We start from the raw sequence: 144,179 nt of genomic DNA, 5'->3' as shown, positions 1-144,179 counted from the left end.
TTCGCCAAACTCTCCCGTCTCCCACCCAGCACTCTCTTCATAGGTGGAGACTTTAATATCCCTCTCTCCGATATAATGGACAGGCAGTCTCTCACTGCGCCTGTGCCACCATTGGACTTACGCCGACATACATCAGCATTTCGCCGATTGATCCGTAAATATAATTTTTATGACCTGTGGAGAGTCTCTAACCCTTCAGCTAAACAATATACCTTCTATTCCCACCCACATAGTACTCACACTCGGATAGATTTATATTTGGGAAACATACCTGGCCTATGCTCCACCTCATCGGCTGACATTGGCCTTATTACATGGTTGCATCATGCACCGATTATGCTTGATCTCCGTTCAGATTTAAGGGCTACCCGACAATGCCATTGGATACTAAACGAAAGGCTGCTTGAGTTCCGATACATAGAGATGCCCTTAAAACACACATTGACTCATATTTTACCCTCAACAAAAACTCTGTCCCTACGTTATCTACGATGTGGGAAGCTCATAAAGCGGTTCTCCGGGGGCACTGTATCTCCATTTCTTCTCGCCTCAAACGGGACACGAAACAACAACAGATAGACCTGACGGCGACTCTTGCTACCCTAGAACACAAAATGTCCCTGTCGCCTTCCACATCCACTCTCCGTCGTATTATTGAGCCACGGAGTAAATTGAAGGATCTCTCTGTAGCCAAGGTGGAACGATTACTATTATACACTAAACAACGGTACTATGAACGGGGAAACAAGGCTCACTCGTTGCTTGCAGCGCAACTGCGTAATAAACAATCACAATCGGCCCCGTCAGCACTTAAAGATTCGCAAGGTCAATTGCTCTTCGACCCTACCCAGCAGGCCACAATATTCCACCAATATTATACAAAGTTGTATTCTCTCCCGTCGCAGCTCCCTACAGAATCCGCTACCCGAACCCAGCATCTCTCGGAATATTTAACATCATGTTCTCTCCCTACTCTTACAGCAACGGACACCACCATGCTCAATGCACCTATTTCATTAGATGAACTGCAGGATACTATCAAGAATCTCCCTAGTGGTAAATCCCCGGGTCCTGACGGATTCTCCTATCTCTATTACAAAGTCTTTCAAGACTCACTATCTCCACATATGTTAGATCTCTTTAATTCCTTCCTGTTGGGTGTGAAGATGCCCCCTCTATGCTTCATTCCTTTATAACGGTTATTCCTAAGCCAGGGAAGGACCACTCTGACTGTTCTAACTATAGGCCGATATCCTTGCTGAATGCGGACTTCAAAATATTTACCAAGATTCTGGCCAACAGGCTGGGATCCCTTCTACCAGGGTTGATCCACAAAGATCAGGTGGGATTTGTTATGCATAGACAAGCTGGTGACAACACTAGACGCACTATAGACCCGATAGATATTCTCAATAAATCAGAATCCTCTGGCCTACTCTTGAGTCTGGACGCCGAGAAAGCCTTTGATCGGTTAGATTGGTCCTTCCTCTTCGCTACCTTAACAAAGATAGGTATCTCTGGCCCTTTCCTTACGGCGATACAGGCATATACTCCTCCCCGAATGCAATGGTAAAGTTACCACATGCAACCTCTCAAAGCCTTTCTATCTTCAATGGTACCCGTCAGGGTTGCCCTCTCTCCCCGCTTCTTCTTGTGCTATGCGTAGAGCCATTAGCTTCCTGTATCAGGAGAAATCCGGATATTCAGGGAATTATGGTAAGAGATAGGGAATTTAAAATATCCCTATTTGCCGACGATGTCCTCCTGACTCTGCGCAACCCACAAATTTCCTTACCTAATTTACATTCGGTCCTAAATGAATATAGTCTCCATTCGGGATATAAGGTTAATAATTCTAAGACAGAAGCTCTGCCAATTAATCTTACCCCGACACTTATATCGACCCTGAAGTCCTCCTTTAATTATACATGGAAAACAGACAATAAAATATTTAGGTACTCAGATTCCTAGTACATATTCCTCCCTGTATAAATATAACTATACCCCCTTTTTTCAAGAAACAAATAAACTTTTATCTCGGTGGTCCACCCTCCCCCTCTCCTTCTTCGGCAGAGTGTCTGTGGTTAAAATGACTATTTTGCCAAAATATCTGCACCTTTAGGAGACTCTCCCGATATCTATACCACGGAAAGATATTGTATCTATACCACGGAAAGATATTTGCAAATTTCAAACGTCTCTCTTGAAATACATTTGGGCGGGTAAACGACATAGGATCCCAAGCTCAGTCAGGCTTTCGACCGCCACATCGGGTGGTTTATAAACAAACAGAAAAAATGGGACATAGATATCAAAACCACAAAAAAAGGCCAAACTTACTAGGTAGGTGGGTGGGTGAAAACCCGTTCCCATCAGGACGCAGACGGGTCAAAGAATGCTGCAGAAGGAGTGTGCATTAAATAGTGATAGCCCCTCCCACTAGTCTTGAGGGGAGTGGCGAACTAAGTGCTCAAAGGTGTGCGATAAAAGAGTGTCAGTGTAGTGCTAGGGTGTGAATGGATGGTAAAAAATAAATATGTATGTATGAAAGTGTCAGAACTGTGTAATAATGTAATAAAAATAAATAAATAAATAAATAAATGTGATGAATAGGGGTCAGTGCTGTGAATAGTACATGGGGTGTCAGTACTATGTGTAATACGTGGAGGGATAATGTGCTGGTCGTCAGGCATGGCGTATCTTGCCGAATAACAGCCTATTTGTAACGCCGCTAGTGTTAGCTAAAGCCGGCTGCTCTGCATTCCAAACCAAACGCCAGCACATCATGCCCTCCCAGCATATAAGACCCGGCTGCGTCCTGAAAAAAAGTGTAGTAAACGTAGTAAGAAATATCCATGAAACATGGGGTATTAGTTGTTATTTTGGCCAAAATACGCAAAGCTCGCAACCCAACGTCAAGGGTCCCCAGTGCCTTGCGAGTCCCTAACCAGAACTTTTCGTTCCTAATTTAAAAACAAACAGAAAAAATGGGACATAGATATCAAAACCACAAAAAAAGGCCAAACTTACTAGGTAGGTGGGTGGGTGAAAACCCATTCCCATCAGGACGCAGACGGGTCAAAGAATGCTGCAGAAGGAGTGTGCATTAAATAGTGATAGCCCCTCCCACTAGTCTTGAGGGGAGTGGCGAACTAAGTGCTCAAAGGTGTGCGATAAATGAGTGTCAGTGTAGTGCTAGGGTGGTTTATGGTTCAATAGTTTTTATTAGAATTTTCAAGTATAACAAAAAGGATCATGATCAATAATCACATAACATCATATGCATATAACGAAAGTTTACATTGCATTTTTTCATCTTCGTGTACATACAATATGTTTGTTTGGAGTGTGACAATTGATCAACCGAACAAATGCCAATCCGGCATATTCAAAACAAATACAACAAGTACAACATTAATAATAACTTAACCGGTGTATATATGGGTCTTCATGCTATTCATTTCACAAATAGATCTAATTAACATATAACATATCTATTATCATACATGTATACATTCCGAGCTGTCCTTCCATGCATCCCATATCTCTGTGCTAGACGAGAAGTTGTTCGATCCATAGGACAACATCTTTTCATACATATATGTGTTGTTAATGGAAGAGATTACTTCTGCTCTTGTTGGGATAGAAGAAGATTTCCAATATCTTGCTATTACAATTTTAGCAATGGTCAGTATTTTACATATAAGAATCCTAAATCCGGGAGGAATTACCTGTATGTCTAGAAACAATAGGGCCATATGTGGGGTGTTAGGGATCCGTTGGTTTATTAGCTTAGAAATCAACCTAAATATGTCCTGCCAGTAAGTCGTTAAAAGCGGGCATTTCCAGAAAACATGAAGCATAGTACCTCTCCCTCCACATCCTCTCCAGCAGCTACATGAGGAATTCGGGTATATCTTACTCAATCGATCTGGCGTGTAGTACCACCTTAGCATAGTTTTCATTGCGGCTTCATAATGAGAACTACATTGCATTGATTTATTTATCCATTTGAAAGCTCTTGTCCACTTCTCGGGTGCAAAGGACTGTCCCAACTCTTTTTCCCACTCTTTGTGTGGGTATGATTTAAGAAATGTGTTATGAGCATGTATAAAGTTATAAATTACTTTAAGGCCTTTCCATCTTCTCGAGAGAATCGGAAATATAGAATTATTACAATGAATCGTCTCTTTACTTTTATGAAGTATAAAATGGTGAATTCTTAGGTAAGTATAGTACTCCGTTTCAGGGAGTTGAAATTGTTGGACTAATCTCGTGAATGATATCATATGAGAACCTTCCATGAGTTGGGACAAATCCTTCACCCCTTTCAGTTTCCAGAGCTTAAGATTTAAGTTAGGAATAGCTACTGCCAGTAAGTCTATTGGGGAATTCGACCTAGATAATGGACTGTGAGAGTTCGAGTATTCATGGAATTTTGACCAACCATGAATAGATGCCTTTGTCAATGGCGTGATGCCAGAAGGAATTGGCAGTTTCCAACACGAGGCCAACAATAACATTTTCAACGATATAGGATGCGCCCCCCAGGTTTCTATATGTACCCAGTGTTTACTAGTGTCTGCTGCCCACCACGCTTGTATTTGTGACACTTGAGAGGCTATATAGTAGTGATAGATGTCAGGCACTCCCAATCCACCCGCAGTCCGGTCTTTGGACAGTAATTTATATGAAGTTCTGGGAGGTCGCCCTGCCCATATGAAGTGGGAGATTATCTTTTGAATCGAGGTAAAAAAGGACATGGGAATGTGTATAGGGAGGGTTTGAAACAGATATAACAGTTTCGGCAGTAGTAACATCTTAAAGGCCGCAATCCTCCCAATCCAAGATACCTCTAATTTTGTCATCCGCAGTGTTTCCGATTGTATGGTTAGTAATAAGGATTCATAATTTCGCTTAAAGAGCGATTTATGTGTACCAGTTAACGTAATCCCCAAATAGTTAATGCCATCTGTTTGCCAATCAAAAGGGAATTTAGTTTTTAAGAAATATAACGATTGTCTTGAGATATTTACTGGGAGAGGTTGTTATTTTTGGGTATTCAATTTATAGTATGACATATTCCCGAACTTCTTAATAATATCCATAACCTGGTCAAGAGAAGTCTCCGGGTCTGATAATGTCAAAATAATGTCATCCGCATATAGCGAAACAGTATGTGTGCGGTCCCCTATTTCAATGCCATGAACCTCTGAATGTTCTCTCAATGCTTGGGCCAATGGTTCTATTGATAATACAAAAATCAGCGGCGATAGAGGGCACCCCTGTCTGGTTCCATTAGTGATGAGAAATTCATCAGAGAGTGATCCATTTGTAAATATTTTCACAGATGGTGCGGAATATAATGCCGATACCGCATTTAAAATACTTCCTCCGAACCCCATGTGTCGGAGAACTGAGAATGCGTACGACCAGCTAATCCGGTCGAACGCCTTCTCGGCATCCAGTGACAACAGTACTGAAGGCAGTCCACGAGTTTCTAATATATGTAATATATTCAACACTCTCCTTGTGTTCTCGAATGCCTGTCGACCTTTAACAAATCCCACTTGGTCATCTCTCACCAAATTTGGCAAAATAGGAGCCAGGCGATTTGCCAACAATTTAGCATATATTTTTATATCGGAGTTGAGTAATGAGATTGGCCTAAAATTCTGAGGTACATCAGGGTCTTTCCCTGGTTTGGGTAACGTTACTATTAAAGGCTGATTGGTTTTCTTTCGGAAATATTCCAGTCGCTATTGCTTTTTCAAAAACCGTGTGTATATGAGGTGTCAATATAGAAGCAAACGTTTTATAATAGTCATTCGATAGCCCATCCGGTCCAGGTGATTTACCCATAGGTAAGGATGTTATCACTTTAAATATTTCCGTTTGGGTAATGGGTGAGTTTAGAGTGTCTATGTCTGCGTCTGAGAGTTTTGGGAGCGATAAAGAGTTCAGAAATACGTTAATATCCTGTTCCACTATCGGAGGAGAAAAGGGATCAGATTGTAGGTTGTAAAGTGCGCTATAATATTCTCTGAATCTGTTGGCTAGATCTTTGGGATTATATAGATTCCCATTATCAGTTGCATTTCTCAGGAAAGGAATTCTAGATTTTGTGTGTTGCACCTTAAGGCGTGAGGCTAATAGTTTCGTTGCTTTATCGTTTTGAGAATAGTATTTAGCCTTTACTTTCGTTAGGTGTTTCTGGTAAGTGTGGAGGAGACATCCACGTAGTTGTTGTCTTAATGCTGTAAGGTGCACAGTTTGTTGTTCAGATTGTTGGGCTTTGTTAACTATTTCCAATTTTTTAATCTCTTCAAGTAACGATGAGATTAGTGCATGTCTTTCTTTTTTATCCCTATGACCTAATTTTATGAATGTACCCCTTATGAAAGCTTTGTGGGCGTTCCAGAGAATATTAGGGTCTGACACTGAATTAACATTAGATGTAAAATATTCATTTAGATCTGCCTCAAACATCTTTTTATATTTGGAGTGTGACATAAGATAAATGTTGTTCCTCCATAAATAAGAAGATCCTGCATTATATTTCTCTTCCAAGATTACTGTAATTGCTGCATGATCAGACCACGTTATGGTTTCAATAGTCGAGGTTTGAGCCAACATTAGAACTTCTCTATCAACCAGGAACATGTCAATTCTTGAGTACGATCCATGAGCCGCCGAGAAAAATGAGTAATCTCTCTCCGTGCTATGATGTGATCTCCAGACATCATACAACTCCCTCTGCCACAGTACTTTGCCCAACATCTGACTATTTCCTCTGGCAGAGGAAGTTGCATCCACATATGAATCAGCGATTAAGTTAAAGTCTCCACATACTATAAGTCTCCCCTGTTGCATTTTGGACACAATCCGCATTACTCTATGGAAAAAACAAATTTGTCCCTTATTTGGAGCATACACCGAAACTATAGTGTAGATGACATTATTAATTGAGCATACTAATACAATAAAACGTCCCATCACATCTGTTTTCTCCTTAATATGTTGAAAGGCCAGAGAATTTTTTAGAGCTATCATGACACCTCTAGATTTGGACGTATAATGGGCTTGATATATGACGGGAAAGTTGGGATGTTTTAATCGGAACGCATCTTTTGCTATGATATGCGTTTCCTGAGCACATACAACATCACATGAAAGGGTTTTAGCTTCTGACCAAAGGAATGACCTTTTTTGTGGGCTATTCAAGCCCTTGATATTTAAAGACATAAGTTTCAGTACCATGTTTCTACAATATACATGCAGCTATGAAGTTCCGCTATTTTACCTCTAGATGTCACCATTTTGCCCACCAAGTATTGTATCAATGGCAGAAATGTCACATGTCGTCTTAGAAGGAGGTTTGACCAGCATAATACACAATAAATGTAAAGATACAGACATAACATCAAAAGTATAACACAAGCAACAAACTTATTCAGTTGCATTCCAAAAAACATTTGGACAAAAGGAGATAGCATATCAGCTATCTAAGGTATGAGGGCAAATAAACTAGAGTCCCTGTTTACCGACTCTGGATGGATGAGCAAATCGAAGCCCCCACGCGATACTCGGTGGACCTCAGAGTTTATCCCTCCTCCGGGATCCCGCAACCTGCCAGTCATCCGATATTTGCCGAGGTGGTTGTTGTTTCGTCAGATTGGGCATGGGAAGCCGCAAATTCCATTGATTCAACAGTTGAATTCCATCTTCCACATTCTTAATGGCATAAAAGGTGTTATCTTTAGTAATAAGCAGGCGAACCGGGAATCCCCATTTGTAGAGAATCTTATTTTCCCTTAAGATAGTAGTTATAGGGTTAAGTTGCCTTCTTAGTTGGAGTGTTGCTGCAGACAGGTCTGTGTATAGTGCTAGGTGATTATACGGTTCTGGTAATTGACCAGCTTTACGTGTCGTTTCCATTAGATTTTCTTTCATGTGATAAAAATGTATGCGCGCCAGCACATCTCTCGGTACAGTATACGCCAAATGTTTAGGGCGGGGAACTCTGTGAGCCCTATCAATGGTCAGATCTGCCTCAGTGGATGTCGGTATCATAGCCTTCATAAATGCCTGCAAATATGGCAACAGAGCCGAGGGGGTTATGCTTTCAGGTATGCCCCTGAATTTTATGTTGTTCCTTCTCGACCTATCTTCCATGTCTGCCATTTTAGTACGGAGGAATTGCATTTCAGACTCCATCTCGTAGTGTGCATCTATGAGATCGTTATGTGAGCGGGCAAATTCCCCCATTTTGGATTCCACTACATGCACTCTCTGATCCACTTCTTGAATTGCAGCGTTTATAGGATTAATCATTCGCCCAATATCTGCTTGCAGGGATTGGCGTAAGGCTTTTAACATCTCTTTCATTATGGAGTCAGTCACTGTCTTATCAGACGTGGGCATCTCAAATAAGTCGGAGGGATCTGGGGGTATGGTGATAGACATAACATCATCTCTTACCTCAGACATAGATGCATTCGCCGGAGGTAGTTGCTGATTTTGAGGAGACGACGACGTCTGTGGTGATATAGGTGACTCCCTCGTGGGATCCGAGAGAGTAAATCTTGTTCGCTGACCTCGGACTTCCTGGTCGCATAGCTGGCCTGAAAGAGGTGAGTCCTTCCTCATCTGCAGAGGTGTTTGCGACCGAGGAGAGCCTGGTATACTCCTTCGCTGTGGCAGCGCCAAGGAAATGCGCTCCACTGATCTGGGCGGCATGTCTGAGGTAGAGGAGCTAGCCGGCAAGTGTGTATCGGCGCCATCTTTGCCATGCTCCGGAGTGCGGGAAAGGTAGAAATCCATAAGTTTCTCCGGTTTTTTCATCGGTTTCTTCTTTCTGGGCATGTTCCAGTAAGTAGTCCTGTAGTCAGGACCACTCTCGAGGTCCACGGCTGTGTATTAGTCGCTGAAATCGGGCAACAGGAGCAGGAGCTAAGTACTCACACTTCCATCCAGTTCAGCAGCCAGGCCACGCCCCACATCGGGTGGTTTAGCTGTCATAGATGTGTATCGATATTATCTAGCGGTACATCTACGTAGGATCCCATGCTGGACCTCGTTACGAGCATATAACAAATGGACTGAGATTGAAAAACTATGGATTGCACCTGAACACCCGAATGCTTTGTTGTGGTCTGGAGCTGCGGTTGCTCTGCCGATGCCCCTGCTTAGTTCAATGACATTTACTAGGAATATTTGGAAATTGTCCAACACACGGTATTCTTTGTCCTCCTTAAAATCCCTACTGCCACCCTTTTTATTTAATCCCTCCTTACCCGAGAGCTTTACTGCAAGAATGACCCAGCCTTGGTCAAGAGCTGGTCTATTTTACTTTGCCGACATTGTAGACCCCTGCCAGCAAACTATTTTACCGTTTCCAATGTTACAGTCTAAATACAGCTTACCAGATAATTCATATTTGAGCTATCTGCAAATTACCCATTTTGCTAATTCCCTGAGATCCGAAACTTGTTTCTCTAAGCCCACACCCTTTGAAATGCTTTGTAAAACGACAGTCTCAACTAGGGGTTTAATATCTGCGATATATGCTATCCTCTCCAGTTCGTCCGTACCTATGGATCCCAAGCATAGATATATGGTGAAGCGGGAGACTTATCTAGGTAGGGAGCTCCCCATGTCGCTGTGGCAAATCATCTGGTCCCAGGCGGCGAAGTCATCCCTCTGTGCGGCATATAAAGAGAACCAATATAAGATTTTGATGCACTGGTATCACACTCCGGAATTCCTTCATCTAGTTTTTCCTCTAGTCTCGGATAGATGTTGGAGATGCCGCAGCGACATGGGGTCACTTCCTCACATCTTTTGGGACTGTCGGTTGCTACGCCCCTTTTGGACAGAGGTTGGGGACCTTATCCATAGAGTTATGGAGATTAGACTTCCATTGCAAGCCCTGACCTATCTCCTCAATGTACCACGCAGAGGTTGGAGGAAAGTTCAGTCCCGGTTGCTACTTCATATACTTACTGCCGCGAAATGTCTTATTGCAGCTCATTGGAAACGCACTACCCCTCCTACACTGAATGCTCTTCATAATAGAATTAGGGAAGTCCGGAGAATGGAATCACTGACAGCCTCACTGAACAATCGCATGGAATGCTTTACAAGTGTGTGGCTGCCATGGGATATGTATGATTCTTCTAGACCACCATGACCTTCTTTAGTGTACTCATTGTACTCCTCTTAGATACAATACTAAGACCAAGATATCTCCTAGGTTCCTATTTTCCTAACCTTATCCTTACCCTTATGTACCTGTCTATTGTCTTGTTAGAATTGTTTAAACGGTTTCTTACTTTAAAGAGTCTCTGTCACCAGATTTTGCAACCCCTATCTCCTATTGCAGCAGATCGGCGCTGCAATGTAGATAAGAGTAAAGTTTTTTGTTTTTTTTTAAAAACGAGCATTTTTGGCCAAGTTATGACCATTTTTATATTTATGCAAATGAGGCTTTCTAAAGTACAACTGGGCGTGTTTAAAGTTATGTACAAGTGGGCGTGTATTGTGTGTGTACATCTGGGCGTTTTTACTTCTTTTACTAGCTGGGCGTTGTGACTAGAAGTGTATGATGCTGACGAATCAGCATCATCCACTTCTCTTCGTTAACACCCAGCTTCTGGCAGTGCACAGACACACAGCGTGTTCTCGAGAGATCACGCTGTGACGTCACTTCCCCAGGTCCTGCATCGTGTCGGACGAGCGAGGACACATCGGCACCTGAGGCTACAGTTGATTCTGCAGCAGCATCAGCGTTTGCAGGTAAGTAGCTACATCAAATGTAGCCTCTGGTGCCGATGTGTCCTCGCTCGTCTGACACGATGCAGGACCTGGGGGAGTGACGTCACAGCGTGATCTCTCGAGAACACGCTGTGTCTGTGCACTGCCAGAAGCTGGGCATTGTGAAGAGAAGTGGATGATACTTCTATTCACAACGCCCAGCTAGTAAAAGAAGTAAAAACGCCCAGATGTACATACACAATACACGCCCACTTGTACATAACTTTAAACACGCCCAGTTGTACTTTAGAAAGCCTCATTTGCATAAATATAAAAATGGTCATAACTTGGCCAAAAATGCTCGTTTAAAAAAAACAAAAAAACACGTTACTCTTATCTACATTGCAGCGCCGATCTGCTGCAATAGGAGATAGGGGTTGCAAAATCTGGTGACAGAGCCTCTTTAAGCATGCAGAGTATACTGGTGCGGTAACATAGAATGGAGCTTCTTCTTCCATACTGTAAACTTTGGGCTGAAAGTAGCCGTAGCAATGTTTATATGCCACAAAGATCATCTTTAGAAACTCCATTTTTTGAATCTCAAAATATGTCTTCACTCTCTAATGTTGATATAATGTACTGAACTTTGTACGGCCAAGACAATAGTTAAGGTCCTCTTCTGGAAGATCACTGTAATGTACAATTTTTCTTTTCCTATTTCTTTAGGTTTACAATGTTGTATTCGCTGCTGCTCTCTTTATACCAATGAAAATAAAAAAATATATAATTTAAAAAAAAAAAAAAAGTTGAACAAAGTGAATAAAAAAATAAAAAAATTAAAATGAAAAACCCACTTTTTCCCCTTACAAAATGCTTTACTATTAAAAAAAGCACAATAAAGCAAAAAAGTTACACATATTTGGTATCGCCGCGTCCGTAACGACCCAGACTATAAAGCTGTTACATTATGTGCTGTGTCAGACTCCAATCTTTAGGTTTTGCTTCAAATGAGCGGGTTTCACCATTACCGCCATGTTTATTATGGGCTGCTGTGCCCTGTTCCCTATAGACAGTATATATTAAGTGCAATGCATACGACAATGAGTATTTTAGGAATCCTCTAGGTGTTCTCCATTTAGGTACATTACGGTTACATTATTTAACCCGCACGGTGAACGCCGTAAAAAATTAAAATAAAAAACAATGGAAAAATTGCTGTTTTCTGTTTTTCCTGACTTTAAAAAAATTTCATAAAAAGTGATCAAAAAGTCGCATCTACTCTAAAACGGTACCAATAAAAACTACAAGTCGTCCTGCAAAAAAAAGCCCTCATACAACTGCCTTGGCGGAACAATAAAAAAGTTATGGCTCTTCAAATATGGAGACACAAAAACAAATAATTAAAAAAAAATGTTTTTACTGTGTAAATAGTAAAACATACAAAATCGATACAAATTTGGTATCTTTGCAATCGTAACAACCCGTTGAATAAAGTTAGTGTTATTTATACCACACGGTAAACGACGTAGATTTAGGATGCAAAAAAAGAGTGGCAAAATTTCAGGTTTTCTTCTATCCCCCCTCCAAAAAAAAGTTAATAAAAGTTAATGAATAAATTATATGTACTCCAAAATGGTGCTATTAAAAAGTACAACTTGTCCCGCAAAAAACAAGACCATATACAGCTATGTCGATGCAAAAATAAAAAAAGTTATAGCTCTTCGAATGTGACGATGGAAAAACGTAAAAAATGGCTTGGTCATTAGGGCCCAGAATGCAAGCAGGGGGAAGGGGTTAAAGAGGCTCTGTCACCACATTATAAGTGCCCTATCTCCTACATAAGGGCGCTAACACATTAACGATACTGAAGTGTTTAGACCGTGAATAGACATTCCACGGAATGTCTATTCACAATCCCTGCACTTCGTTAATGTTTCTGTAGTAGTTACAGCAGAGCAAGCGTAATATTGCGAGATTACGCTGTAAATGACAGGTTACAACGAGATTACGCTTGCTCTGCTGTAACTACCACAGAAACATTAACGAAGTGCAGGGATTGTGAATAGGCATCCCGTGGAATGTCTATTCACGGTCTAAACACTTCAGTATCGTTAATGTGTTAGTATAAGACAGCACATACTGATCTAAAAGGATTTCTATGCGCTGACTAAATGAATGGAGAGAAGTGTATGACGCTGATTGGTCAGCATCATACACTTCTCTGTACAACGCCCACTTGGTCAATAGTAAAACACGCCCAGTTGTCCATTAAAGTGGTGAAAATAGATCGTTTTTTTTTAAATAAAAAGCACTTCTGTCACCTACATTATAGCGCCCATCTCTTTATGTAGGAGATAGGGCACTTATAATGTGGTGACAGAGCCTCTTTAAGGTTTAAAACAGGCTGGTCATTAAGGGGTTAAGATATAGTTGGTGTGATGATTCTGATTTATGCTGGGTCAAGATGGAATCATACTTAACCCCTTCCCTCTTTGGCCACTTTTGACCTTCCTGACAGAGCCTCATTTTTCAAATCTGACATGTTTAACTTTATGTCGTAATAACTCCGGAATGCTTTTACCTGTCCAAGCGATTCTGAGACTGTTTTCTCGTGACACATTGGACTTTATGTTACTGGCAAAATTTGCCCGATACATTCAGTATTTAATTGTGAAAAACACCAAAATGTAGCAAAAAATTGCATACGTTTGCATTTTTCTCAATTTAAATGTATCTGCTTGTAAGACAGGCAGTTATACCACACAAAAACGTTGCTAATTAACATCCCCCATATGTCTACTTTAGTTTGGCATCGATTTTTGAATATCCTTTTATTTTTCTAGGACGTTACAAAGCTTAGAACTTTAGCAGCAATTTCTCACATTTTCAAGAAAATTTCAAAAGGCTAATTTTTCATTGACCAGTTCAGCTCTGAAGTGGCTTTGAGGTCCTTAGATATTAGAAACCCCCAATAAGTCACCCCATTTTAAAAACTGCACCCCTCAAAGTATTCAAAACAGCATTTTGAAAGTTTCTTAACCCTTTAGACATTTCGCAGGAATTAAGGCAATGTAGAGGTGAAATTTACAAAGTTCATTATTTTTTTCCAGAAATTCATTTTGAATCCATTTTTTTTGTACCACAGAAGGTTTTACCAGAGAAATGCAACTCAGTATTTATTGTCCAGGTTCTGTAGTTTTAGGAAATATCCCACATGTGGCCTTAGTGTACTACTGGACTGAAGCACCGGCCTCCGAAGCGAAGGTGCACCTAGTGGATTTTGGGCCTCCTTTTTATTAGAATATTTTAGGCACCATGTCAGCTTTGAAGAGGTCTTGTGGAACTAAAACAGTGGAAACCCCACAAAAGTGACCCCATTTGGGAAACTACACCCCTTGAGGAAATTATCTAGGGGTATAGTGAGCATTTTGACCCCACAGGTTTTTTTGCAGAAATTTTTGGAAGTAGGCTGTGAAAATGAATAGCACCATAAAATTTGTAAAGAAATTTCTCCCGAGTAAAACAGTATCCCACATGTGATAATAAATGGCTGTTTGGACACACGGCGAGGCTGAGAAGGGAAAGAGCGCCATTTGGCTTTTGGAACTCAAATTTAGCAGGAATGGTTTGCAGTGGCCATGTTGCATTTGCAAAGCCCCTGAGGGGACAAAACAGTGGAAACCACCAACAGGTGACCCCATTTTGGAAACTACACCCCTTAAGAAAATTATCATGGGGTACAGTGAGCATTTTGACCCCACTAGTGTTTTACAGAACTTATTGGAAGTAGGCCGTAAAAATGAAAATCGACATTTTTTCAAAGAAAATGTAGGTTTAGCTCAAAAAGCAAAAAAGCACCATAACATTTGTAAAGCAATTTCTCCCGAGTAAAACAATACCCCAACATGTGGTAATAAACGGCTGTTTGGATACACGGTAGGGCTCAGAATGGAAGGAGCACATTTGGATTTTGGAATGGTTTCTGGGTGCCATGTCACATTTGCTGAGCCCCTGTAGTACTAGTACAGTGGAAACACCCCAAAAGTGCCTCCATTTGGGAAACTGCACCCCCTGAGGAATCATCTAGGGGTATAGTGAAAATTATGATCCCAAAAGATTTTTTGCTGAATTAGAATTAAGCCATGAAAATGCAAAATATTTTTTTTCTTCCAATAAGATGTAGTTTTAGATCAACATTTTTCATTTTTGCAAGGAACAGAGAAGAAAAAGCACCCCAACATTTGTAAAGCAATTTCTCCCAAGTACGGTAACACCCCATATGTGGCTATAATCGGCTGTTTACATATATGGGAGCATTCAGAAGAAAAGGAGCAGTATTTATCTTTTGGAACGTAGATTTTGCTGGAATGGTTTGCGGACAGCATGTTGCATTTGCAAAACCCCTGATGTACCAAACAAAAGTGACCCCGTTTTAGAAACTACACCCCTAAAGGAATTTATCAAGGGGTGTAGTGAGAATTTAGACTCCACATGTGTTTTTCAGAAATTAATACGGAGTGGATGGTGCAAAGTGAAAATTGCAATTTTTCCACTGATCTGCCTAGTCACCTAACGATAAGTTGTGCCCCTGGAGAATCTTACCCCATAAATTGTTAAGCGGGTTCTCCCGGGTATGGTAATGCCTTACTTGTGGACATAAATTGCTGTTTGGGCACGCTGTAGGGCTAAGAAAGGAAAGACCGCCATTTTGATCATCAATTTTGGTTGGTAGTTTTGTTTGAGTTTTGCTGGTATTTCAGTTTATAATGTGGGGGCATATGCAATCTGTGCAGAGTACATCAGGGCATAATAAGAGGGTATAATAATAGGGTAAAAAATACAATTATCCATAGATGTGTGTTACGCTGTGAAGCAATCCGTTATGCACAGGCTGGTGTCGCACTGATAAACAGTTTTCTTTCTTATCCCCCTTTTGTAACACTCTGCACCTTTTGGGGACTTTTTGTCCTTCGTAGTTTGTGAAATTTTGCTGGGAAAGTTTTGCGCTGGTATAATACGGGCACCTTCGCTTCCAGCGGATGTGCTATGTCCCTTCCCTTTTCTAGTTCCTTCATACTAGGGCCCTGAAACTGAAGGAATGTTCCCCTCCGGCCTGCGCATTGAGATTTTTTTTCATCACCGCATTACTAGTGCCATAACGTTTTCATTTTTCAGTTGATTGAGCGGTGTGCGGGCTTGTTTTTTGCGAGACGGGCTGTAGATTTTATTGGTACCATTTTGGAACACATACGACTTTTTGATTACTTTTTATTTCTTTTTTAAAGGAAATTACCAAAAACAAGCAATTCTGGAATAGTTTTTTATTGTTTTTAATTTCGGCATCCACAGTGCGCCATAAATTACATGTTAACTTTATTCTGCGGGTCGATATGATTACGGCGATACCAAATTTAGAGAGTTTTTTTATGTATTGCAGCTTTTGTACAATAAAATCACTTTTTTTTTAAAATCATTTGTTTTCTGTGTCGCCATATTCTAAGACCCATAACTTTTTTATTTTTGCGTGGACAAAGCCATGTCAGGGATTATTTTTTGCGGGACGGATTGACGTTTTTATTGGTACTATTTTGGAGTAAATGTGAATTTTTGATCATTTTTTATAGCATTTTTTGGGAGGAGACCTAAAAACAAAGATTCTGGCGTTGTTTTTCATGTTTTTTTTTTTTTACAGCGTTCACCGTGCAGGATAATTTACATAATAGTTTTGTAGTTTGGGTCGTTCCGAAAGCGGCGATACCAATTATGTATAGTTTTTTTTTCTTTTTTTATGTTTTTTCCCATAATAAAAGACTTACTATGGGAAAAAAGGCAGTTTATTTATTTTTATTTTTTACTTGAAACTTGTGTTTTTATTATTTTACGACGTGGTGCTTTTCTGTTTACATTCATCCTTTTGACAGCAGTTGCGCGAAACAGGCAGTTCGCATGGAAGTGCTTCCGTGCGGCATGCGTGGCTTTCACGCACCCATTGACTTCAATGGGTGCGTGATGCGCAAAAAACGCCGAGATATTGAACTGATAGAACATGCGGGAATCCAACTGAAACTCCTCCCGTAACTGCTGAAAGGATTTGAGTATTCCTCCCTCGTACAACTGACTCAATCGTATTATGCCTCGCTGCTCCCACCCCTGCATCCCTTCCAATTTGCCAAGTTCCCCCAGATATGTATTCCTCCAGAGTGGGGTATATTTAGTACACTCTCCTATCTTCAACAAGTGCTTACACTGCCACCACACCTTATGTATGAGAAGCAGGGTGGGTCGAGTACTCGCCAGTCTTCTATAGCTGTGTGCTTCCAGTCCTGCCAACGGATTCTCCCCCCCCCCCCAGATATGATAGGATGCGCGCACTGGACCCCCAGGTTTCCTCCTGCTCCCACCCCCAGAAATGCTGACATTGGGCAGCTAAATAATACACCCACGCATTAGGCAAAGCCAGGCCCCCCTCCTCCTTAGGCAATTGGAGTTTCTCCAGTTTAATCCTGGGTACCCCCTTCTTCCATACTAAGTCTCTGAAAAGGTTATGCAACCTCCTAAACCAATATTTGGGGATCCATACCGGGGAATTATGTAGGACATACAGCACTTGAGGCATAAGGATCATTTTAATCAAATTCGTCCTACCCAGAGCAGATAGCTGTAGCTTATTCCAAGCCTCTACTTTGGCCTTTATCGTTGTTAACAGGGGCATTACATTAAGAGACATATAATCCTGTGCTTTCGCCGTCACCCTGACCCCCAAATATTTAAACTCCGTGACCACCGGTATCTCCACCTCCTCCCCAGTCTGTATAACCCCCGGATCCATGAACATAAGAGCCGATTTCGACCAATTAATGAGCAATCCCGAATATTTCCCAAAACGCTTAATCAGGGCCATAACTAACGGTAGTGTGCGCTCGGTATCCGCCATGAACAACAGCATATCATCCGCGTATAATGCGATTCGTTCCTCTACCCCCCCATATCTCAACCCCTGTATATGCTCATGTTGTCTTACTGCACATGCCAATGGTTCTACCGCCAACGCGAAGAACAACGGAGACAAGGGACTTCCCTGACGTGTTCCCCGCGCCAGCGCAAACCGATCAGAGAGGGCCCCATTCACCCTTATTTTTGCAGTCGGGGCTACGTATAACAATCTTACCCATTTTATGAAATTAGGGCCAAATCCCATTTTTCCCAGAACTGACCACAAATATCTCCATTCCACGCAATCAAACGCTTTAGCCGCATCTAAGGAAAGAATGGCTCTCCCCCCATGATTATCCGGAAGAACTTGCAAATTCAAGAACAGCCGTCTCAGGTTCACCGCCGTCGATTTGGATGGCATAAAGCCGGCCTGGTCTCCATGTACCACTCCAGCCACTACCCTAGCCAGTCGAAGCGCCAAGACCTTTGCTATGATTTTAATATCCGCTGTCAATAGAGAAACTGGTCTATAGGAGCCCGGGAGCTGGGGATCTTTACCCTCTTTAGGCAGAACCACTATAGTAGCTTCATACATTGATTCCGGGAGCCGCCCCCTATCAAAACTATCCAGAAGAGTAGCCAGTAACTGAGGTGTGAGTTCCTCCCCATATTCTTTAAAAACCTCCACCGGAAGACCATCCGGCCCCGGAGCCTTTTCACTGGCGAGTATCCCTATGGCTGCCTGGAGCTCCTCCAGAGATATAGGTTCCTCCAATGTCATTCTCTCCTCCCCTCCCAACCTGGGAAGGTCAATCTCCCCTATATACTCTTCCAACTGTTGGGGTGTGTGTTCTGCTCTAGAGGCATATAAATCGGAGTAAAACTGCTGAAAGACTTTCAATATCTGCCCTGTATCAGTCTCTGGCTTTCCCCCCTCCCCCTAATAGTATGTATATAATTATTCTCCCTCTGAGCCTGCGCCATCCTTGCCAGCAACCGTCCTGTGGTCTCCCCTTCCTCATAATATTGACGTTTTAAAAACATCAGTTTGTTATCCGCCCTCTCCAACTGATGCTGTTTTAACAACCTCTGTGCCTCCACCCAATGCTTCAAAGTGTCTGGTGTGTTATACGCAATATGTAACCTTTCTGTCTCCGTCACCCTTTCCAACAGCGCTTCCCCTAATTGTCTAGACCTGTTTTTTACTGCCGAAATGTGCTGGATGAACACCCCTCTCAGCCACGCCTTCATCGCATCCCACAGTATCTCTTGCGGTACAGTACCCGAGTTGAACTGAAAATATTCCTTTATGAGGTCTAAAATTTGTTTATTATCTATCAGCTTCAGCCAGAAGGCATTGAGTTTCCAGCCCCCTTGCCCCCGCCCTGTCCTCCCCTCCATCACTACCTTCATTAACAAAGGAGAATGATCCGATAAGGCTCTTTGTAGGTATTCTATCTGATCTACAAAGGGTACCGCTGCAGGCGAGCACAAGATTAAGTCTATCCTGGATAGAGACTGATACGTGGAAGACGCACAAGAGTACTGAAACCTACTTGGATGCTTATCCCTCCATATGTCCCACCAGCCCATTTCAGCAACAAGATGACCAAACGCTGTTATTCCTCCCCCTGTCGTGCCAAATTTATCCATATTAGTATTCGGTACCGCGTTAAAATCTCCCATCACTAGTAACGGCACCTCCGGGAATCTAGCCAGTTCTTCCACTACTTTCTTAATACACCCGCTTGAAAAGGGAGGGGGAACATACAACACCACCAACGCACAATTCCAATGATAAAGAGTACAGTGTACCCCGACATACCGCCCCTCCCCATCCTGGAAGGAGTCATGACATATAAATGGCACCGCCCTATGTATGAGAAGACTCACCCCCCTTGAATATGTAGTGTGATAGGAATGAAAGCTATGGCCTACCCAGGCCCTATGCATCATGGAGACCGAATCCCAAGTCATATGCGTCTCCTGTAGTCCTATCACCCGTGCCTCCTGCTTCTTGATAAACTCAAATACCGCCTGCTGTTTTCTGGAGTCCCGCAAGCCCCGAACATTCCAGGACAGACAATTAAGTGATCCCGTCATCCCTCAACAAATCCCAATACATCCTTCCCTGTATTCGTAATTTTAAATATCCGACCGGCTGGGTCATCCTTCCCTCCCTCCCCTCCCTTCCCCATCCCTGTAACATCCCCCGTAAACCTACCCCTTTCCAAGGGTCAGGGCGACAGATAGTATCTGTCATAACCCATAACGACAAGCATCGGCTGGTCAACTCCGCCCACCGTACACTCAGCAATACCATAACTTTCAATTCATCCTTCCCGCTTAACTGATAATTACTCCCGCTGCCTTTTTGCATATAAACAGCCATCCCTTCAACATATCCGTACCCCTCAATGTCCATAGACAAATTCCTCCACTCCCTGTCTTCAGTGTGCACCGCAGCCAGGCCCTCAAAGGCCCCCAGGGGTTCAATCAGGAGTCCAAGCATAGCCAGGAACCCTCAATGCCAGTTCTTGCAATGGTCTACGACACCTGGTTCAACCCCGCATCCCCGGCCTCATCTTCTCAGCCGTTCCACTCCAGATCAACGCCTTCTCTCTGCCTCCGCCGGTCTCAGTTGACTTTCATGACTGTCCAACCATCTAACCGCTTCTCTCGGTGTCTCGAAAAAGGAAGTCGTGCCCAGAGCCACTATTCTCAGGCGGGCAGGATACATCATAGAATATTGCACTTGTAGCGCCCTTAGGAGTCTCTTTATATCCATAAACTGCGATCTTTTCCGTTGTACTTCCAAAGAGAAATCCGGGAAGAAGGACACTCACCCCATTGAAGGAGATGTCTTGACGTTCTCTAGCTTTCCTCAGGATCTTATCTCTATCTTTGTAGTGTAGTATCTTTATCAAGACGGGTCTCGGCGGCCTCCCCGGAGGGCCGGGTCTGGTCGGCACTCTGTGCGCTCTCTCCACAGCAAACAGAGGGGTCAATTCATCTCTGCCAAATGTGTCTATCAGCCATTTTTCAAAGAAATCATCCGGATTCGTTCCCTCCACTCTTTCCGGAACCCCCACGAGGCGAACGTTGTTCCGTCTCAGCCGATTCTCCATGTCATCTGTCTTTGCCAGCAATGCAGCCACTGCCTGAGAGTGTGCTTGTACATCCTGCCTTATGTTAGGAATCGCATCCTCAATATCTGATACTCTCCCCTCCACAGCAGTGGTGCGTTCCGCTACTTTTTGCAAATCATTCCTGAGCAACAAAATGTCCTCCTTCAATCCACCCATCTGGCATGATAAGGCAGTAAGGACCATAGAATTCTGCTTCACCGCTGCCAAAATGTCCTTTAATGAGGGTTCCCCCTTCCTTGCTCCACTTTTCCCTCCAGCACCTGGCTGATCCTGCATGGCACCGCACATCTCCTCCTCCTCCTCGCTTCTCATGTCCCCTGCCAAAGGAGAGTACCTGGATCCATAAGAGGAGCCTCCAGCAGCCTGATCTCCAGCCGACGTTCTCTGCTGTGCTGCCACACCCCCTGCTCTCAGCGTGCGGGCGAACCTCTCCAGCTTCTCTGCTGCTTCCTGCCTGAGGCCTCTAGTGCGGCCCTCCGTCTCGCCGGCGCCATCTTGAGAGCGGGACCCGGGACTCGCTGGCGGCGACTTCTGCTTCTTCGAGCGAGTCATTATGGACGGGCACTCATGCTCCTCCACCTCTAGACTCAGGTAAGTCACCGGGGAAACCGTTTTCCCCGAATTCTGCGGGATATATAGGCCTTACAGGATGGATACAGCAGGAGCTCCGGTCACACACGTCCTCTCACATTCAGCGCTAGGCCACGCCCCCTGCCGAGATATTGAACAGCGGACAAACGCTGCGTAAAAAGCACGGACTGTCTGTACTGCCCCATATACTTCTATTGGTCCATGCGAGCCGCGTGAAAACCACGCGGCCTGCACGGACGCAATTCACGTTCGTGTGAATCGGCCCTTACAGGAGGGTGCCAGCTGTATAATATAGCTGTCACCCCGCGGTGATGGTGCCGGCTCTGCTTCTGAGGCGGCACCATCACTGCGACGTACCTGTACTGCGATTTGCGGGAAGGGGGTTAAAAGGGTTGTCCAGGAAAAAAACAATACCCCCGATTAAACTAACCAGTTTCTGTTTGATCTCCATCGTCACTGCTGCTCTGTTTGTTTACATCCCCTGCTTCTGGTTGTTTCCTGTCTTGTAACCCACCATACCCATGATCCCCTGCTGCATCTGAGGAGACAGCTTGCACCCCCCCCTTCCCCCAAAGCATCTCAGCTATTTGCATAATGCCACACCCCTCTATGTTCACAGGGTCCTTCCCTGCTCTAATTACAAGCAGCTCCCTGCCTGCAGACGGTCTTACACAGTAATAATCATCATTATCCTTTGTGCCTCCATCTATCCCTGATCTAAGTACAGGCACCCATCTCCCTCCCCCACCCCTTTCACAGCCTGATAAATGTAAGTCTGCCCACTCCACCTATGTCAGACATCTTGGTACACACAATCCAGTCAGCACATTTTCCTCACCTGCTGCTGGATCTGTTCCAAGAGATCCTGTATTAGGTCCTGTTCACATTGAGTTTTTTTGCTGGCAGAAAATTCTGCCTCAAAATTAGTCTTGAATTTTGAGGCAGATTTTGACCAGCCTGCACACCACTTGCCACATCTTTTGTCCGCGGCCATTGAGCGCCGCGGGCAAAAACGCAGCGAAAAACGCTCTCTGCCTCCAATTGATGTCAGAGATGAAAACGGCCGAAGATGGGGAATGACGCTTCTTTTTCCCGCAAACCGGTTTTATCGCTCACCGGAAAAAACGCCTCCGCCTTTTCGGACATTTTGTGGCGTATTTTTCGTTGCGGTTTCCACGTCAAAACGTGTAAAAAAAAACAGCCGAACATGCATCCCGTTTTTTCCCGCAATTGGTAAAACCGGCTCGCGGGAAAAAGAACAGACATGCCCTTTCTTTGGGCGTTTACTCCTCTGACCTCCCATTGACACGGGAGGCAGAGAAAGCGTTTTTCGCTGTGTTTTTGCCCGCGGCCATCGATCTGTGAAAAACATGGCAAACAGCATGCAGGAAGATCAAAATCTGCCTCAAAATTCCAGTTGTGTGAACAAGGCCTTACAGTGAAGCAAACACCAAACACTACACCAAACAATGGTAAAACTTTTTTTTTTTTTTTTTTTTTACAGAATTTACTATAAATGTATGTGTCTCTCACTATTTACTATATATATATATATACACACACACACACACACACACACACACACACACACACACACACACAGATCAAGCAGTGTGTGCGCGTACGTACGTACGTACGTACGTACGTACGTACGTACGTACGTACGTACAGGCATAGGAGGGGGCGTGTTAGAGGAGAGACAAGGCGACCCGGCAGAAAATCCTAGAGTGGAGGAGGTGTGGACGACGAGATAGTATCTGTAGATACTGCCACACACTACCTTCTATAGATACTGACACAGCCCCACTGTAGGCAGTGTCGCACGGACCCTCTGTAGGCAGTACAACACGGCCCCCTTGTACATAGTCACCCCCCTCCCTGTAGGGGACAGCTCCAGGAGAAGTCCCTCACTTCACTGTCCATATATGGACAGTGAAGTGATGGACTTCTCCTGGATCGGAATCCCCGGCCACAGCGGTGGGGATTCCGCTTCAGAAGTCCCTGACGTCACTGTGTCCATATATGGACAGTGAAGGCAGGGACTTCTCTTGGAGCGTAATCCCCGGCCACAGCTTCGGCAACGCTGTGGCCGGGGATTAGGGATTCCGCTCCTCCTTCACATATGCACTTCGGTGCGGGAGCTCCAAGAGTGAAGAAGGAGGAGGCATGGACGACGAGACAGGAGGAGGAGGGGGGCATGTACTATGATTGATGACGCTCCGTGTCTTTGCTCAGCCAGCACTTCCTGCTGTGTAAAAAAATGACGCTTCATCAACTAGGTTTACAGGCGGCGGGACTAGAGGCGGAGCTTTGAAGAGCTCGTAAAACATCCGCCCGCAAAAGCTGGCTGAGCAAAGACACGGTATGTCACAGGAAATTAAATTTTTTTTTTACCCTGGGTGCGGTCACGTGACGGCAGATCGAAACACTAACGCTGGCACAGGTAAGCAGACCCTATATTAGAAAGGTTATTAAATATGTCTAATTAAGTTAAAATTGAAATAAAATTTATTCCCGGACAACCCCTTTAAGGGTTACATCAATTAAAGCTCTATTTATATATAGCTTATTAGGCGTCCAAAAAACCGATAGGAGTTTGGCGACTACAAATTCCTCTCTTGAGATGTGGAATAAGGCCGTGCACACATTCAATGAGCCTGGACCGCAAATACGGCCCGTAATAAGACATGTTCTATATTTTTGCTGCTGGCAAGTGCAAAGCCACTGTCGTGTGCATGTGCATATAGCAATGAATGGGTCCGCAATTCACCCGCAGGTTTTTGGGTGAATTGCGGACTCAAAAACACGTTTGAGTGCATGAGGCCTTAGTGGACAAGAAACTTCTAAGGATCAATTTGACTGATTTTAGGTTGATTTATGGTATGATTTATGGGTTGGTTGGGGAACTCTTAGGGTATGTGCACACGATAACTGGCTTTTACGTCTGAAATTACAGACAGTTTTCAGGAGAAAACAGCTCCGTCGTTTCAGATGTAATTGCTCGTCCTCACATTTTGCGAGGCGTCATTGACTTCAATGAAAAACTGCTCAAATTAAGTTTCAAAGAAGTGTCCTGCACTTCTTTGACGAGGCAGTCATTTTATGCGTCGTCGTTTGACAGCTGTCAAACGACGACGCGTAAATGACAGGTCGTCGGCACAGTACGTCGGCAAACCCATTCAAATGAATGGGCAGATGTTTGCCGACGTATTGTAGCCCTATTTTCAACCGTAAAACGAGGCATAATACGCCTCGTTTACGTCTGAAAATAGGTCGTGTGAACCCAGCCTAACATTAGAGGATTTGTACAATCAGAACAAAATTAAAAAGCTTGAAGAGCTTACTGCTAACCACAGACTACTTGGTATAGTTTATTTTCAACATATTCAAGTAACTAGACTTGTTGCCTGTTTGTTTCGTAGTGTATATTCTTTCAAAAGGACCACAAAGGCTCAGAAGGGGAGATCGCTCTCTCTCTCATATATATATATATATATATATATATCTTCCCTGACTTCGACAAAAGGTGGTACCAAGCAATGAACTGGGCATGTAAAAATACATGTTGTATTAACCATATTGATATAATTTGGAAAATACAATTACGTTGGTATTTAACGCCCGCTAAATTAGCGAATATATTCGTCTGATCTCTGCTGGCATGGATGTGGTGAAAGAGGGGATCTAATTCATATGTGGTGGAAATGCACAAAAATAGAAAGATTCTGGCAGGATATCTTTAGTGTGGTGACTGCCATCTGTTCGGAGGTACCTGAGCTGCCATTGCTAGATCTTTCTACTGAAATTATTCCAGGTGGGTTACTAATAGAATTATGTCAGCAGCAAGAATAGACGTAAACTATAAATGGAGGTCAAAAAGTCTGCCTGGTCTTCAACCAGTATCATTGCTTTGAATTGACTTTAAATGAAAATCATGTTTTCCCATATAAAAGATCTACATATGTAAGTCACTCACCACTCCCATGCACAAAATGGCATCCGAGGGAGCTACCCTCTCCTTGTCCCCAAGTCACAGCAGGGTGTCAGGGCGGGCTCTGAAGTGGTGTAAGCCGGACCCAGATTGTGAAACTGCGGCTTTCTGTAGTTCTGGTCCGGCCGGAAGTAGCCGCCATCCGGCTTTTGCTGCTAATCTAGGCCAGGGATCTGGTCCCCACACTTGGCCCGAAATTCTGATGTCACGGAATTAGGCCAGAAATGGCTCAAAATGTGCCCCCCCCCCCCCCCAACAGCAGTGGTGCAATGGGACAGACTCTGTAGCAGCAGAGGGTTCTAGGAGAGAGGATGTTGCTGGATTAAGTGTGCCGTTGGCGGAGCCTCCAGAGAGGAGTCTGCTACCGCCGGAGTCCAGGCTACGCCCCCCACTAAACTTATTCTAAGGCTGGATTCACACGAGCGTGGCGTTTCGCGAGCGCAAAAGCCACTTAACAGCTCCGTGTGGCAGCATCATATGATGCGCGGCTGCGTGCTTTTCGCGCAGCCGCCATCATTATGACACTCCATTTGGATGTTTGTAAACAGAAAAGCACGTGGTGCTTTTGTTTTCATTCATCCTTTTGACAGCTGTTGCGCGAATCACGCTGTTCGCACGGAAGTGCTTCCGTGCGACATGCGTGGTTTTCACGCACCCATTGACTTCAATGGGTGCGTGATTCGCGCAAAACGCCCAAAGAACGGACATGTCGTGACTTTTTTTCAGCGGACTCACGCTGAGTAAAAATCACGCACATGTCTGCACGGCCCCATAGACTAATATAGGTCCGTGCAACGCGCGTGAAAAACACGCGCGTTGCACGGACGTAATTCCCGTTCGTCTGAATAAAGCCTTACTTTGAAGAAATAAGACACCGTAATAATCATTGCATGACTTTTATTTTCTACATGCAGAATAGTCTGCATTAATGCTAAACAATACACTGTTCTGAAAAATACTTAAAAAACTATACATTATGTAAACAAAACATAAATAAGACAATGTTCTTTATACATAATATTTAGTCAAGAATGTTAAAGGGTAAAGAATATGTACAATTTTAAATTTTTGCCTAAAACCTTCAGAATACATAAATATCCATGTTTTCTTACAAATCTAGAAAGACAAACACTGCTCTAGATAAACTGCAGAAATATTCAAATAGAAGTGCAAATAGCTAAACTATCAATGGCAAACTAGAAACGATACTGGCTGATCAAAGTGAATCCTCATTCACTCAAAGCAGATTTCTCACACTGCTCTACTAGTATGAACCTAGAAAAATAAATAAAAAAAAAAAACAAACAGTAAATGTCAATTAAAGAGGCTCTGTCACCAGATTATAAAATGCCCTATCTCCTACATAATCTGATAGGCGCTGTAATGTAGATAAGTGGTTTTTATTTTGAAAAACGGTCATTTTTGACCAAATTATAAACAATTTTAGATTTACGCTAATTAGTTTCTTAATAGACAACTGGGCGTGTTTTTCCTTTTTACTAACTGGGCGTTGTACAGGAGTATATGACGCGGACCAATCAGCGTCATACACTTCTCATTGTTCCAGCCCAGCGTGATTGTTCCAGCCCAGCTTCTTTCACTGCACAATGAGAAGTGTATGATGCGGATTGGTCCGCGTCATACACTTCTCGTCAACGCCCAGTTGGTAAAAAGTAAAAACATGCCCAGTTGTCTATTAAGAAACGAATTCGCATAAATCTAAAATGGTTTATAACTTGGGTCAAAAATTATCGTTTTTCTAAATAAAAACCACTGCTGTTATCTACATTACAGCGCCGATCAGATTATGTAGGAGATATACAGAGAGGCACTTATCTGGTGACAGTGCCTCTTTAACTGTGTAAACCTTGCTCAAAGAAGAGCTTGTGAAACATCTAACAAAGCTTTGCCAGTTCAACATGAAATAAGTGCTACCTTTCCATTACATATTATTCTCATTTAGGATGCTGCAGTGTGCTGCTTTTCCGATGCTGAAGACGGATACACAAAAACGGCAGAGTCTGCAATCTTGTTCTCTGCGACAACTGAAGCAGGCAATGGATTGGTAGAGGTGTTGCTCGCACTTAAAATAACTCCTTCCTTGACTGGTATACTTTTAGGTAACTGCATTGCGTTACTTGGCTGTGAATAGCTGCCCTGTGGTATGCATGGGACAATACGAGGTTGAGGTACAGTGGTTAATATAGGACAGGTCGAAATCCTTTCAACTGAAGATAAAGGACATGGAGACCCACTTTTAGATGCCATATTTACATACGGAGTTGCATTCTGTACAGAAGGTAGCATTTTAGAAGTGCCAACAGAATACATATTTTTATAGGGTTGCCCTAAAGTCTGTACTGGTGCCATGTTTTGCTTTAAAGAAGACTGCTGCACTGTGTTTTTTAGGTGGGATCCACGGCATGTTTGCAGACTACTGCCAACTGAAGAAAGTCCTTGTTTAGTATTAGTTGATAGTAGTAGAACATGACTACCGGCCCCAAGTCCTTGAGGAGGAACAATTAAAAGTGTGCCATTAATAGTAATCTGAGTTCCAGGTGCCAGGGGTGTGCTAGTATTCATAACCAATTTCTGATGGGTACAGGAGTCATTTAACTGTGGTTTAAATTGGTTAAGAGTAGTGGATGAAAATGGCGGTAGAGCTTGATAAGAAGAGTCCACAGAACTGGATGTACGTAAAGTAGATATTAAAGGAGAAGTTACTGCCACCTGTGCCTTTGTGGCATTTGTGGAGAGAATTTTAGGAACCTTTTCTGGGACATACGGAGGTTTTTCCATTAGTTCCTTAGATACTGGCTGATATGCAGCTGCCATAGGACTTGTTTTTAAGTGTGAGCTCTCTCTAAGACCAGTGGCTGTGGCAGGTAGTTGCAAAGATGATAATGTATACTTTGCATGCCCAGTCATTTGTGTAGTTGACAGTAAAACAGACGATGAAAGATGCCCAGTTTTCACAGTTGATAAAGCTACAGTACTCCCTCTATTTGAAGGATAAAAACTATTTGAAAAAGGTGGCAAAGCCTTTGGGATGTCACTTCCACTAGACTGAGTTGAGACTGGCTTTGCGGTTGCCATCACAGTACATGCCGTAGAAGCCTTTGTAATCGGCACAGTACGTAAAAAGTTGGAACTTGTGATTTGCCCATTTTGCCCTTTTAAGTTAAAGTTCTCTACACTGGAAACTGCAAAGTTTCTTTGAGTATTTTCATCTCCTTTGCCCAATGTATTCTGTAACATATTAATAGGTAAAACACTTTTCACACCACTAGTTGAATTGACAATAGTCTGTCCTATGGTTAAGCCAATCTGAACATCCTTAACTTGAGACACAATAGATGCAGAACTTGTTTTTATTGGTGAAGTCATAGTGGAAGGTATCAAAATAATCTGAGGACATTCAGCAGGCTTGACATATGGTTTGCCAATTATAGCGGGAGCATCTGGGTTTGAGGTTTGTAGTGCAACATTTGTGCTTGATGAACTAGTTGGAACTTGAGTATTGACAAAAACAAACTTTTGTGGCGTTACTGCTGATGTCGTTGTTAACATACTTATTTGTGGAGCAGATGGGAGAATAGGAGGGGGTGTACTAAATACAACCTTATTGAGGGATGATCCACTTATTAAATTACCCTTTGAAGGGGTGGTAGTGTCAAGCTGAGCAACAGAAGTACTACTTTCTGTTTGTTTTATGTCTGTATTCTTGTTTACAGTACTACCACCCAGTCCACTACTATTGCAAGAAGAAATATTTACAATATTTGCAGCAATATTTTTTGTAGCCTGGAAGCCTGTAGGCCAATGGCCTGGATGTACAGTGGTGACAAAGTTAGAAGGATGCATGGATTTGTCTGTAGTATTACATATCCTTGAACTAGGATACTGGACTTGCGTAGACTTTGTGTTTATTTCTGAGATCTGATTTCGGACACCAGAAACTGATGAAGTCTGTAGGCCAGGAGATGAAGTTACTGGAGTCAAATTGGAAGAAGCAGAGGTTTTAGATCTTGAAACAAAAAAAGACTGAAGCTGTGGGGTAAAAGCAAATATCGAGTTTGATACCGGAGTAATTTGTTCTTGGCTTGGTTGTACTTTTACAAGCCCAGTATTGCCACCCCTAGTTCTCACAAGAATTGACTGGGAATCTCTAATGCATACAGTTTTTAATTCCTGTTTCCCTTCAGATATATCGGCTTGTGGTGCACTGGCTACATTTACTATGTGGCTAGCCATTACAGTTCTGCCTGTATTTGATGTGACACCTCCTAATTCAGAATGAACTGGTGTGGACATAAAAGATGGCACCATTGATGTTGGCAAATTAGCAGTGAAAATGGGAGTGATACTTTTCCTTGATTCACTCTGTGATACTGCGGTACTACTAGCAATGGTTGTTATGGATGGTTGGGAAACAACAAGACTGGAACTGGTTGTGGAACGTACTGTACTCTTGTTAAAGGCTGTGGCAATTTGTGCCGTTTTTTCTGCATTGATGTAACCTACAGAAGAAATGGCAGATGAAACATTAGGCATAAGGAGTTTGCCAGGTAATTCTGGAGGGGCTTGGTGGTTATCCCTTGATAGCTTTTCATCTTTTTGTTGGATAAATAGGTTTTTAGGCAGGAGCAAAACCTGTTGCATTAGTTTGTCTCCTCCTTTAGTATCTAATACAGGTTGCACCTGAATCTTCACAGGGGAGTTCTGTAGAACAGGGACACATTGTCCATCTGGGAGCTTGTAAATCATCTGTAATGGAGTTTTTAAAGAAGTCTGACAAGGCAATGAAGACTGCACTGGGTCATGGTCTTCAGAATTTTGAGAAAAAGCTTTGCGAACAGACTGTGCAAAATTGCTTGTTAAGGTCACTTTGTTCCCAAGATTTTTTGCTAGTAAAGCCTGTATCGGCTTGGTCCCTTTGAGAGCATCCAGTGGTGAAGAACACAAGACATCAGTCCTCATTTCTGCAACATTTGGTTCCATTTTCCGCTGATCTCCTAATAAGCATTTTACAGGGGACCTGCCTTCCAACGAAGAACTCGAGACCTCCTGAGTGCTCAGTTGTATTCTTTTTTGTGGTAGAGTGCCTTTTTCTTCATTATCTGTATAACTGCACTGTCTGTTCAGGCGCTTACAGCTTCTCCCTGGCAATTCTTTTGAAAAAGGATCTTGCCTAGCAATCTTGATTTTTCCACATATTCCCATCTCTGATTCCACTTGCTTACCTGTAAAAGAAATAATAAATAAGAAAAAACTAATACAAAATAAATTTATATCATCAGGTATTCAGATTAAGGATTGGTTCTTGTTGTAACATATAGGGTATGTTACTATGCGAAACAAAAAACAGCCTCTGATTTACAGCTGTATTTTAAAGAGGCTCTGTCACCAGATTCTCAAACCCCTATCTCCTATTGCATGTGATCGGCGCTGCAATGTAGATAACCGTAACGTTTTTTGTTTTTTTTTTAAAACGTTTATTTTTGGCCAAGTTATGAGTAATTTTATATATATGCAAATTAGGTTTTAAATGGACAACTGGGCGTGTATTGTGTTTTTAACTGGGCGTGTTTACTTGTTTCACTAACTGGGCGTTGTGAATAGAAGTGTATGATGCTGACGAATCAGTGACCAATCAGCATCATGCACTCCTCTCCATTCATTTACACAGCACATAGTGTTCTTACTAGAACGATGTGCAGCCACATACACAAGTATCCTGATAATGAATTCACATGACCTCCAGCCTGGACGTCATGTGTATTCAGAATCCTGACACTTCTGAATCTTTTCTGTGAGATTTCCAGCAAGGGAAACGAAATCTCGTTTACCTCGTAATCTCGCGAGATTACGCGTGGCATGCTGGAATCTCACAGAAAAGATTCAGAAGTGTCAGGATTCTGTATACACATGACTTCCATGCTGGAGGTCATGTGAATTCATTATCAGGACACTTGTGTATGTGGCTGCACATCGTTCTAGTAAGAACACTATGTGCTGTGTAAATGAATGGAGAGGAGTGCATGATGCTGACTGGTCACTGATTCGTCAGCATCATACACTTCTATTCACAACGCCCAGTTAGTGAAACAAGTAACTTGGCCAAAAATGAACGTTTTTTTTTTTTTAAAAAAACACACGTTACTGTTATCTACATTGCAGCGCCGATCACATGCAATAGGAGATAGGAATTTGAGAATCTGGTGACAGAGCCTCTTTAAGCATCAAGCGTTTTTTTGCAGCTGTATAGCTGAAGAAGGGACATGCACTTCTTGTCACGGGGCATTTCTAATCGCCGTTTTTTTTTTTTTTTAAACGGCCGCGTAAAAAAAAACGCCCCGTCGGAACGAAATACCCCATTTCCTATTCAAATCAATGGGCAGCTGTTTGGAGGCGTTCAGCTTCCGTATTTTCAGCCGTTTTTGACCCAAAAACGGCTGAAAATAAGCTGTGTGAACATACCCTTATACTAAAATGAGGTATTCCTGCCAAAGGACACTTATATTTGAGTCCACCTCTGCCACCCCCACCTATTGGGAGTATGAGGGGGGGGGGGATACCTGACCATCGTTTTGCAATACAAGTCAACTGGCGACTGCTACTAGGAGAAGATGTAGTGTAAATATTCTTTGTGGGAGTTTTGAAAAAAACTGTCAAGAAAGCCCGCTTGATTGTGTCGGACTCTGAGGGGGCTGCCTTGGCTATCCCCATCATTTTACCCTCTTACCAGGCACAATGAACTTCAAAATGAAGGGTCAAGAGAGCCTGTCGGTCATGACTTTTGTTCCCCCCACCGCTAACACCCCTAGATGGGGGTAGGGAATACAAGTCTAAGCATACCTATGTTTGCATTCATGCTGAAAGCAACACTATGGAAATAAAATTTTAATCCTCTAGCACCGAATGTGAAGTTTCCAGCTTCCTGCTGTATTTCCTTAACCCCTCCCCTCTTAAGCCACTGCTCTACTGGTCCTCCACCTCAAACACCATGCAACCCATGAACCGTTGTTCAAGGGCAGAAGGAAGGGGTTAGAGGGGAGCCGGACACAGATAGCAGAACAGTCATACTTACAGCAAGGGGATTGCTGTGTTTATTTGCTGGTTCTGCTATAATATAGCACCAGCACACTACCAAGATCCTAAATAGCCATATCCTACTCGCCCCCAACCTGTTTTGAGTGCAGACGATTCTCACTGGAGGATGCACGAGTCTCCAGAGTGCATTATTTCATCTGCGCCTGTACTAGACTTCCAGGAAACGAGCACATGAACCTCCATCTCCCACCATTTTATGGACAAAGCAGCGTGCCGACGAGGAGGAAGGCCTTTCTTATAACCAAGGCAGAAGGGTATGGTCGACGCGCCATCTTAATTACAACATGGTGCACATGGATAGGGAAAACCGAACTTGAGTAAAAACAAAATCCGGGCACTTCCAACAAAATTCTTTGATTGGTTTCTTTATTTTGCATGAAATGCGTTTCTGCTTGCACTCAGCCTCGCCATTAACAGGTTAACGCACAGGAAATTAAATAGTTCACGTTTCCGATCACAATACCACACATTTAAATATAGACAACTGTGATCACTATCGGTAATTAAACAATGATATATAGATTCAATATTAACCCATTAATGGAACTTTCAAAACAAATACTATTTGAATACAATGTTGCATCACATTATAATCTAAAACAATGACTCTCACTGGACTGCTAGGGTTTAGGGCTTTTTCATAAATTGTAAAAGTTATCTGCTTGACCTCGTTGTTGCAAAAGTCTAAAGAGGAGAAAAAAAAATAAAAAATAAAGAGGAGAATAGATATCACTATACACCACTAATGCGGTGGTTCTGTAATGCGTGTATCCAGTACGCCTCACGGCGTCACAGTAATCTCTTCACCTCACCCCTCTCTTCTTGGTTCTTGTATTTCTTCAATAATCTGGAATCTAAATTGGGCTATCGTATGCTTTTTAATCAAAAAAATGATAAGAGATCGGTAACAATAAATTCTCCCACCTGATGGTGGACTTGTGCTTACTAATGCGGTCCTTTATACGCTGAATGGTCTCACCTACGTTCAAAAGACCGCACGGGCACATATTAAAATAAATAACATTTGTAGAATCGCGTGTGTATTATCCATGAATATTATAAGAATACCCTGAATGAGGGTGGAAAAAAATTCACATTTGCAGTGAAGACGTGGGAATGTTCCTTCTTTATTTCTACTCAAACACCGTTTGCCTTGATACATGCTTTTCACTGCCCAGATCTGCTCTCCAACTTCTCTCGTAAATTAAACATTTTTATTACAGCAAAGTGGAGGATTTTTAAAGTTCTTCAACCATGGGGTACCCTCACCCTAAAATACACCAATGTTTTTTCACTATACGATCAATTTTACTATTGAATAGGTGGAATTTGTAGATAAATGGTATACATTTTTTAGTTGTATCTTTTTTCCATGGGACAATGTCCTCTCTCAATGTCTCTCTCCCTCAAGATACGTTCAAGATATCCCCTCCGGGTCATTCATGTTAGTTGACTATTTATGTAGATTATAATGTGATGCAACATTGTATTCAAATAGTATTTGTTTTGAAAGTTCCATTAACCCCTTAGTGACCAGCCCATTTTAGGCCCTAATGACCAAGCTATTGTATAAGTTTTTCTATAGTCGCATTCAAAGAGCTATAACTTTTTTTAAATTGACGCCGTTCACTGTGCGACGTAAATAACATGTTACCTTTATTCTATGGGTCGGTACGATTACGGCGATACCACATATGTAGAGGTTTTTTATGTTTTACGACTTTTGCACCATAAAAACACTTTTGAACTAAAATAATTTGTTTTTGCATCGTCGCTTTCCAAGAGCCGTCACTTTTTTATTTTTCCATCAATGTAGTGATTTTTTGGGCTTGTTTTCTGCGGGACGAGACGTAGTTTTGATTGGTACTGTTTTGGGGTGCATGGGACTTATTGATTCATTTTTATTATGACTTTTTTGGGGGGCAATGGAAAAAAATGGCAATTTCGCCATTGTTTTTTGTGTTTTTTTTTTACGGTGTTCACCTTGCGGTTTAAATTACATATTAACTTTATTAATGGAGCCAACGGTCGCGGCGATACCATATATGTGTACTTTTTTTTTTTTTTTTTACACTTTTACTAAATAAAACCACTTTTTATGGAAAAAAAATGGATTTATTTTTTTACTGTACTTTTTATTAATAATCTTTATTTCACTTTGATGACTTATTTCACTAGTCCCACTAGGGGACTTTACTGTGCGATCTTCAGATCGCTGATATAATGCTCTGGTATACTTCGTATACCAGAGCATTATTGCCTGTCAGTGTAAATCTGACAGGCAATCTGTTAGGACGTGCCTCCGGCGCGTCCCAACAGGCATATGTCCAGGGCAGACCTGGGGGCTTTTATCAAGCCCCCGGCTGCCATGACACCCCAGCGGAGACAAAGTTAAATGCCGCGGTCGCTATTGACAGCGGCATTTAACGGGTTAAACGGCCACGATCGAAGTAAACTTCGATCGCGGGCGTTGGAGCAGGAGCTCAGCTGTCATCAGACAGTTGAGCCCCGGCTCCAGCCTGCACGGGGGACCCGTGCAGAACTTAGACTAGGCTCACGTGAAAAGGAGTCAGCCTAGCCTAAGGCCCCTTAGTGACCAACGTGAAAAGGCGTATTGTTGGTCACTAAGGGGTTAATGGCTTAATATTGTATCTATATATCCTTGTTTAATTACCGATCGTGATCACAGTTGTCTATATTTAAATGTGTGGTATCATGTGATCGGAAACATGAACCATTTCATTTCCTGTGCATTAATCCCTTCAAGACCAGCCCACGTAGATTAACGGGCTGCAGTGCTGGGCTTTTGTCCTGCAGCCCGTTAATCTACGTGGTGTCAGAATAGAGTGCACAGCGCTCTCCCTGTGCCCTAAATCTCTCAGCACACGCTGCTACTAGTAGCCTTAGTGCTGAGAGAAGACATCAGGACCGGATTGGTGTCGGTCCCGATGACGTGATCACCATGATAAACTAATCATGGTGTTGACAGCAAAGTTTGTTGCAGCCAGGGCCGCCATCAGGAATTTCAGGGCCCCCTACAGCTAAATTTTCTGGGCCCCCCTACCGTGGCACCGCCTGTTAACGGTACTCCGTCCAGCACTATATCATGGTACCCAGGACCGCCATCAGGGGGGGTATTATGGGTACTGATGTGAGAGGCCCGGCCAAACCTAATTGAAAGGGGGGCCCGGCAAACTGCCGCGACTTGCCTTTGGTAGAAAAAAAACAGGCCCCTGCAAAAGAATGTCGTGAGCTGCGGGCCCCCCTTTCAATTAGGTTTGGCCGGGCCTCTCACATCAGTACCCATAATACCCCCCCTGATGGCGGCCCTGGGTAGCATGGGGGTCGTCATGGGGGCCGTCAAACGCGCGCACCCGCAAACTCCCGCGCATGCGCACCCGCGGCCGCCTGGAACCGTGCACCGAATTTTGAGGCAGATTTTGACCTGCCCACACTATCTTGCCGCGTTTTTTGCCTGCGGCGATTGAGGACAGCAGACAAAAAACGAAGGGAAAAATGCATTTTCTGCCTCCCATTGATTTCGATGGGAGGTCAGAGGCGGAACCGCGGCAAGAAAGGACGTGCTGCTTTTTCTTTTTTCCGCGACTGGCTCCCATTGTTTTCAGATTAAATCAATGGGAGGCGGTTTTGCAAGTTGTTTGGTGCTGATTCTGACGCAGTGTCCGAGTCAATATCAAGGCCCAAAAACTCTGTGAACTGGGCCTTATTGTTAGGGCTTATTCAGACGAACGTGTAATACATCCGTGCAACGCGCGTGATTTTCACGCGCCTCGCATGGACCTATGTTACTCTATGGGGCCGTTCAGACTGTCAGTGATTTTCACGCAGCGTGTGTCCGCTGCGTAAAACTCACGACATGTCCGATATTTGTGCATTGTTCGCGCATCACGCACCCATTGAAGTCAATGGGTGCGTGAAAATCAATCCCAGCACTTCCGCAGCAGTATAAACTATGAATGAAAACAAACATACAGTGTCATAATGATGGCGGCTGCGCGAAAATCACGCAGCCGCGCATCATACGCTGCTGACACACGGAGCTGTTATGGACCTTTTGCATGCGCAAAACGCCACGTTTTTGCGCACACAAAAAGCACACGCTTGTGTAAATCCGGCCTTAGGGTAGGAACACACTAGGCATGAACACTGCGGATTTTATGCAACACATTTTATTGTGGACAATCCGCAGCGTATTACAGTTGCAGCAGAGTGGATGAGATTAGAACAAATCTCATCCACACGCTGCAAAAAAAATTGACCTGCAGTGTGGCTTTTTAAGCCGCAGCGTGTCAATGTATTCTGTGGAATCGCTGCTCCTCTGTTGCGGAAATGCTGCGGTTCTGCCGCAAAAAGCACACGAGAAAAAAAAAAAAGCCACTTTTTTAAATTTATAAAAAAGTTTAGACTTGCCCCGGCCGTAGTCCTGGTGACGCGATCCTCTATTCTTAGCGCAGCCCGGCCTCCTGTCATGACGTTTCATCCCATGTGACTGCTGCAGGTCACATGGTCTACAGCGTCATCCCAGGAGGCGGGGCTACGTTCAGAAGAGAGAGATGCATCACCTAAACTACGGCCGGGGCAAGTCGAAACTTTTTTTTCCCTGCAGGATTCCCGCAGCGGACATGCCTCCCGAAACCTGCGCTTGGTGCGGTTTTGCTGGCGGAATTCCCTGCGGCTACCGGGGGCAGATAAGCTGTGTAGTTTTACTCAGCATATCCGCCTAGTGTGTCCCTTATGATGTCGCTCCTGGAGCTGCTGCCTGTCTCTAAATAGGCAATTGGTCCAGTAGAATTTGGAATAATTTTTTTTTGTGAACCAGCTTAAAAAAAAGACAAAACTTTTGTGTTAGGGCCTGTTCACATCACCGTTCGCTTCCGTTCCGTCTGAGGTTTCCGTCGGGTGAACCCCGCAACGGAAAGTGACAGCTTCCGTTTCCGTCACTATTAGCGCAGTCGACTACGCTATTGATTCCGTCCGAAAACCTGCCGGAATGGTGACGAACGGAAACAATTAGCGATGTTTCCGTCACCATTGAGATCAATGGTGACTGAAACGGAAGCTGTGCTGTCACTTTCACTTTACGTTGCGGGGTTCACCCGACAGAAACCATCACGAACGGTGATGTGAACAGGCACTAACACAAAAGTTTTGTATTTTTTTAAGCTGGTTCACAAAAAAAAATAATTCCAAATTCTACTGGACCAACTGCCTATTTAGAGACCGGCAGCAACTCCAGGAGCGACATCATAAGGGACACACCAGGCGGATATGCTGAGTAAAACTACACAGCTTATCCGCCCCGGTAGTCGCAGGGAATTCCGCCAGCAAAACCGCACCAAATAGTGGCGCAGGTTTGGTGAGGCATGTCCGCTGCAGGAATCCTGCAGGGAAAAAAAAGTTTAGACTTGCCCCGGCCGTAGTTTAGATGACGCATCTCTCTCTTCTGAACGTAGCCCCGCCTCCTGGGATGACGCTGTAGACCATGTGACCGCTGCAGCAGTCACATGGGATGAAACGTCATGACAGGAGGCCGGGCTGCGCTAAGAATAGAGGATCGCGTCACCAGGACTACGGCCGGGGGTAAGTCTAAACTTTTTTATAAATGTAAAAAAGTACCTTTTTTTTTTCCTCATGTGTGATTTTTGTGGCAGAACCGCAGCATTTCCGCAACAGAGGAGCGCCGATTCCACAGAATACATTGACACGCTGCGGCTTAAAAAGCCACACTGCAGGTCCATTATTTTTGCAGCGTGTGAATGAGATTTGTTCTAATCTCATCCACTCGGCTGCGACTGTAATACGCTGCGGATTTTCCACAATAAAATGTGTTGCATAAAATCCGCAGCGTTCATGCCTAGTGTGTTCCTACCCTAAGGCCGGATTCACACAAGCGTGTGCTTTTTGTGTGCGCAAAAACTTAGCGTTTAGCGCATGCAAAAGGTCATAACAGCTCCGTGTGTCAGCAGCGTATGATGCGCGGCTGCGTGATTTTCGCGCGGCCGCCATCGTTATGACACTCTGTTTGTATGTTTCTAGCACATGGTGCTTTTCTGTTTTCATTCATAGTTTATACGGCTGCGGAAGTGCTGGGCGTGATTTTCACGCACCCATTGACTTCAATGGGTGCGTGATGCGCGAACAATGCACAAATATCGGACATGTCGTGAGTTTTACGCAGCGGACACACGGACACACGCTGCGTGAAAATCACTGACAGTCTGCGCGGCCCCGTAGAGTAACATAGAAAATCACGCACGTTGCACGGACGTATTACACGTTCGTCTGAATAAGCCCTAACAATAAGGCCCAGTTCACAGAGTTTTTGGGCCTTGATATTGACTCGGACACTGCGTCAGAATCAGCACCAAACAACTTCCAAAACCGCCTCCCATTGATTTAATCTGAAATCAATGGGAGCCAGTCGCGGAAAAAAGAAAAAGCAGCACGTCCTTTCTTGCCGCGGTTCCGCCTCTGACCTCCCATCGAAATCAATGGGAGGCAGAAAGTGCATTTTTCGCTGCATTTTTTGTCTGCTGTCCTCAATCGCAGCGGGCAAAAAACGCAGCAAAAAACGCAGCAAGATAGTGTGGGCAGGTCAAAATCTGCCTCAAAATTCTTTAAGGAATTTTGAGGCAGATTTTTTCGGCCTGCAAAATACTCTGTGTGAACAGGGCCATACAGAAACAGCACTTTGAGACACTTTACTCACCGTGTCAGAAGAGCTGCTCCCACTCCAGTCCTCTTCAGGCGATGTCTTCGGTCCAGATGTCGTCCTTCACCTCCAGGCTCCAGAAAATGGCGGTGATCGTAGAACTGCCGCCGCGCAACAACTAGACTCCTCCCCCTCTCCTTACGCAGCTACGCTCTGGAGAAGGAGGCGGAGTCGGACGAGGAGGACGAGTTGGAGGCGGGCCAGCAGGTAAGTAGACTGCGCCGCTGTCCAGTGTGGCTGTCCTTCCCACTAGATCTTGTGTTGCGGGCGCACCGCCTCCCTCTCGGCGGCGCGCCTGGTCGTTCGCGCGTGGACGCGCGCTCGTACGCGCGCAAGCGGGCGGTGTTTCGCGGCGGTGATAAGAGGGGGGCCCGCAGCTCACGGCGGTGTTTCACGAGAGGGGGGCCCGCAGCTCACGACATTGTTTTGGTGAAAAAAAACAGGCCCCATTGCAGGGGCCTGTTTTTTTTCTACCAAAGGCAAGTCGCGGCAGTTGCCAGGCCCCCCTTTCAATTAAGTTTGGCCGGACCCCCTACACTACTACCCCTAATACCCCCCTGATGGCGGCCCTGGTTGCAGCAACAAACTTTCACCTGTTTATTACAATGTTTCTCCTCCCTCCCTGTCAGATTGTTCTGAGACAGTGAGAGAGAAGAACCACTGTGCCGAGCAGCTGCTGTGTGATTCGTATAAAGACACACAAACTTTCAAAAACACATAAAAACCAGCTCCACATATAGTGTAGGCAGCTAGTTATAGTTTAGGTAGTGTGTTAGGTAGATAGTTTAGATTGTCCTAGTCGGAGTACTATTAATTAGTTAATTAATAATCAATTAGGGCTTATAATAAGTGATATATATATATATATATATATAAAATCTATAAAATCATATAGATACATATTTATATACTGTGTGTGTGTACACACAGTATATAAATATGTATCTATATTATTTTTTTAATATATATATTGTTAAGGATCTGCGAGGCACAGCTTCTGTATCTACGCCCATAGGTAATCAGTCTGCACCTGCTTCTATGTCTGTGAGACTGACTCCATCTTCCACCACTCAGGATGGCAGGCTTACCTGGCCAGACGGAGCTAGCTCCCGCCCTCTGTCTATTTATACCTGCCTTTCCTGTTCCTCCTTGCTTGTGATTCTTCTCGTTTGATTTCCTGGCCCTGCTGCAGCTTCATGAACTATTTGACCCTGCTTCATATTGACCCTGGCTTACTGACTACTCTCCTGCTCTGCGTTTGGCACCTCGTACACTCCTGGTTTGACTCGGCTTGTTCACTACTCTCCTGCTCTGCGTTTGGTACCTCGTACACTCCTGGTTTGACTAGGCTCGTTCACCACTCTTGTTGCTCACGGTGCTGCCGTGGGCAACTGCCCCTTTTCCCTTGCTTCTGTGTACCCTTGTCTGTTTGTCTGTCGTGCACTTATTGAGCGTAGGGACCGTCGCCCAGTTGTACCCCGTCGCCTAGGGCGGGTCGTTGCAAGTAGGCAGGGACTGAGTGGCGGGTAGATTAGGGGTCACTTGTCTGTTTCCTTACACATATATATATATATATATATATATATATATACACACACACACACACACACACACACACACGTCTTCCATTCTCAGTTGCGTGTGCCGTCTGTGTGACGACTTCCGGCCTTCCGGCCATATGTTCAACGAAGCGAAGGCACGAGGAAGAGGAGCGTAGACCAGCGGAGGTGGCGGCAAGAGCAGGTAATTTATGTTCGTGTGTATTATGTTCGTGTGATATGGTCTGCTGAGCCCCGTATCTAATCCTCCTAAGCACTGTGCGGTCGCTCAGAAAATGGCAGCACACAGGTAGGAGGTTTGAAGACATTCAAACCCTTCCTGCTCCTGGCACTAGCTAGAAGAAGGGAGGGGGGATTGTGTGAGGACACTAGAGGAGAGTGTGTCCACTTCAAATTTGCAGCATACATCAATGAGGTTGCTTTACCACAGTGACCATGCTGCAATTTTGGGAACTGCTCCCTCTAGTGGCCAGCACATGGAAATGTTATAACTTAGAATCTAATTTATAATATTTCCTGACTTGTGAAAAAATTAAAAAAAATGTAAAAAAAAAGTGTAATCACTTAAATACTAATTGTTTAACCCCTTCCCGCTATGTGACGTAATAGTCCGTCACAGGAGATGTCCTGTTAACGCAAAGTGATGGACTATTACATCACAGCATTAAGGGTATGTGCACACGACAACGCCAAATACGTCTGAAATTACGGAGCGGTTTTCAGGAGAAAACAGCTCCTGAATTTCAGAAGTTTTTACAAGTGCACGCGTTTTTCGCGGCGTCTTTTACAGATGTAATTGGAGCTGGTTTTCATTGGAGTCAATGAAAAACGGCTCCAATTACATCCCAAGAAGTGTCCTGCACTTCTTTGACGCAACCGTAATTTTATGTGCCGTCTTTTGATGGCGATGCGTAAAACGACAGCTCGTCTGTACAGAACATCGTAAGACCCATTGCAAGCAATGGGCAGATGTTTGCCGGCGTATTGGAACCATCTTTTCAGACGTAATTCGAGGCGTAAAACACCTCCATTACGCCTGATAATAGGTTGTGTGCACATACCCTAACAGGGCACTATGTCGGCAGACGCGTCTGCAGACACAGTTTTAAAGCAGTGATAGCTTAACGCTATCACTGCTTCAAGGCCAGGACCGGAGCTAGCATCCGATCCGGCCGATTAACCCCTTAGATGCAGCCCTCAAAACCGAGAGCTGGATCTATGGTGTGTACAAGCAGATCGGAACCCTGCAATTAAATCGCTGGGTTCCAATGACTGCTCCGGCAGATCGGAAGCCTAACAATGGCCTCTCGTCTACCAAGTACGGAAGCCTGCTAGGTCCCGCCCAGAGGCGGGGCCTAAAAGGCGTCCGGCCGCAGTTTCAAGATGGCGCAGGCTCAGAAGCGGAGTCTGAGACATCAACCGTTGCTGTCCACTGTATTTTACAGCTGACACAGTACTGTAATGGCAGGGAACGGAGCTAGCTCCGATCCCTGGCATTAACCCCTCAGATGCCGCGATCGCGGCATCTTAGTGGTTTGTAACGATCAACATCGACATGATGTTATCGTGACGAATCTGATCGCTGCTATGGCACCCGGAGGCCTAATAATGGCCTCCTGGTCTGCCATGTACGATAGTCTATTAGGCCCCGCCCATAGACGGGACCTAATAGGCATGCTGTCAGTGAATGACTGACAGCTCTAATGCATTGCACTACGTGGGTAGTGCAATGCATTAGAGTAAAATCAGAGGTGCAGGACCTCAAGTCCCCTAGTGGGACAAAAAAAAAAAAAGTTGAAAAACGTTAATAAAAAAAGTTTCATAAAAAGTGTAAAAATAAACACTGCCTTTTTTCCTATAATAAGTCTTTCATTACTGGAAAAAAGTGAAAATGTTAAAAAGAGTACACATATTTGGTATCGCAGCATCCATAACGACCCAAACTATAAAACTATAATATTTATAAAAAATAAAAATTAAAAAAAAAAATTAAAAAAAAAGGGTCGTAGGGAACCATCTTTTTTTTTGATGAAGAAGAACCCGGCTCCTGCCGGGGAGGAAGACTGCCGTATGAAGCCCCTCTCCCAAGTTCTCCTTAACATAGGCGGACATGGACAGAGTCTCTGGCAAAGAGAGAGGATGTACCCTAACACGGGGAAAGGATGCACCAGGAACCAGGTCGATAGGACAGTCATAGGCCTGGTGTGGAGGCAGCGTCTCTGCCTCTTTCTTGCTGAAGACATCCGAAAAAGCAGAATAATGACAAGGCAATCCTGCCAAGGACTGAGGCAGAGGAGGCTGAGCCGAACGAATCTGTACCACGCAACGGATGAGACACTCGGGACCCCACTGGAGAACCTCTCCAGAACTCCAGTCCAGGACTGGGGCATGTAGCCAGAGCCAGGGCAGGCCCAGCAGCACAGGATTGACGGCTTTAGCCAAGACAAAGAACGAGAGGAGTTCAGAATGGAGGGCTCCCACTTGGAGCCTCAGCGGCTTTGTCACAGCTACAATCAGGTCTGGCAGAGGTAGTCTATTCACAGATTCAACCATCAACGGCCTCTCCAGAGGGGTTGTGGGCAATTGGAAAAGATCCACCAGGTCTCTTCGAATGAAATTAGCAGCGGATCCAGAGTCCAGATAAGCAGATACCCGATGCGTTTTCTTGCTGGACACTATGGTCACGGGAATGGACACGTTAGACAAAAGTTCTTCTTTAACCAGGGTGGTCTCTCCCACCAACCCTAGGCTCTGGGGTTTTTGGGGACACAGACGCGCATGATGACCTCCGAGGCCGCAATATAGATAGAGTCCCGAGGTGCGTCTGCGTGGTCTCTCCAGGGTAGACAGCTTAAACTGGTCCGTCCTCACAGACTCCTTTGGAGGATCAGCATCTGAGGACAGCAGGGGTTGCTGCAAAGTAGGAACCGGGCTAGGTAGTCCTCCCTCCCGACGAGCTTCTTGGAGCTGTTCTCGGATCCTTATATCAATCCGGGCGGCCAGAAGGATGAGGTCATCCAGGGTAGACTGTAGATCTCGGGTGGCAAGCTTGTCCTTAATCTCAGGAGACAGTCCCTGCCAGAATGTAGCCACCAGGGCCTCATTGTTCCACAACAGTTCTGCAACCTGGGTGCGGAATTGGATGGCGTACTCGCCCATGGAGTGGTCTCCCTGGTGTAGGTTCAGCAAGGAGGTGGCTGCAGACAAGACTCGTCCAGGCTCCTCAAACACTGTGCGAAATGTCCGTAGGAACCCCTGAAAGTCACGGGTCTCTGGTCCTTGTCTCTCCCAGATAGGGTTCACCCATGTAAGGGCCCTGCCAGTGAGGAGACTATGAAAGCGACCCTTGCGGCATCAGACGAAAATGCCCTTGCATACAGGCTAAAGTGGATCTGGCACTGGTTCAAAAATCCACAGCAGGTCCTCGCATCTCCATCATAGCGGTCAGGAAGCGGCAAAGAAGATCGGGGATCAGCACTGCCAGATGGTGTAGTCGGAGGATCTGTACTGCCAGGAGGTGTAGTAAGGAATGGCAGCTCGTACCTCCAGCCGACGTGAAATAATGTTCAATGCCTGGAGGAGCTGGTCCTGTCGAGACCGGAGGTCTAGCATATGCGCCCCCATCTCTAGTGACGTCATCATGGTCTTGGATTGACCAGCGGGGTACATGGCCTGAGCTTACTGTCACATTGGGTACGTGGACCCTCTGGGCCGTACCGCTTGAACAGTATGGCAGCTGGCCCACAGGACACAGGTAACAGTCTATAGTTCGTATAGGTGTACCTGTGGTTGCTTCAGACAGTAGCGAGGCAGGCTCGGAAGGGACTGTGGCAGCAGGCGGACACCAGGCGTGGTGTAACAGGACAGGCGTGGTACACAGCACAGCTTCAACTCAAAACAGTACTTGACCAGGACAGCACGGGATACAAGTTACAGGTAGCAGGAACGGGAAACACTGGGAACTGGAAGACACTTGTAGACAATTTGCAGAGGCAAACTAGGGTAACGACAACAAAGATCCGGCAAGGCAGGAAGGGGCTGGGCACCTCATAGTCTAGGGCGCTCATGGGCTAATTTTGTACTTTAACTCAGGTGCGTGCGCTGGCCCTTTATAGTGAATGTGTTGCCAGCAAAACATGTTTTGTTTTTTTTTAGTTAAACAATTAGTGTGTAGGTGATTAAACATTGTTCTAATTTTTTTTATTTTTTTCACGAGTCAGGAAATATAAATTGGATTCAATTTATAATATTTCCCAGCACTGGTCACTAGATGGAGCAATTCCCAAAATTGCAGCATTGCATGTGGTAAAGCAACCACATTGCTTTATGCTGCAAAATTTGGAAAAAATCCCTCGCTCTAGTGAGCTCTCAGAATCCCCCCCTCCTTTATCCTGGCTAGTGCCGGGATAAACGAGGGGTTTGAACGGTCTAACCTCCTACACTGTGTGTCGCCATTTTTTGAGCTAACACACAGTGTAGAAGGTTTACATACACTAGTAAATACACAGTAAAACACGTACATACATAGAAATCACTTACCTGCTCCAGTCGCCGCCGCTCCCTCCGGTCCGTCCGCTCCGTCTGCTGCCGCTGCTCCATGTGCACAAGTCCGGAAGCCGCGACCGGAAGTAGTAATCTTACTGTCCGGCCGCGACTTCCGGTCCACAGGAAAATGGCGCCGGACGGCGCGCATTTCAAATTGGACTGTGTGGGAGCGGCGCATGCGCCGTTCCCACACACACTGTGTACACCATAGTGGATGGAACGGCCCCCGTTCGCAGTCCCTATGGGACTGGAGCTGCCGTATTCCATGTCTGTATGTGTCGTTAATCGACACATACAGAAATGGAAAAAAAAATGGCAGCCCCCATAGGGAAGAAAAAGTGTAAAAATAGAAAAAAGTAACACACAAATAAATATAAACGTTTTTAATAAAACCCTAACATAAAACTGCTATAAAAAAAAAATTTTGGTGACAATGTTCCTTTAAGAGCTGGCACCGCATCTGAGTGGTTTTGGAGAGAGGGAGGGAGCTCCCTCTCTCCCCCACCGACACCCGGCGATACGATCGCCGAGTGTCTGTGTCTCCAATGGCAGCCGGGGGCCTAATAAAGGCCCCCAGGTCTGCCTGGAGCGAATGTCTGCTAGATCATGCCGGAGACATGACCTAGCAGATGCCTGTCCGTTTTAAAACGGACAGGCAGTAATACACTGCAATACAAAAGTATTGCAGTGTATTATAAATGCGATCGCAGAATCGCATATTATAGTCCCCTAGTGGGACTAGTAAAAAAGTAAAAAAAAAGTTTAATAAAGTTAATTAAAAAAAAAAAAAAAAAAAAGTGAAAAAAAAACGAAAAACCTAGCTTTTCCCCTTACAAAATGCTTTACTATTAAAAAAACAAAATAAAGTAAAAAAGTTACACATATTTGGTATCGCTGCGTCCGTAACGACCCCGACTATAAATGTATTACATTATTTAACCCGCACAGTGAACGCCGTAAAAGATGTAATAAAAAACTATGGAAAAATTGCTGTTTTCTGTGAATACTGACTTAAAAAAAAATATGATAAAAAGTGATCAAAAAGTCGCATCTACTCCAAAATGGTACCAATAAAAACTACAAGTCGTCCCACAAAAAAAAAGCCCTCATACAACCGCATCGGCGAAAAAATAAAAACGTTACAGCTCTTCAAATACGGAGACACAAAAACAAATAATTTTGAAAAAAAATCGTTTTTACTGTGTAAAAGTAGTAAAACATACAAAAACTATACAAATTTGGTATCGTTGCAATCGTAACAACCCGCTGAATAAAGTTAGTGTTATTTATATCACACGGTAAACGCCGTGGATTTAAGACGCGAAAAAGAGTGGCGAAATGTCAGGTTTTTTTCTATTCCGCCCCCAAAAAAAGTTAATAAAAGTTAATCAATAAATATGTCCCCCAAAATGGTGCTATTAAAAAGTACAACTTGTCCCGCAAAAAACAAGACCTTATACAGCTATGTCGACGCAAAAATAAAAAGGTTATAGCTCTTGGAATGCGACGATGGAAAAACGTAAAAAATGGCTTGGTCATTAAGGTTTAAAATAGGCTTGTCATTAAGGGGTTAAAGTTCCAGCAGAAGACAACACCAACAAGGACTGTGATGAAATTAAAAAGTGGACATGTACATGTTCTATATAGATGGAGGGTCGGCCCTCAGAATCATCTCTGGTGGTCCCAAGGATCCCTAGTCCGACGTGGATCCTAACGTCCACAAAAATATAAAAGAATGTTTAACTCCTTAACGACCGCCCGTCTTGACGGCAGGCGGTGCAGGTGCTTAGTCTACAGCGACGTCTTTTGGCGTCGCTGTGGAAGAGGCTGATGAGCGCTCATCCTCTAAGCAGGAGCTGTAACTTACAGCTCCTGATCTTAGCGCAGCCTGCTAAATACAGCTGGGGTCGGAAGACATTCCGACCCCAGCTGTTTAACCCTTTGATCGCCGCGGTCCGTGACTGCGTAATGATCAAAAGGAATTCCCCTCTTTGATCACTTCATCGGAAACCCAGTGATGTGATCAAAGACCAGGGAATTCCTCTGCAGTCAGCCCTGGGGACCTCCAAAGGTCCAGTTGCCTGCTGTTAGGGCAGCACATAGTGTGCCCTAACAGAAGCTTGTGTCAAAGTGACATAATGTAATGTATTAGCATACAAGAGTATGCTAATACACGAAGTAAAAAATAAAGTTGGGATTTAAAAAAAAAAAAAAAAAGTTATTTTGCAAAAAAAAAGATTTTATTGCCCCCTGCATTACATAAAAACAAAAAAACCTACACATATTAGGTATGTACACGATCGTAATAACCTGAAGAATTTAACAGGTTATTTAGTGTGAAACGAGAACGGGATAAAACAAATAAAGAAAAACAGAGAATCGCTTTTTCCTATATTCACACCGTAAAAATACATTCTCTCTACCCCCAAACGGTAAGAAAAAAAATACTATTTCTCCAGCATAAAAATAGGACTCATACAGCAACGTCAATGAAAAAATAAAAAAAAAAGTTATGGCTGCTGAAAGGCACAGAGGCAAAAAAGAGAAAAATTTAGCTGGTCATTAACCCCTTAATGACCGGGCCATTTTGCACGTTAATGACCAAGGATTATTTTTTGTTTTTTCACGGTCGCATTCCGAGAGTCGTAACTGTTTTTGTATTCCGTCTATATAGCCGTATAAGGGCTTGTTTTTTGAGGGACGAGTTGTATTTTATAATTGTACCATTTTTAGATGCTTATAATATATCGATTAACTTTTATTAACTTTATTTTAGGAGAGAATTGAAAATAAGCAGCTAATCCAGCATTGATTTTCACGTTATAAATTTACGCCGTTTACTATGCAGCGTAAATAACATGTTAACTTTATTCTATGGGTCGGCACGATTACGGAGATACCAAATATGTAAGGGTTTTATATGTTTTTCCTACGTTTGCACAATAAAAACCCTTTTAGAAAAAAATTACTTGTTTTTGAATCGCCGCATTCCAAGAGCCGTAACGTTTTTATTTTTCCGTCGATGTGGCCGTACGTGGGCTTGATTTTTGCGGGACAATGTGTAGTTTTCATTAGTACTATTTTGGGGTACATAGGACTTATAGATTAACTTTTATTTTATTTTTTATGGGGGGAATGGGAGAAAAGAGAGAATTTTGCCGTTGTTTTTTGCGTTTTCTTTGGACGCCGTTCATCCGGCGGTTTAATTAATGTGTTCATTTTATTGGTCAAGTTGTTACGATCGCGGGGATACCATATATGTGTATGTGTTATTTGTTTTGACACTTACTAAATAAAACCACTTTTTGGGCCAAAAAAGTAGTTTTATTTGACTTTGACTGTAATTTTATTATTTATTTTTTTCACAAACTTTATTTAACGGATTGTAATTTTTTTTTTAAGTCCCATCAGGACACTTCACTATGCGATCTGCTGATCGCATATATAATGCTTTGGTATACTTAGTATACCAAAGCATTATTTCCTGTCAGTGTAAAACTGACAGGCAATCTGTTAGGTCATGCCTCCGGCATCGCCTAACAGGCAGATGCTGAAGGCAGACCTGGGGGTCTTTGTTAGACCCCCGGCTGTCATGGAAACCCGACGGCGACCCGCGATTTGTTTGCGGGGGCGCCGATCGGGTGACAGAGGGAGCTCCCTTCCTCTGTCAAACACATTAAATGCCACTGTCACTATTGACAGCAGCATTTAATGGGTTAAACTGCCGGAATCGGCGCGCGCTTCGATTCCGGCAGTTGCAGCAGGAGACCGGCTGTGTATAACAGCCGGGCTCCTGCCGCTGATCGCATGGGTACGCTGTCCGTACCCGCGCGATCACAGGACGGATATATCCGTCCTCCTGCGCGAACTAGCAGCTGCTGAGGACGGATATATCCGTCCTTCGGCGTTAAGGAGTTAAGGGGATAAAAAAAACATGCCAACATAAAAGTATACCTTATTCAATGTTTATTATTAACTAATTTGTGTGGCATGAACATCCGTCTTACAAGCAGAGAAATTAATATTTTAGAACTGCTAATTTTTCAAAACGTTATATACATTTTGGTGTTTTCCACAAATAAATACAGAATGTATCAAAACATACCACTTACAAAGTACAATGTGTCACAAAAACAAACAAAGCACCATCTCAGAATCACTTGGATGAGTAAAAGCATGAAATAGTTATTCCCACATTAAACATGTCAGATTTGAAAAAATGGGGTTGAGTCAATAAGGCCAAAAACTGCCTGCGTTGGGAAGGGGTTAAAGAAAATTCTGAATTCATACCAGGAGAGTCTTTTTTCTGCATTTCCTGTTGACCGGGAACATAGGTTTTAGAAACAGAATTCGGACACTTGTTAGCCTCACAATCTTTACGATTACAGGATTCCCCGATAAGTTGTTCGGAATTTGTCAGCCGAAGTAAATCATCGTAATCCCTTCTGAGGCGTGCTCTGCATAAAGACAGAAAAGACATAGAATAGAATAAACTCTTTCAATTATTTTTTAATACAATCGGCTGTCACACTCTCTAGCAGCATGTATATTACAATAATGGTAACTACTGAATCACAGTTTCCTGTGATTTGCACAACCACGCAGCTTACAAACTCCTCCTACTTAGGGAAAATCTGACCTGCGCTTTTCTTAGAGAGCGGGCAGAGCGCTCATAAAAAGAAAAACTCTGTCCGATCAAAGAGAACTGTGGCGGGTCGATTATGTTGCAACTGCACGTTCCCCTCTATCTCATCCCTGTACTCATCTTTATGAGTGCAGGGAGAAGACAGGTAGCTGAACGATAAGTGTTTAGCTTCCAGTTAGAGGAACTACGCCGGAGCCTGGAGGGGTGAAGAACCCACTGGACACTGGGTATGCCACACTACCCCTTTCATCAGGGATACGGACATTAACCATGTCTGCCATAGACCACCAAGTATGCATACATTACCCTAAACCACCAGATATGCAGGCATTCACATCTGCTCTAGACTTCTACGGATACAGACATTACCCCTTCCTCACCCTAGACTACCAGGGATGCTTATTATAAACCCCTTCCCTAGACCATCACAAATCCTGGCAGTAACCACTTCTTTGCCCTAGACCACCAGGGATACAAACAGTAAACGCTTCAGTGCCATATAGGTCCTTCTCAATGAATTAAAATATCAAAAAGTTAATTTCAGTAATTCAATTCAAGAAGTGAAACTCATTATATGGATTCATTACACACATAGTGATCTATTTCCAGCATTTTTGAAGATTATGGCTAACCGTTAAATTTGTTCTGTTTCACCATAACTTTTGATTGAGCGGTGTGAGGGCTTATTTTAGCAGGACCAGCTGTAGTTTTTATTGACACACACGATTTTTTGATCACTTTTTATTTCATTTTTTTTTTAGCGCTAAGGTTACCATAAATCATCATGTGTATATATATTATTTTTTTTTCTTTACACATTTAATTAGTTAGCCTAGGGAACTTGAACCAGCGATTGTAAGATCGCTTGTACAATACACTGCAATACAAATGTATTGCAGTATATTGTAATTTTTACAGGCTCACGCCAAGCCCTGCCGGAGGCATGGCTTAGCAGAGGCAGAGATCCACAGGATAGGTCATAAAGGTAAGATAGGTGCGGGTCCCAGCTCTGGGACCTGCACCTATGTCTAGAAAGGGGTCCCCTAAACCCCGTTCTAGCTTTTTGTGCTCATGCCGACTCCCGGCCACTTACTGATTACATGTTCAGGAGTTACGGAAACAGCTTAACTTGCTGGTTTCCGTAACTCCCAATAGTGGTTACGGAAACAGCGTAGCTAGCATGCTATGCTGCTTCCTAAACTGCCATTCACTATTATGGGAGTTACGGAAACAGCGTAGCTGAGCGAGTTACGCTGTTTCCGTAACTCCCGACCATATACAGTGAAGGAAATAAGTATTTGATCCCTTGTTGATTTTATAAGTTTGCCCACTGTCAAAGACACGAACAGTCTAGAATTTTTAGGCTAGGTTAATTTTACCAGTGAGAGATAGATTATATAAAAATAAAAAAAAACAGAAAATGACATTGTCAAAATTATATATATTTATTTGCATTGTGCACAGAGAAATAAGTATTTGATCCCTTTGGCAAACAAGACTTAATACTTGGTGGCAAAACCCTTGTTGGCAAGCACAGCAGTCAGACGTGTTTTGTAGTTGATGAGGTTTGCACACGTTAGAGGGAATTTTGGCCCACTCCTCTTTGCATATCATCTGTAAATCATTACGATTTCGAGGCGGTCGCTTGGCAACTCGGATCTTCAGCTCCCTCCATAAGTTTTCGATGGCATTAAGGTCTGGAGACTGGCTAGGCCACTCCATGACCTTAATGTGCTTCTTATTGAGCCACTCCTTGTTGCCTTGGCTGTATGTTTCGAGTCATTGTCGTGCTGGAAGACTCAACCTCCTTCCCTCCACCAGGACATAAAAAATGGCTGGTGGCTGTCACTCAGGATTTGCCGGTACATGGCTCCATCCATTCTCCCATTGATGCGGTGAAGTAGTCCTGTGCCCTTAGCAGAAAAACACCCCCAAAACATAACGTTTCCACCTCCATGCTTGACAGTGGGGACGGTGTTCTTTGGGTCATAAGCAGCATTTCTCTTCCTCCAAACACGGCGAGTTGAGTTAATGCCAAAGAGCTCAATTTTATTCTCATCTGACCACAGCACCTTCTCCCAATCACTCTCAGAATCATCCAGACGTTCATTAGCAAACTTCAGACGGGCCTGTACATGTGCCTTCTTGAGCAGGGGGACCTTGCGGGCACTGCAGGATTTTAATCCATTACGGCGTAATGTGTTACCAATGGTTTTCTTGGCGACTGTGGTCCCAGCTGCCTTGAGATCATTAACAAGTTCCCCCTGTGTAGTTTTCGGCTGAGCTCTCACCTTCCTCAGGATCAAGGATACCCCATTCCAGCCTTGTGCAGGTCTATGATCTTGTCCCTGACATCCTTAGAAAGCTCTTTGGTCTTGCCCATGTTGTAGAGGTTAGAGTCAGACTGATTAATTGAGTCTGTGGACAGGAGTCTTTTATACAGGTGACCATGTAAGACAGCTGTCTTTAATGCAGGCACCAAGTTGATTTGGAGCGTGTAACTGGTCTGGAGGAAGCTGAACTCTTAATGGTTGGTAGGGGATAAAATACTTATTTCTCTGTGCACAATGCAAATAAATATATATAATTTTGATTATGTGATTTTCTTTTTCTTTTTTTTTTATTTATATAATCTATCTCTCACTGGTAAAATTAACCTATCCTAAAAATTCTAGACTGTTCATGTATTTGACAGTGGGCAAACTTACAAAATCAGCAAGGGATCAAATACTTATTTCCTTCACTGTAATCAGTAAGTGGCAGGAGGCAGCGTGAGCACAAAGAGCTAGAACAGGGTTTAGGGGGCCCCATTCTAGAGATCGGTGCGGAGAAGTGGGACCCGCATCTATATCCTGTGGATATGTCATAAATGTCCCTCATGGGAACACCCCTTTAACTAGTTAAATGGCCAGGAACAGCGCGATCGTTGTTTCTGGCCGTCAGAGCAGCGTGTATCGAGAAGGCTCCCCACGTGAGCCCACTCCAAACATCACCCCTCCCCCCGCTCCAGGCACGTCACGGGCCGGGGTTAAGGAAGCAGTGAGAGAGGTCTGGCGCAGCGGGGCCACTTAACTGCAGACTAGAAGACGCAGGTACTTTTTAGCTAGTTTTATTCTTGCTAAAAAGTGCATTTTATAGTCCACAGCAATATAGATTTGTTACAGTTTTGAATAGTCTGGTTTAGAATAAACAGTGCCCAGGTCCCTAACTGCCCAGAGGAACTTGGCTTCAATAATCATTCAGCTAATCTCTAGCCCAATACCATCTTGAAGGGAGGATTTACACGAGCGTGTGCGTTTCGCGCACGCAAAAAACGCGGCGTTTTGCGTGCGCAAAAGGCACTTAACAGCTCCGTGTGTCATCACCATATGATGCGTGGCTGCGTAATTTTCGCGCAGCCGCCATCATTATGACACTCCGTTTGTATGTTTGTAAAAAGAAAAGCACATAAACAGTCCCACGGAAGTGCTTCCGTGTGGTGCACGTGATATTCACGCACCCATTAACTTCAATGGGTGCGTGATGCGCGAACAGCGCAGAAATATAGGACATGTCGTGCGTTTCACGCAGCGGACAAACACTGCGTGAAAATTACGCACGGCCCCATAGACTAATATAGGTCCGTGCGAGGTGCGTGAAAATCACGCGCGTTGCACGGACATATTACACGCTTGTGTAAATCCTCCCTAAGGATCACAGAATACTGTTAATTTATACCGGTGTGCCAGTTTATCCCCATAGAGGATAGAGTGAAATCAATGTAAGATAGAATTGTGATAATAAAGCATAAAAAGCAAAGCCAAATAAAGTGTTTTAACTGACTGTACTATGTCCTACTGCATGTCATTTACAAAGGAGGAAACTAAAACGCACATACTGTAGTATTGTAGCTACCTAACGATTACCAAAGCTGTAAATTAAAATGTTATGATGCTTCTGTCTTACATAAAATTCTCTTTTCCTCAACTTTATGGATTCAGTGCTTCTAGGGGGAAGTACGGTGTGATATAGCCACACAACACAGTTCTGTATTGTGGTCTGTAATGCACAAATTAACTGGGCACTAACTTTTCAAAGAACTTATGTTAATACACCCGATATAGACTCAACATTGAAATCGCAACACCAAGAAAGAAAAGTTTTGGAATTGTTGAAATCACAGGATCGATAGACATGTTAATTATATGCAAATGATGACAAATGGAAACATTATACTGAATAAATCAAGATGTTTGGAATATTGAGTGTGAACGCCACGTGCAGAAATACACACTTACATGCCTAGGCAGGCTATTAATGAAGTTAACGGTTGTCTAAGGAATGTTATGCCACGCTGAATGCACTTGGCTGCTCCCTTTGCAACATGCGGCCTTGCGTGTCCTGTTGAAAAACGGCTTCTTAGACACTATGGAGAAATGGCTGTACCACTGGACCCACGACCAAATCAATGCAATGCCGAGCTGCTAGAGTACCTGAAATGAAGACTACAGGGGTCCAGCTACCTTAAATTTTTCCACCCCACACCATAACCCCAGGAGTAGGACCGGTGCGACGTTCTCTTGTGAAGGCCTCTTCATGGCGTTGCCCACGTGGTCACCAGATCAATCTCTGGCTGTCAGTACATCCGAGACAAAAGCGGGACTCATCGCTGAAGAGGATAGACCTCCATTGCGGTCTTGCTGTGCACCATGACAGCCATTCTTCCAATCAGACAATCCGTCCGTGCAGAGGTTCGCCTCCTCGCACCTCTTGCTCTCATTCCTGTTTATTGTTGTTCCCCCAACCCCTGGGACATGCAATGTTGAACAGAGTTGACAGCTTGGCCTAGGCACGTAGCGATTTGCCGGAGTGATAAACCAAGGTTTCTCAGTTCAAGAATTCTGTCCCTTTCAGTTTGCGACAAGTGGCGTTAACTGGAACGTCGATGAACAGGAGCCATCGCACAACCATCCCACACCACTGGATCCGATTTTTGATGTTTCATGTAGTAAAAAAACTTTGCTTTTAATCTGGCTTTTTTTTTTTTACCAATCCCACATGCCAGATTGGAGCTAGGTGCTTGAAAATTTAATAATTTGCAGATCTTCACAACACCTGCTACTTCCTAGATTTGCATAACCTTATGGCTTGCCCTTCTGGGTGTTGCAATTTCAATTGTGAGGAGTGTATGTGATAGAGATGGGAGAGCAGGATTCTCCTCTTCTGTGTGTGCAGTGCATAGAAAACATGATAGCCGTTAGGCTGCGACCACTAGCTCAGAGAAAACTGAGAAAGAGAGAGATCGTCCTACCGAGGGGAAAACTGCTAAAAAAAAAAAAAAAATGCAGGATACAAGTCATATAATGGACAGAAATATTGTTATTCCTCATGTACACATGACAGCTTATTTTAAAAAGTAACCTGAAAAGTTAGGTACGCTTTAAAAGTCCTATGTTAGACAGTTGTTACTTTGCTTGACGGATCAAGAAAAGTCAAATAACTACTAATAATATCTTTTCTAATAAAATATTTCGTTTACACAAATAAAGGGTTACTTGACATAAAATGCAATGATGGTAGCACATTATTACCGGTTCTTCTGAAAAGCTTTTAGTAGCTTTGGTTCCCATGGCAATAGCTCGTTTAGTAGACGCGTCAAGGTGCTGTGAAGCTCTTTCACACCTTGTCTCCTGAAGCGCCATTTTCCCTAAAACATTAATACGTTAGACACTTGTTTGAAGAGTGAATCCATCTCTATTTCATATACAATTATGTAAATCATTAATTTCTTAAAAATAGAGTACAATTATTTTACACAGCTCTCCTAAATCCATATCCATCTATAACTGAAAGCTAGAAAAGCATGTGTAAAATTGCATGCCCATTTATAACCCATCAACTATAGCAAGGTACGGTTGATCTTTGCTTTATATTTTATTGCATTAAGTCTACATACATACAAATTCAGGGCTCCAGATGGTTTTGTAAATGTGACCAAAAAAAATTAAAGTGCCTCTAGAATTTTTGCTGCAGTCGCCATTAGGCTTCATTCACATCTGGGTCAGGGTTCCGTCTGAGCTTTCGGTCAGGGGAAACCATGAACGGAGTTCTGACTGAAACAAACGGAAACCGTAGGTTTTAAAGGTGACGGATCCGATGCAAATGGTTTCTGTTTGTCAAGGGTTCCATCGTTTTGGTGGACTCACTACCGTAGTCGACTGCACTATTCATTCTGTCAAAACGACAAAACCCTTACACAACGGTGACAAACGGAAACAATTTGCACCGGATTAGTCACCATTGAAATCAATGGTGATAAAACAGAAACCTATGGTTTCCATTTGTTTCAGTCAGGGTTCTGTTCATCGGTTCCCCTTACGAAAAGCTCCAACGGAACCCATGAACGGAGCCCTGACGCAGAGGTGAACAAAGCCTTGCGCTTATCTTCAGCATGGGACTGCTGAGCAGCTTCAATGGACAACTGAGGTATACTGAAGCCGCTCAGTGATCCTAAACCGGCAGCTCAGGAAAGCATTGGACTGGCTCATGGCGAGATTCTATAGAAAGCATCAGCTGCGCTTCCCCTGGGCAGCATAGACTGCTATGGAGAGGAATATAAGTGGTGAGCCGGGACTGAGGGCTGTGTGATCAATCAGAAAAGCCGAGGTGGGAGGATGTTGAGGAGCACAGTCCACATGATGATGATGATGATGTACCTGTAGGGCAATGAGAGTGCCGCACAGTGGGAGACAAGTATATGGGGGGGGGGCTCAATCGTCTTAGCAGCTCTAATGCCCAATTATAGCAGGATCTGTGCCCTATATAAAATGGCAGTAGGTGTGTGTGTGTGTGTGTATATATATATATATATATATACACACACACACACACACACACACACACACACACACACACACACTGAATAGGTGCATGAAATAGAAAATCTACTAATGTAAGTGCTGTATTTAAACCATGGCTATACGATTACTACAATCTCATAAAAGGCACATGATTCCAGAACTACCCCACCTTCCAAAAACCAAATCTATATATAGTTTTTTCTATATTTTACAAGTAAAAAATAAAATGTATTTTGTGTCGCCAAATTCTGAGAGCCATAACTTTTTTATTTTTCCATCGGTTAAGTGGTATGAGGGCTTGTTTTTTGCGGGATAAGCGGTCATTTTTAATGATACCATTTTGGGCTACATGCAACGTTTTGATCACTTTTTATTTAATCTTTTATGGGAGATGGTGACCAAAAAATAGCGATTCTGGAAATCACAAATATATATATATATTTTTTTTTTACGGTGTACACCGTGTGGGTTAAATAATGATATATTGTAATAGTTCAGAATTTTACGGATGCAGTGATACCAATTATATTTTTTACTATGCTCTAGGGGGAAAATTGGAAAAAGGGGGTTCCCTGGCATAATACTCTAGTCATCAGCTGCTATGTTATAATGCCTGGGCAGTATTATGCCAGGGAACTACCCAACCAGCAATTCCTTGAGGCTCTATTCACTCTCAAGACACTTCGGTAAAATTACTGTGTGAGTAAGTGACCGCACAGCGTGATCTCGCTATGCTGGGAGTACAAATGGACATAAATGGAGAGAAGTGTATGACGCTGATTGGTTACTGATTGGTCAGCGTCATACACTTGTCTTTACAATGCCCACTTGGTCAAAAGGTAAAAAACACCCAGTTGGGAATTCAGAAACTAATTAGCATAAATCTAAAATTGTTCATAACTTGCTCAATAATGATAGTTTTTGAAAATAAAAACCACAGTTATCTACATTACAGCGCCGATCAGATTACGTAGGAGATGGGGCACTTATAATCTGGTGACAGAGCCTCTTTAACCCCTTACCCCCCACAGCCATTTTTCAGATTTTCATTTTCATTTTTTTTCCTCCCCACATTCCAAAAGCCATTACTTTTTTAATTTTCCGTTGATATAGTACTATGAGGGCTTGATTTCTGCGGGACGAGTTGTAGTTTTTTGTAGCACGGTTTATTGTGCCATATAATGTACTAGAAAAAATTTGTGGGGTAGAAAATGAAAAAAACAGCGATTCCTCCAATGTTTTATTCTGTCAATACAATTACGGTGATACCAAATCTATATGTAGTTTTTTCTATATTTTACAAGTAAAAACCTAAGGTGTAAAAAATAAAATTTATTTTGTGTCGCCAAATTGTGAGAGCCATAACTTTTTTTTTTTTCCGTCAATTAAGTGGTATGAGGGCTTATTTTTTGCGGGATAAGCTGTAGTTTTTAATGCTAGCATCTTTGGGTACATGTGACGTTTTGATCACTTACTTCATTTTTTGTGGGAGATGGTGACCAAAAAATAGAGATTCTGGTGTTTACATTTTTATTCTTTTTACAGGGTACTCCGTGTGGGTTAAATAATGATATATTGTAATAGTTAAGAATTTTACGGATGCGGCGATACAAACTATATTTTTTATTTTACTATGCTCTAGGGGGAAAATTGGTGTAATGTCCGTGGCTGCGGGCTGTCAGCTCCCACCTCCCCCTGACAGACGCAGCCACGAGTCGGCAAGCGCTGGCCCCAGCCTCCTCCTCCTCAGTAGACGCCAGCGCTCGCATCCACTCACCTCTGCTGGACCCCGTAGGGTGCGCGCGCTCGTGCCCGCTCTTAAAGGGGCAGCGCGTGCACCGGACCCCATGGACTTACTTTGACCCGTGAGTACCCTGGACTATAAAAGAGGGGTCCAGCCCCCTAGTTCTATGCCTGAGCGTTGTTGTGTTCCCTATAGTTTGTCTATGTGATGGCCTCCTAGTGCGTTTCCTGTTCCAGTCACTGTCCCTATACTTGTTTCTAGTTCCTGTTCCTAGCAATTCATACCATCCTGGTCGAGCACTGTGCTGTGCCAAAGTCGTGCTGCGCTATATCCACGTCTGACCTGCTTCACCTCGCCTGACGTCCGCCTGCTACCCAAGTCCCAGCCGAGCCTGCCCTGCTGCTGCCTGAGCTGCCACATGTACCTATAGAACTATAGACAAATCACCTGCTCCCTGTTGGCCAGCTGCCTTACCGCCAAGGCGGTACCGCCCAGTGGGTCCACAGACCCTTCGTGACAATTGGAAAAGGGGGGTTTTTGAACTTTTAATATTTTTTTTTTTTTTTTTTTTACATAAAACAAAAAACTTTTTACTAATTTTAACTTTTTTTTTAGTCCCCCTAGGGGACTTCAACCAGCGATCGTTAGATCGCTTGCACTATATACTGCAATACTAATGTATTGCAGTATATCGTGATTCTGACAGGCTTTTATTAAGCCCTGCCGGAGGCAGAGCTTAATAGGAGCACAAAGATGGCAGACTAATAAAATTTACAAAGTTTATTAACACACGCTAAAATACACATTTTTATTTATAAAATAGGAGCACAAAAAAACAAACACTTTCAAACATTTACATAGCCTTTAATATATTGTTCTCTTTAGAAGCAGGAGTTATAGTGCAGCAGGGATTCAGGCTCCTCATTTTCAACTGTCGGTAAAGGGTGGGATCCTGATGTTGGCAGTTCCTAATGGAGGATGAGCGGATGCCTGCCATCAAACCAATTTTCCTATATTAACTTAAAAACGCAAAATTTAAATCTGGGCGGCATTAATGGACATCAGAAGGCACGCATGTTAAGCCTTCTCTTCATCATCTGTTAATGGTCTTGTGCTTTAAGTTAATGTAGGAAGTTTACAGTGCTGTCTTGTATATCCCTGCCACACCACAATGCTCCCCTCCTGCCGCAGGGAATAAGAATGCATGTGGCTATTGTTGGTTAGTCGTGTGTGTGTGCGCGTATTCACATCTTTATAAGTTAGTAATATATATATTACGATCATTATTTCTGTGTATAGCGTATGGCTGTATTATTTGTGTTTACAGTGTATGGCGTCACTACCCATGCGTAGGGTATATGACGGCAATAATTGCATGTACAGTATTTGTGGGATCAGTTGTGTACACTATACGATGGCATTTATACAGTTTATAGTGACAATATATCACAGCATTAGTTGTGTGTACATTGTATCGTATTATCCATGTGTACAGTATATGGCAATGTATACACGTTTTTAATTTAACAACTAACAACGTTGATTTTTAATTTGGCGCCCACAAAAAAAAATAATAATTTGGTTCCTACATTTTTATACTTCGGAGCCAAAAGGTGCACAAGTGATTTCATTTTTTTTGCCTGGAGCCCTGCGTATTATGACACTTACAATATTAAAAGACAACCTTACCAATTTCTTTCTATTGTTTTCCATACATTTCAGCTCTCCATCTATTTTATTTATCAGTTCCCTGAGTTCATGAAGATTGGTGCAAACAAGCTGAAAATAAAATAAGAACACATAACCAAAATTTGCCCAAAAAAATAAATCTATTCCGGTTTTTCTCATGTTTGTATGAGTCTACTATCGGTACTGTGATTTCCCTCAACTTTCCATTATATTGGCCCTAAGGAATAGTGAAAATACATTTTGAGTGCCTGTCTGAAAACATTCAGTGGTGCAGAGTAACGTTGGCACTATATAAATAATACACACTCTGCATAGCAAGCTTGGATTACCAGGCAGGAAATCATGTCTGTTGTGCTGACATCTAGTGACCAGTATCAATACTACAAAATCCCATACATTTTATATAGATAATTACAATAAAAAAAAAAAAAAAAAAAAGAAATAACTTCAAAAAAAATATCCAGTGCCTTTGCATATGTGCAAATTTTTAGTCTCCATGTGACTTGCAAAACCAATTTGCAGTGAGAATTTAGGAGTGTCAGAGACGTGTGAATAGTTATGCATTCAATTATTTTAGGTTTAATAACCCTAGTGTTTAGTTCACTTTGTCAAGATCTGATTTTCACCCTTGATTAGTGTGAGAAAAAAAAAAAGCCCCACTAAAACCCAAGTGATTCAATAAAAGCCAAATAATAAAACATGAAAAAGTTCAAGAGGGGAGTGTGAATATTTTTACATGCACTATATACAGTACACACCGTGAACTATGAGGCAAAGGTTGGGAGTCCATTTAATTAGGATTGCTTATATCAGGAGAAAGAAATCCACTTGTCTGCATTATACAGAGTGAGATTGATGATGCAGTGAGATTCGCCAGCTACTTGAACGCATATAGTAACGTAGGTGCACAAGGACCGCATGATTCCAGATAGCAGTTGAAAAAGATGGTCATTTACCCTTTGTCTAAACTGTATTTTTAAAAATCAAACGTCTGATAGGAGGTTCAAGAAAGTAACTTACCTGGAATTCAGGCGAAGCTGGTAAAGATGCAGACATTTTCCTCTTCTTGATCACTGTTTTCTTAGATACAGATTTTTTTCCTTCCAAAAATCAAGAATAGCTTTATAAGAAAACTGTACAGACATAACAAAAGGCGCACACAAGATGAATAGCATAGGTTTGCCTAAAAAAAAACAGGTGGGATACAAGATTTGCTAACCAATAAGAATATCCTTTTCTACGCTTATGGTCGTGTTAACAGATACTAGTTTGTATTAAGAAAAAACAATAATTGAGAATGACTTAAAAACAAATTGAATGTTGTACGTCCGTCCCCGGTGAAGGATTGCATGACGCAGGGAACGTTGGCTAAACCTATGTCCATACTGTATAGACAATTGTTGCGTTTCTTTTCTAACAAACTTGATAGAGGTCTGGACCGATGGTCCCTGGCTCTTTCCTCTGTGTCTACGGATGATCATAAAGAAATGCTGAGCGCTTTGACTGGTTCTTTACTATTGACAATAGACCGCTTTATTCTAATAATTGTTTCTTCATCAGATACATTATACCCCTTGCAACTTGTTTAGGATGGGAAAATACATACTCCTATCTGTCCGCGATGTCAAAGAGCAGATGGTTCCTTTTTACCTATGTTCTGGGAATGTCCGGTTATTTCTAATGTCTGGACTGAGGTTTTAGAATTTATTGAACTACAAGTTGGACTTTCTCGCATATTTGACCCCATAATCTGTCTCTTACTACTGGTGGATGATCTTATATATACTGAAGTTACCAGATCCCTTATGACACTTTTATTGCTTTATGCAAAGAAAAGCATCCTCATGCATTGGAAGAACCCCAAGGTTCTCACATTGTCAGCATGGACTACGTTGGTGAACTCTAATGTTCCACTCTTTAAACTCACATATGAAGCGTGCGGATGCCCAGATACATTTCTCAAAATATGGCATTCCTGGATAGCCAACCCCCATACTAGTCAATAGTTTTGACCTCCGTTATGATATATGCCTAACAGCTTTATTTGGAGTTTGGGGATGCGAAGTCTTCCATTCCTCCACTGGGTTTCTCATATGAGCTGCATTTATCAGGTCTTTTTTCGATCTCTGTAATGAAAATCTGTTTGTTAGGGTTTTGTTTTTGTTCTGTGTTTGTATAAGCAAATCAATATATGAAGAAATGTATCCTTGAATTTTTGTTAATACCGGACCGTGTCAACTGGATACTCTTGGATTACTTATTGTGTATGATGTGCATCTTTTGTACCTGTACCAATTCGTTGAGGTCTTACTAAAAATTGCTTTAAAAAAAAATAATAATTTAAAATGTAAAGAACTGGCTTATACCAGTACATAAAGTGTACCTTCAGTACTTGCCAATGACTAAAGCCATCTGCACATCTGCGTTAGAGGCTCAGCTCAACTCAACCCTTTGCAGATTTCATCACATTTGATGAAAAACCACCCTGCATGCAGAAACCTTTTTTTCTTTCAAAACGACGGACGCTTCTGTAAATCAATAGGGTTCGTCGGGCGCCGCTGGTATCCGTTGTGCGATGGATCCGGCAATGCGTCGTGTCTTCCATTATACAAGAAGCCATGATAAAGATGTCAAAGGAACCCGAGTACACCATGTGTCAGAGGACTGACCAAACAGCTGTATGCAAGAAACAAGTGGAAACGCCAAATACCTACATCAGGGTGGATCTAGGGTGCATTGCGTAGGTACAAGTATGGGATCGCCCTTATCAGGGTGGCTATTCCTCAGTGTTAGGCAGGGCGTTACAATATATTGGAACAGGGATAGTTCCCCACATCAAAACACTTTTTCAATCCCCTGCCTTGATACATAAGTTATATTCACTTGGGACTGGTGTTTTACACTAATTTTGCATATTAAAGCTATTAAGGCATATTAAGCCGTGGCCATCTCTATGGGGGAAAAAAAGTTACATCATCTGTTTTAGAAGAGGTTCTGTCTGGAAACGTCTGCACTATATTAATTCATTAATATAACTTGAGGGTAATCATTAATGGAGATGAATAAACTTTAATGTTTATTACATTTTTCTTAAATTAATTATGCAGAATGAACTGTCTGGAGGGCGCCAAGGTACCAGATTATCAGCAAAGCTAAAGCACTGGATGCTTGCTAAATATACTTTCTACCTGCTCCAGAGCCATCTCAGTGGCTGGCCCTCAGCTAATGCAGATGAGTGAAGCATACCAGCGTTACATGCTATCACTAAAGCCAAGAAGCCAATGTGCTGGCACTGAAACTAATGTGCTGATGCTTATAATAAGATCCCATTGGCATGCCTGACTGACTCTTCAACATCAGCTGAGTACCTGCCGGGGAGCAAGAGGTGCCATGAACCTGACGAGGGGGACATGTCCCGGGCTAGAAGTTAAACTTCCTACCAATCTGGCATAGGCCTATTATGCTGCATTGTCTGGAACAAATAATCTCGGAATGAATAGAATTTTATTGTAAATACAGTAGATACTCGAATGTTCATGCACATATTAATTCATATAGTACTCACCAGACTTGTGCTTCTTGTGCTTGGCTCTCTTTTTGTTGAGATACAATTTACTATGGATTTCAGACTTTAGAGATTTAAATGTGTGTGCTTGGAGATTTCCACATTTACCCTGTATGTTTTCATTTAGTAGATCCTTTATTTTTTTCTTCTTCTTCTTTGCTCGCATCTTCTTGAGTTTTCGTTTTTTATGGTTCAATAGAGGGTGGTCTAAGATAATGTCCATAGCTACTCTGTGGCAAATAACCTCCGCATTGTCAGTATGGTTGCCATTCAAATGGACTTGATACGTTTTAAGTGAATTTTCTTTCAATGGGCTAGTGTCCGCTTTGAGTAAGGTTGCTCCAGAATATTTATCTACATTTTCAAGAATCCTTATCTCCCCTGGACACACAGGTTCGCCATATCCGACAAGCTCCCCAGGACCAATAGGCTTTTCTACATTTTCTTTGCAAGAGACCGACTTAAGGTCATGGCAATTGTGGTCTTGACAGACTGGCTTCATGTCATTGTCAGAGAAGCTATTGCAGTTGTCCACTTGACAATTTGTAGAAGTATCTTCCTTAAAGTCACAGTATTTCTCTAGATCAGTTGGAGAATTTTTAAAAATTCCATTCCGTTTTTTAGAGTATTTGCACTTGGACCTAGTAAATTTTACCCGTGGAGCGCTTTTAATTTTTATTGATGGGATAGGAAACTCAGGGGCTTTAAAGGGTCTCTGTTTGTACACTCGCACATCTGCGCCACAAAACTGGGGGAAGTGAATGTATGCATTTTCCTGAGCATCATAACCGAGAATCACCTCTCTACATTCATGAATTGGTTGTCCAAGCACAGCATCTTGTACTTCACTTTGTGTTTCATAGACAAAGTCACAAAGACCTTTCAATAACCAAACTTTCTGGTAAAACGTTAACTCATGAAATGTTTTTTGTTCAAGTGGATTGACTTCACCTATAACTTTAAAAAACTGAGAGCAAAGCCCAAGCGTCTCAGCACATCTGTCAGGGTTCTCCGCTTGACCTATAACTGTATACCACTGTTGAACCTTTTGCCTTAGTGCTGCTTCCCAGGCTCTGTATGGGAGGTTGGGGCGCCGATGTAAGGTTGGTCTGCGATGTGGAGGGCTTAATAATGAAGTCATTATCTTTGCCAAAAATACATTACACTGAGGCATCAATAAACACCGCTCCAGTTCATAAAACACTATTTCCGGCAGGTTTAAAATTTGCTGAGCTAAACAAAGAAAATGACCTATGGCTGGTATTTCCCACATGGTCTCCATCGATGAAGGTGCTGCAAGAGCCAGGAAGCTTTTATCCCACTCCTCCATTTCCTTCTGGTTTGCTTCCTCTGCTTCTTTCTTCTCTTGTTCCTTAATCCTAATTATAAACAACCAACATATCATATGCATGTTCAAATGTTTCTGTCAAATGTAACCATATATGCAGAATGCTCAGGTCCCTACATATATCCGTAATGGGACAGAGTCCGTTTTATTTCACTCTCCTCACAAGATATATTGCATTGGTTGCCATGGGCACCTACTCCACTTTTCTTTTGCTCCAGTTTTAATATATCTCCTCCAATGGGCCTCAATAACTAAAACGGTCTAAAAGAAAATCTGGTCATGTTGCCCATAGAAACCAGCCATTGTGAAGATTTATTTTTTCCACAGTAATTTAACAGGTTCCCGACCGCTGGCCGTAAATATACGGCCAGCGGTCAGGGTCTCTAAAGTCCGGCGTATAGTATATATACGGCCGCACTTCAGAGACTGTGCACGCGCGATCGCGTGCACACAGCTCTATGCCCTGGCTGTTGCTAACAGCCATGGGCACTGGGCAGAATGTCAGGGGTCAATCTTTTGGCCCCTGAACATGTGATCGCTGTGACAACCAATCACAGCGATCACATGCATTTCTGCATAGAAAACAGTGTGCACGCGATCGCGTGCACACAGCCCTGTGCCCTCGCTGTTACCAACAGCTCTGGGCACTGGGCAGAGTATCAGGGACCAATCTGATGGTCCCTGAACATGTGGTCGCTGTGACAACCAATCACAGCGATCACATGCATTTCTGCTTATAAAACAGTGTGCACGCGATCGCGTGCACACAGCCCTGTGCCCGCGATCGCGTGCACACAGCCCTGTGCCCTCGCTGTTACCAACAGCTCTGGGCACTGGGCAGAGTATCAGGGACCAATCTGATGGTCCCTGAACATGTGGTCGCTGTGAAAATCACAGCGACCACATTTGTTTTATTTTGAGTTTTCTGGCAGTAAATCTCCTGCCTCTTTTCTTCTCCTCAAATATTGTTTCAGTTTGAGGAGAAAAAGAGACTCGGGAGAATTGCTGCCAGAAGATTACAGTGAAAAAAAAACAAACAGTTACACTATAAAACATTCTCTGTATAGATAGATTTCTATCTATCTATACAATCTATCTATCCATCTATCTTTTTTTCTATCTATCTACCTTTCTTTCTTTTATTCTATTAGAATAGGCAGGTAGGGAGTATATAATTATATATATATCCACATATATATAATATATATAGCAATAGCGGTTTATTTTTTTGTTAGCGGTAGTGTAGATATATATAGCAGTTAGGCCCCATGCACACGACAGCAAAAAACCTCCGTTTTTGCGGACCGCAACTGCGGTCCGCAAAAACTGAGCCATTCACTTTCATTGAACGCTGACACCTTTCAGTAGCACTACGGAAGGGTGTCAGTGCGATGGAAATGTTCCGGGAATTATGGAACATGTCCGTTCTTTCGCATTTTGCGGGCCGTGCTCCCATACTTTGTATGGGAGCACGGCCCGAAAATGCGGCTGTCAGTCAGCGGCCGGCCGTGCCCGCGATCGCGGACAGCAATTGCGGGCACGGTCGTGTGCATGGGGCCTTAGTTTGTGTGTTTTATAAAAAAAATAAAAAAATAAAATTTGTTTAGTTAGTGTTAGTGTTAGTTACGTTATGGCGAGGAAGTTGTTTAGCGCCGAGGAGGCATACGCCATGCTGTGGTCTGAGTCGGAGACCGCATCAGAGATGGCGTCCGAGATGGAACCTGTTTTAGGTAGTGACGATGACAGCGTCACTTCAGGTTCATCTTCAGGGGACGTTGTCCCTGATGCAGTCGAAACTGCAGAACATGAAAGCGCAGGGCCAAGTAGCGCTGTAGCACGGGACAGCCTGGTCCCTCCAGTCCAGGCTCTTGTATGGGCACCTGCCCCATCTTTTGGGCCTAGAATCCACGGATTTACGGCCACTCCTGGCATAACCGTGGACAATACAAATTTTGTCCAAATGGATTACTTCCATTTATTTATAACGGACGACATCCTAAATCAGATTGTCCACGAAACAAATTTATATGCCACGCAATATATAAGGCAGAAACCTTCATCCACCCATGCCAGAGATTGGACGCCCACCAATTTGCAGGAATTAAAAAAAAATTTGGGGCTCACCCTAAATATGGGTATTGTCAAAAAGCCCTCCATTAGGTCTTACTGGTCAACAAGACCCGCCCAAGCCACCCCAGTATATTCTGCAGTAATGCCCAGGTCTCGTTATGAGACAATAATGAGGTTCCTCAACTTCAATGACAACGCACAGGCCCCCCCAAGTACCGATGCAAACCGGGATCGGTTGTTCAAAATAAGACCGCTAATAAATTCCCTGAATAATTTATTTCTGCAACTCTACACCCCTGAGCAGAATGTAAGTGTGGACGAGCAGATATTTTGGAAGTGTTAGGGTATGTTCACACGGCCTATTTACGGACGTAAATCGGGCGTTTTTGCCCCGAATTACGCCCGAAAATAGCGCCTCAATAGCGCTGACAAACATCTGCCCATTGAAAGCAATGGGCAGACGTTTGTCTGTTCACACGAGGCGTATATTTACGCGCCGCTGTCAAATGACGGCGCGTAAATTGACGCCCGCGTAGAAGAAGTGACCTGTCACTTCTTTGGCCGTAATTGGAGCCGTTATTCATTGACTCCAATGAATAGCAGCGCTAATTACGGCCGTAATTGACGCGGCGTTCAAGCGCCTGCACATGCCGGTACGGCTGAATTTACGGGGATGTTTTCAGGCTGAAACATCCCCGTAATTTCAGCCGTTACGGACCCCCGCCGTGTGAACATACCCTTATAGAAACTCTGTTGAGTTTTGTAAAACCAGCTTTGAAAAAAAGCGATATGTGAAATAATCTTCTTCTATCCTCCGCCCTCCTACATCTCTATGTGATAAATAAGGCCACATATTTGGTATCCCCGTGCACGGGAGAAGTGGCAGAATGTGAACGGAGATTAATTTTGACCGTGGTCTATACCGTGTGTGAAAAATGCTGGTATAAACTGACGCATTTGCTAAAAAATTGCTAATTTTATTTTGTTCCATCTTATTCAAGAAACTTTCAGAAGAAAACTGGACTGTCTAAAAATATGATAAACCCCTTGAAGAAAACCTTGTGGGGTCTACTTGTGTGAATGAAGTCATTTATGGGGTGTTTCCAATGTTTCAGCAGCATTAGGCCCCCCAGAAAACAGTATGCGGCTATAAAATCAAGTGCAGAATTCCTGGACCGAAAAGGCCAAAAAGCCTCTTTTTATGCCAAGCCCTGGCACATGCCCATGAATAAAGCACACATATTTGGTATCCCCATGCACGGGAGAAGAGGAAGAATGTGAAATGCGATGAATTTTGTCCGTGGTCCATTTTGTGTGTGAAAAAGCTAGCATAAACTGACGCATTTGTTAAAAAAAAAAGCACATTTTATTTTGTTCCATCTTATTCAAGAAACTTTCAGAAGAAAACTGGACTGTCTAAAAATATGATAAACCCCTTGAAGGAAACCTTGTGGGGTCTACTTGTGTGAATGAAGTCATTTATGGGGTGTTTCTAATGTTTCAGCAGCATTAGGCCCCCCAGAAAACAGTATGCGGCTCTAAAATCAAATGCAAAATTCCTGGACCGAAAAGGCCAAAAAGCCTCCTTTTATGCCAAGCCCTGGCACATGCCCGCACAGCGAATAAGGCACACATATTTGGTATCCCCATGCACGGGAGAAGTGGAAGAATGTGAAAGGAGATTAATTTTGTCCGTGGACTATACCGTGTGTGAAAAATGCTAGCCTAAACTGACGCATTTGCTAAAAAAGTCCTGATTTTATTTTGTTCCATCTTATTCAAGAAACTTTCAGAAGAAAACTGGACTTGCTAAAAATATGATAAACCCCTTGAAGGAAACCTTGTGGGGTCTACTTGTGTGAATGAAGTCATTTATGGGGTGTTTCTAATGTTTCAGCAGCATTAGGCCCCCCAGAAAACAGTATGCGGCTCTAAAATCAAATGCAAAATTCCTGGACCGAAAAGGCCAAAAAGCCTCCTTTTATGCCAAGCCCTGGCACATGCCCGCACAGTGAATAAGGCACACATATTTGGTATCCCCATGCACGGGAGAAGTGGAAGAACGTGAAAGGAGATGAATTTTGGCCGTGGTCTATACCGTGTGTGAAAAATACTAGCCTAAACTGACGCATTTGCTAAAAAAGTGCTGATTTTATTTTGTTCCATCTTATTCAAGAAACTTTCAGAAGAAAACTGGACTTGCTAAAAATATGATAAACCCCTTGAAGAAAACCTTGTGGGGTCTACTTGTGTGAATGAAGTCATTTATGGGGTGTTTCTAATCTTTCAGCAGCATTAGGCCCCCCAGAAAACCGTATGCTGCTATAAAATCAAATGCAAAATTCCTGGACCGAAAAGGTCAAAAAGCCTCCTTTTATGCCAAGCCCTGGCACATGCCCGCACAGTGAATAAGGCTCACATATTTGGTATCCCCATGCACGGGAGAAGTGGAAGAATGTGAAAGGAGATTAATTTTGGCCGTGGTTCATACCGTGTGTGAAAAATGCTAGCATAAACCGACGCAATTGTTAAATTCTTGCATTTTTTTCCAATTTTGCCCACTTTAGAGAAAAAAAAAAAAATTATATATACTGACAAATGCCAATAAAACAAAGCCCTATCTGTCCTTTAAAAAGGGTGTAAAATTCAAAGATGAACTTTATTCACCTGCTGAGTTATAGTCATCTAAAGAAGCGCATAGCAAAATTGTGAAATTTGCTCTGGTCATTTAGCTGTAAAACAGCCTAGTCCTTAACCGGTTAAAGCTTTGTGGTTGGTTGCTAGAATTTCTGTCAGACAGCTCTGGTTAATGAGGGCCAGTATGTTTTCATAGTTAACAATAGAACAGTATGATGTATGTATGTATACACATGCAATATTCAGCAACAAGTGGGCTGTTAATCTAGAGCAATATATTGCTAAAAGCAGCTCCAAAGGAGAGCTTCATATAAACCTGTTCAAATGATTTTTACACATCAGGTGCCATCAGATTTGACACTACGTTTACACCGTTTGTAGCTTTCGATTATTTTTTTTAATGTTTTTTTTTATTAAAGCCAATACATTTAAAAGATGTAAAGCCTGGTTTGTACCAACGAAATAAGAAATACATACATATTACACACTTTAAAAGAACAGATCCTGGACGTGTCATTCGGAAAGTGTTTTCCGGTGTGAACACACACTTATGTTATGGAAAAGGTATTAACGCGCACATGAGAATACTTTATTATACAGCAGCAACCAGGCATAGCAAAAATCAGTGAAGAGGCCGCAGTGCTAAAGCACCGCCGTGGCGCTTTCATTCTCGGGATCGGTGGGGGGTCCCAAAGGTCAGAACCCCACCGATCACAAAGTTATGGCATATTCCTAGGAATATGCCATCACTTTATAAGATGGGAATACCCCTTTAAGTTATGTTATCTTAAACACTGCAATTGTAACGCTGATAATGGACTAACAGGTCTGATGAATGATTCTGATGGACATAATAGATTTCTACTAGTCAGAACCAATTATTTTATAAGACAAAAAACACAAATTTTGACCCTGGGTAGTCAGCGGGTACAATATATCTAGTCAGAGAAGGGATGCCTGCAGGCAAACAGAACCCTATTTCCTGACCACCCAATTGATAATAGAGATTAAGTTCAAGCTTACAAATTTTATTGAGCTACGTATAGCAAAGGACAAACCATACACATAAATTTTTAAATTTCACTGCCACAGACCGAAGTCCGATTTAACAGCTGGACGGAACCCAGCAGAGTATCTGATAGTTACGGTGAATGCCGAGTGTCAGCAAACACACAGTCAGTTCAAAGGCAACCAGTGCCTCTATTAATATACAGGCAATAGATCCGGCTGAGGCAGGGATTAAAAAATCAATAAAGCCCCCCCGACATGTTTCGCTAACTAGTAGCGTCCTCAGGGGTACACGGGGCTAATGGCGGCGCCGCGAGAAAACTGCTCCTCTTATGGGAGTATAGGATGACGTGAGGTGGGTGTGTGGATGGCCGCCAATCGGGCGAAGCTAGACAGCAGGAGCAGCAGGGGAGGGTAAACAGCCAATAGGAGGCCAGGTATAAAGCAGCCTATGGCAGCCGGCGAGCTGCGCGATAGTATAGACGAAAGTGCCGAGATAGTTTAGAAACGGCACGTCTGCGCAGTAAGGCAGCTGAGGGACTTAGAACAAGGCAGGACAGGGCGAGAGCACAGCGGGGCATAAAGGATCGGCGCAGGCGCTGTAGAAGCCGGGCCTGACTTAGTGCAGAGAGCAGCTGACAGCCGCCACAGAAAGCGCAGGGCTGAGAGCAGGTCATATTTGATATGCGATTTGTCTGTGCACAGGACTGTGTGAAGACCCAGTGCAATACAACACAGCAAGGTCAGGTGCCCGACCAGGTACAGGCACTGCCAGTGTCCCCCCCGGTCCAGGTATAACATGCAACACCTATATAACCCCCGCTGAAACACCAATCAGTACACACCGGCGCATCCAAGCAACCAGCTCAAATATTGAAAGTGATGTTGAAAAATAATGATAAAAAATAATAAATAATAAAGAGTATGGTAACATTGATATCTATCTTTCCTTTCAAATTATAATAGAACAGAAAAAGAGAGAGAGCCGCCAAGCTCATGACATGTACAGTTAGGTCACGTAAGGTCAGTGGATCAGAATAAGTAAATATATATATATATATATATATATATATATATATATATATATATATATATATATATATATATATACACACACAGAGCCCCCTTGTCAGGAAGGCCATAATAAAGAGATGGAACCGATCACATGGCCAAGAAACCGGATATCAATTTATTTGCCAGAAAATTGGCCCTACACAAACACTTCAGGGGCTCTATACAGGACGATATCCGCCGTGACCGTCGGGAACAAAACACCATGAGGGATCTTGAGTCTCCTTCATGAGAATCAATTCGGAGTCACTGATGCGGTGGGTCCTTTTTCTTCATTACGCCCTAAGTCCAGGCTCACTCCCCCCTTTTCCCAATATGGGCATATTGATGTCTTTGTAAAAATGGTCTGTAATGACCTCAAGAAACTTAGAAGTGACAGATCTATGCCCTTTGGAAATCTTAATAGCGATGAAAAGTTGGCATTGGATGAGCTATGCGGCAATGCAGACCTAGTACTTAAACCTTCCGATAAAGGGGGCAATATCGTGATCATGGACTGTGTTGATTACACAGGTATGGTCCATAGACTACTAGACGACAAAACAACCTATGTCACCTTAAAAGGCAACCCCACCACTGGGTACCTGTCGGAATTGTATGATCTTCTTACCAATGCTAAAAGTAATAATCTCATTACCTTGGACGAATTTAAACGTCTATACAACCCTACTCCCACTCTGGCAACCTTTTATGCCTTACCAAAGGTCCATAAGAACAAACGCCCTATCCCTGGTAGGCCCATAGTTTCGGGTAATGATAACCTGACGCAGGGTATTAGCCTCTACGTGGATGAGATTCTGTCCCCTTTTGTCTCCGCTTTGTCGTCCCACCTTAGGGACACCAAGGACACCATCACCAGGATCCAGGAGATCAATGTCACCTCTACTACCATGTTGGCGAGCATAGACGTCGGAGTCGCTATATACCAATATTCAACACGATTTAGGTCTCACTGCAGTTAAACATTTTTTGAGCACAAAGGGTACCCAATTTCAGCGACACAATGATTTTGTTTTGTCACGATTACGTTTCCTTCTCACACATAATTTCTTCACTTTTGATGCCAAATATTATCATCAGATAAAAGGCACAGCAATGGGCACCGTTTGTGCACCCACCTACGCCAACCTTTTCTTGGGTTGGTGGGAAGACACTATCGTTTTTTCCGATGACCTTCTTTATTTCACGTCACATATCTCCTTCTGGGGAAGATATATCGATGACATTCTCATCCTATGGGATGGGGATGCCAACACATTTGTCGACTTCATGTCGATGCTCAACAATAACTCTATTGGCATGGGATTTACTTATGAAATTAACGATCGGGTGATCAACTTCCTTGATCTTAAGATCTCCCTGGACCCTGGTGGTGGTGTCCAAACTGACATATTTCGTAAAGCCACAGCTACCAATAGCTTTTTGCATTGGGATAGTCATCATCCCCCTGCCCTTAAAAGAGGGATACCCATTGGCCAATACCTGCGGGCCAGACGCAATTGCTCTGATGAGTTATCTTTTCAGAGGGAATGTGATGGTCTCTACCAAAAATTCTTGACAAGAGGATACCCGAAAAAGTGGCTACATAGGGCTTATGCCAGGGCTAGGGCGTCCCTCAGATCTGATCTACTTTCTGATAGAGGTGCTAGGTCTGCACCGTCAATGACTTCCGGTGCCATCCGTTGTATTGGCACGTTCGATGTCTGTTCCTCCCAAGTTGTTGGAGTATTGAAGAAGCATTGGTCTATTCTTACCGCTGACCCTGACTTAAAAGAGGCCATCCCTGCCAACCCCGCCATTACCTACCGTAGGGGAAAAAATCTACGTGATCTTTTAGTGCATAGCCACTTCTCATCAACCTCCTCAAATGCCCCATCCACCTGGTTGAAATCACCTGTCACGGGCTTTCATCCCTGTGGCAGGTGTTCCTTCTGCCCACTGATGCCTAGAGTTGAGTTTTACCAACCCTCTTGACGGCAGGTCCTATGACATTAAACAATTTCTCAACTGTCAGAGTGGTGGAGTTGTATATTTGGCTAGATGTCCTTGCCCTAAACTGTATGTGGGCAAAACTCTGCAGGAATTGAGGAGAAGAGTGTCCAGACATCTTAGTACCATCAATCTTAAGGAAGACACCACTCTTGCCAGACATATGCACAGGTTTCACCCTGATAATCCGAAGCTGCTCCAATTTTGGGGCATTGCACAGTTTAAATTGGGACCCAGGGCAGGTAATTTGGACCGTAGGCTTTTACAGGAGGAGGCACGGTGGATTCACCGTCTCGGTTCTATGACCCCCCAGGGGCTTAACGAGGGTTTTACATATAGTGCATTCTTGTGAGTTTTTGTGCATTTCCCTTTCCCGATTCTGTATGTGTCTATCTGTATTGTATTGTATTCGCCTTTATTGTCTCGGTTTCTTGGCCATGTGATCGGTTCCATCTCTTTATTATGGCCTTCCTGACAAGGGGGCTCTGTATGTATGTGTATATATATATATATATATATATATATATATATATTTACTTATTCTGATCCACTGACCTTACGTGACCTAACTGTACATGTCATGAGCTTGGCGGCTCTCTCTTTTTCTGTTCTATTATAATTTGAAAGGAAAGATAGATATCAATGTTACCATACTCTTTATTATTTTTTATCATTATTTTTCAACATCACTTTCAATATTTGAGCTGGTTGCTTGGATGCGCCGGTGTGTACTGATTGGTGTTTCAGCGGGGGTTATATAGGTGTTGCATGTTATACCTGGACCGGGGGGGGGGGGGGGGGGGACACTGGCAGTGCCTGTACCTGGTCGGGCACCTGACCTTGCTGTGTTGTATTGCACTAGGTCTTCACACAGTCCTGTGCACAGACAAATCGCATATCAAATATGACCTGCTCTCAGCCCTGCGCTTTCTGTGGCGGCTGTCAGCTGCTCTCTGCACTAAGTCCGGCCCGGCTTCTACAGCGCCTGCGCCGATCCTTTATGCCCCGCTGTGCTCTTGCCCTGTCCTAAGTCCCTCAGCTGCCTTACTGCGCAGACGTGCCGTTTCTAAACTATCTCGGCACTTTCGTCTATACTATCGCGCAGCTCGCCGGCTGCCATAGGCTGCTTTATACCTGGCCTCCTATTGGCTGTTTACCCTCCCCTGCTGCTCCTGCTGTCTAGCTTCGCCCGATTGGCGGCCATCCACAAACCCACCTCACGTCATCCTATACTCCCATAAGAGGAGCAGTTTTCTCGCGGCGCCGCCATTAGCCCCGTGTACCCCTGAGGACGCTACTAGTTAGCGAAACATGTCGGGGGGGCTTTATTGATTTTTAATCCCTGCCTCAGCCGGATCTATTGCCTGTATATTAATAGAGGCACTGGTTGCCTTTGAACTGACTGTGTGTTTGCTGACAGTCGGCATTCACCGTAACTATCAGATACTCTACTGGGTTCCGTCCAGCTGTTAAATCTGACTTCGGTCTGTGGCAGTGAAATTTTAAAATTTATGTGTATGGTTTGTCCTTTGCTATACGTAGCTCAATAAAATTTGTAAACTTGAACTTAATCTCTATTATCAATTGGGTCGTCAGGAAATAGGGTTCTGTTTGCCTGCAGGCAATTATTTTATAAGCACCCAAACAAACGGACTGTCACTGGCGCTAGTGGTTGGTTGATTTATCACTGTGTCTATGGCCACATTCTGCAATTTAACAGCGTATTTTAAACTAATATGAATAAGCTTTTCTTTTCACTTGAAGAAAAATGTTGCTTTTAAACTTTTGGTTTGTGTCAATTTGATTTCAAATACGTTTTCTGGGACTAATATTTACGGCCTTTCCTTAGGACATGCCATGAACATTTGATTGGTGGGGGTCTGACTCTTGGCACCTCCGTTGATCATTTTAATGGAGGGACGGGGGCGCTTAATCCTAAAGATAGGCCATAAATATTAAAGCTTTGGACAATCCCTGCTTTTCAGAAGGGTTCATTGACAACAAGCAGATCACAGTGTGTCTCCCTGCTGGGACACCCAGCAATCAGCTGTAATCTGTGGGAAAATCTGTCAGCAAGTGTTCAATTTACTGGCACCACCACCACAACAGGGGAAACTAAGCATCACACAGAGCCTATTCAAATAAATGTGTTTTCTGTGAAATGCAGGAATGGATAGGTCTGGTGTCCCTCTATTAAAGGTGTTAGCTGCAATAGGGAAATTACCAGGAGCACAATTCTAAACATTATTTTAGTAAATTTACTAACTTGTCTTTATATGCCGTTAAGCACAGTTTTGCTAGATTCATAACACCCCATAGTTATTATTCTGCCGCACACGGCTCCTGTCCGTAAAATGGCAGAGGATGGAAGAAAATGACTCACATGCCCCTTTGCATCCTCCACGTAACATTGTGCCTGCTCCAGTCTTCTGGACGCAGTGTGGCAGATATACTACTGTTTCTGCATCTACAATGTGTAGAAAAATACGCCAAATTTTGGCGCATTTCATATCAGATGTTTTCGCCTCCAGACACTTTAAAAAAAATGTAAAGAAAAGGGCATGGCTAAAATATGCCAAAATCTGGCACAAAATTCTGATGCAAGATAAGCCAAATCAAAGACGGTGTAAGGAGGAGAAAAGTGTCTAACAGGTCAAGCAAGATGCGCCAAACTTATCATACAGCATCCAACACTGATACATTTTGTGAATCTTCTAGCTGCTTACAGTTACATCGTCTAAATCTTAGACAGTAGTAGTAACTCTGCCCCAGTGTGGTACAATAGAGGATGCAGAGTGACGTGTCTAGTCACATGCTCTTCCATCCTAGGCCATATTATGGTCGGGAGCCTTAGGCGGCAAAGATACAGCTGTAAAAACAAAAGCGGCGTGGCTTATGAATCCATAAAAACGGCGCTAAACTGCATATAAAAAGACAAAATTAGTAAGTTTACTAAAATAATGTTTTGAATGCACACCTGATTATTATTTTCGTTTTTTCCTCGTGCCAAAAGCCATAATGTCTTTATTTTTCCGTCAATATAGTCCTATGAGGGCTTGATTTTTGCGGGACGAGTTGTAGTTTTCGTAGCACCATTTATTTTGCCATATAATGTACTAGGAAACGGTAAAAAAATGAATTGTGGGGTAGAAAATGGAAAAAAACAGCGATTCCTCCATGGTTTTCTGCGCGCCGTTTTTACGGAATTCACTGTTCAATTAAAACAACATGTTAACTTTTCTGTGGGTCAATAGGTTTACGGCGATACCAAATATATATTGTTTTTTCTATATTTTACAAGTAAAAATCTAAGTGTAAAAAATACAATTTATTTTGTGTCGCGAAAGTCCGAGACCCATAACTTTTTTATTTTTCCATCGATTAAGTGGTATGAGGGCTTACTTTTTGCGGGATAAACTGTAGTTTTTAATAATACCATTTTAGTGTACATGCAACGTTTTGATCACTTTTTATTTAATTTTTTGAGGGAGATGAGGTGACCAAAAATAAGAGATTCTGGCATTGAATTATTTTTTTACGGCGTTCACCGTGCAGGTTAAATAATGATACATTGTAATAGTTCAGACTTTTACGGTTGCGGCGATACCAATTATGTTTATTTTTTTTTTTACTATGCTCTAGGGGGGGAAATGGGAAAAGGTTTATTTATTTTTTTTACTTTTTTTTAATGTAAGAAATAAAAATCAAAACACAAATCTATTTAACTCATTTTTAGTTTTGTTTTTTATTAGTCCCCCTAGGGGACTTCAACCAGCGATTGTTAGATCACTTGCACGATATACTGCAATACTAATAGGTGCACAAAGATGGCAGACCTGGGGGCCTTCATTAGGCCCCCAGGCAGCCATAGCAACCATCGCCCCCCCGCAATTGTGTTGCGGGGGGGGGGATGAGCTGTTAGAGGGGGTCGCCCCCCTCTTTCTAACGATTTAAATGCTGCGGTCGCTATTGACCGCAGCACTTAACTAGTTAAACGAGCAGGATCACGCTCGAGCACGATGCCGCTAGTTACTCTGAAGTGTCGGCTGTAACATACAGCCGACACCGGCATCATATGGAGCGGGTTCACTCAGTGAGCCCGTTCCATACTTCCCCCTACCCGACTTTGGCGTATGGATCAGTCAAAGGTCAGGAAGGGGTTAAGGCTCGTTCGCATCAGCGTTTGGCTTCCATTCATCAGCTCCGTTCAACTTTTCAATCTGAGAAACCGATGAATAGAAAGCCGAAGGGAAACTATAGCTTCCATTTGCATTATTATTGATTTAGATGGCAATGCTTCTGTCGCAGTTGGTTTCAGTTTTTTTTCACGGAAACAATAGCGTAGATTCCGCTATTGTTTCCGTAAAAAACAAACTTTATGGAACGGAAACCAACTGCAACAGAAGCAATACCATTGAAATCAATGGTAATACAAACAGAACATATAGTTTCCATTCATCAGTTCCTCCGATGGAAAGGTTTAATGGAAACGATGAACGGAAACCAAACGCTGATATGAACAGGCCCTTAATTCTGAATTCCCTAAAAGAGCGTATGGAAATAGTTTTTTTATTTTTTTTTTTAAATTGGACAACCTCTAAGTTTTCATACATTTCAGCAAGAATATGGTAAAGCAACTTCTGTACCTCTTTTCTTCTTTTGCTCTTAAAAACTCTGCTTGTTTTAAGACTTGCACCATTACAGATTCCATAGACCCACTGTTTATCTTGGCCAAATTCCTTGTTGATGATCTCCGTCTAGTTGAAGTGCATCCTATATCTTCCTCAAGTATTTCACAACTTTTAGAAGTTAACGCTGCAGATGTTTTCTCTCTCAGGTTCCTAAGATACAGAAAACCAAATATTTTTTGTATTAAAAGAAACGCAATGCACTGTGTAGAACAAATTAGAGAGTTGCTTAAACAGCAATTCTCCAATACGTTTAGTTGTATGATTTCTAGTAGCTACAAAAAGATCAAGATTCAGCAGGGAAGTCATGTGATTTCCAAACTTCACACGGCTGCAATGTTCCATAAACGGTGGGCTATTGTCTGTAAAAGAACTGGAAAGATGTAAGGAAATTAAATTGTTTTAGGGGTTAAAACCAGTAAAGGTGGCTCTGGAGATTAAAGAGACTCGGCCACCACATTATAAGTGGCCTATCTTCTACATAATATGATCGGCGCTGTAATGTAGGTAACAGCAGTGGTTTTTATTTAGAAAAACTATTTTCACCAAGTTATGACCTATTTTAGCTTTATGCTAATGACTAATGACTAATGCCCAACTGGGCGTTTTTTACTTTTGACCAAGTGGGCGTTGTGGAGAAAAGTGTATGACGCTGACCAATCAGCGTCATACACTTCTCTCCATTCATTTACTCTGCACATTGTGATCTTACTAGATCACTATGTGCTGTCACATACACACACACACTAACGTTACTCAAGTGACCTGACAGTGAATCGACATCGCTTCCAGCCAGGGCGCGATGTCTATTCACACTCCCAACACTTAGCTAACGTTTGTGTGGGACTTACAGCACAGCAAGCGTGATCTCGCTGTAAGCTATCATTTACAGAGTGATCTCGCGAGATCACGCTTGCTGTGCTGTAAGTTCCACACAAACTTTAGCGAAGTGTCGAGATTGTGAATAGACAGAGTCCTGGCTGGAGGTGGTCTATTTACTGTCAAGACACTTCAGTAACGTGTGTGTGTGTGTGTGTGTGTGTGTGTGTGTGTGTGTGTGTGTGTGTGTGTGTGTGTGTGTGTGTGTGTGTGTCTGCACATAGTGATCTAGCAAGATCACTATGTGCAGAGTAAATGAATGGAGAGAAAAGTGTATGACGCTGATTGGTCAGAGTCATACACTTCTCTCCACAACGCCCACTTGGTCAAAAGTAAAAAAACGCCCAATTGGGCATTAAGTCACAAATTTTTCTCAGAATGGTGAGGGTGCCCCTTATCTTTTGAGTGGATTTTACGTGGAAGAGTTTAAAGAGGCTCTGTCACCAGATTATAAAATGCCCCATCTCCTACATAACGTGATCGGCGATGTAATGTAGATAAACAGTGGTTTTTACTTTGAAAAACGATCAATTTAATTAGTTTAACCCCTTAATGACCAGGCCATTTTGCGCGTTAATGACCAAGGATTATTTTTTGTCGCATTCCAAGAGTCGTAACTTTTTTTTTATTCCGTCGACATAGCCGTATAAGGGCTTATTTTTTGCGGGACGAGTTGTATTTTGTATTTGAACCATTTTTAGATTCTTATAATATATCGAGTCACTTTTATTAACTTTGAGAGAATTGAAAATAAGCAGCTATTCCAGCATTGATTTTCACGTTATAAATTTACACCGTTTACTATGCAGCGTAAAATAACATGTTAACTTTATTCTATGGGTCGGCACGATTAAGGGGATACCAAATATGTAAAAGGTTTAATATGTTTTCCTACGTTTGCACAATAAAAACCCTTTTAGAAAAAAATTACTTGTTTTTGCATCGCTGCATTCAAAGAGCCGTAACTTTTTTATTTTTCCGTGTATGTGGGCTTGATTTTTGCGGGCCAATGTGTAGTTTTCATTAGTACTATTTTGGGGTACATAGGACTTATAGATTAACTTTTATTTAATCTTTTGTTTTTTTCACAAACTTTATTTAACTGCTTTACATTTTCCACCAGGGGACTTCACTATGCGATCTGCCGATCTATAATATATAATGCTTTAATGCAATCTAAGACAGACCTGGGGGTCTTCGTTAGGCCCCCGGCTGCCATGGAAACCCGACGACGACCCGCGATTTCTTTGCGGTGGCGCTGATGGGGTGACAGAGGGAGATCCCTCCCTCTGTCAAACACAGATGTCGCTGTTGACAGCGGCATTTAATGGGTTAAACTGCCGGAATCGGAGCGGGCTTAGATTCTGGCAGTTGCAGCAGGAGCCAGGCTGTGTATAACAGCCGTGCTCCTGCCGCTGATCGCGTGTGTACACTGTCAGTACCCGCGCGATCAGAGGAAGGATATATCCGTCCTTCTGCGCGAACTAGCAGCTGCAGAGCACGGATATATCCGTCCTTCGCCGTTAAGAGGTTAATATACAACTGGGCGTGTTTTAACTTTTTTTTTTTACCAACTGGGCTTTGTAAAGACCAATCAGCGTTATACACTTCTCTTCATTCATTTTTAGCAGTACTCGCAACACAGTGTGAGCTCGCGAGAACAAGCTGTGCTGTCACATACGCCCACATTAACTTTACCAAAGTGTCTTGAGAGTGAGTAGACATCGCTTTCAGCCAGGATGAGGTCTATTCACACTCCCGACAGAACTTAACTCACACAGCTTGCTCTTGCGAGATCACGCTGTGCGGTCATTTACAGAAACTTTACCAAAGTGTCAGGAGTGTGAATAGACATCGCATCCTGGCTGAAAGCGATGTCTATTCACTCTCAAGACACTTCGGTAAAGCTAATGTGGGAGTATGTGACAGCACAGCATGATCACGCTGTGTTGCGAGTACTGCTAAAAAATTAATGAAGAGAAGTGTATGACGCTGGTCAGCGTCATACATTTCTCGTTACAACGCCCAGTTGGTAAAAAACACGCCCAGTTGTCTATTAAGAAACGAATTAAATTGATCGCTTTTCAAAATAAAAAAAAAACACTGTTGTGATCTACATTACAGCGCCGATCACATTATGTAGGAGATGGGGCATTTATAATCTGGTGACAGAGCATCTTTAACGTCATTTTTGATATGGGCCATTTATATATTTATGCCAGTTAAAGGGGTTTTCCCATCAGAGACATATGACATACCCACAGGATGTGTCAAATGTCAGATAGATGCGGGTCCCATCTCTGGGACCCGCACCCATCTTTAGAGAGGTATAGAACAACTGGATGCCAACCGGCAGAAAAAGCCCTCTTTTTCCAACTACCATAAACCATTAAAATTTTAAAATCTTTATTAGGCTATATAAGCAAATAGACGAACCACATAAATGGATTAAAATAATCATGCATGCTGCTAGAAAGGATCTGCATAATGCGATACCGAATAATTTTTGTGGCGGTAGGCACTTGGGGTGATAGTACCTAGAGTACCAGCGGCTGCAGAACGCTGTACCTACATTAAATGCAAAGTATCAATAGGTCTAGTAACAAAGCATGTATTTAAAATTCAAGAGCCCCCCCCCCACCCCCCCCCGACATGTTTCACTACACTGGTTGGCATCCAGTTATATATTGATTATGCGCCCGATAACTACCAGGGTCTCCTTTTTTTGTTTTCGTGCATCTTTAGAACAGGGCCCCCTAATCCCCATTCTAGCTTTTTGTGCTTACGTGGACTCCCGGTAACTTCCTTATTACACGGTCGGGAGTTACGGAAACAACGTAACTCGCTGAGCTACACGGTTTACGTAACAGCCACTCACTACTACTACTCCCGACCATGTAATCAGGAAGTGGCCAGGAGTCCACGTGTGCACAAAAAGGGGACCCGGTTCTAGAGATAGGTGCGGGTCCCAGCGGGGACACCCGTATCTGACATATCCTGTGGATAGGTCATAAATGTCCCTCATTGGAAAACCCCTTTAATCATTCCCTCTCATTCAAGGCTAAATACATGTAATGCTTTAATATTTTCTTCTAACTAAGATTCTCCGTGCTCCTTATTAGTATAGTTGCTCTTCGCTGTACCTTTTACATCTCCAGGGCATCTTTTCTATGAACTGGTGCCCAGAACTGAACAGCATATTGCAGAGGCCGCCGCACTAAGGAACTAATGTAAAGTCGTAATATGTCCCTGTCCCGCGAGTCCATGGCTCTTAACACACAACAGTATCTTCCTGGCTTGAGATGCAGCCGATTGACATTGCATATAATGCAATCTTTAAAATGTTATTATAATGTAAATCTTTTAATCTTTCCTCATAACTTAGATTCTCCATGCCCATTATTAGTTTAGTTGCTCTTCTTTGTATTTTTTCCATCTCCAGGGCATCCTTTCTATGAACTGTAACCCAGAACTGAACTGCATATTCTCGATGAGGTTGCAGTCATGTGAAGTGGTAATATGGCTCTGTCCCAGGAGTCCATGCCTCTTTTAGTACATTAAAGTAAGCTACCTGCTTAAGATGCAGCTGATTGACACTGCATTCCCTGATAGATTATTGAATGTACCCCAAAAACATTAGGTTTTATGAAAATTTCAATTTTTCAAAAGAACTAAGGTTTAGAATTTAAAAACAAAAATGTTTGCTTGTTCCAGAGGTAAGAAGACCATTTCCAGGGGCGTGGCCAACTGCTGATGTGAGAGGACGTGTGCGGCGGTAGCTCGGGCCAGCATCCTGCTTATTATCATCCGGAGACGGTTAAACCTGCCAAAATTCCCTACCAACTGCGAAAGAAGGGAAGGACATCTTCCAAGAAAAGCATGGGTCAGACTAAAGCCACAAATGCGGCGGCAAAACTTAAATCTTATGCCCGCGTGGTGAACAAAGATGGCGCCGGCGGGAGCTCCTCTGTCAGCGTCTGCAATGGTAATGGCTGAGGCAGACGATCCTGTACCTCCCGTCTCTGATAAAGAGATCACGCCTCGTCTGAGCTTTTAAAGAGGCTCTGTCACCAGATTTTGCAACCCCTATCTGCTATTGCAGCAGATTGGTGCTGCAATGTAGATTACAGTAACGTTTTTATTTTTAAAAAACTAGCATTTTTGGCCAAGTTATGACCATTTTTGTATTTATGCAAATGAGGCTTGCAAAAGTCCAACTGGGCGTGTTGAAAAGAAAAAAGTCCAACTGGGCGTGTATTATGTGCGTACATCGGGGCGTGTGACTGGCTCACTAAAAACAGACGCTCTGCTCGTCGCTGATCTGTATGGATGTTCAAGTTGGGTGAATATAGCTGAAATATGGAACTCATGGATATCCCATAATTGACAATTGTAATTTCTGATGGGTGCAAACTTATGTGCTGTTGATACGGACCTGTATATTGTTATTTAATGCAGAAGGTTGCGTGGAATAGATGGTATTGGTTGCTTTGTTAGGATATCTAAATTTCCTCATCTTATTACTGTAGTGGAAATGTCAATACCAAATGTGGGTTACTAATTGGGGATCAGTTATCGATATATGTCTAGATTTTTCTTTGTTAAAAGGTGCTGACCGGGAGAGAGGCGTTGCAGCACTTGGATACTTTTGAGTCTTTACGGCGGAACTCCGCTAGCTGTAGAGACTACCCCCCTAGATTCTAGGCTGCGAAAAGTTCGCTCCTGTTGAGCAATGTGTTTAAAAAGATACGTTATGCAAGTTTATGGGTCAAATCAGATTGCTGCAGACATGTATGCATACACATTACATGTATTAAAGTGTAGCTAAATGTTCGACAAACTTCTGACATGTCATAGTGACATGTCAGAAGTTTGTATTGGTGGGGGTCTGAGCAGAGACACCCAATCGCTAGAACGAAGCAGCTGAAGCACTCGTGTGAGCGCTCAGCTGCTTCGTTTCTGTTCAGCTTTTTCTGGAAAGCTAATGTATCGGAGTACAGGCTCATAGACTTTCTATTGAGTCCGTACACCAATACATTTCCGGAAAAAGCTGAAAAGACACGACGCAGCTGAGTGCTCACACGAACGCTTTTGCTGCTTCGTTCTAGCGATTGGTGGGGGTCTCAGTGCTCGGACCCCCACCAATACAAACTTCTGACATGTCACTTTGACATGTCAGAAGTTTGTCGAATGTTAAGCTACACTTTAAGGATACTAAGTTACATATACTGGATCAGAAATTTTAGTGTTCAGGTGTTGGTTAATAGTGCTTTGGGATGTGACTCTCCGATATGTAACAATACTGGGGAATGGCGGGATTACAGTTAATGTCCTGGAATGTGCGAGGTATGGGTTCTCCTGAAAAGAGACATATGATATTTGCTGTTCTGAGGCGACAGCCTCATTTGACTTGTCTGCAAGAAACGCACTTAACAGCTGACACGGTTCAGACTCTAAACAAACCCTTGTTACATTGGGTTGGTCATGCTTCCCACACATCTTACTCTAGGGGAGTGGCCATTTTGGTGCATTCTGGGCTCAGATGGAAACTGCTCCAGTCCAACATTGATCCTAATGGGAGATTTATTTTTCTACAGGCAGTAATTGATGTGTCCCCATGTGAAATAGGTATCTACAATCCCCCACCGGCCACATTGGAGATTATTCAGGATGCAATGAGATTTGAGTCATCATATCTGGGCTCCCGTATTATATTAATGGGGGATTTTAACCTTCTTATGGATTCCTTTAAGGACAGTCTTCATAGACCCATGGGACAGTTCCACCGGACCATCACAATTGAGCCTACTTATGTTAGAAATGGGGTGAATAGATTTATGTAGAGCTACCCATATTGGTATTAGATAGTTTACGTGTCATACTTCACAACACAGAATAGACTATATTTTTGGATCTCCTGCCATTCTCCATGAAGTAGACTCTATATTGCATTTACCGAGAGGGATTTCGGACAATAGTCCGGTACTGGTGAAATTGAAACAGGCGCAAGTTGGTTGAAGGGGTCCAACTCGTCCAGAATGACCGAATACCTGATCATTTGTCGACATTTATAGATGCCCATTCTTGAATGGAGAATCGCATACTTGTGTGGGATACACTTAAGGCCTATTTGAGGGGGGTGTCTCCGGTCTTCCATATCGTATGTTAAAGGACCAGTGTCACGGGAAAAAAAATTGATATCAATTTGCATTGTGTTTTATTATAAAAAAAATTATTTATGTTTGTGTTTTACTTTTTTCTTTTTTCTAATTTTTACTGCTCTATGGGGGCTGCCATTTTGTTTTTCATCTCTGTATGTGTGGATTAACGACACATACTGAGATGGAATACGGCAGCTACAGTGCATAGGCGTCAATGAACGGGAGCCGTTCCATTGACTTTGCTCTATGGCTCTGTACTGCGCAGACGCAGGTCAGAGTCACACAGAGCAGAGCAGCTGTTTGCAGGGAGAGAGCAGGCGCCATCTTGAAGACCAGCTGCACTGCAGGTAAGATGTGTGTCTCTGCATGTCCCACTCTCTATCTCACAGACCCCTGCTCTCGTGTCCCCCGACGCCCCCCCCCCCCCTATATGAAGGACACATGATGCAACTGTACTGGGAAAGCCCTGAACGATAAATCTCTAGTTGTGCTGAGACTGTTTGGGGATGTGACTAATGAACCTCTCAGTCTCAGCACAATTAGAGAGATTCATTAGTCACATCCCCAAGCACACTCCAGTAGGAGGGGTAATGGTGGTCACCCAGCTTTCCCAGACCCCTGAACGATAAATCTCTCTAGTTGTGCTGAGACTGAGAGGTTCATTAGTCACATCCCTAAACAGTCTCAGCACAACTAGAGAGATTTACCGTTCAGGGGTCTGGGAAAGCTGGGTGACCACCATCACCCCTCCTACTGGAGTGTGAGATTCATTAGTCACATCCCCAAACACACTCCACTAGGAGTAATGGTGGTCACCCAGCTTTCCCAGACGCAGATATAACCAGGAAAGGGCTGGATGGACTGGCTGAGGGTGCACAGGGTTTTTGGTGATCCCCCTCTGTCATGTGATCGGACCTAGGTTACCGATTCATCAGACGGGGTTCATGTGACTATAAATCTGTCCATAACAAGAGCCCGTGCACTCAGGACAAGCCCTGCCCTCATGCCGTAGTTGTGTGGTTCTGTCTGCAGTGATGGGTCTGACACCCGCCTCCCCATCGTGTCATCTCAGGACAGAAAGGGTGCCCGGATTGGAGACACAGCGCCGCACCTGTCCTCAGGTTGTGTCTCGTATTGCAGTTCACCTCCATTGAAGTGAATAGGACAGAGCTGTAATACCACACACGACCTGAGGACAGGTGCGGCGCCATGTTTTCCTGGACGACCCCTTTAAGTGTGTGTATACGGGCGCCGCTGATCAGCTGTTTTGAAGAATCAGCGGCGCACACACGCACACACACACACACACACACACACACACAATCAAGCGTATGTGTTTTTTTGGCACGTAAAATGTGCAAAAAAAAAAAAAATCATGTCAAATACACAGCATGTGAACCGGTCAACTGAAAACTCATTCACTTCACTTTCATCATTCTAAGGCTGGGTTCACACGACCTATTTTTAGGCGTAAACGAGGCGTTTTACGCCTCGATTTACACCTGAAAAGACAGCTCCAATACGTCGGCCCATTCATTTGAATGGGATTGCCGATGTACTGTGCCGACGACCTGTAATTTTACACGTCGCTGTCAAAAGACTGCGCGTAAAATAACAGCCTCGGCAAAGAAGTGCAGGACACTTATATACATTATATGCAGGACACTTCTTGGGACGTAATTTGAGCCGTTTTTCATTGAATTCAATGAAGAACAACTCCAAATTACGGCCGTAATTGACGCCTCGCAAAACGCGAGTACGAGCAATTACGTCTGAAATGACGGAGCTGTTTTCTCCTGAAAACAGCTCTGTCATTTCAGACGTAAATGCAGTTAGCGTGTACACATACCCTAAGGGTATGTTCACACACAATATTTTCAGCTGAAAAATCGGAAGCAGAACGCCTACAAGCATCTGCCCATTGGTTTCAACGGGAAATACGGCGTCTTGTTGCAACAGGGAGTTTTTTACGTGGTCGTTTTCCAAAAACGGCACGTAAAAAGACGGCCACCAAAATGAAGTGCACATCACTTCTTGGGACGTTTTTGGAGCCTTTTTTCATTGACTTTATAGAAAAACAGCTCCAAAAACGGCCGTAAAAAACGCGAGTTTGATTAAAAAATGGCTGAAAATCAGGAGCTGGTTTCCCTTTGTTTAGTAAGCGTGTGAACATACCCTTAGCCTTTTGGTGTGTCCTATAACTTCTGCCAGCTGCAGAATCACACCCAAAATGGCTGCCGGACACTGCTTAGCAATTTGAAGACACCTTTTCCTGGCTTGTAGGAGGGAGAGGTGAGATTCCCTCCCACATTTACGGCAGCTGCGTGTCAGGTTGCTTTGCCTTATTCACCTTGCTGCAATTCTGAGAAGTGCCCCCCCCCCTGGTGGCCAACATAGGAAAACATGTCAAATTATTATTTCATTTTTAATACTTTCCACCATGTGGGAAAAAAAAATAAAAAATACAGCAAAAAACGTATAAAATATAATAGAAATAAGTAACGACACAAAAATAAAATAAAAAAAGGGCTTCATTCGCAACACATTCCCTTTAAGGGTTACCCCTGACTTCAAATATTTGGGGATTAATATTGCTAGGGACAGTTCTCGATCTTCAGATTTAAACGTCACACCCTTGTTGCAGTATCTTCGGGATAAACTTCAAGCGTGGAAACTTTTGCCTCTGTCGGTGGCAGGACGCATAAATTTATTGAAAATTATTGTTTTGCCCAAGTTATTGTACATCCTGGAACACGTAGATGTGATTGTGCCTAAAAGTTTTCAGAATGGTGAACTCACCGTTTGCGCCGTTTGTATGGGGGGGGGGATCTAAACTTAAACTTTCTACTCTTCAGAGACCTAAGGATGAAGCTGGAGCTGCGTTGCCAGATGTATTCTTGTATTATCTGGCAGGCCAGCTTCGATACCTGGTGACTTGCGTCTCTCCCCCCTTGACTTCTAATGCCGAATTTAATTTGGCTCATATCCTGGGCTTGAAGACTTTGTGGCCAGTATTGGAGCCACATGACTTTAGCAACTGCTCTTTGTTACCCTTGCACAAGTTAGAAAGACGTGTTTGGCAGCAAGCTAAATCTAGAATGGGATTTGAGGGGGTGGTAGCGGACGTCCCACTATGGGATAACCAGAGTTTTTCCCACCTTTTTGGATTACTGGGGAAGAGTTACTGGATTTCTAGGGATGTACATACCTTGTTACAAATTCTTAAGGCAGATAATTCTGTCATGTTGGTGAGTGAGATTCGAGAGGCCTTTAATATACCTCCTGGGGATAAATAATATTGTATGCAATTTCATCATGCAGTGGTTACTCAGTTTCCACCGGCGTCCACCACATTTTCTAGTTTTCTCCTGGTGACACTTTTGGGTACCCAGACAACGAGGGGGTACGTATCTCTGATTTACTCTCATTTACTGGATGCCAAATTGTGATTGGAACCCATGGTGAGAGAGTAGATGGAGGGAATTAATCCCATTGATGTCTGATGAGGATTGGAAGGAGGCCCGGAGATCTCATTTGTTGGTTTCTCCTGCTGCAAATAATAAATTGGTGCAATTATATACAGGGTGGGCCATTTATATGGATACACCTAAATAAAATGGGAATGGATGGTGATATTAACTTCCTGTTTGTGGCACATTAGTATATGGGAGGGGGGAAACTTTTCAAGCTGGGTGTTCACCATGGCGGCCATTTTGAAGTCGGCCATTTTTTATCCAACTTTAGTTTTTTCAATGGGAAGAGGGTCATGTGACACAACAAACTTATCGAGAATTTCACAAGAAAAACAATGGTGTGCTTGGTTTTAACGTTACTTTATTCTTTCATGAGTTATTTACAAGTTTCTGACCACTTATAAAATGTATTCAAAGTGCTGCCCATTGTGTTGGATTGTCAATGCAACCCTCTTCTCCCACTCTTCACACACTGATAGCAACACCGCAGAAGAAATGCCTCCCGATCTGACCCCCTTAGACTTATCTTTGGGGTAATCTGAAGGCAATTGTCTATGCTGAGAAGATACGAGATGTGCAGCAACTGAAACTACGGATACTGGAAGCCTGTGCTAGCATTTCTTCTGCGGTGTTGCTATCAGTGTGTGAAGAGTGGGAGAAGAGGGTTGCATTGACAATCCAACACAATGCGCAGCACTTTGAATACATTTACAGTTAAAAAACAAAAGTGTAAAAATAAGAAAATAAAAGTTTTAAAAGTAAAAATCCCTTTTCCCCTCATCAGTCCTTTATTAATAAAAATAGATAAACAAATAAACTATACATAAAAAAAAACTATAAACATATGGTATCGCCGTAATCGTATCGCCCCGCAGAATAAAGTGTCATTTAAAGAGCACGAGTAACGCGGTAAAAAAAAAATTGAATAAAAAAACAATAGTAGAATTGCTGTTTTTTAGTCACCACGCCACCTAAAAATAGAATAAAAACTGAGCAAAAAGCCACATACACCCCAAAAAAAAAAACTACAATGAATTCCTCAAGGGGTCTAGTTTCCAAAATGGGGTCACTTTTGGGGGGTTTCCACTGTTTTGGCCCCACAAGACCTCTTCAAACCTGACATGGTGCCTAAAAATATATTCTAAAAAAACGGAGGCCCCAAAACCCACTAGGTGCTCCTTTGCTTCTGAGGCCGGTGCTTCAGTCCATTACCGCACTAGGGCCACATGTGGGATATTTCTCAAAACTGCAGAATCTGGGCAATAAGTATTGAGTTGCGTTTCTCTGGTAAAACCTTTTGTGTTATGGAAAAAAAATATGGTATTAAAAGGATTTTCTGACAAAAAATAAATATGTAAATTTCACCTCTACTTTGCTCTAAATTCCTGTGAAACACCTAAAGGCTTCATAAACTTTTTAAATGCTGTTGTGAATACTTTGAGGGGTCCAGTTTCTAAAATGGGGTGTTTGATGGGGGTGTCTAATATTTAGGCCCCTCAAAGCAACTTCAGAACTGAACTGGAACCTAAAAAAAAAAAAAAAAAAAAAAAACTAAAAAATGAGGCAATACTTCACTTCTCCTAATGAGCATTGCCTACTCCAAGACGACCCCAGTTTTGACCGTTTTTAGAAACGGAGACCCCTATTAGACCTTTTCAGTGCCCGGTTTTCCCAAGCATACACCACCGAGACGTGTATTTCTATTGATGAGTCCTTGGTACATTTTAAGGGAGGCTTCAATTCCGCCAGTTCCTGTCGGGTAGGAGGGCAAGGTTTGGTATGAAGATGTATAAGCTGTGCGAGAGTGCATCAGGATATACCTACAAATTTAGGATATATGAAGGGAAGGACAGCAGTATTCAGCCCCCAAAATGCCCCCCCTTACTGGGAGGTAATGCAAAAATTGTGTGGGATTTGGTGCACCCACTGCTGGACCAGGGTTCCCACCTCTACCTGGATTATTTTTATACCAGCGTACCAGTACAGAGACCCCCAAACCATACTGCATCCTGGACTACAATAGGTACATGGGAGGGGTGGACTTGTCAGATCAAGTCCTGAAGCCCTACAGCGCCATGCGGTGTGGTATAAGAAGCTGGCCGTACACATCATACAGATGGCATTGTACAACGCATACGTGCTATGTCGATGTGCAGGCCAGACGGGCACTTTCCTGGAATTTCAAGAGGTGGTTATCAAGAAACTAATTTTTAGGGACCAAGAAGGGGGGCACCCAGTACTTCTGGAAGCGAGGCCACACGCATCGTACCAGGGCAACACTTTCCAGAAGAAGTTGGAGTACACAATATATCAATGTGACACGTGTCCCGAAAAACTATAGCTCCGTATGAAAAAGTGCTTCAAAATGGATCATACATCCCTAGATTTTTAATCTACCCCAGTTTTACTTACCCTGATGCACTCCACACATCTTATCCCCCTCATCATTCCACACATCTTATCCCCCTCATCTTTCCCTTCTGAGCCCTGCCGTGTGCCAAGGCAGCTGATACCCTCAATGTGGCTGTTATTGCCATACCAGTGAGAACCCACATTACAGTTTATGGGGTGTATGTCTCCGGTCAAAATGCTCACTACACCTCTAGATGAATGCCTTAAGGGGTGTAGTTTTTAAAACGGGGTCACTTCTTGGGGGTTTCAACTGTACTGGTACCTCAGGGGCTTCTGCATACATGACTTAGCACCAGAAAAGCTCCAGCAGGCCAAATGGTGGTCCTTTTCTTCTGAGCCCTCCCATGGGCCCAATGTCAGTTTATCACCACAAATTGGGCATTGCTGCACTCAGAACAAATTGGGCAACAAAATGGGGAATTTTATTTCTTGTGAAAATAAGACATTTTCAGCCAAAACTACATATTATTGGAAAAAATGTATTTTGTTTGAATTCCCAGCCCAATTAAAAATACGTTATGTGAAAAAACTATGGGGTCAAAATGGTCATAACACCAATAAATGAATTCCTTGAGGGGTGTAGTTTCCAAAATGGGGTCATTTCTGGTGGATTTCCATTGCTTTGATACCTCTGGGGCTCTGCAAAGGCGACATGGCACCCAAAAACCAATCCAGCAAAATCTGCACTCCAAAGAACAAATAGCGCTCCTTTCCTTCTGAGCCCTCCCATGGGCTTAAACGGCAGTTTATCACCACAAATGGGGTATTGCTGCACTCAGGACAAATTGGGCAACAAAATGGGGTATTTTATTTCTTGTGAAAATAAGAAATTTTGAGCTAAAACTACATATTTTTTTTTAATTTCACAGCCCAATTCAAATACGTGCTGTGTAAAAACTGTGGGGTCAAAATGGTAACAACAACCATAAATGAATTCCTTGAGGGGTGTAGTTTCAGAAATCACTTTTGTGGGATTCCTACTGTTTTGGCACCTCAACACCTCTTCAAACCTGGCATGCTGCATAAAATATTTTCTAATAAAAAAGAGGTCTCAAAATGTACTAGGTCCTTCTTTGCTTCTGGGGCTTGTGTTTTAGTCCACGAGCGCACTAGAGACACATGTGGGACATAAAAATAAAAAATAAAAAATGTAAATAAAAAGGAACGATTAATGTCAAATCACATTTCTGATAATAAAAGTGAAAAACTGACAGGCAAGTTAAAGTGTATGTTCACAAATGCCAGAAGTCTAGCAAGCAAAATGGGGGAGCTGGAGGCCTTGATACTGGAAGAAAATATAGATATAGTTGGTGTTGCTGAAACATGGCTGGACTCTTCACATGACTGGGCTGTAAATCTACAGGGTTTTACACTTTTTCGTAAAGACAGGACAAATAGGAAAGGTGGTGGTGTATGTCTGTATGTGAGAAGTGATATGAAGGCGAGTGTGAAAAAGACAATAGTGGGTGAAGACTGTGAGGAGGTTGAAACCTTGTGGGTGGAACTAGAAAGGGAGGTAAACACTGAAAAAATTACTTTTGGTGTAATCTATAGACCCCCCAATATAACTGAGGGGATGGAAGGTCAGATATATAAACAGATGGAGCGGGCTGCACAGGCGGGTACTGTAGTGATAATGGGAGATTTTAATTTCCGGGATATTAATTGGTGTCATGGTTCGGCTTCAACTGCAAAGGGGAGACATTTCCTCAACCTGTTGCAGGAAAATTTTATGGGCCAGTTTGTGGAAGACCCGACTAGAGGTGAAGCTCTGTTGGATCTGGTCATTTCTAATAATGCAGATCTTGTTGGGAATGTCAATGTTCGTGAAAACCTCGGTAACAGTGATCACAATATAGTTACATTTTACCTATACTGTAAAAAACAAACGCAGGCTGGGAGGGCAAAAACATTTAATTTTAAGAAAGCCAATTTCCCCAGGATGAGGGCGGCAATTCAGGATATAGACTGGGAAGAACTAATGTCAAATAATGGAACAAATGATAAATGGGAGATTTTCAAATCTACTTTGAGTTATTATAGTGCAAAATTTATTCCTACAGGTAATAAGTATAAACGACTCAAATTAAACCCCACATGGCTTACACATTCTGTGAAAGGGGCAATACATGACAAAAAAGGGCATTTAAAAAATACAAATCTGAGGGTACAGCTGTAGCCTTTGTAAAATATAAAGAGCTTAATAAAATCTGTAAAAATGTAATAAAATCAGCAAAAATACAAAATGAAATGCAGGTGGCCAAGGATAGTAAAACAAATCCTAAAAAATTCTTCAAGCATATAAATGCAAAAAAGCCAAGGTCTGAACATGTAGGACCCCTAGATAATGGTAATGGGAAGTTGATCACAGGGGATCAAGAGAAGGCAGAGTTACTAAATGGGTTCTTTAGCTCTGTATATACAACAGAAGAAAGAGCAGCTGATGTAGCCGCTGCCGGTGCTGTTAATATATCAGTTGATATACTGAATTGGATGAATGTAGATATGGTCCAAGCTAAATTAAATAAAATAAATGTGCACAAGGCTCCGGGACCAGATGGGTTACACCCTAGAATTCTTAAAGAGCTTAGTTCAGTTATTTCTGTCCCCCTTTTCATAATATTCAGAGAATCTCTAGTGACTGGTATAGTGCCAAGGGACTGGCGCAGGGCAAATGTGGTACCTATTTTCAAAAAGGGCTCTAGGTCTTCCCCGGGTAATTATAGACCAGTAAGCTTAACATCCAACGTGGGGAAAATGTTTGAGGGGCTATTGAGGGACTATATACAGGATTATGTGACAATAAATAGCATTATAAGTGACAGCCAGCACGGTTTTACTAAGGACAGAAGTTGTCAAACTAACCTAATCTGTTTTTATGAAGAGGTGAGCAGAAGTCTAGACAGAGGGGCCGCTGTGGATTTAGTGTTTTTGGACTTTGCAAAGGCATTGGACACTGTCCCCCATAGACGCCTAATGGGTAAATTAAGGACTATAGGTTTAGAAAATATAGTTTGTAATTGGATTGAGAATTGGCTCAAGGACCGTATCCAGAGAGTTGTGGTCAATGATTCCTACTCTGAATGGTCCCAGGTTATAAGTGGTGTACCCCAGGGTTCAGTGCTGGGACCACTATTATTCAACTTATTTATTAATGATATAGAGGAAGGGATTAATAGCACTATTTCTATTTTTGCAGATGACACCAAGCTATGTAATATAGTTCAGACTATGGAAGATGTTCATGAATTACAGGCAGATTTAAACAAACTAAGTGTTTGGGCGTCCACTTGGCAAATGAAGTTTAATGTAGATAAATGTAAAGTTATGCATCTTGGTACCAACAACCTGCATGCATCATATGTCCTAGGGGGCGCTACACTGGCGGATTCACTTGTTGAGAAGGATCTGGGTGTACTTGTAAATCATAAACTCAATAACAGCATGCAGTGTCAATCAGCTGCTTCAAAGGCCAGCAGGATATTGTCGTGTATTAAAAGAGGCATGGACTCGCGGGACAGGGATGTAATAATGCCACTTTACAAAGCATTAGTGAGGCCTCATCTAGAATATGCAGTTCAGTTCTGGGCTCCAGTTCATAGAAAGGATGCCCTGGAGTTGGAAAAAATACAAAGAAGAGCAACGAAGCTAATAAGGGGCATGGAGAATTTAAGTTATGAGGAAAGATTGAAAGAATTAAACCTATTTAGCCTTGAAAAAAGACGACTAAGGGGGGACATGATTAACTTATATAAATATATTAATGGCACATACAAAAAATATGGTGATATTTTGTTCCTTGTAAAACCCCCTCAAAAAACAAGGGGGCACTCCCTCCGTCTGGAGAAAAAAAGGTTCAAGCTGCAGAGGCGACAAGGCTTCTTTACAGTGAGAACTGTGAATTTATGGAATAGCCTACCGCAGGAGCTGGTCACAGCAGGGACAGTAGATGGCTTTAAAAAAGGGTTAGATAATTTCCTAGAACAAAAAAATATTAGCTCCTATGTGTAGAAATTTTTCCTTCCCTTTTCCCTTCCCTTGGTTGAACTTGATGGACATGTATCTTTTTTCAGCCGTACTAACTATGTAACTATGTAACATTTCTAAAAACTGCAGAATCTGGACAATACATATTTAGTAGTATTTCTCTGGTAAAGCCTTCTGTGTTACAGAAAAAAAATGGAATAAAATTGAAATTCAGAAAGAAAAATGAAATTTGCAAATTTCACCTCTACTTTGCTTTAATTCCTGTGAAATGCCTAAAGGGTTAAAAAAACATTCTAAATGCCGTTTTGAATACTTTGAGGGGTCTAGTTTTTAAAATGGGGTGTTTTATGGGGGTTTCTAAGACATAGGCCCTCAAAGCCACTTCAGAACGGAACAGGTACCTTAAAAAAAAGGCTTTTTACATTTTCTTAAAGATATGAGAAATTGCTGTTTATGTTCTAAAACTTGTAACGTCCAAGAAAAATAAAAAAAAAATGTTCAAAAAACGATGCCAATCTCAAGTAGACATATGGGAAATGTGAACTAGTAACTATTTTGGGGGATATAACCATCTGTTTTACAAGCAGATGCATTTAAATTCAGAAAAATTCTATTTTTTCAAAATGTTCTCTAAATTTTGCAATTTTTCACAAATATACACTGAATATATCTAACAAATTTTACCACTAACATAAAGCCCAATGTGTCACGAGAAAACAGTCTCAGATTCGCTTGGATAGGTTTAAGCATTCCGACGTCATTACCACAAAGTGAACTATGTCAGATTTCAAAAATGGGCTCTGAGCCTTAAGGACTCCGCCTTGCTTTGGCCTTAAGGGGTTAAAGCTTCATTAAACGATGAAGCCGATAAGTCTAAAGCGACGGTACACTATGCGTCTTTTGATCAGACTATCTTTATTGAGACAGGTTTCAACTTCCTAGAATTTCAATTTGAAGGTAATTATTTTTATGACAAATGTTTACCAATGGGTTTTTCTTGATCTTTTATTTTGAAGCATTTTCATCTTTTTTACATTGGGTAGTGCAGAAACAAGTTCCTGATGGAGGTGTTCTGCACTATCTAGATGACTTTTTGTTCATGGGTGGTGCTAGTTCCGAGTTCGGTTATTCCTTATTGTTGAAATTTTATGACATTTTTTGGTGTTCCATTAGTGGAAAAGACAGTTTTTCCATGTAGATCATTAGAATTTCTAGGTATTAGAATGGATTCTGAAAGAATGGAATTTAATTTAGTTAGTAAAAAAACAAACAATTGGTATCGCCCTGTCCGTAAAAGTCTGAACTATTACAATATATCATTATTTAACCCGCACGGTGAACGCCGTAAAAAAAAAAAAAAAAGTCAACGCCAGAACCTCTATTTTTTGGTCACCTAATCTCCCACAAAAAAAATGATAAAAAGTGATCAAACCGTCGAATGTACCCCAAAATTGTGTTATTAAAAATTACAGCTTATCCCGCAAAAAATAAGCCCTCATACCACTTAATCGACAGTAAAGTAAAAAAGTTATGGCTCTCGGAATTTGGCGACACAAAATACATTTTCTTTTTTACACTTCGGTTTTTACTTGTAAAAGTAGTAAAATATAGAAAAAAAAAACATTATATATATATATATATATTTGCTATCACCGTAATCGTATTGACCAACAGAATAAAGTGAACATGTTTTAATTGCACAGTGAATTCCGTAAAAACGGCACGCAAAAAAAACATGTAGGAATCGCTGTATTTTTTCATTTTCTACCCCACAAATATTTTTTTTTCCCGTTTCCTATTACATTATATATGGCATAATAAATAGTGGTACGAGAAACTACAACTCGTCCCGCAAAAAAAAAAAAAAAATAAAGCCCTCATAGTACTATATCGAAAAAACAAAAATGAAAATCTGAAACAGGGCTGTGGCAGGAAGGGGGTTAAAGACAGAATTTTATTGTTTACGGATAACAAAAAGGTGTGGTTTTTGCAATAAAGGGTACGTTCACACGCAGTGTTTTCAGGCGTAATTCGGGCGTTTTACTCCTCTAATTACGCTTGAAAAAACACCCCTAATACGCCTACAAACATCTGCCCATTCTTTTCAATGGGAATTACGATGTTCTGTTCCCACGAGCCTTTATTTTACGCGTCGCTGTCAAAATACGGCGCGTAAAATGACGGCTCGTCAAAAGAAGTGCAGGACACTCCTTGGGACGTTTTTTGGAGGCGTTTTTCATGGACTCCATTGAAAAACAGCCGTAAAATACGCAGCGAAAAACGTGAGTTGTTAAAAAAAAAAAACGTCTGAAAATCAGGAGCAGTTTTCGCCTGAAAACAGCTCGGTATTTTCAGACGTATTTTGCTAAGCCGTGTGAACGTACCCTAAACACGTTATCTTCTAAATGTGACTTGGTAGTTTTGTTAAGACATTTAACCTTATGTTGTCTTAAGTTGAATATTTGGTTGGAAGCTAGCCATATAGAAGGCAAAAGGAACGATATAGCAGATTCAATATCTCGTTGTCAGTGGCAGAGGTTCAGAACGCTAGTGCCAAAAGCGGAGCTTTGTGGAATTCCATGTCCTCATTTATGGAATCTGATTTGGGACTAATCTATGTTAACCCTTTCATGCCGACAATCTGTAGATACACGTCCTTTTCGCACATACCCCGTGCTGCCAGGACGTGTATAATACAGATCTTTGTTCCAGCCGGCATAGCGTTGTGAAAAGCGCTCGGATGCTGGCTGTGTGAGTGGCTTCCCAGCACCCTGTTCTCTGACAGCCGAACCGATTGGTTCGGCTACAGAGACTATGATCACCGTTATTAACGGCTTCCTGACCGCCCACAGTAAATTCACGTCGGCGCTTGCTGGGCTCTGTGCAGTGCCGACGTGAATTCACAGTGGGTGTTAAAAGCGTGCTGTCAATCCCTGCCTCTGGTCCCAGTGACATGATCGGGACCTGATTGGTTCAGGTCCTGATCATGTGAATGCAGGGAAAGTTTGTTGTAGCAACAAACTGGAAAGTTTTTTGCTACAACAAACTTTCCCGAGGACCGATTGCGGATGCTGCAGTCGGTTGCACGGCAAAAATCGGAGGTCATACAACAGCCTCCGGTCTGCCATTCACGGAAGCCTATGAGGACCAGTTGATCCTCATAGGCTTCCTGTCAGTGACTCTCAACGTCACACTGACAGTTTATAACACGTTACACTACCTAGGTAGTGTAATGTATTATAGCAGTCATCAGTGCTGCAGGTCTAAAAGTAAAAATAAATAAATAAAAATGTTTTATAAAAGTGTAAAAAAAAAAAAGTTAAGTTACAAAAACATAAAATGCTTTTTATCCTATAAGAAGTCTTTTATTATAGGAAAAAAAATAAAACGTTAAAAAAGTACACATTTGGTAGCACCACGTTCGTAACGACCCCAACTATTAAAGCTATAATATAATTTTTCCCGCACGGTGAACACCGCAAAAAATAAACAATACTAGCATCACTATTTTTTTGGTCATCACCCCTCCCAAAATATAGAATAAAAAGTGATCAAAAAGTCGCATGTACCACAAAATAGTACCAATAAAAACTACAACCCGTCCTGGAAAAAACAAGCCCTTACACAGCTTTTTTGACTGAAAAATAATAAGAAAATTATGGCGACACAAAAAAAGAAATAATTTTATAGAAAAGTGATTTTATTGCGCAAACGCCACAAAACATTAAAAAAACATATACATATGGTATCGTCGTAATCGTACTGACCCGCAGAATAAAGTAAAATGTCATTTATAGCGTATATAATGTATGTTTTTTTGTCACTGCTTGCCAAAAAAAAATCTAATAAAAAGTGATAAAAAAAAAAAAAAAAAAAAAAAAAATCACATGTACCCTAAAATTGTACCAATGAAAACTACAGATAGTAAAGTAACGAATAAGCCCTCGCACGGCTCCGGTGGAGAAAAAATAAAAAAGTTCTGGCTCTCAGAATATAGCGAGAGTGTCCAATTGTGCAGAGTGTCCAAAAGCAGATAAGATTGTACACCATTTATCAGAGCGACACTGGCCACACATCTATGAATTATTTACTCCATTATTATACCCCCTTATTATGCCCTGATGTACTCTGCCCAGCTTACATAATGCCCCCACATTATAAACTGAAATACCAGTAAAATCCAAAACAGAACTATTAGGCTATGTTCACACGGAGTATTTTGGGGGAGGAATATCTGCCTCAAAGCTCCAAACGGAATTTTGAGGCAGATATTCCTCCCCCAAAACACTCCGTGTGAATAGCAATTATCGCGCCGTTTTTCGCCCGCGGCCATAAAACACGCTTTCTCCTGCCTCCCATTGAAGTCAATGGGAGGTCGGACGCGGAAGCGCCCGAAGATAGGGCATGTCGCTTCTTTTTCCCGCGAGGCAGTTTTACTGCTCGCGGGAAAAAGACGCCGACGCCTCCCATTGAAATCAATGGGAGGCGTTCTCGGGCCGTTTCTGCCGAGTTTTGCGACGCGGTTTCCGCGTCAATAAACTCGGCAAAAGACCCCGTGTGAACATAGCCTTACCAAGCAAAATCTTCGCTCCAAAAGCCAAATGGCGCTCCCTCCCTTCTAAGCTCTGCCGTGGGTCCAAATAGCAGTTTATTACCACATATGGGGTATTGCCGTAATCGTGAGAAATAGCTTTACAAGTTTTGGGGGTGCTTTTTTTTTATTCTTTATTCCTTGTAAAAATTACTATTTTTTAAGAAAAAATTTTTTAGATTTTCATTTTCACAGACATATTCCAATAAATATAGCAAAAGATGTGTGGGGTCAAGATGCTAACTGTACCCCTAGATAAATTCCTTGGTGTGTAGTTTCCAAAACCACTTTTGGGGAGATTCCACTGTTTTGGCACCACAAGACCTCTTCAAACCCGATATGGTGCCTAAAATATATTCTACAAAAAGGAGACCCCGGTGCTTCAGTCCATTATCACACTAGAGCCACATGTGGGATATTTCTAAAAACTGCAGAATCTGGGAAATATATATTGAGTTGCATTTCTCTGGTAAAACCTTCTATGTTACAGAAAAAAAATGTATTACAAATGAATTTCAGCAATAAAAATAAAATTTGTAAGTTTCACCTCTACTTTGCTTTAATTCCTGTGAAACGCCTAAAGGGTTAATAAACTTTCTGAATGCAGTTTTGAATACTTTGTGTGCAGTTTTTAAAATGGGGTGATTTATGGGGTCTATTACATAAGGCCCTCAAAGCCACTTCAGAACTGAACTGGTTCTTGACAAAATAGCCTTTTGAAATTTTCTTGAAAATGTGAGAAATTGCTGCTAAAGTTCTAAGCCTTGTAACGTCCTAGAAAAATAAAATAATGTTCAAAAACCAATGCAAATATAAAAGTAGACATATGGGGGATGTTAATTAGCAACAATTTTGTGCGATATTACTATCTGTTTTACAAGTAGATTACATTTAAAATTAGAAAAAATATAATTTTTGCAAATTTTCTTTACATTTTGGTGTTTTCCACAAATAAGCTATGAATTTATACACTAACAAAGTACCATATGTCACGAGAAAACAATCTCTGAATCACTTGGATAGGCAAAATCATTCCAGAGTGATTACCACATAAAATGACACGTCAGATTTGAAAAAATGGGGCTGATCATTGAGGCATCGATGACCCTTGGTCCTGAAAGGGTTGACATTCAGAGATCTTTGGCTCCAAGAACATGGGCTGATTATTCAGCTGCTTGGAAGGAGTGGGTTACTTTTTGTGTTAATGAGAACTGTAATTTCTTTCATAATGAGGTAGGTCTAGTTTTGACATTTGTATGTAGCTTGATTAACCCCTTCAGGACCAGCCCCATTTTTTCAAATCTGACATGTGTCAATTTATGTGGTAATAACTCTGGAATGCTTTTGCCTATCCAAGCGATTCGGCTTTTGTTTTCTAGTGACCCATTGTACTTTATATTAGTGTAAAAAAGGTGGTCAATAAATTAATTGCTTATTTGTGAAAAACACCAAAATTTAAAAAGAATTTGCTAAAATTATTTTTCTAATTATAAATGTATCTGCTTATAAAACAGATAGTAACTATTTTGTGGGGTATTACTATTTCACATATTCCATATGTAGACTTTATATTTGTATCTGTTTTTGAACATCCTTTTATTTTTCTAGGACGTTACAAGGCTTAGAACTTTAGCAGCAATTTCTCACATTTTCAAGAACATTCCAAAAGGCTTTTTTTTCAAGGACCAGTTCAGTTCTGAAGTGGCTTTGACGGCCTTATGTAATAGATAGACCCCATAAATCACCCCATTTTAAAAACTGCACCCCTCAAAGTATTCAAAACAGCATTCAGAAAGTTTATTAACCCTTTAGGGTATGTTCACACGATGAGAGGCATTTACGTGTGAAAAGACAGACTGTTAACAGCTGCCTCGTTTCACACGTAAATGCTCCTCCTCGCATTTTGCAAGCCGTCTGAGACGCTCGTAAATCTTGAGCTGTGCTTCATGGAGTTCAATGAACTGCTCAAATTACGTCTGAAAGAAGTGTCCTGCACTTCTTTTGACGAGGCAGTCCATTTACGCGTCGTCGTTTGACAGCTGTCAAACGACGACGTGTAAATTACAGGTTGTCTGCACAGTACGTCGGCAAACCCATTCAAATGAATGGGCAGATGTTTGCCGACGTATTGCAGCCCTATTTTCAGGACGTAAAACGAGGCATAATACGCCTCGTTTACGTCTGAAAATAGGTCGTGTGAACCCAGCCTAAGGCGTTTCATCGGAATTAAAGCAAAAGTAGAGGGGAAATTCAAATTATAATTTTTTTTTGCTGAAATTCATTTGTAATACATTTTCTTCTGTAAGACAGAAGGTTTTACCAGAGAAACGCAACTCAATAGTTATTGCCCAGATTCTGCAGTTTTTAGAAATATCCCACATGTGGCCCTAGTGTGGTAATGGACTGGAGCACCGGCCTCAGAAGCAAAGGAGCACCTAGTGGGTTTTGGGGCCTCCGTTTTTTTAGAATATATTTTTAGGCACCAAGTCAGATTTGAAGAGGTCTTGTGGGGCCAAAACAGTGGAAATCCCCCAAAAGTGACATGGTTTTGGAAACTACACACCTCAAGGAATTTATCTAGAGGTATAGTTAGCATCTTGACCCCACAGGTCTTTTGCTATATTTATTAGAGTTTGTCTGTGAAAGTGAAAATCTACTTTTTTTCTGAAAAAACAAAAAGCACTTGCAAAGCCCCTGAGGTACCAAAACAGTGGAAACACCCCAAAACTGACCCCATTTGGGAAACTACACCCCTTAAGGAATTTATCTAGGGGTATAGTGAGCATTTAGACCCCACAGGTCTTTTGCAGAATATATTAGAATTAGGCCGTGAAAATGAATATCAACATTCTTTCCACAAAAATGTTGCACCCCAACATTTGTAAAGCAATTTCTCCCAAGTTCAGCAATACCCCACGTGGTCGTAAATGCTTTTTCAGTAGAAATTAATTAACCCTTTTAGGACTGATCCATTTTTTGCTTTTACATTTTCGTTTTTCCCGCCCTGCTTTCCAAGAGCCATAACTTTTTTTATTTTTCCGTCAGTAGAGTGGGGTGAGGGCTTATTTTTTGCGGGATGAGTTGTAGTTTCTAGTGACACCATTTATTGTACCGGGAAACTGAAAATAAAATTTTCAGGCTGATATTGGAAAAAGTTGCGATTCCTCCATAGTTTTTTGGGTCTCGTTTTTACAACTTTCACCGTGCGGTAAAAACAACTTACATTTTTTCTGAGACTTAATACGATAACAAATTTAATTTTTTGTTTTTTTTTAGATTTTACTACTTTTAAAGTAAAAACGATTTGTTAAAAAAACAAAACTTTTTGTTTCACTACATTCTGGGAGGCATCAGTTTTGTGTTTTTTTTTGGTCGATTGAGTGATGTGAGGGCTTATTTTTTGCGGAACGAGCTGTAGTTTTTATTGGTACCATTTTTTATTTATTTTTTTTACATACAACTTTTTGATCACTTTTTATAAAAATTTTTGTAAAAGCTAAAGTGACCAAAAATCTGCGATCTTGGCGTTTTAAAGTCTTTATTTTTTATGGCGTTCCCATTGCGAGTTAAATAATGGTCTATTGTAATAGTTGGGACTTTCACGGATGCAGCGAAACCAGTTTATTTTTTACATTACTTTAAGGCCTCATTTACACGAGCGTGTGCGTTTTGCGCGCGCAAAAAACGCTGCGTTTTGCACGCGCAAAAGGCACTTGGCAGCTCCGTGTGTCATCCGTGTATGATGCGCGGCTGCGTGATTTTCGCGCAGCCGCCATCATAGAGATGAGGCTAGTCGACGCCCGTCACTGTCCAAGGTGCTGAAAGAGCTAACTGATCGGCAGTAACTCTTTCAGCACCCTCGACAGTGAATGCCGAACACAATATACACCAACCTGTGAATAAAAAAAGACTTTCATACTTACCAAGAACTTCCTGCTTCCCCCAGTCCGGGCTCCCGGCCGTTGCCTTGGTGACGCGTCCCTCTCTTGTCATCCGGCCCCACCTCCCAGGATGACGCCGCAGTCCATGAGACCGCTGCAGCCTGTGATTGGCTGCAGCCTGTGCTTGGCCTGTGATTGGCTGCAGCTGTCACTTGGCCTGAATTGTCATCCCGGGAGGTCGGACCGGAGTTATCGGTAAGTCAGAACGTCTTTTTTTTTTTACAGGTTCATGGATTTTCGGAGCGGAAGTCACTGTCCATGGTGCTGAACCAGTTTAACGCTTTCAGCACCGTGGACAGTGACTGTCTCCTGACGTCGCGTACCCGAACATTTTTTACCGGTTTCGGTCAAAACGAGTTTGGCCGAACCCGGTGAAGTTCGGTGCGCTCATCTCGAATTTGACACTCCGTTTGGATGTTTGTAAACAGAAAAGCACGTGGTGCTTTTCTGTTTACATTCAGGAGTTTGACAGCTCTTGCGCGAATCACGCAGTTCGCACGGAAGTGCTTCCGTGCGGCATGCGTGGTTTTCACGCACCCATTGACTTCAATGGGTGCGTGAGTGCGCGAAAAACGCACGATTATAGAACATGTTGTGAGTTTTTTTCTGCGCACACGCGCTGAGCGCAATTCACGCATCGTCTAAACTGCCCCATTGACTAATATAGGTGCGTACGACATGCGTGCAAAGCACGCGCGTATAATACGTTCGTGTAAATGAGGCCTAAAGGAAACATGCGAAAGGGGGATTTCTGGGACTTTAAATATATATATATATATATATATTTTTTTTTTTTCACTAATACGTTTTTTTTTGTTTTTTTTTAAACAGTTCATTAGTCCCCCTAGGGGACTGGAACGAGCGATCCTAGATCACTAGATCGCTGGTGCAATACTAATGTATTGCAGTATGTCACTTTTACAGGCTCCTGTAACAGCACGATCGCTGTTCCTGTCCGATAGTCTCGGGTGTCAGCTGCAATACACGGCTGACACCTGCAGAATATGGAGTGGGTGCAGCGCATTAGCCCGCTCCATATATAACCCCCCACACCACGACATGCTATTAAGTCGTGGTGCACGAAGGCGTTAATGCGCAGCGGATGGTGCAAAGTGAACATTTTCCACTGATATGCCATTTTTATGCACAATATGTTGTGCCCAGTTTGTGCCACAGAAGACAAATACCTCATACAATGTAGAACGGGTTCTCCCGAATATAAAATGTCATATGTGGACATAAGCTGGTGTTTGGGCACGCTGTGGGGCTCAGAAGGGAGGGAGCGCCATTTGGCTTTTGGAGTGTAGATTTTGCTTGGTAATAGTTGTTTGGGGTTTTGCTGGTGTCAAAAATATTTTATCATCATTATATGTGTGAACCCAAAAGTGCTTAATATGTACTGCTATGGACAGTTGTCACTTCTGCTCACAGATCTGCTGAAACAGCCTACAAGGGGGATGGCTATTATATTCCAAGTCGTTTTGTTTATGGCTTTGCTTTCAGCTGTTACAAAGGCAACGTGAGAAAACGTGATGACATTGTATTTTTTATGGCTAAAGATATATACTAAAGAGGAGATGGGGAGTCTGTATGATACCAAATGTATAATGTTTATGTGCAAGTTGAGGGTACCACCTACTCATTTTCCTATAAAGATGGATCCGCTACCTAGGGCAGAGAATGTTTGAACACTGACGCTGCGTGTCATGGTCTCTCTCTCTCTCTCCGGCCGGCCTCTCAGATCCACCAGTGAGAGAGCATTCACTAATTTGGAACTCAGACAAATGTAGATAATGTCCAAAGTTAACTGATAAAGTAAATTCTGCAGCGACACTGGTATTTCAGTCTATGAGGTGGGGGTATACGTAAGCTGGGCAAAGTACATCAGGGTATAATAAGAGGGTATAATCATGCGGTAAATAAATAATTCATAGATATGTGGCCTGTGTCACACTGATAAATGGCGCCCGATCTTATCTGCTTTTGGACACTGCACAATTTCTGTCGCTATATTCTGAGAGCCAGAACTTTATTTTTTTTCCACCAGGGCTGTGTGATGGCTTATTTGTTGTGGAACAATCTGTAGTTTTCATTGGTACAATTTTAGGGTACATGTGATTTTTTTGATTAATTATTAGATTTTTTTTGGCAAGCAGTGTGACAAAAAAAACAAATTGACAATTTTTATTTTTTTTAGTGTTCACTGTGCGCTATAAATGACATTTTACTTTATTCTGCAGGGCAATACGATTATGGCGGTACCATATGTATATCGTTTTTTAATGTTTTGTGACGTTTGCACAATAAAATCACTTCGATAAAATTATTTATTTTTTGTGTCACCATATTCTGAGAGCCATAACTTATTTTTCAGTCAAATAAGCTGTGTAGGGGCTTGTTTTTTTGCGGGACGGGTTGTAGTTTTTATTGGTACTATTTTGAGGTACATGCAAATTTTTTATCACTTTTTATTCAATATTTTGGGAGGGGTGATGACAAAAAAAAAAAATAGCGATGCTGGCATTGTTGTTAATTATTTTTTTTTTTGCGGTGTTCACCGTGCGGGAAAAATAATATTATAGTTTTATAGTTTGGGTCGTTACGAACGCGGTGATACCAAATATGTGTACTACTTTTTTTTTTTTAACATTTTCATTTTTTTCCTATAATACTTTTCTGTTTTTGTAACTTATAACTTGTTTTTACATTTTTATAAAACATTTTTTTTTTTTTTTTACTTGAAGACCTGCAGCACTGATTGCTGCTATAATACATTACACTACCTAGGTAGTGTAACGTATTATAAACGGTCAGTGTGACGCTGAGAGTCACACTGACAGGAAGCCTAAGAGGACCGGCCTCTGGCTGGTACTCATAAGATGCCGTGCATGGCAGACTCGGAGGCTGTTGTATGGCCTCCGGTTTTGCCAAGCAACCGACTCCAGCACCCGTAATCGGTCCCCGGAAAAATTTGTTATAGCAACAAACTTTCCCATTTGTTATAGTAACAAACTTTCCAGTTCGTTGCTACAACAAACTTTCCCTGCCATCACACGATCGGGACCTGAACCAATCAGGTCGCGATAATGTCTCCAGGACCAGAGGCAGGGGTTGACAGCACGATCTGGTTGTCAGCGCTACTCTGAGACACCCAGATCGCGCTTTTAACACCCACCGTGAATTCACGTTGGTGCTGCACAGAGCCCAGCAAGTGCAGACATGAATTTACTGTGGGCGATCGGGAAGCGGTTAATAGGAGGCTGTCATTTGCCTCCATTTCTAAGTCTCTTGCAGGCATTTCGTTCTCTCAAATTAAACAGTCGTCCAGCTATTTCTTCGCTCTTCCCAGTTAAGCAGCTTTTGAAAGGCTATCATATGTCATCTCCGGTTGTTGAAAGAAGGCGGCCTATTTCCTTAGAATTGTTGTTAAAATTATACAATGTGTTACCTTTAGTTTGTTTTAACTGGTTGCCGACACAGGACGAGTATGCTCGTCCTGAGCGGCGAGCACTTCGCGCATTAGGACGAGCATACTCGTCCTGTGTGACAGCAGTCTCTGCGTGTGCGATCGAGAGCGGGGCAACGGCTGTAATACACAGCCACGGCCCCGCTCTGACAGCGGAGAGACGAGAAACATCTTCACTCCGCTGTTAACCCTTTGAACGCCGCGATGACAGCTGATCGCGGCGTTCAAAGAGGGGGGACTGCACTTTGATTGCATCACAGAAAATAACTGACGCGATCAAAGCCCACAACTCGTATGGCCAGACAGCCCAGGGTCCAGTGAAGGACCCCAGGGCTGTCTGAACATATTTCCTGTTAGGGCATACTGAGGTATGCCCTAACAACTGCCTGTGTACGATCAGTAACAGGCTAATGTACTGGCATATAGATCTATGCCAGTACATTGCAGTTACAAAATCAAAATGTTAAATCCCTTTATGGGATTAAAAAAAAAAAAAAGTTAAATGAATGTAAAAAAAATAAATAATGGTAAATAAATAAATAAAAAGTAAATAAAATACACAGAACACATTTTTTATAATAAACTTTTTAAAATATAAGTCCCAAAACATGAAATAATATAGACATATTTGGTATCGCCACGACCGTAACAACCTGTACAACAAATGTATAACATTTATGATGATCGGTGTATGGTGTAAAAAAAAAAAATAAAAAATTAAAACTGCTGCGCAACTGCTTTTTTTTTCTGCATTTTAATCTAATTAAAAATTTATAGAAATTAAACGATAATGTATTTGTAGCAAAAAAAATGGTACGTACATAAAGTACAACTCGTCCCGCAAAAAACAAAGTCTCATACAACTACGTCGTACAAAAAATAAAAGCGTTATGAGCATCGGGATGCAAAGAGGGAAATGTAAAAAAAATTGCTCTGTCCTCAAGGTCAAAATTGGCCGTGTCCTTAAAGAGGCTCTGTCACCAGATTTTGCAACCCCTATCTGCTATTGCAGCAGATCGGCGCTGCAATGTAGATTACAGTAACGTTTTTATTTTTAAAAAAACGGAGCATTTTTGGCCAAGTTATGACCATTTTTGTATTTATGCAAATGAGGCTTGCTAAAGTACAACTGGGCGTGTTGAAAAGTAAAAGTACAACTGGGCGTGTATTATGTGCGTACATCGGGGCGTTTTTACTTCTTTTACTAGCTGGGCGTTCTGACGAGAAGTATCATCCACTTCTCTTCAGAACGCCCAGCTTCTGGCAGATCACGCTGTGACGTCACTCACAGGTCCTGCATCGTGTCAGACGAGCGAGGACACATCGGCACCAGAGGCTACATTTGATTCTGCAGCAGCATCAGCGTTTGCAGGTAAGTCGATGTAGCTACTGAAAACATGATTACAGTACGGGACAGTTGTCCTGCAGCGAGGCAGGAACTCCTAGCATCGTACATAAGTATGATGCTAGGAGCCCGGCTCCCTGCACTGTGTTCGGTCCGGTACTTGTGGCTGAAATACGTCCGTCAATTACAAACGTAATTAGTGTGTGTGCGCACATACCCTTACTTTTCCATCAATATTGCCCAACGAGGGCTTGTTTTTTGCAGAACGAGCTGTAGATTTTCACCATTTTGTACCATAAAATGTAGTGGGAAACGGGAAAAATATATATACTGTGAAGGAAATAAGTATTTGATCCCTTGCTGATTTTGTAAGTTTGCCCACTGTCAAATACATGAACAGTCTAGAATTTTTAGGCTAGGTTAATTTTACCAGTGAGAGATAGATTATATTTAAAAAAAACAGAAAATCACATTGTCAAAATTATATTTATTTGAATTGTGCACAGAGAAATAAGTATTTGATCCCCTACCAACCATTAAGAGTTCAGCCTCCTCCAGACCAGTTACACGCTCCAAATCAACTTGGTGCCTGCATTAAAGACAGCTGTCTTACATGGTCACCTGTATAAAAGACTCCTGTCCACAGACTCAATTAATCAGTCTGACTCTAACCTCTACAACATGGGCAAGACCAAAGAGCTTTCTAAGGATGTCAGGGACAAGATCATAGACCTGCACAAGGCTGGAAGTTTGAAAATGAACATCTGGATGATTCTGAGAGTGATTGGGAGAAGGTGCTGTGGTCAGATGAGACTAAAATTGAGCTCTTTGGCATTAACTCAACTCGCCGTGTTTGGAGGAAGAGAAATGCTGCCTATGACCCAAAGAACACCGTCCCCACTGTCAAGCATGGAGGTGGAAACATTATGTTTTGGGGGTGTTTCTCTGCTAAGGGCACAGGACTACTTCACCGCATCAATGGGAGAATGGATGGAGCCATGTACCGGCAAATCCTGAGTGACAACCTCCTTCCCTCCACCAGGACATTAAAAATGGCTCGTGGCTGGGTCTTCCAGCACGACAATGACCCGAAACATACAGCCAAGGCAACAAGGAGTGGCTCAATAAGAAGCACATTAAGGTCATGGAGTGGCCTAGCCAGTCTCCAGACCTTAATCCCATAGAAAACTTATGGAGGGAGCTGAAGATCCGAGTTGCCAAGCGACAGCCTCGAAATGTTAATGATTTACAGATGATCTGCAAAGAGGAGTGGGCCAAAATTCTATCTAACATGTGTGCAAACCTCATCATCAACTACAAAAATGTCTGACTGCTGTGCTTGCCAACAAGGGTTTTGCCACCAAGTATTAAGTCTTGTATGCCAAAGGGATCAAATACTTATTTCTCTGTGCACAATGCAAATAAATATATATAATTTTGACAATGTTATTTTCAGTTTTTTTTTTTTAATATAATCTCTCACTGGTAAAATTAGCCTAGCCTAAAAATTCTAGACTGTTCATGTCTTTGACAGTGGGCAAACTTACAAAACCAGCAAGGGATCAAATACTTATTTCCTTCACTGTATATGTGGAGTGGAATAGGAAAAAAAACAGCGATACCTCAACATTTTGGGTGGTTTTGTTTTTACGGAGTTCACCGTACGGTAAAAACGGCATGTTAACTTTATTCTGCGGGTCAATACGATTACAGTGATACCAAATTTATATTGTTTTCTTTATGTTTTACTACTTTTACAAGGAAAAAAACTGATTGTTAAAAATAAAATTTGAGTTGTCGCCACATTCTGAGAGCCATAACTTTATTTTTCTGTCGATTTAGCCATGTGAGGGCTTATTTTTTGCAGGGCGAGCTGTAGTTTATATGGGTACTATTTTTGGGTACGTGAGACTTTTTGATCACTTTTTGCGGGAGATGAAAGGAACAAAACAGCAATTCTGATGTTAATTTTTTATCGCGTTCACCGTGCGGACTAAATAATTACATATTGTAATAGTTCAGACTTTTACGGACGCGTCGATGCCAGTTATGTTAGCTTTTTGTTTTTTTTTACATTGTGCTTGAGGGAAAATGTTTTTTTTATTGACCGCCAATACGCCTAACGGGCTTTATTCTGATGCATATGCCTTTTTACGGCACTGCATCAGGATAAAGTGAACAGAGCAGGGAGCGTCAAATCTCCCTGCTCTCAGCTGCCTCTGGCAGCTGAGGGCGTCCCTGCTCTGCCGTGTGAGATCGATATTAGTATCGATCTCACCCGTTTAACCCCTCCGATGCGGTGCTCAATAGCGAGCACAGCATCTGAGTGGTTTTGGAGAGAGGGAGGGAGCTCCCTCTCTCTCCCACCGACACCCGGCGATATGATCGCCGAGTGTCTGTGTCTCTAATGGCAGCCGGGGGCCTAATAAAGGCCCCCAGGTCTGCCTGGAGTGAATGCCTGCTAGGTCATACAGGAGGCATGACCTAGCAGATGCCTGTCCGTGTTAAACGGACAGGCAGTAATACACTGCAATACAAAAGTATTGCAGTGTATTACAATAGCGATCGGAGAATCGCATATTATAGTCCCCTAATGGGACTAGTAAAAAAGTAAAAAAAAAGTTTAATAAAGTTAATTAAAAAAAAAAGTGGAAAAAAAAAAAAAAATGAAAAACCCAGCTTTTCCCCTTACAAAGTGCTTTACTATAAAAAAAACAAAATAAAGTAAAAAAGTTACACATATTTGGTATCGCCGCGTCCGTAACGACCCCGACTATAAATCTATTACATTATTTAACCCGCACGGTGAACGCCGTAAAAAAATGTAATAAAAAACTATGGAAAAATTGCTGTTTTCTGTGAATCCTGACTTAAAAAAATGTGATAAAAAGTGATCAAAAAGTCGCATCTACTCCAAAATGGTACCAATAAAAACTACAAGTCATCCCGCAAAAAACAAGCCCCCATACAACTGCATCGGCGGAACAATAAAAACGTTACGGCTCTTCAAATATGGAGACACAAAAACAAATAATTTTGAAAAAAAAGCGTTTTTACTGTGTAAAAGTAGTAAAACATACAAAAACTATACAAATTTGGTATCGTTGCAATCGTAACAACCCGCTGAATAAAGTTAGTGTTATTTATATCACACGGTAAACGGCGTAGATTTAAGACCCGAAAAAGAGTGGCGAAATTTCAGGTTTTTTCTATTCCCCCCCAAAAAAAAAAGTTAATAAAAGTTAATTAATAAATAATATGTCCCCCAAAATGGTGCTATTAAAAAATACAACTTGTCCCGCAAAAAACAAGACCTTATACAGCTATGTCGACGCAAAAATAAAAAGGTTATAGCTCTTGGAATGCGACAATGGAAAAACGTAAAAAATGGCTTGGTCATTAAGGTTTAAAATAGGCTGGTCATTAAGGGGTTAAACCAGCGATTATTAGCTCGCTTGCACGATATACTGCAATCCTAATGTATTGCAGTATATCATGATTCTGACGGTCTCCTATGAAGCCCTGAGTACAAAGATGGCAGACCTGGGGGACTTAGTCAAGCCCCCAGGCTGTCATGCCAACCAACGGCACACCCCGATCTTGCCGCGGGAGACCGTTGGGACGTTACAGTCATGTTTTTAGTCATTTAAATGCCGCGATCGGTATTGAAAGCGGCATTTAACGAGTTAAACAAGCGGGAACGCGCTCAGCCCGTGAGCCCGCTCCATATTCCCCCCAACCGGCATGCGCCATATATATACAGCGGATGTTGGGAAGGGGTTAAAAGAATTGGTAGGTGGGAGTCTAAGATTTAAAGTCTATATTAGGCCAGATTTGTTAGCAGTTTAATTATATATTCACAGGTAAGCGTTTGGTTGTTTGGATCCTTGGCCACTCTTATATTTTGGGCACATTAGAGAGTTGCGAGAAGGTCTTCTACAGAAAACTTGTTCATGGATCCTCTAGTTTTTTTGACATGGCGTAAGGGGTTTGCAATGGAAAAATGTTTTTTCTTTAGTAAAATCACTTCGCTCTTATTGGCCGGATCCAAATTTAATCATCATCCATGCTGGAGGTAATGACTTAGGTAAAGCAAAAACTTTGGACCTACTTTGGGAAATGAGAAGGGATATAGCCTTGATAAAACGTTTTTTTAACCTCACACTACTATTTCCTTTTCAGAGATTATTCCAAGACTGCTATGGTCCTCTGGAAATCATAAGTTCTTGAATCGAATCCGTAAAAGTATCAAAAGAGCTATGTCTAAATACATTTCAGTCCTCGGTGGTCTTTCTTATAGACACCGTGACCCTGAAGACCTCACAGAAGGTCTATTCATGAATGATTTAATACATCTTTCTGATGTGGGTATCGAGATTTTCAATTTGGGTTTGCAGAATTTAATTGAAGAATGGCTGCAGTGTTTTGGGGGGGGGGGGGCATGTCTTTATAATGTCATGGCTTGTGGGGTTTGTCACCCAGCTAATGCTGGGCGGACTTTGTTTTTATTGGTCTAAATATTTATATTTTATTATTTATGGTTATTCTCTTTTAATTATTTTATCTTAGGTTACCCTTAATAAACACCATGGCCATTTTTATCCAAAGAAACTTTTGTCTGTTTTATTTCAGTTGATAAGTTTTAGTGGGGTTTGTGCTACCATGTCAGGGGCACAGTCGCACTGACCCCATAAGGTTTTAATAAAAATTGTATGTTGGTTGGTAGGTTTTTCTTTCCCCCTTTTTTCCATTATTATTTTTATATTAGAATGGTACTTACCATCTTGGCGTCCCCCGGGTAAGCTGTGCTGGTGGCACGAGCCGGTTCCAGATGTTTCTGTCTCCGGGCAGTTTTTATGTTGGTCCCAGGTCAGCTATGCAGTGCATGAGCAAGTTCTGGTAGTTTCTATCGCTAGGAAGTCTTCTGTACAAGGTCAGTTGATTGGTCACTCAAAATCCCAAAGGCGGGAAAATGGCGTGGTCAAGCAACCAGTTTTGAACATTTGGACCGTTGCCCACCCTCCCTAATGTCTTGAATTCCTTTCCGTCACGATGTTTGTTAGATGGGTTTGTCACCCAGCTGGCCGGACTTGGTTCTTATTGGTCTAAATATTTATATTTTATTATTTATGGTTATTCTCTATTATTTAATCTTATTTTACCCTTAATAAACACCGTGGCCATTTTTATCCAAAGAAACTTGTCTTTTATTTCAATTGATAAGTTTTAGGCGGGATTCACACGACAGGGTTTCCCAGCCGGGTGCCGGCCGTTCATAAATCGGCCGGCACCCGGCTGCATTAGGAATAATAGACCCCTAATGGGGCTATTCACAAGACCGATTTTTTGACAGCCGGGAAAACCGGCCGTCAAAAAATGGGACATGCCCTATTTTCAGCCGGGTGCCTGGCTCCCATAGAAGTCTATGGGGCCGGGTAATACCCGGCCATCACCGGAATGTGTCCCCAGTGATGGCCGGGTCTACCGTCGCTCGCGAACTCTTTCTCCTCCTCCTCACAGCGCAGAGTGCATGTGAGGAGGAGGAGGAGGATCTTTTATTGCTCCCTGTAGGAGTCGGAATCCCCAATCCCCGGCTGGGGATTGGGGATTCCGCTACAGGAAAAGTGAGTGACTACACTGTCCAAATATGGACACAGCGAAGTCACTCACTTCTGCAGCAGAATCCCCGACTCTATGGCCGGGGATGCCGCTACAGGAGAAGTAAGTGACTACACTGTCCATATATGGACACAGCGACGTCACTCACTTCTGAAGCGGAATTCCCGACCTGTGGCAGGGAATTCCTCTCCAGGAGAAGTCAGTGACTACACTGCCATATATGGACATTGAAGTCAGTGACTTCTCCTGGAGGGGGGGGGGCTGGGTGGCATCCCCCACAGGGGGCTGGGTGGCATCCCCCACAGGGGGCTGTGTGTGGCAACAAATTTAAATGAAATTCATCCGATTTTAAAACGGACAGGGAAAAAAACGGATGCAAATCGGGTCCAAATCGGCTGGTAAAAACGGCAACACTCGGACCCTGTCGTGTGAATGAGGCCTTAGTGGGGTTTGTGCTACCATGGAGCAGAACAACAGAAAGACCCCACGCAGATGTGAACATAGCCTAACAAGTCATGAAGAAGCTGTATGGGAAGTTTTGCACAAAATCAGTTCTATACATGTGAATGGGGTTATTGCTGCAGCATGTGAATGGATTTCTGCAAACCATTTATATGAAAAGAACAATCACAAAAATGTTTGCAACAAGTACACCACATGTGAATATATCGTAAAGGTGCTTATTCTAGTTACCACCCATATTTCCCGAAATTAGAAAATTTAAGAAAAATTGAATACAGTTTCTTGTTTTTTTTAAATGTTCATATTTCAAAGGGGAAATGGCAGTTTAATGCTTCACATGAGAATAAATGCTAAGGTAAGGAGACTGGGGGAGGGCAGCACCAAGAACTGCGCTCAGATCACATACTAAACACCGTGGATAGACCAAGGGGCAGCCCTGTACTCACCGGGACAGCAGTGACAGCTTCTGCTCCAGCATCAGCTCCAGTTTTTGGGCTTGCTTGGACAGCCAGTGGTCAGCGCCATGTAGCTGGTAGTATCCCTCTAACATAGTCCTGAAGTCTGACACAAAGTCCTCAATTGCGCGATACTGGCCCGAGGAAAACTTCTCCTCAATTCTCAGGAACGACATGGTTGGCGCAGCACATTTGTCACCAGGTGTTAGTGGCATCTTTGCTATCCCATCCCCACCTGTGGTACAAGGCTCAAGGATAACCGCGGATACATCTTCACCAGGAGACCCCTCAGACTCCCCTTCACCTGCAGCTGTCACCTGCTCTACTGACTCTGAAGACGCCCCTCCATCATCCTTTAACGGTGACACAGTGACACCACTCGACACCTCCGCCATATCGGAGTTCTTGACACGTCCGGCTGCGCCCCGCACCCATTCATACCTCCCGTCTTCAACGCGGGAGCCGGTACAGCGCAGCTAAGCACCACCAGTTACTGTGGATTGCGGTGTACCGGAAGCACTGAGGTAACCAGTAACACTTCCCTGCTGCCTCTACCCCGCCCACCACAAAATCGGAGCTTGCTGGGAATATGTGTGCCTACAACCAATCACAGGCTCTGGTACAGCTTGCACCTAAACCTTGATGAGAGGAGAGTGCTGATTAGCTGCAAATACAGCCGTGGGGTGACGGCGTGCAACTATTTGCATTGGTAGGACAATTTGGAGATTCAATGTGTAATGTCAATAATAGCATTGTAAACTACGTGTTACTGAGAGAACTAGCAATTATTATGTACAGGGTTGACTCCAGGTTTATGTGGGCCCTTGGGCAACAGTCTCATTGGGCCCTTTTGCAGCGTGTTACACGCGGCAGTAAAACTGTGTAGTGTAGATATTGCCGAAGATTTCACCTGATTTATGCGGGAAAAATATGTATGATTTGTTAAATCTCATCCACTTGACTGTAAAAGTATTAGGGCTTGTCCACACACAACGGAATTGCTGCAGACAATTTCTGCAGCAATTCCGTTGAAAGTCAAAGACTTTCCGCTGTGGCAAAAACGCACCATATCCTGCTGTTTTTACATCAGTAAATGGTGCGGAAATTGCTGCGTTTTTCTCAATGTTAGCAGATGGAGACATCTCCTATGAAAAACACAGCAATTCTGCACACTTTCCGTAGCAGAAATTGACATGCTGCAGTCTGAAAAATATGCACCGCAGGTAAATTTCGGCTCGGAAATTTTACGCAGCATGTGGATGAGATTTGTTAAATGTCATCCACTATGCTGCTACCGTATTCTGCTGCGTTTTTTCCCAGCCTGAAAAAAACGCGGCAATTCCGTTACGCGTGGACGAGCCCTAATTCTGCTCAGTACATAAATTCATTACCAGAACAAAGCTCATCCATAAATTCAGTACCAGAATCAAGCTCAGTACATAAATACAGCACAAGAACCAAGCTCATACATATATATATAGCACCAGAACAAAGCTCAGTACATATATACAGCACCAGAACAAAGTTCAGTACATATACAGAACCAAGCTCAGTACATATATACAGCACCAGAACAAATCTCATTCCATATGTACAGCACCACAGCCAGACTCAATACATATATACAGCACCAGAACAAAGCTCAGTACATAAATACAGCTCTAGAGCAAAGCTCATTACATATATACAACACCAGAACAAAGCTCAGTACCTATATACAGCACCAAGCTCAGTTCATAAATACAACACCAGAACAAAGCTCAGTACATATATACAGCACCAGAACGAAGCTTAATACATATAAAGAACCAAGCATCAGTACATATATACAGCACCAGAACAAATCTCAGTCCATATGTACAGCACCACAGCCAAGCGCAACACATATATACAGCACCAGAACCAAGCTTAGTACATAAATACAGCTCCAGAACAAAGCTCATTACATATATACAACACCAGAACAAAGCTCAGTAAATAAATACAGCACCAGAACAAAGCTCAGTCCATATATACAGCACCAGAACAATGCACAGTACATAACTACAGCAGCAAGCTCACTACATAACTACAGTCCTAGAACCAAGTACAGTACATAAATAGAGCACCAGAACCAAGCTCGGTACATATATAAAGCAACATAACCAAGCTCAGTACATAAAATGCACCAGAACAATAATGCACCAGACTTTCTATTGAGTCCGTACACCGTTATATCGGCTTTCCGAGAAAAGTCCATCAGAAACTAAGCGGCTCAGTGCGCATCCGAGTTCTTCTGCCACTTCGTTTTAGCAATCGGTGGGGTCTCAGGGCTCAGACCCCCACCGATGAAAACTTCTGACATGTCACTATAACATGTCAGAAGTTTTCTGAAAGTTTAGTTACCCTTTAACAAATCTTATCCACATGCTGCTGAATATTTTCAGCACGTAAATCAGTTGAAATCTTCGTAAATATCTACAATACACACAGTTTTACTGCCGCGTGTAACACACTGCAGAAGGGCCCACTAAGACTCTGTCGCCCAAGGGCCCACATGAACCCGGAGTCAACCCTGTACATAATAATTGCTAGTTCTCTCAGTAACACGTAGTTTACAATGCTGTCATTGACATTACACATTGCATCTCCAAATTCTTTTTATGTACTGAGCTTGATTCTGGTGCTGAATTTATGCTATGAGCTTGGTTCTGGCGCTGTATATATGCACTGAGCTTGGTTGTTCTGTATTTATCTACTGAGCTTTGTTCTGGTGCTGTATTTATGTACTGAGCTTAGTTCTGCTGTATGTATGTACTGAGCTTTATTCTGGTGCTGTATATATATATATATATATATATGTATATATATGTATATATATATATATATATATACTACCGTTCAAAAGTCTAGGGTCACTTAGAAATTTCATTATTTTTGAAAGAGAAGCACAATTTTTTTCAATGAAGATAACATTCAATGAATCAGAAATACACTCTATACATTGTTAATGTGCTAAATGACTATTCTAGCTGCAAATGTCTGGTTTTTAACCTCTTCGCGCGCTGCTCCGCAATAGTACGTCCTGCAGAGGGGTTAGTTCCCGCATCCAGACGTACTATTGTGGAGTAGTTCCCGGCGCACACTGTCCTAACGGACAGTGTCCAGGAACCGGGAAGTCAGCTGTCCCCGACAGCTGACACTCCAGCCTTGCCGGTCAGCGGACCATCGCCGCTGATTTCGGCAATTAACCCCATAAATGCGGCGACGGATTGCTGTCGCCGCATTTAAGTGGTTTGAAGCACATCGGCAGCCCCCACGAAGTGATCGTGGGGGCTACCGATGCTTGTCACGGCAATCGGAGGTCAGACAATGACCTCCGGGTTGCCATGTACGGAAGACTCGGAGGAGCAGCCTCCGGCCGGTCCTCCGAAGCTTCATGTCTGTCACGAAGCGGGTTAGTGGACCCACTAGGCCATACCGCCGTAGCGGGAAGGCAGCTGAACAAACCGCAGGAAACCCCAGAAATACAATGTCCCGCACAAGGGTACCTGAATAGTCCAGATGGTGGCCGCAGCTCTGGCACAGATGAGATGGGTGCAGCGGATGGCGCCAAACGTGGCGGATGACACAGGAGCCGCAAGTTGCGCCAGACGTGGCGGATTCCTCCGGGCGTGGCAGATGACACCGGACGTGGCAGATTCCTCTGGACGTGGCAGATGACACAGGATGTGGCAGATTCCTCTGGACGTGGCAGATGACACAGGACGTGGCAGATTCCTCTGGACGTGGCAGATTCCTCTGGATGTGGCAGATGACACAGGACGTGGCACGACTTGATACTAAGGCAAAGCACGGAAACAGGAGCGGGGAACAAGGCACGGGTAACAACAGGAACGGGAAACACTAAGGGACAATTTGCAAGACAGACTGGGAAAACTAACAATGCTCAGGCAAGGATTAGAAGGCCAGGGGCCTTCTGATAGACCAGGAAATCGTGGCAGTTGATGATGATGACGATTTCCTTATTGCGCGCACTGGCCCTTTAAGGCCGAGCGTGCGCGCGCACCCTACGGGACACAGCCGAACGGAGCGGAAGTGAGCGCTGGCGTCTCCTAGGAGGGAGACGGGGACCAGCGCTCACAGATCCATGGCTGCGGGCGTCGGGAGGTGAGTGAACCCGACGGCCCGCGGCCATGGACGCTACACTGTCAGTGTGACTGTCACGTCACAATGACAGTTAGAGTACATTACACTATGTGTGTAGTGTAATGTACTCTAGCAGCGATCAAAGCTGCAAGTCTAAGTGTCCCCTAGTAGGACAAGTGAAAAAAGTAAAAAAAAGATAATAAAAATGTTTTAAAAAAAGTGTAAAAAGAAAAGTTATAAGTTATATAAACAAACACTGCATTTTTTTCCTATAATAAGTCTTTCATTATAGGAAAAAAATGAACACGTTAAAAAAAGTACACATATCTGGTATCACCACGTTCGTAACGACCCCAACTATAATGTTATTTTTCCCGCACGATGAACACCCCAAAAAAAATCAATAAAAAACTACACCAGAATCGCTATTTTTTGGTCACCACCCCTCCCAAAATAGAGAATAAAAAGTGATCAAAAAGTCGCATGTACCTGAAAATAATACCGATAAAAACTACAACCCGTCCCGCAAAAACCAAGCCCTTACACAGCTTTTTGACTGAAAAATAAAAAAGTTACGGCTCTCAGAATATGGTGACACAGAAAATAAATTATTTTATAAAAAAGTGATTTTATTGCACAAACGCTGCAAAACATAAAAAAACCCTATATACATATGGTATCGCCGTAATCGTACTGACCCGCAGAATAAAATATAATGGTCATTTATAGTGCACGGTGAACGCCGCAAAAAATAAACTAAAAAACATTGTCAGAATTGCTTGTTTTTGGTCACCCGGCTTGCAAAAAAATGTAATAAAAAGTGATCAAAAAAATCGCATGTACCCCAAAATGGAACCAATGAAAAGTACAGATTGTCCCGCAACAAATAAGCCCTAACGCAGCTCCGGTGGTGAAAAAATAAAGACGTTCTGGCTCCCAGGAGTATGGCGATGCAAAATGTGCAGTGTTTTCTAAAAGTGGATAAGATCCGACACCATTTATCAGTGCGACACCGGCCACATATCTATGAATTATTATTTATTTACCGCATTTTTATACCCTCTTATTATGCCCTGATGTTCTCCGCACAGATTACATATGTCCCCACATTATAAACTGAAATACCAGCGAAACCCAAAACAGAAAAACTACCAAGCAAAATCTGCGCTCCAAAAGCACAATGGTGTCCCTCCCTTCTGAGCCCTGCAGCGTGCCCAAACAACAGTTTGTGCCTACATATATGGCATCGCCATACCCGGGAGAACCTACTTAACGCTTTATGAGGTATTTGTCTTCAGGGGCACAAACTGGGCACTAAAATGGCATATCAGTGGAGAATTGCAATATTCCCATCATCCGCTGTGCATTAACCCCTTTGAGCACTATGACTTAATAGCACGTCATGTTGCGGGGGTGATGTATGGAGCGGGCTCACGTGCTGAGCCCGCTCCATACGCTGCGGGTGTCGGCTGTGTATTACAGCTGACACCCGGGACTAACAGACAGGAACAGCAATCGCGCTGTTACAGGAGTCTGTAAAAATAACAATACACTGCAATATATTAGTATTGCAGCATATTGTACCCGCGGATCCAATGATCGCTGGTACAAGTCCCCTAAGGGGACTAATAAAATGTGTAGAAGAATTAAAGTTATTAGTAGTGAGAAAGAAAAAAGTTTAAAGTTAAAAAAAAAAAAACTTTTCCCATTTTTCTTTAAAAGTCATGTAAAAAAATACAAACAAAATTTATATTGCTACGTCCGTAAAAGGCCGAACTATTACAATATACCATTATTTAACTCGCACGGTGAACACCGTAAAAAACGTAAATAATTGAAACCGCCAAAATCGCTGTCGTTTTCGTTTTTACCGCACGGCGGAAGCTGTAAAAACAACAAAAAAAAAAAAATGGAATCAGATTTTTTTCCTATATTCCTATATTTTCCTATTTTTTTTTTCAGTTTCCCAGTACTTTTTATGGCACTTTAAATGGTATCAATAGAAACTACAACTCCTCCCGCAAGAAATAAGCCCTCACCTCACTCTACTGACGAAAAAAGAAAAAAGTTATGGCTCTTGGAAGGCGGGTAGTGAAAAACGAAAATAAGAAAGCAAAAAATGGATCAGCCCTGAAAGGGTTAATTCATTTCTAATGAAAAAAATGTATGACCACATGTGGGGTATTTCCGTACACGGCAGAAATAGCTTTACAAAAATTGGTTGTTTATTTCTCCTTTATCCCTTGTGAAAATGAGAAAATTCAACATTTTAGTGGAAAAAAATTGTGATATTAATTTTCTCCGCCTAATTCTAATAAATTCTGCAAAAGACCCGTGGAGTCTAAATGCTCACTATACCCCTAGAAAAATTCCTTGAGGGGTGTTTCCAAAATGGGGTAACTTGGGGGGCTTCCACTGTTTCTATGCTTTTTCAGAAAAAAAGTTGATTTTCATTTTCACTGCCTAATTCCACTAAATTCTGCAAAAAACCTGTGTGGTCAAAATTCTAACTATACCCTTAGATAAATTCCTTGAGAGGTGTAGTTTTCAAAATGGGGTCACTTTTGGGGGGTTTCCCCTGTTTTGGTCTCTCCAGGGCGTTGCAAACGCGACATGGCACCGGAAACCAATCCAGCAAAATCCATGCTCCAAAATCCAAATTGCACTCCTTCCCTTCTGAGCCCTTCTGTGGGTCCAATCAGCAGTTTATTACCACATATGGGATATTGCTGTAATCAGGAGACATTGCTTTACAAATGTTGGGGTGACTTTCTTCATTATTCCTCGTAAATATTACAAATTTCTATGTTTTTTCAGAAAAAAAGTGGATTTTCATTTTTACAGACTAATTCCAATATATATAGCGAAAAACCTGTGCGGTCAAAATGCTAACTATACCCCTAGATAAATTCCTTGATAGGTGTAGTTTCCAAAATAGGGTCACTTTTGGAGGGTTTCCCCTGTTTTGGTCCCTCCAGGGTGTTGCAAACGCAACATGGAACCGAAAACCAATCCAGCAAAATCCGTGCTCCAAAATCCAAATGGCGCTCCTTCCCTTCTGAGCCTTGCTGTGGGTCCAATCAGCAGTTTATTACCACATATGGGATATTGCCGTAATCGGGAGACATTGCTTTACAGATGTTGGGGTGCATTTTCTTTATTATCTTGTAAATATTAAAAATTTCTATGTTTTTTCAGAAAAAAGTAGATTTTCATTTTTACAGACTAATTCTGATAAATTTAGCAAAAAACCTGTGCGGTCAAAATGCTAACTATACACCTAGATAAATTCCTTGAGGGGTGTAGTTTCCAAAATGGGGTAACTTTTGGGGTGTTTCCACTGTTTTGGCACCACAAGACCTCTTCAAACCTGACAAGGTGCCTAAAATATATTCAAAAAAAAAGGAGGCCCAAAATCCACTGGGTGCTCCTTTGCTTCTGAGGCCAGTGCTTCAGTCCATTATCACACTAGGACCACATGTGGGATATTTCTAAAAACTGCAGAATCTGGGCAATAAATATTGAGTTGCATTTCTCTGGTAAAACCTTCTGTGTTACAAAAAAAAATGTATTAGGGTATGTTCACACGGCCTATTTACGGACGTAAATCGGGCGTTTTTGCCCCGAATTACGCCCGAAAATAGCGCCTCAATAGCGCTGACAAACATCTGCCCATTGAAAGCAATGGGAAGACGTTTGTCTGTTCACACGAGGCGTATATTTACGCGCCGCTGTCAAATGACGGCGCGTAAATAGACGCCCGCGTAGAAGAAGTGACCTGTCACTTCTTTGGCCGTAATTGGAGCCGCTATTCATTGACTCCAATGAATAGCAGCGCTAATTACGGCCGTAATTGACGCGGCGTTCAAGCGCCAGCACATGCCGGTACGGCTGAAATTACGGGGATGTTTTCAGGCTGAAACATCCCCGTAATTTCAGCCGTTACGGACCCCCGCCGTGTGAACATACCCTTAGAAATGAATTTCGGCAAAAAAAATAAAATTTGTAAATTTCACCTCTACTTTGCTTTAATTCCTGTGAAACGCCTAAAGGGTTAAAACACTTTGTGAATGCTGATTCGAGTACCTTGAGGGGTGCAGTTTTCAAAATGGGGTGACTTCTGGGGATTTTCTAATATATAAGGCCCTCAAAGCCACCTCAGCACTGAACTGGTCCCTGAAAAAATAGCCTTTTGAAATTTTCTTTAAAATATGCGAAATTGCTGCTAAAGTTCTAAGCCTTGTAACGTCCTAGAAAAATAAAAAGACGTTCAAAAAACGATGCAAACATGAAGTAGACATATGGGAAATGTTAACTAGTAACTATTTTGTGTGGTATAACTATCTGTTTTACAAGCAGATACGTTTAAATTTGGAAAAATGCAAATTTTTGCAAATTTTTTCTAAATTGTGGTGTTTTTGAGAAATAAATACCAAAATTATCGACAAAATTTTTTCACTAACATTAAGTACAACATGTCACGAGAAAACAGTCTCAGAATCGCTTGGATAGGTAAAAGCATTCCAACGTTATTACCACATAAAGTAACACATGTCAGATTTGAAAAAATTGGCTGGGTCCTGAAGGCCAAAACAGGCTGGGTTCTGAAGGGGTTAATGCAATATCTACATAGGTGTATAGAGGCCCATTTCCAGCAACCATCACTCCAGTGTTCTAATGGTACAATGTGTTTGCTAAGGCTGGATTCACACGAGCGTGGCGTTTTTGCGCGCGTAAAAAACGCGATGTTTTGCTTGCGTTGTAGTTGCGTGTGCCATGCGTTAGGGCTGCGTATGTGCGTTTTTTATGTGTGTATGGCATGCGTTTTTTACGCGCGTAAAAAAAACGGAGGGTGGAGTAATGGAGAGGGCAGCCTACAAAGAGGCACCCTTCTCCAACACCTGGTTGATGTGAGCACATGTTCGCATCCTTTTTGCACCTTGCAAACTACTTTTGGTCGTGTAGGGTGTTTCTTGACTTGTTTGCCTCTCTAAAAGCAAAATTATGCCGTTGACTCCGCTGGGCCGTGTGCTGATCTCCTGGATGGTTTCTCGGCGATTTGGCGAGCGCCGACCCATGCTTCAGGAGGGAACCCGGAGAAGAGGGAGGATTTGGGTTCATCCTCTTGTGGCCCAGCACACCTCCAAAGGGCATTTTCATACTCTCTATGATGACCTTCACAGCCACCCCGAGAAATTTAGGTCGTTTTGCCGCATGTCTGTGTCGACATTTGATATTCTGCTGGCCCAGATTCGACCAGGAATCACCTACCAGGACACAAACATACGGCGCTGCATATATCGCACATCTAGAATGGGCCATCGTCTTATGGGCAATCAACTTTCTGTGCCGGAACCGAGCCTCCTGCCTGGCTCGCGAGGACCACCAGTCCCTTATGTAATCATGGCAGATGAGGGTTTTGGCCTCACAAGCCAAGTAATGCGTCCATTTGCAAGAAGGGGCTTGGATAACCGTCGGCGCATCTTCAATTACCAGCTAAGCCGAGCACGAAGAAGTGTGGAATGTGCATTTGGCATTATGTCAACCAAATGGCGTGTTTTTCTCACCACAATGCAACTGACGACGCAAAATACCACCCGTGTCATACAAGCGTGTGTCGTTCTTCATAATTTTTGCCGCATAGATGACGCCGGTTGTGATGCCGAATATATTCGAAGAAATGTAACAACATCAACCATTCCGCAACAAATTCCACTCGGAAGGGCTCAAACATCTGGTATCCGAGTACGTGACATATTTGCGCAATATTTTGACAGCCCCGATGGAGCACTGCCATGGCAGGAGGATGCCCTGTGAAGGGTTTCCTCGGGGAGATTAGTGGCCCAATGTATGATTTGTTCTTTGAAAATGTCGTAATTTTGTGTGGGGATTTTAGTATTAGGGACTCAGAAGACATGAGGACCCTTGACGTGGGTTGCGAGCTTATATCTTTGGTGGTTTTGCTGTTTTGTTTTCATGTCCAAAACGAAATTGTATGTGAGGCACATTGGCTTATCCAATGTTCACAAATACAAAGCAAAAACTCAATCGCCCGGACTTTATCCCAGCACTGCAATGCAGCAGAGCAGAGTTTGAGGAATTGAGCAAAACCGCAAAAGATACACTAATACCTCAATAATGGCATGCAACTATCTAGGGCCCTGGCCAGAATGTTCCAACGTTACCTAAAATGACCTGTTCGGTAACCTTTGTTACAGCACATCGATGGAGGCAAACACAACCAATTTTCCTGCGAAACCAAAACACACTTTATTGTGTAATGTGCTAAATGCACTTTAAACATAACCAAGCTGCAAAAATGAACACATAAACGCACCGACATGATGCAAAATTAACATACAATTTTGATGTTTAGCTCACAACAACGAGCACACCCTAATCTACCGACACATCGCTACAACTCCTGATATCTGTGTGATGGGGAGTGATAGCTTGGCATTTCAGCACCACTATGCTGTCACTGGGCCTGCTGAGGATGTTCCTCAACAGCATAGTGGTGCTGATGCAGAGTGTTGTACCCTGCCGGTGGGCCCTGGGCAAAGGGTTCCAGGGGTCTGTCGTATGGTGGGAAAGGCCGGTCCCGCAACACCACATGACCAGGTGACATTCGGGTCACCATTGGCCGCTGGTACTGTGGCCGGGATAAGGGGGTGGCAGGCTGGGAAGGGAGAGGTGCAGTGTAGGGCACCGATGCCTCAAGCAATCCACTCCAATGCTCAATTGCCTGGAAACACTGGCGTGGATTGTTAGGAGGTGTGGCGGAGTCAATTAGCCCAAGGATGGAACCTTGGACGCGCGCCATCCGGTAGTCAGGTACTCGCGCAAGGCTACGGCAAAACGCATCACATGCGTCCTCCTCAGAGCAGCGGCGGAGGTACTCAAGGATTCTGGAGTCCACGTGGGCACCTGATGAGGCAACCTGGCTGCGCTGGCTGGTGGCGTCCGGGGATTGTCGATGTCCCGTGCCAGCTGGGGTTGGCTGCTCGACTGGGTGGCTGCTTGTGGTGCCGTCGCCTCGGGTCAAGGGCAGCACGGGATGTTGTTCCGGGGCCGGCTGCGACTCCTCATGGCCAGCTTCCTCCTCGGTGTCGAGGAGATTATCACTGCATCTGCCAGAAACATTTTGCGTTAGTCCTTTTAAACATGGGCACAAGGGACAAACAACCAGTTTTGACTGATTTTAAAGTGAGCACACACATGCCTTCAAGGTACAGTCAGTACTTACGGGCACATCTCCATAATGTCCTTCAGGAACATGAGTTGCTTGGTGTAGATGTAGTGGCGCTTCTTGGGCGCGCCGTCCCCACTTCGCCCTCTGCTGCCAAATTCCCGCCGGAATTGATCCCGACAGCTCCTCCACCGGGTTTTGACATCATCAACTGGACATAGGAACAGCAAACAAAAAAACAAGGTCACCAGGTGACATCACTGAAAACGGCACTTGTCCGAAACGTCGCCATTCCTTTGACACCACTAAACATTATACACCTGCCTAATGATGCTGGGACACACCCGCGACCTTGCACAGTAGGAACATGTGAAACACAAGGATATACACTACAGCATGGGCGATTGCATTGGCATAAATAAAGATCTGGACTTACCAATGCTCTTGCGGTCTCTTGTGGTGCTTTTAGTTCCACTCCTGTCCGAATAGGCTCTGCGCCACCTCATCCCAGCCGACCTCCTTGCCCGTGCGGTCGTGGTAGGCCTCTGTTCGTGTGTTCCACAACTGTGGCCTCTCCTGGACCAAGCAGATGAGCTTCTCTAACATCGCATGCATGAGGCATTGCAGCAGATGTCGGCTTCAACTGGCATGTGCCCAACAAGTGAAAACCCACTTCCTGGTTTGTGCTTGTTTGGACAAGTTAGCTCAACTCATTTACATAGACTTAACAAGTGTTGCGTGAAAAACGCTGTGCGTACAGAGGTGCTTCCGTGTGGCGAGCGTTGTTTTCACGCACCCATTGACTTCAATGAGTGCGTGATGCGTGGAAAACGCCCAAAGAACGGACATGTCGTAACTTTTACGCAACGGACCATTGCTGGGTTAAAATCACGCACATGTCTGCACGGCCCCATAGACTAATATAGGTCCGTGCGACGCGTGTGAAAATCACGCACGTTGCACGGACGTTTTCCCCATTCGTCTGAATAAAGCCTAACTGTGTTAGAAGGCTAATGGATGATTAGAAAACACTTGAAAACCCTTGTGCAATTATGTTAGCACCGCTGTAAACAGTTTTACTGTTTAGACAAGCTATAAAACTGACCTTCCTTTAAACCAGTTGAGAATCTGGAGCATTACATTTGTGGGTTCGATTAAACTCTCAAAATGGCTAGAAAAAGAGAGCTTTCATGTGAAACTCGACAGTCTATTCTTGTTCTTAGAAATGAAGGCTATTCCATGCGAGAAATTGCCAAGAAACTGAAGATTTCCTACAACGGTGTGTACTACTCCCTTCAGAGGACAGCATACACAGGCTCTAACCAGAGTAGAAAGAGAAGCGGGAGGCCCCGCTGCACAACTGAACAACAAGACAAGTACATTAGAGTCTCTAGTTTGAGAAATAGACGCATCACGTGTCCTCAACTGGCAGCTTCATTAAATAGTACCCGCAAAACGCCAGTGTCAACGTCTACAGTGAAGAGGCGACTCCGGGATGCTGGCCTTCAGGGCAGAGTGGCAAAGAAAAAGCCATGTCTGAGACTGGCTAATAAAAGGAAAAGATTAATATGGGCAAAAGCACACAGACATTGGACAGAGGAAGATTGGAAAAAAAGTGTTATGGACAGACGAATCGAAGTTTGAGGTGTTTGGATCACACAGAAGAACATTTGTGAGACGCAGAACAACTGAAAAGATGTTAGAAGAGTGCCTGACGCCATCTGTCAAGCATGGTGGACGTAATGTGATGGTCTGGGGTTGCTTTGGAGCTGGTAAAGTGGGAGATTTGTACAAGGTAAAAGGGATTTTGAATAAGGAAGTCTATCACTCCATTTTGCAACGCCATGCCATACCCTGTGGACTGCGCTTGATTGGAGCAAATTTCATCCTACAACAGGACAATGACCCAAAGCACACCTCCAAATTATGCAAGAACTATTTAGGGAAGAAGCAGGCAGCTGGTATTCTATCTGTAATGGAGTGGCCAGCGCAGTCACCAGATCTCAACCCCATAGAGCTGTTGTGGGAGCAGCTTGACCGTATGGTACGCAAGAAGTGCCCATCAAGCCAATCCAACTTGTGGGAGGGCCTTCTGGAAGCATGGAGTGAAATTTCTCCCGATTACCTCAGCAAATTAACAGCTAGAATGCCAAAGGTCTGCAATGCTATAATTGCGGCAAATGGAGCATTCTTTGACAAAAGCAAAGTTTGAAGGAGAAAATTATTTCAAATAAAAATCATTATTTCTAACCTTGTCAATGTCTTGACTATATTTTCTAGTCATTTTGCAACTCATTTGATAAATATAAGTGTGAGTTTTCATGGAAAACACAAAATTGTCTGGGTGACCCCAAAGTTTTGAACGGTAGTGTATGTACCACAAAAAAATTAACCAATAAAAACTACAGCTCGTTTTGCAAATAAGAAGCCCTCACACCGTTCAAGCGGCAAAAAAAATGAAAGAGCTATGGCTCTCAGCATATGGCGACACAAAACTATTTTTTTTTAAACAGTTTTTTCTTTGTAAAAGTTGTAAAAAAATCACCGTAATCGTATTGATCAGCAGAATAAAGTCACGTTGATGTTTTTACTGTTTTTATTGAAAGCCATAAAAATGAAACTCATAAAACAATGGAAGAATCGCAGTCTTTTTCAATTCCAACCCACAATGAATTTATTTTTGCAGTTTCCCAGTACATTATATGTAACTTTAAATGGTGACAATTACAACTCCTCCCGCAAAAAATAAGCCTTCACACCTCTCCATTGACGTAAAAATAAAAAAAGTTATTTCTCTTGGAAGGTGGGGGGTGAAAAACAAAAATTAAAAAATTAAAAATGGACTTTAAGGGGTTAATTTATTAATTAGTGTTACCTGTCATTAATTGGGTTAAGTGAGGGTGCAGCAAGCTGTAGACAGAAAGGGAGTGCCTTGGATTCTGCTTTTAATCACTGGATTAGGAAAATGCATCAGTCCTGGAAGAACTGCAATACCAGGTCAATGCGTGGAGTGGACAGAGCAATCTTTTTTTCCATAATCCTGTTCTAAATACCCATTTACTATACGGTCCCCAGATAGGGGACGTATCAGATATTAAACTGATAAGAACAGATTTTTTTTTAAATTAAATACTTTATTAACAATCAGTAGTTTTAAACACACATACAATGAAAATCTGAAAAATTGCTGCAGCAGGAAGGGGTTAATTAAAAAAAATATCTGTTCTCATCAGTTTAACCCCTTAGAGACACAGGCAGTTTTGGCCTTGTGGACACAGCCCAACTTTGGAATGCTTTCACCTATGCAAGCCATTCTGAGATTGTTTTTTCATGTCACATTTATGTTAGTGGTAAAATTTGGTCGATACATTCAGTATTTGTGAAAAACACCAAAATTTTGAGAAAATTTTTAAAAAATAGCATTTTCTTAAATTTAAATGTATCTGCGTGTAAGACAGATACCACACAAAATAGTTACTAGTTAACATTTCCCATTTGTCTACTTTATGTCGGCATCAATTTTTAAACGTCCTTTTATTTTTCTAGGATGTTACAAGGCAGCAATTTCTCACATTATCAAGAAAATTTTAAAAACCTGTTTTTTAGGGACCAGTTCAGTTCTGAAGTGGCTTTGATGGGCCTATGTATTAGAAATCCCCATAAATTACTCCATTATAAAAACTGCACCACTCAAAGTATTCAAAACAGCATTTAGAATGAATCCTAACCCTTTAGGCGTTTCACAGGACTCTAAGCAAAGTGGAGGTGAAATTTACAAACTCCTATTTTTTGGTAGAAATTCATTTGTAATCAATTTTTTTCTGCAACACAAGGTTTTACCACAGAAATGCAACTTAATATTTATTGCCCAAATTCTACAGTTTTTAGAAATGTCCCACATGTGGCAACAGTTTGCTACTTGACTGATTCACCGGCTTTAGAATTGAAGGAACACATAGTGGATTTTGAGTCTCCTTTTTATTAGAATATATTTTAGGCAGCATGTCCGGTTTGAAGAGGTCTTGTAGTGCCAAAACATAGGAAACACCCCCAAAAAGACACAATTTTGAAAACTACACCCCTCATGGAATAAATCTATGGGTATAGTAAGCATGTTGAACCCACAGGTTTTTTTTTCTGAAATCATTGGAATTAGGCAGTGAACATAAAATAAATATTTTTCAGTAAAATGTAGACTTTTTTCACTTTCACAAAGGATTAAAGGAGAAAAAGCACCCCAAGATTTGTAAAGCAATTTCTCCCGAGTACGGTAATACCCCATATGTGGTCATAAACTGCTGTTTGGGCGCATGGCAGGGCTCAGAAGGGAATAAGCACCTTTTGGCTTTTGGAGCTCACATTTGGCTGGAATGGTTTTGGATGCCATGTCGCATTTGCAAAGCCCCTTAACCCTTTCCCGCAAATCGGCGTTACTGTACGTCCTTTTATGGGGTGCGTTCCAGCAAATGGGCGTACAGTAACACCCTGAGGATGAAGCGGGCACAGGAGCTGTGCACGCTTTATCTTCAGCAGGTGTTGGCTGTAATATACAGCTGACATCCCGCTGCAACGGCGGTGATCACAGTTCTCTCTGATCACCGCCGTTTAACCAATAGCGACCGTGGCATTTAAGTGATTGACACAGAGGGAGGGGGCTCCCTCTGTACCCCGTTGGCCCCCGTGCGAGAAAAATTGCGGGGTGCTGATGGTTGCAATAGCAACCAGGAAGCCTAGCAACGGCTTCCTGGTTGCCAGGTATTGGAGCCTATTAGGTCCTGCCCAAGGCAGGACGTAATAGGCTTAACTGTCAGTTGTAAAATGACAGTTACAATACACTGCACTACATAAGTACATACATAAGCAGTGCAGTGTATTATACTAGGGATCAGAAGATCAGATATTCCAGTCCCCTAGTAAGTGTAAAATAAAAAGTGAAAAAAATAAATAAGTAAGTTTTATGTAATAAAAACAATAATAGCCCTGTTTCCCTGATCAAGCCCTTTTATAATTACAAAAAAATTAAAACATTAAAAAAACCTATACATAATAGGTATTGCCGCGTTTGTATCGGCCTGACCTATAAAACTATCCTATTATTTATCCCGCACGGTGAACACCGTAAAAAGATACAATAAAAAACAATGACAGAATTTCCTTTTTTGGGCACGATGTTTCCAAAAAAAAAAGGAATAAAAAGTGATAAAAAAGTCGCACATACCCCAACATGGTACCAATAAAAACTACAGTTTGTCTCGCTAAAAACAAGCCCTCACACAGCTCCGTCAACAAAAAAGTAAAAAGTTATGGCTCTCAGGATATGGTGACACTAAAACATTGTTTTATTTAGAAAAAAGTGTTTTTATTGTGTAAAAGTAGTAAAACATATATAAATTTGGTATTACCATAATGGTATCGAACCGCAGAATAAAGTAAACATGTTGTTTATACTGCACAGAGAACGCCGTTTAAAATTTATAAAAAACAGTGAGAGAATTTTTGGATTTTGGTCTCCCAAAAAATATTGAATAAAAACTGATCAAAAAAATAGCATGTACCACAAAATTATACTAATAAAAACTACAGCTCGTCCCATGAAAATGGAGCACTCACACAGCTCGACAACGGAAAAAAAAAGGTATGACTCTTGGAACGCAATAATACAAAACGACGGGCCAGACTAATATATATTTGCAGTAGTTCTTCACCTAAAACCCCACGTCATCATTTGCTAGTTCCCATTGGTAGACCCTGTAAATGCAGCGGAAACTATGACATTTTGGGGTCTGTGCTACATATGGGGCTAGTGAAGAAATCAAAGATTAGGCAATGCTGGAGTGCGGATATTTTCCACAATATCACAGATACCCTTTAGAAGTGCGACTCCTGCACTCAAAAATCTGGCCTGTACATAAAGGATTGGTTCAAAGCATACGTCACTAGCCATAAATAATTCATTATTAATTTACCCCATTATTACGTCATCCTATTATGACCTGATGCACTCCGCCCAGCGTACATATACTTTGATGTACTCCGCACAGCTTACATATGCGCCCACATTATAAACTGAAACACCAATAAAACACGAAACAAAACTATTACCAAGAAAAATCTGCGCTCCAAAAGCCAAATGGCGCTCCTTCTGGGTCTGGCAGTGTGCCCAAATAGCACTTTATGATAACATATGGGGTATTACTGTACTCGCTTAATCCCTTCGCGCACCCTGACGTGCCATTTAGTCCGGGTGTGGGGTTTGATGTTTGGAGCGCGTTCACATGCTGAGTGCGCTCCATATGCTGCGGGTGTATTTGACAGCGGACACCCGGGACTAACAGCCGGGAGCAGCGATCTCGCTACTCCTGGTTGTTTAACTCCTCAAATGCTGCGGTCAATCGCGACTGCAGCATCTGAGGCGTTGAAAAGAGGGGGCGGCCCCCTCCGACACCTCATCCCCCCCAAAAGTGAGATCGTGGGGTGACGATGGTTGTTATGGCAGCCCAGGGGCCTAATGAAGGCCCCCAGGGCTGCCTTCACTCTGCCTCTGCTAACCCCTGCCTGTGGCAGGGCTTAACAGATGCCTGTAAAAATGACGATATACTGTAACATGTTAGTATCTAACGATCAAGTCCCCTAGGGGGGCTAATAAAGCGTGTGAAAAAAAGTAAAAAAAAGTTTTTCGAAGAAAAAATTTTTTTAAATATTAAAAGTTAAGAAAAACCCCCGTTTCCCATTTTCCCCCTAAAGTAATGTAAAAGTCAACAAAATTGGTATCGCTGCGTCTGTAAAAGTCTGAACTATTACAATACAGCGTTATTTAACGCGCACGGTGAATGCCATAAAAAAAAAAAAATTTAAACCGCCAAAATCGCTGTTTTTTTTCAACTTAAAGAGGCTCTGTCACCAGATTATCAAATCCCTATCTCCTATTGCATGTGATCGGCGCTGCAATGTAGATATCAGTAACGTTTTTTTTATTTTTTTAAAAACGATAATTTTTGGCTAAGTTATGAGCAATTTTATATTTATGCAAATGAGCCTTTCTAATGGACAACTGGGCATGTTTTCTCTTATTTCCAACTGGGCGTGTATTGTGTTTTTAGCAACTGGGCGTGTTTACTTCTTTCACTGCACAATCACAATTTGCTGTGGATCATGCTGGGCTGGAACAATGAGAAGTGTAGGACACTGATTAGTCACTGATTGGTCAGCGTCATACACTCCTCTGTACAACAACCAGTTGGTAAAAAGTAAAAACACGCCCAGTTGTCCATTGAGAAACTCATTAGCATAAATCTAAACTAGCTCATAACTTGCTCAAAAATGATAGTTTTTCAAAATAAAAACCACTGCTGTTATCTACATTACAGCGCCAATCAGATTATGTAGGAGATAGGGCACTTATAATCTGGTGACAGAGCCTCTTTAAGTTTAAAAGAAAATGTAATAAAAGGTGATCAAAAGTCCTACGTACCAAAAAATGGTACCAATAAAAACTACAGCTTGTCCCGCAAAATATAAGCCCTCACACCGCTCATTCGGTGAGAAAATAAAAAAGTTACGGCTCTCAGAATGTGGCGACACAATATAGTTGTTTTTTTTAACTAAAAGCTTATGATCAATAAAAGTAGTAAAAGATAAAAAAAAACTATATAAATTTGGTATCACCGTAATTGTATTGAGCCACAGAATAAAAATAGGTTGTCGTTATTAGCGCACGTTGAAAGCCGTAAAAACGAAACCCAAAAAACAATTGGGGAATCACAGTTTTTTCCATTTTCACAAAGAATTTTTTTTCAGTTTCCCAGTACATTATATGGAACCATGAATGGTACCCAGGGGCGTAGCTAAAGGCTCATGGGCCCCCGATGCAAAAGTTCTTATTGCCCCCCCCCCGAAAGACTTCTCATGGCAAACGGTCTGCAGCTTTCAGCTGCTTCGCTGGGTCTCCTAAGTGACCCAACAATGCAGCACTAGCAGCCAGGGGCGTCACTAAGGACTTAAAATGTCAAAGGATATAGTCCCAATACATATGTCCCCCCCAATAAAATGTGTGTGTATATGTGTGTGTGTGTGTGTATAGGAGACAGCATATCATATCTACAGCACTACGACCCTATAAACTATGGATAGAGTTAGATACAGTGGTTCAGCAGACAGTATCACACATGATAGGCAGTGGCGTAACTACCGCCGTAGCAGCAGTAGCGGCTGCTATGGGGCCCGCGGCATGAGGGGGCCCGTGTCGCCCGCCAGCACGGGCCCCCACCATGGCCGGAGGCTCCGCTAGCAGCCGCTATGGCTGCTACAGCGGGACGCCACTGAACACTACGGCAGAGCAGGGAGGTATCTCCCCGCTCTGCCATTAACTGGTTCCCGACCGCTGGCTGTATTTTTACGGCCAGCGGTCAGGGTCCTTAAAACCCGAGCCATAGACTTTCTATGGCTCGGGTTTTAACTTGCTGCCCGCGCGATCGGGCAACTGAATGTCGGGTCTCCGGCTGTCAGTGACTGCCGGGGACCCTGAGGAGAGGATAGAAGCAGCTTTCGCTGCTTCTGTCTTCTCTGATCACTTGTACACAGCGCTGAATGCGCGATGTGTACAGGAATAGAGACAGCAGCAGCGGCGCTGTCTCTATTCCTCCCGGTGATCATGTGACTGGTCACATGATCGCCGGGTGCCGTTAGTGGCAGACTGTTGCTGGGTCTTACAAGACCCAGCACAGCCCTATTAGTGACAATCACTATGAGAGGGCTGATTTCCCCTGTAACTGGGGCTGCTGTGCAGCTCCAGTTACAGTGGAAAAACATGGTGTAAAAGAAAGAAAAAATATATATAAAGTTCCCCAAAGGTCTTCTTTGACCTTTGGGGGACAGACCATAGTAATAAAAAAATAATAAAGTAAAGTGCAAAAAAAATGTAAATAATAAATACACATAAAATACCCACCCCAAAAAAAAAACGTTCCCCCCCGCCAATCATTGTTGTAACGCTAGCGCTGACCCAATTACCCTAATATAGACATGTAATATATAAAAATTTACGGTAGACAATGATGATCACAAATAAAAGGTCTATTTTAGGGTAAAACTATGTTATTACCAAAAAAAAATAGCTGAAATGTAAAAAAGCTTATTTTTTTACTATTATTTTCAAACTTTATGAATAAAAATTCTAAAATAGCAAAAAAGGTGTGTATAAAAACGATAAAAAATGAAACCTGCATTGTCTACGGAAAAAACGTCACAAAAATAACGTCGTTAGCCGAACAAATAAAAAAGTTATAGCCATTTAACTAACACGTGCTAAAAATGGCTAAACGGTGTCTGGTCCTGAAGGCGCAAAATAGAGCAAAAGACATGTATCCCCTCTCCACAGGATAGGGGATACATGTGTGATCGCTGGCAGGGATAGGGAAAACGGGGGACTGAAAGTCCCCTGAAGTTCTCCATCACAAACCTGGGACTTCCGGGGTCTGTGTCGGCAGCTCCTTAGAAATGAATGGAGCGCCGGTCGTGCTTGTGCGCATGCGTGACCAGCGCTCCTTTCATTTTTATTGAGCTGCGCAGACGCCGGAAGTCAGAGGTTTGTCATGGAGAAGTTCAGGGGACTTTCAGTCCCCCGTTCTCCCTATCGCTGCCAGCGATCACTCATGTATCCCCTATCCTGTGGAGATCCTGTGGAGAGGGGATACATGTATTTTGTAGGACACACTGTAGGTCGCATTTTTTTGGGAGGGGGGACGCTGTATGGCGTTCCCTACAGGGGGGGGAACGCTGTATGGCGTTCCCTACAGGGGGGGGTGGCTGTATGGCGTTCCCTACAGGGGGGAGCTGTATGGCGTTCTCTACAGGGGGGGGCTGTATGGCGTTTCCTACAGGGGGGCTGTATGGCGTTCTCTACAGGGGGGGGTTGTATGGCGTTCTCTGCAGGGGGGCTGTATGGTGTTATCTACAGGGGGCTGCATGGCGTTCTCTACAGGGGGGCTGTATGGCGTTCTCTACAGGGGGCTGTATGGCGTTATCTACAGGGGGGGGGGCTGTAAAAAAGGCACTATCTACAAGGGGGGGGGGGGGTTGTGTGACACCCAGGGGAGGGGGGGCCCCAGTCAAAAGTTTGCTATGGGGTCCAGTCTTTCCTAGTTACGCCCCTGATGATAGGATTAGATATAAGGGCCAGTAGACAGTATCACACATGATAGGTTTAGATACAGTGGCTGAGCAGACAGTATCACACATGATAGAATTAGATACAGTGGATCAGCAGACAGTATCACACATGATAGGATTAGATACAGTGGCCCAGCAGACAGTATCACACATGATAGGATTAGATACAGTGGCTCAGCAGACAGTATCACACATGATAAGATTAGATACAGTGGCTCAGCAGTCAATATTACACATGATGGGATTAGATACACATCTCATCAGACAGTACCACACATTATAGGATTAGATACAGTGGCTCAGCAGTCAGTATTACACATGATGGGATTAAAGATAGGGCCCAGCAGACAGTATCACACATGATGGGTTTAGATACAGTAGCTCAGCAGACAGTAACACACATGATTGGATTAGATACAGTGGCTGAGCAGAGAGTATCACACATGATAGGATTAGATACATTGGCTCAGCAGATAGTATCACACATGATGGGATTAGGTACATAGGCTCAGCAGACAGTATCACACATGATAGGATTAGATACAGTGGCTCAGCAGACAGTATCACACATGATAGGATTAGATACAGTGGCTCAGCGTTGTGACGTCATCCGCTGCGCACAGCACTGTGACGTCAGGACCTCTGCTGTGCTCCTGAACCAGGAAGGTAAGTACTGTCAGTTACTATAGTAACAGGGGCTCGCTGCCCGAGTTACTATAGTAACTTTTTATTGATGTGGTTCGGGCTGCCGCGGGCCCCCCTGGCTTCGGGGCCGCTGCTACCCCTATAGCTACGCCACTGATGGTACCAAGAGAAACTACATCTCCTCCCGCAAAATATAAGCCCTCACACCACTCTATTGATGGAAAAATAAAAAAGTTATGGCTCTTGGAATGCGGGGAGTGAAAAATGAAAATCAAAAAAGTGCTTTGTCCCAAAGGGGTTAACAATTTATGTGTGTGTCTCCAGTGGCACAATCTGGGCACAACACATTGGGCACTGAAATAGCATATCTGTAATGACAGGAAGGAGGTGATGGGAAAGTGAGCCCTAATCTACCCACCGCCCTGTCCCTGCCTACTTGCAACGACCCGCCCTAGGCGACGGGGTACAACTGGGCGGCGGTCCCTACGCTGTCTAAGTGCACGGGAGAACAAACAGGGAACACGCAAGGGAAGGGGCAGTAGCCACGGAACGCCACGAGGAAACGGAGCGGTGAATGGGAGTCAGGACCAGGAGGAAGTGAGTATACCAACGTGGGCACGGAGGCAGAAGCAAGCCAGGGGCAAAGCAAGGCAGGTTAAGCGGAACTGCAGCAAGGCAGAAGCAGGCTGGAGCGAGCAGCAGTGAGGCCAGGAATCCAGAAGAATTACAAGCAATGAGGAAGAGAACAGGGTAGGTAATAAAGGACAGGGGGTGGAGCAAACTCCGACTGACCAGACCGCGATAGGCTCTCCCACTCCTGAGCCTGCCACCCTGGTTGGTGGGAGACGATGTCAGTCGAACAGGTCTGGCCTCAGGTGTGGATTGATTAATCCCAGGAGTATACCTGGACGTAGTACCTGGCAGATTCCTAACAGTACTCCCCCTTTTATGAGGGGCCACCGGACCCTTACTAAGAGGACCCGGTTTAGTAGGGAAGAGAAGGTGGAACCTCCTGATCAATACCCCAGCGTGAACATCACGGGCAGGTACCCAAGTCCTCTCCTCCGGCCCGTATCCTCTCCAATGGACCAGGTACTGGAGGGAGCCCTGGACCATCCTACTGTCCATAATCTTGGCCACCTCGAATTCCACCCCCTCAGGGGTGAGAACGGGAACAGGAGGTATCCTCGAGGTGGACCAGGACGGGGAGCAGCGTTTAAGGAGGGAGGCATGGAAGACGTCATGTATGCGAAAGGATGGGGGCAGCTCCAGACGGAAGGATACAGGGTTGAGGACTTCCATAAAATCTTATAAGGTCCAATAAATCAGGGAGCAAACTTCCTGGACGGGACCTTAAGGCGCAAGTTCCTGGACGACAACCAGACCAAATCCCCGACAACAAACCGGGGGTTAGCAGAACGTCTACTATCCGCCTGAATCTTTTGTGCGCTCTGGGACGCCTCTAGGTTCTTCTGAACCTGGGCCCAGACTGTGCACAGTTCCCGATGAACATCCTCTACCTCAGGATTATTGGAACAACCAGGGGAGACAGAGGAGAACCTTGGGTTAAACCCGAAATTACAGAAAAACGGGGAGACCCCTGACGAGTTACTGACCCGGTTATTGAGGGAAAATTCAGCAAGGGGAAGGAATGAGACCCAATCGAATTGACAGTCAGAGATGAAACACCTTAAATATTGTTCCAGGGATTGGTTAGTCCTTTCCGTTTGGCCATTAGTTTCGGGATGGAAGGCGGAGGAGAAGGACAGATCAATCTCCAACTTTTTACAAAAAGCTCTCCAAAATAAGGAAACAAATTGTACCCCTCTGTCAGAAACGATATTGACTGGGGCCCCATGGAGACGCAGGATGTGTTTCACAAACAAAGAAGCTAACGTCTTGGCGTTAGGTAGCTTCTTAAGGGGCACAAAGTGGCACATCTTGCTGAAGCGGTCGACTACCACCCACACCACTGACTTGCCCTGAGATGGAGGCAAATCGGTGATAAAATCCATGGAGATATGGGTCCAAGGTCTCTGGGGAATGGGCAAGGAACGTAGTAGGCCCGCAGGTCGGGACCTAGGGGTTTTGGACCTAGCGCAAACCTCACAAGCGGCGACGTAAGCCCCAACGTCTTTAGGCAGCCCAGGCCACCAATAGTTTCTGGTAATGAGGTGTTTGGTGCCCAAGATGCCAGGATGACCAGATAGAGCGGAGTCATGGTTTTCCCTGAGTACCCTCAGCCGGTATTGCAGGGGAACAAACAGTTTGTCCCCAGGGACGTTCCCGGGAGCTGCACCCTGATCAGCCGCGATATCAGAAGCTAAATCAGAATCCGTGGCAGAAACGATTATACCAGGGGGTAAAATACAAGCAGGATCCTTCTCGGAAGGAGGATTGGCCATGAAACTACGTGACAGAGCATCAGCCTTAATATTCTTGGACCCAGCCCTATAGGTAACCAAGAAATTAAATCTGGTAAAGAATAGTGCCCACCGAGCTTGTCTAGGATTAAGCCTCCGGGCCGATTCTAGGAAAACCAGATTCTTGTGATCCGTAAGGACCGTTACCTGGTGTCTGGCCCCCTCCAGGAAGTGCCGCCACTCCTCAAAAGCCCATTTAATGGCTAGAAGTTTGCGGTTGCTAATATCATAGTTACTCTCCGTGGGCGAAAACTTCCTAGAGAAGTAAGCACAGGGGCGGAGATGGGTGAGGGAGCTGGTACCCTGGGACAAGACGGCCCCCACTCCCACCTCGGATGCGTCAACCTCCACAATAAATGGCTCCTCTTGGTTGGGCTGAATCAGCACGGGGGCCGAGATAAAGCACTTCTTGAGGGTCTCAAAGGCCTGGACGGCCTCAAGGGGCCAATGGAGGACATCAGCACCCTTGCGAGTAAGGTCCGTAAGAGGCTTAGCGACGACCGAGAAGTTGGCAATAAATCTCCTGTAATAGTTGGCGAACCCTAAAAAACACTGTAACGCCTTAAGGGAGGCAGGTTGGACCCATTCCGCCACAGCCTGAACCTTGGCAGGGTCCATGCGGAATTCATGAGGAGTGAGGATTTGCCCTAAAAATGGTATCTCCTGTACCCCAAAGACACATTTTTCAGTCTTAGCAAACAGATTATTCTCCCGAAGGACCTGGAGCACCTTCCTGACATGCTCCACGTGGGAGGACCAGTCCTTGGAAAACACCAGTATGTCATCAAGGTACACAACAAGAAAATTACCCAGGTACTCTCTCAGGATTTCATTAATAAAATTCTGGAAGACAGCAGGGGCATTACACAACCCAAAGGGCATGACCAGGTATTCGAAATGACCCTCGGGTGTGTTGAACGCAGTTTTCCACTCATCCCCCTCTTTGATGCGGATAAGGTTATATGCCCCCCGTAGATCGAACTTGGAAAACCATTGGGCTCCCTGAACCTGATTAAAAAGATCCGGAATCAAAGGAAGTGGGTACTGATTCCTTACGGTGACCTTATTCAGGTTACGATAATCAATGCACGGCCTAAGACCACCATCCTTCTTCCCCACGAAGAAGAAGCCAGCACCTACAGGAGAAGTCGAGGGGCGAATGAAACCCTTGGCCAGGCATTCTTGGATATACACTCTCATAGCTTCACGTTCAGGACATGAAAGGTTAAATATCCTACCCTTAGGAAGCTTGGCACCAGGCACCAAATCGATGGCGCAATCGTAATCTCTATGGGGGGGGCAACACCTCGGAGGCCTCCTTAGAAAACACATCGGCGAAGTCCTGAACAAACTCAGGAAGCGTGTTTACCTCCTCCCGGGGGGAAATAGAGTTAACAGAAAGACATGACATAAGACATTCACTACCCCATTTGGTGAGATCCCCAGTATTCCAATCAAACGTGGGATTATGTAACTGCAACCAGGGAAGACCTAATACCAGATCGGACGATAATCCCTGCATCACCAGTACAGAGCACGGCTCCAAATGCATGGAGCCAACCAGGAGTTCAAAAACAGGAGTATGCTGAGTAAAATAACCATTAGCAAGGGGAGTTGAGTCGATACCTACTACAGGGATAGGATAAGGTAAATCAATAAAAGGCATCTTTAGAGACATAGCAAATTCCACAGACATGATATTAGCAGATGAGCCAGAATCCACGAAAGCACTGCCCGTGGCAGACCGGCCAGCAAACGAGACCTGAAAGGGAAGCAAAATTTTATTGCGTTTCACATTAACGGGAAATACCTGTGCGCCCAAGTGACCTCCCCGATGATCACTTAGGCGCGGGAGTTTTCCGGCTTCTTATTCTTGCGCCTGGGACAGGTGTTCAGTAGATGCTTGTCGTCCCCACAGTAGAAGCAGAGACCATTCATTCTGCGAAACTCCCTACGTTGTCGAGGGGACATGGAGGCCCCGAGTTGCATAGGTACCTCCGAGTCCTCCGTGGAGGGGCGAGGAGATGGGACCTCGGGGGGGATCGCAGAAAAGTCAGAGGGGAGCACATTGAAGCGTTCAAGCTGACGTTCCCTGAGACGTCGGTCAAGTCGTACTGCTAGGGCCATAACCTGGTCAAGGGAGTCAGACGAGGGGTAGCTAACCAGCAGATCCTTCAGGGCGTCAGATAATCCTAACCTAAACTGGCACCTTAGGGCCGGATCGTTCCACTGAGAAGCTACGCACCACTTCCTAAAATCAGAACAGTATTCCTCAACCGGTCTCCTACCCTGACGTAAGGTCACCAGCTGACTCTCGGCTAAAGCAGTCCTGTCAGCCTCGTCGTAAATGAGTCCGAGGGCAGAGAAAAAACGATCCACAGAGGAAAGTTCAGGGGCGTCAGGAGCCAAGGAGAAGGCCCACTCTTGGGGCCCTTCCTGGAGTCGGGATATGATGATACCCACCCGCTGGTTCTCGGAACCTGAGGAGTGGGGTTTTAGGCGAAAATACAGTCTGCAACTCTCCCGGAAGGAGAGAAACGTCTTACGGTCCCCTGAGAACCGGTCAGGTAACTTGAGGTCAGGTTCTAGAGGTGAGGTGAGGGGTACTACTAAAGCAGCGTCACCCTGGTTGACCCTCTGGGCCAGGGCCTGGACCTGTAGGGAGTGGCCCTGCATCTGCTGGGTCAGGGTCTCAAGGGGGTCCATGATAGCGTCAGCGTAGGAGAAATGGTAGACTAGGTAACGGCTTGTAATTATGTAATGACAGGAAGGAGGTGATGGGAAAGTGAGCCCTAATCTACCCACCGCCCTGTCCCTGCCTACTTGCAACGACCCGCCCTAGGCGACGGGGTACAACTGGGCGGCGGTCCCTACGCTGTCTAAGTGCACGGGAGAACAAACAGGGAACACGCAAGGGAAGGAGCAGTAGCCACGGAACGCCACGAGGAAACGGAGCGGTGAATGGGAGTCAGGCCTAGGAGGAAGTGAGTATACCAACGTGGGCACGGAGGCAGAAGCAAGCCAGGGGCAAAGCAAGGCAGGTTAAGCGGAACTGCAGCAAGGCAGAAGCAGGCTGGAGCGAGCAGCAGTGAGGCCAGGAATCCAGAAGAATTACAAGCAATGAGGAAGAGAACAGGGTAGGTAATAAAGGACAGGGGGCGGAGCAAACTCCGACTGACCAGGCCGCGATAGGCTCTCCCACTCCTGAGCCTGCCACCCTGGTTGGTGGGAGACGATGTCAGTCGAACAGGTCTGGCCTCAGGTGTGGATTGATTAATCCCAGGAATATACCTGGACGTAGTACCTGGCAGATTCCTAACAATATCTGTGGAAATTGGCAATTTTCAATCTGAAACATCTAATGTGCACTAATTTCTGCAAAACCTTTGGGGTCAAAATGCTCACTACACTTCTAGATGAATTCCTTGAAGAGTGTAGTTTCCTAAATGGGGTCACTTCTCAGAGGTTTTCATTGTACTGGTACCTCAGCGCAATGCAACATTTTTGCAACATTTTTTTTGCAAAAAACTATTTTGTAAAATCTCAACTCCAAAAACGAAATTGCGCTTTTTCCCTTTAGACCCTTGCCGTCTTTCCAAATAGCAGTTTACAACCACATATGGGGTGTTTCCCTACACAGGAGAAATTGTGTAACACATTTTGGGGTGTCTTTTCTCCTGTATTCCTTGTGGAAATGAAAAATTATGAGCTAAATCTACGTTATTGGAAAAAATATATTTTTTCATTTTCACGGCCCAATTCTAATAAAATCTATAAAACATCTGAGGGATCAAAATGCTCACTACACCTCTAATTTAAATCCTTTGAGGGGTATAGTCTCCAAAATGGGATCACACCTGGGGAATTTCTCTATACTGGTACTTCAGGGGCTCTGCAAATGCCACATGGCCCCCAGAAACCAATTCAGCAAAATCTGAGCTGCAAAATCCAAATGGTTCTCCGTCCCTTCTGAGCCCTGCCGTGGGTCCAAACAGCAGTTTATTATCACATATGGGGTATTGCCGTAATTAGGAGAAATTTCTGTACAAATGTTGGAGTGCTGTTTCTTCTTTATTCCTTTAAAAAATTTGAAAATTCTATGTTTTTTCAGAAAAAAAGTTGATTTTCATCTTCACAGACTAATTCCAATAAATTCAGCAAAAAACCTGTGGGG

At 43.0% G+C, this 144,179-nt stretch overlaps 1 protein-coding gene and 1 non-coding gene across 3 annotated transcripts; both read right to left on the bottom strand.

Moving 5' to 3' along the window:
- Positions 1-27,187: 27,187 nt before the first annotated feature.
- Positions 27,188-116,009, bottom strand: BRD10 (bromodomain containing 10). Of its 2 annotated transcripts, XM_075827329.1 has the most exons (8): positions 115,445-116,009; positions 78,621-78,815; positions 63,852-65,230; positions 61,307-61,386; positions 60,287-60,376; positions 55,585-55,700; positions 49,660-49,826; positions 27,188-30,662 (listed from the first exon to the last, which is right to left on the bottom strand). In XM_075827329.1, exons 1-8 carry the CDS (start codon positions 115,846-115,848, stop codon positions 27,379-27,381), a joined length of 5,715 nt encoding a protein of 1,904 aa, XP_075683444.1. In that variant the 5' UTR covers positions 115,849-116,009; the 3' UTR covers positions 27,188-27,378. The 2 variants fall into 2 exon arrangements, with proteins under 2 accessions (XP_075683444.1, XP_075683452.1); XM_075827337.1 differs by lacking the exon at positions 78,621-78,815.
- Positions 116,010-129,730: 13,721 nt separating this feature from the next.
- On the bottom strand, positions 129,731-129,915 carry LOC142722344 (U2 spliceosomal RNA). Its single transcript, XR_012874660.1, has one exon. It is a non-coding gene; the product is annotated as a U2 spliceosomal RNA (small nuclear RNA).
- Positions 129,916-144,179: the final 14,264 nt, after the last annotated feature.

This window comes from Rhinoderma darwinii, chromosome 1 (genome assembly GCF_050947455.1).
Source record: "Rhinoderma darwinii isolate aRhiDar2 chromosome 1, aRhiDar2.hap1, whole genome shotgun sequence".
Classification (NCBI taxonomy): domain Eukaryota; kingdom Metazoa; phylum Chordata; class Amphibia; order Anura; family Rhinodermatidae; genus Rhinoderma; species Rhinoderma darwinii.
The sequence above is the reverse complement of the archived record's forward strand: the minus strand, read 5'-3'. Positions and strand labels throughout refer to the sequence as shown.

Bases quoted from the DNA above. Each gene is read 5' to 3' on its own strand.
- BRD10 (XM_075827329.1), bottom strand. From the start codon at position 115,848: ATGGCGGAGGTGTCGAGTGGTGTCACTGTGTCACCGTTAAAGGATGAT. The intron at 55,701-60,286 runs GTAAGGTTGTCT...TTAATGTTTTAG, and splicing joins AAAACAATAGAAAGAAATTG to GGAAAATGGCGCTTCAGGAG. The intron at 30,663-49,659 runs GTATGAATTCAG...TTTCTTTTACAG, and splicing joins GCAGAAAAAAGACTCTCCTG to GTAAGCAAGTGGAATCAGAG.